Source organism: Eubalaena glacialis, chromosome 13 (genome assembly GCF_028564815.1).
Source record: "Eubalaena glacialis isolate mEubGla1 chromosome 13, mEubGla1.1.hap2.+ XY, whole genome shotgun sequence".
Classification (NCBI taxonomy): domain Eukaryota; kingdom Metazoa; phylum Chordata; class Mammalia; order Artiodactyla; family Balaenidae; genus Eubalaena; species Eubalaena glacialis.
Window position 1 is genome coordinate 88,970,534 of NC_083728.1, and position 121,687 is coordinate 89,092,220.

General features: G+C 41.7%; 1 protein-coding gene across 2 annotated transcripts; it reads left to right on the top strand.

Moving 5' to 3' along the window:
* Window positions 1-19,690: 19,690 nt before the first annotated feature.
* On the top strand, window positions 19,691-120,270 carry SMURF1 (SMAD specific E3 ubiquitin protein ligase 1). 2 transcript variants are annotated; one of them, XM_061207890.1, is made up of 18 exons: window positions 19,691-19,968; window positions 92,035-92,073; window positions 93,234-93,342; window positions 94,682-94,815; window positions 94,972-95,037; window positions 96,316-96,391; window positions 97,881-98,122; window positions 98,849-98,933; window positions 100,549-100,695; window positions 101,754-101,952; window positions 103,433-103,536; window positions 109,341-109,455; window positions 110,613-110,791; window positions 111,756-111,893; window positions 112,609-112,729; window positions 113,699-113,900; window positions 115,396-115,480; window positions 116,996-120,270. In XM_061207890.1, the coding sequence occupies exons 1-18, from the start codon at window positions 19,914-19,916 to the stop codon at window positions 117,093-117,095; spliced, it is 2,196 nt and encodes a 731-aa protein (XP_061063873.1). In that variant the 5' UTR covers window positions 19,691-19,913; the 3' UTR covers window positions 117,096-120,270. The 2 variants fall into 2 exon arrangements, with proteins under 2 accessions (XP_061063873.1, XP_061063874.1); XM_061207891.1 differs by having other exon boundaries at window positions 115,405-115,480.
* Window positions 120,271-121,687: the final 1,417 nt, after the last annotated feature.

Genomic DNA, 121,687 nt, shown 5'->3' on the forward strand with positions numbered 1-121,687 from the left:
TAATGCCTGTTAATATAGGACATTCTTCAAGGAGAGCTGGGTGGGCAGTGGTCAAAGGGAGAGAGTGACTGGGATGGGAAAGACCTAGAAACACAGTACTAGGTGGTGTGGGAATGGATGTGGGGTATGTTTAAAGGAGGATTGGACTCGATCTGTATGATGTGAGTGTAGAGATTAAATCAAGTTATATTTTGCTCTAAAGCGTCACACAGAAATGTCATGCCCAAAGCACGGTCTTTGCTGGTCCTTGACAGGTAAGAAGGAAAGATGTGTGGGTGTCCATCCAAAATATGGCTGGAAGGCAGTTCGTGGTCTCACAAGCTTCTCATCCAGTGGTGAGAACAAATCTATGATTCAGTGGACACTGGGCTTTCCAGTCAGCATCCTCGTCTCCTTTTGGGGTGACTCCGCCAGCTGCCGAGGGCCGTGTTGGGGGGATGGGATCCTCTAAGGGTTCTGCTCTCCCACGTGGAAATGGAGGGGACCTGGGAGATTCCTCTCAACTCCCTCTTTTGTTCATCAGCTCAGGACCTCCTAGTTGGGCACATCTTTGGCTAAGCAGAATCTCACTCTCTGAGGACCTTGAATCTGAGACCCAGGGATTGAGCCCAGAAGAAACAGAGAGTTGGGAAGTGTTTGCTTCAGCGGCCAGGCTTTACACTCAGTGGAGTGGATGTCCTCAGTGGTTGCCTGCTTCCTGCTTCTCCAAGGCTGCCCTTTGGTCCTATACATTCTCCCATATTCCTCCCATAGATTGTCTTATACATAGAGAGATATATATCTTGGCTGTGCCACGCAGCTTTCAGGATCTTAGTTCCCTGACCAGGGATTGAACCCCGGCCACGGCAGTGAAAACGCTGAGTCCTAACCACTGGATCACCAGGGAATTCCCTAGATTGTCTTTTTTAAAGTAGCTATAGTTAGTTTCTGTTGCTTGCAACTGAAAGAATCTTAACTGACACACATGAAGAGTGAAAAACTAAACCATAACTAGTTATTATTTAAATCCAAAAGCTCTATTACATCTCAATCTGTCAAGATAGTGTATAAAATTTGAATTTTTAAGCTAAAAATATGCAAAAAATATATAAATTATATATCAAATATAGTACTAGTGTATATATAATATCTTATCTATTATATATAAATATACTTTAAAAAATGAAAGACAAAACTAAGAATGGGACAAAAGATAATCCTTCCACTCCAGCACAACTTTTTTTTTTTGGCCACACCACGCGGCATGTGGGATCTTAGTTCCCCGACCAGGGTCCCCAGCACAACTAGTTTTATGTTTGCAGTTTCCCTTCCAGTTTGAGTCAACATACCCCTCCCTTTTTTTTTTTTAACCTGATTTGGATCAGATTTTTTCAGCATTTTAAAACATCACTTTTTCCCCCTATCAGAGGGGAAAGCAGAAGGTGAGGTGGCTTACAAAAATGCTTCTTTGAGAGAAAAAAATTTTAATTAAAAAAAGTTTGAAGCCCTGTCAAGGTTAGTCACTGTGGCCCAAATGGTCTGGCCTTGCTGGCTCTTAACTCTTAGCCTCTTTTTTCTCAGCTATTCTTTACTAAAATTGCACAACAAAGGAGTATTTATAGTTTAAAGATACTGATACCAACTTGTCTAGCAGGGTTTTAAATACAGGAGTTATTTGCCTATTGTACATGGTTTGGGTCCAAAGAGATGGTGTTAGTCACCTTCTGGCTGGATGCCCGCCTGCTTGGACTAGGCATGTTGCGGTGACTGGCAGAGAAACAGACAGGAAGGAAGGAATAACTGGCTCCGTCAATTTCGCGATGTAAAAGCTAAATGGAAGAACTCTGACCCTCATGCATTTACCTCCAATTTGTTATATACCGTAGAAGAAATGTCAGTCTCTCGGTTAACCACGTACGATCCATAATTCATCTGCTGTTTTTCTGAAACGTGGAGTGACTGTTTAACCATAATAGCACGTGACCCTTTAGGCATAGCAGAGAAGATAACTGGACTTGAAGTCACAAGCTCTGGACTCCAGACCTGGCTCCTTTTCTAAATCCTCTGCTCTCTTTGTGCCTCACCCGTCAATTCTTCTCGTTCCTTTGGTCTTCAGGTTTTCATCTGTGAAATAAGGATTAGATAAGTTAATAGTCATATAATGTTTTCATGTATTTTATTTTACATGAGACTCATGACCTGAGAAGTAGGTGAGGCAAAAATGATCAATTTCCAAGTAAAGAAACTGGAGCTCACAAGGTTATCTAATTTGTCTTGCATCTTTTAGTAAGGGGCAGAGCAGGGCCTCGGGTACCACCTGAACACAGGGCAGCTTGCTTCTTCCAGAGCAAGTGATCCGAGGGTGTGTGCATGGGAGAGAAAAAGAGAGAGTGCCCAAGACAGAAGCCACAGACCTTTATAACCTAATCTCAGAAGGGATATAGCATCCCTCCTGCTATCTGCTATTGGTTGTACAAATGAACCATCATAGAAAGTGGGAGGGGCTACACAGGTGTGTGAAGACCAGGAAACAGGGATCACTGGATGCCACCTTGGAGGCTGGCTACCACGCTCTGCCACGCCACCATGTGTTCGCATTTTAAAAGACCTCATTTAGGTGATAGCCTAGAGCCCGTGAAGTCTCAGCAAAGAAATAGAAGAGATGAAGAAGAACCAAATGGAAATTTTAGAACTGAAAAATACGATAACTGAAACTAAAACTTTACTGGATGGGCTCAACAGCAGAATGGAGGAGACAGAGGAAAGAACCGGTAGACTTGAAGAGAGAACATTAGAAAGAAGCATCTAGATCCAACTACCAATTTACAGGAAATCCAGAGGACAGAGGAAAATGTGAAGCTGCACTTCAGATATGCCATCGGCAAAATCCAGACTGGAAGAAACTCTGCAGGACAGACAACTCCGTTTCCTCATTTAATAAAAATTTCAAATAAAAAATTGCACATTGAGGGAACCTATAAAAGACATATTGACCAGCTGGAATGTGTATTTGTATTATTTGTATTCTGATTACAACAAATGTAAAAATAAAACACATTGGACATTTGAGACATTGGAAACTTGAACATTGAATTGAGGTTTGATATTAAAGAATTGTTAATTTTTTAGGTTTAATATTAAGGTTATGTTAATTTAAAATGTCATTTTAAAGAGATATGTACTGAATGATTACAGATGCAATGATTTTTGGAATTTGTTTCAAAGTAATATGGGATAAGGGAAGTAGAAAAGAAATATATTTTGTGCATCTGGCAATGTGGTGATGGCTGGTGATGGGTCCATGGTAGGGGTAGTTATTATACTATTCTGGGGTTTTTTTGCCCTATGTGGATATTTGAAGTTCTCCATAATTAAAAGTTAAAAAGAAACCATTATGTCCTCTTACTCCAGGGGGCTGATCATCTGCCCCTTCCCCTGGCAGTAAATTGGAAGTTTTCTCAATTGGGTAAAAAAGGTCTTTGTGCTAGAATACATTGGGCAATGTTGAAAGCAGATTTATCATGCTGAATGCAGGGGAATTAAATAAATTACATAGGGAACAGTGAGCACCCCCTCATCCCCACACCCCACTGGGTAAATGGAATGCTCTCAGCCAGGTGTAGATCCTCCAGGTAGGAGACTAGAAGATCCTTCTCTGGGAAATCTCACCACCCCAAGAGAAAAGACCTAAAGACACTGATGTTGTGGGCTCCACAAGTAAACAACCAGTCAGATTATCCCAGGGTCTCAGAGCTTCCGATCAGCTTTTTAGTACCTCACTCTTAAATGAACAGGCCAAGGGCCACCAGGAATCATCAAACATTTGAGGAAGGTCTTTGACATAATAGAGGCAAAACAAATAGCACTGGTGGGAGATTTGGAAGAAAAGTCATACAAAGAAAAAAAATTAAACAATCCTGGTATCATTAGTATACTCAAGAGATTAGCTATTGCTTCCAAGAAGCAAAAATAGGATGCTATTTTAAAAAACCCAAGAACAAAAAGTACTCTTAGAAATAAAAATACATAGTAGAAATGAAAAACTCAACAGTAGGGTTGGAAGATGAAGTTGAGGAAATCTCTCATAAAGTAGGGCAAAATGATGAAGATAAAATAAAAAAGGTTATATAAATCTTGGAATCCAGGAGGTCCAAAATCTGAATAGAGCTATTCCAGAAGTAGAGAATGAAAAAATAGAGAAAAGAAAATTATCACAGAAATAATTCGAGTATTTCCCAAAGCAGAAGAAAACATTTCCAAACTTAAAGGATCCAGCGAAGGGTCCAGAAAAATGCATGAAAATTAACCTATGCCTAAAGCACATCACTGTGAAATTTCAAAACTCTGGTAAAAGAAAAGATCCTACAAATTTCCAGAGAGTAAAAATAAATCATGTACAAAAGATCAAGAATCAGAATGACTTTCTTCTTACTTACCTGCTGGTCATGAAACCTTTTATCACACCCAGTCAGCTAATCTATTCATGGGAGAGTCCTAATGGGAACACATAGATGTATATATATAAGAAATCTGAACCAACTCTTCAGAAAAATTAACCCAGGCTCCTGTTCTTAAATTTGCATGATCAAGCACAAGAAGAAAATCAGCATGATGAAAGAGAAAGGCCAAGGTGAATGAAACAACAACTTTTGCTAGAAGACATATAATTCAGAGAAGGTAGGGGGAATTAAATCTCTAATTTATATTCTCAACAGATTTGAGAAGCTAGATATTGCAGCCATAAAACAAGAAGATGCTATGAACCAGGAACAATCTGAGAAATTGAATGATTGCCAGGAAAAAAAATTCAAGAGAATGGTTTGAAGATAAAGATAAGGAAATCTTTCAGAATACTGACCAGAAAGTTAGAGAGATGAAAAAGTTGGGAGAAAAATAAGAGACAGGATCAATTCAGGAGGCCCATCATCTGAGTACCTGGAGTTCCAAAAAAAAAAGACAAAGGAGAAAACACAGGGAAAGACATTACCAGAGATATCATAAAAGAAAACTTATCAGAATTGAAGGAATCTCTAGGTTGAAGGGCTCACTGGATGCCAAGCAGAATAAATAAGAAAAAGACCAATACCTACATTCAATGCTGTGAAATTTCAGAGCGCCAAGAATAAAGAGAAGATCCTAAAAATTTCCAGAAAGAAAAAATGTTACCTTGAAAAGAATGAGAATCAGACTAACATCAGATTTCTCTCTGGGAACACAGAATGCTAGAAGATTACGGAAAAATGCCTTCAAAGTTCTGAGGGAAAATTACTTAGAATCGAGAATTCTGTAGCCATATAAAGCATAATCATATTTTCAGATATAAACTCAGAGGGATTACCTTTCAAATACTAACAAAGCTATTTGAGAATGTACTCTTTCAGAAAAGGATGAAAACAATCTATCTCCAACCCCCACCAGAAAAAGAGCAAGACGTAAGATACAAAAAAATGGTTGAACCAACCCAGAATTCCAATTGGAATCCCAGGATAAGAGTTATGGAGTGAAGCTGGAAAGCTCTTTGTGCCATATTAGAACAGAAAGGCAGAGACCTTCAGGTAGAATGGCTTCAACAAGAGGAATGAAATAGATCCACGTAATAGACAGGATGACTAAGAAGCCAAATGATGTTAATGACATGATGAAGAAAATATGTCTGTTTCTCATCAATAAGAAGAAAGTAAGTAAGGCAATTAGAAACAACAGGGGAAAAATTGTGTAAGAAACTCATGGCCAAATGTGAAGCAAACAAGATGTGGTGTGATTTTGATCTTGATTCTGAAACAACTCATGAAACCAACAGACAAAACAGGCAAGTAACTCTGCATGCAGAAGAGATGGTGAATGTTGTCCTTGACACTATCAAAGTTCAGCAGACAAAAGATGCAGTTGGGGGACTTCCCTGGTGGTCCAGTGGTTAAGACTTTGTGCTTCCAGTGCAGGGGACAGGGGTTCGATCCCGTGTCGTGGGAAGTTCCGCATGCTGCGGGGTGTGGCCAAAAATAAATAAAATTAATTAATTTTAAAAGAAGATGAAGGTGGGGATGTAGAGGAGTGGAGCAGAAGGTAGAGTACCAACATCTTCCTTCATCTAACTTGGAGGGGTCACGTGTTTCAGGCTGACTGATTGAAAAGCAAAGACAGGTTCAAAAAAAAATATTTAAAAGGACAAATAGAAGAGCTGAAAACAGTAACTACAAAAGTGGGGGCAGGAGGAGGGACGTGCTAGCTACCTAACTCCTCATCTTTCATGATCAGGAGTCAACAGATGAAGTCTTTTTAAAAAAATTTTTAAATTTTTTATACAATTTTTAAAGGTTATACTCCATTTACTGTTATTACAAAATATTGGCTCTATTCCCCATGTTGTACAACACATCCTTGTAGCCTATCTTACACCCAGTAGTTTACACCTCCGACTCCCCCACCCCTATTTGCCCCCTCCCCCCCCCAGTTTGTTCTCTGTATCTGTGAGTCTGCTTCTCTTTCGTTATATTCACTAGTTTGTTGTATTTTTTAGATTCTACATATAAGTGATGTCGTACAGTATTTTTCTTTCTCTGGCTGACTTATTTCACTTAGCATAATGCCCTCCAAGTCCATCTGTGTTTCTGCAAATGGCAAAATTTCATTTTTTATGGCTGAGTAGTATTCCATTGCGATCACACACACGTGTGCGCACGCGTGTGTGTACTACATCTTCTTTATCCATTCATCTGTTGATGGACAAGATGAAGTCTTAAACTGGTGGTGAATCAAGCAATACCAGTGTATATATATATATGTTATTATTTGTAAGAATATTATATATCTGGTAGCATATGTATAGAAAAAAATTCTGGGAGACTAGTCACCAAACTGCTAACCTCTGGTGGGAGATAGACAGGAGTCCCAATTTTGTCATGGGCAGTTTTTTTAGTAATAATTAAAAATTTAAAAACCTCAAAGACATTAGAATTGTGTGATCTCCTGGTGTGTCGCATGAATATGGATTTGGGTCCTAGATTCCTGAGGCACAACTACATACAATGAAAGTCTGATGAACAAGTTGGGAGTTACCAGTAATAAAAAGGCACTTTAGAGTGTAAGCGTCTCTCCTCCAAAGTAAACACCCTTTCACTCAGTTTGGGTGAATCATAATTGGGAAAATATTCCAAATCCGTGATTTGCTTGTCTTTGAAAAATGTGATTGTTTAGAAAACCTTTAAAGTGGTTTTCTTTGTGTGTGGTGGGGGGAGGGGGCAGAGAATCATAACATTTAACAATTATTAAAAATTAGGGGGATTTTTATTGTTTATAAAGTCCTGGTCATTACCTGCACATTCAGTTAAATAAATACACTTAGGAAACCAAAATCCCTCTCTGGAAGCTTTCAGGTTTAGACACAAATACCCCTAGATTAAGAACAATCACAGGACACCTTAACAGAGTATTTTTATAGACATCTTCCATACCGGTAATGCTGATAATAACAGTGTGTTATTGGTATTATATCTATTTTATAGATGAAGAAGTTGAAGCTCAGAGATTTAAGGGAATCATCCAGGATCCCACAGTCAGCAAACAGGGGAATATTTAAACCCACTCTGCTGATACCAAGTCTGATCCAGCTCATCTGCCTAACGTGGTGATTGCCAGAGACTTAATTGCTCTGGGGTTTATCCTGGTCCTTATATGCCTTGGGTTTTTAGTTCTCCACGCATTTTGAGGGAAGGAAACTCTGATGATTGTTAAACAATTCATGTCAAGTCTCTAGTTTTGAGGAAAGGTGGGGAAAGAAATGTTGGGGTGATCAAGAAATTAGAATCCAAAGGAGGCTAGAAAGTAATTTTCATGGGACTTCTCTAGAAGGATTTCTGAGGAGCATAGCCACCCTAATAACCCTGGTAGACTGTAGACATGGGCTTTCTCTTTGTTCATGGCCATAAATCTGACTTCTGAACTAAAAGTACTCTTCTATCAAAACCTGAGGAGTGGGAATTCCCTGGCGATCCAGTGGTTAGAACTTGGCTCTTTCACTGCTGAGGGCCCGGGTTCAATACCTGGTCAGGGAACTAAGATCCCGCAAGCTGTGTGCGGCAAAACGAACAAACAAAAAACCAAAACAGCAACAACAACAACAAAAAACACAGGCGTTTTCTCACCTGAGTGATCAGGGGCCAAAGCAGCAACTCTTTCTTTGAACTTCCAGACCAGGTCTTCCCAGTAGAAGAGAAATAGCTCTTTGGCAAAACAATCTAGTGCTACCCAAATGCCATATTCCAGGCCAATGGCAGGTTCATAGCTTTCCTAAGTCATTCACTGTTGGCACCCATCCCCTCTCACCCTCTTATCCCACCTACTTAGATACGAAGTATTCTGCAAAGGATTGCATTCATGGGGTGGAAACTCCTTCAGGGAAAGGATGTGTCAGCCAGATGGGTTCCATGAAACATCTCTAATGATACTTAGCCTCACCCTTTTTCCAACACAAGCTTCTCCTAAGACCAGCCCATTATTATCAAAACATTCCATCTGGATGCAATGTGGTTTATTTAGGATAACATTCAAGTCTCTTAATTTTCATCCATGAGTTGAGAATCTAACCAGAATCCATAAATTCAACTGCAGTAAGGGCAGTCTGTTTTCTTTGCAGCGAGTACTTTCCAGAGCGAAAATCAAACTGTTTTCCCACTTGATTCCAAGGACTCTCACTTTAAAAGAGAAGTATGACAGCCTTGTCCTGTGCTCAGTTAAGACATCACAGACTTTGCTCTCTGAGCAAATTGCAACGTCTACATTGATTATACCTCTAAGGGACAACCTAAGATGGAAATTCACGGCAGAAATAGACGTGGCTTGTTGAGAAAGCTGCTCAAGCCTTTTAAAAAGAAGCAAATGCTGGGGGGCTGCCTTATGAGAAATAAAGTTACCAACCATACCTCCCAAGTTTATTTAAATTGATGATGCTTCTGAATTAATCACTGACAATTTTTGAGCCTCTTTAGAAACTTGCTACTTAAGATACGAGGTAAAAACAAACAAGTCACCCTCCATGTGCATCCAGGTGAAGCAGCTGACCTTTCCCTTTCTCCACTGAAAACCACAGCATACTGGTGTCCTCGAGAAAGGGAAGCCTTCAGTCTGGCTCTTCTGTCTCATTTATACATTGTTTGAATGATTTGCTTCTGTGATGGTCTCCACTACTAGAGGTGAGCCACAAAATGCAGGGACCATAGCTAATGGACCTTTTAAAATCCCTTGCCAAACAACCGGATTCAAAAACAGACAAAGGACTTGAATAGACATTTCTCCAAAGAAGATAAACAAATGGTCAACAAGCACATGGAAAGATGCTAAATGTCATGAGTCACCAGGGAAATGCAAATCAAAACCACACTGAGATACCACATCACACCCACTAGGATGGCTCCTATCAAAAACCCAGAAAATAACAAGTGATGGCCAGGATGTAGAGAAATTGAAACTCTTGGGCACTGTTGGTGGTAATGTAAAAAGGTACAGCTGCTACGGAAAACAGTATGGTGGTTCCTCAAAAATTAAAAATAGAATTACCATATGATCCAGCAATTCCACTTCTGGGTATCTACCCAAAATAATTGAAAAAAGGATCTTGAAGAGATATTTGTACACCCATGTTCATAGCAGCATTATTCACAGTAGCTAAAACGTGGAAGCAACCCAAGTGTCCACGGACAAATGAATGGATAAGCAAAGTGTGGTCTATCCATACAATGGAATATGATTCAACCTTAAAAAGGAAGGAAATTCCGACACATGCTACAACATAGATGAATTTTTTTTGTTTTTTATTGATTGATTGATTGAAGTATAGTTGATTTGCAATGTATTAACTTCAGGTGTACAGCAAAGTGATTCAGTTATTTACAGATATATATGTTATTACAAAATATTGAGTATAGTTCCCTGTGCTATACAGTAGGTCCTTGTTTATCTATTTTATATATAGTAGTGTGTATATGTTACTCCCACATTCCTAGTTTGTCCCTCTCCCCTCCCCACCTTTCCCCTTCGGTAACCGTAAGTTTGTTTTCTATGTCTGTGAGTCTGTTTCCGTTTTGTAAATAAGTTCATTTGTATCATTTTTTTAGATTCCACCTATAAGTGATATCATATGATATTTGTCTTTCTCTGTCTGACTTACTATCCATGTTGCTGCAAATGGCATTATTTCATTCTTTTTTTACGGCTGAGCAATGTTCCATTGTATGTATGTATATATATACCACATCTTCTTTATCCATTCCTCTGTTGATGGACATTTAGGTTACTTCCATGTCTTGGCTATTGTCAATAGTGCTGCTATGAACCTTGGGGTGCATGTATCTTTTCCAATTATGGTTTTCTCCAGATATATGCCCAGGAGTGAGATTGCAGGATCATATGGTAGCTCTATTTTTAGTTTTTTGAGGAACCTCCATACTGTTCTCCTTCTTGAGGACATTAAGTGAAATAGGCTAAATACAAAAAGACAAATATTGTATGATTCCACTTAAATGAGGTAACTAGAATAGTCAAATTTGCAGAGACAGAAAGTAGAATGGTGGGTGTCGAGCTGGGGGAGAGGGAGGAAACAAGGGACTTACTGTTTAATGGATACAGTTTCAGTTTTCCAAGATGAAAAGATCCCCAGAGATGGCGGATGGTGATGTAACACAATATTCTGACTTTACACTTAAAAGTGGTTAAGATGGTACATCTTATATTATGTGTATTTTGCCACAACAAAAAGATTGGAAAAAAGAACACTGACAGAGAACTCATATCCAAATAACATAAAGAATGCCTATAAATCAGTAAGAAAGACAGAAAATCCCAAAGAAAAATGGACAAACCCCCCCAATCCCCCTCAACCTTGAATATGCCTGTCACTAAAGGGATTCCAAATAGCCAAAGAAATACCTATTAGTAATCAGGAAGTGCAATTTAATATAATGTTCATATTAGTCAAAATGCAATTTAACATAATGTTCATATTAGCCCCAAATTAGAACAATCCGAATATCCATAAATGGATAAATTGAGATATAGTCATCTAACAAAATACTATACAAACACTAAAGATAAATGAACTATAGCCATAACACAATAAGATGGATGAATCTCAAAAACATGATGTTGAATTAAAAAAACAGAGGCAAAATTGTACATATTGGATGGTTCCATTTACAGAAAGGCCAAAAAGAGGCAAAAGAAAATTGTATGCTGAGGGATTCATACTTAATTGATAAAACTGTGAATAAAAAAAAAAAAAGAAATGATTACCCTAAGAGTCATGAGAGTGGTTAGCTGGGGAGTGGGCCTGGGAGAGATTGGGATTGGGAGGGTGAATTCAGGTGTCTTCTGGGGCCTGGCAATGTTCTATTTCTTCATTTAGTGGTGATGACATAGGAGTTTCATTTTTCCATAAATGTGTCATATTTCACAGTAGAAATGTTTTTAACAGCAAAAAAAAAAAAGAAATTCCTTGCACATCACCACATTTTCTAGTACACTGAGGGGCTTAATAAATGTTTGCTTAAACTATAAGATATAGAATGGATAAACAAGGGCCTACTGTATAGCACAGGGAACTATACTCAATATCCTGTGCTAAACCATAATTGAAAAGAATATGAAAAAGAATATATATATTTATAACTGAGTCACTTTGCTGTACAGTAGAAATCAACACATTGTAAAAAAAATTAAAAAATAAAACAAAAATGCTTACAATTCTACAGTACAATAAAGAGGAAAAGTGAACTAATATTATAAATTGATGCATACAAATGACAAAAGTGTTTTTAAAATATAGTTCCGGGGAAGGAAAAATGGAAGTCTTACAACAATTATGTGGGCTAAGCCCCATTCATCCAGGGAGGTCTTAGGCAGATAGAGGATTGATGTAGGCTTGAGGCACAGGTAGATGGATGAAGTATTGGTTTGCAGCATACTACAGTGCTGTGACAGGCGCCCGAAAGGGGATGAAGCTGGGTTTGAAATAGCGATCCTTGAAAATCTCTATCACGTTCGCTAAGCAGGAATAGGAGCTAGTAATTATATAGCATCCCTCTCTCACACAAACCAGAAACCCAAATTAACTTAATTTGTTTATATTAATGCCTTTAAATAATGAGGCAGAGCTCCCACCCCTTTCTTGGTACTCAGGGAACCTTTCTCACATTCATCTGCACTTATTTCTATTTTTGCCCAATCAGGGTAACATTAGAGGCTCGCCAGATCTCCCGATGAGTTTCATTTAAACACTGTGTAGAATGGACACAGCAGTGATCTGGTGACTGGTCAAGCACATCTGTAGGACTGGGGAATTGGGTCACCTCCTTGCCAGCAGAAAATGTGGTTAATATTTGCCACAGAAGGGCACCGCTATAGCTCTTTTTTGATAATTAGCACAAGAGTCTGTGATTCGTGAATTTTCCAGTTTTTAAAAAAAATAAATTTATTTATTTATTTATTTTTGGCTGCGTTGAGTCTTCGTTGCTGCACGCAGGCTTTCTCTAGTTGCGGCGAGCAAGGGCTACTCTTCGTTGCGGTGCGCGGGCTTCTCATTGTGGTGGCTTCTCTGTTGCGGAGCACGGGCTCTAGGCGCGCGGGCTTCAATTGTTGTGGCTCGCGGGCTCAGTAGTTGTGGCGCATGGGCTTAGTTGCCCTGCAGCATGTGGGATCTTCCCGGACCAGGGCTCGAACCCGTGTCCCCTGTATTGGCAGGGGGATTCTTAACCACTGCGCCACCAGGGAAGCCCTCTAGTTTGTTTTAAATCACGGACTGCCTTTCTTCTTGTTAGGCTGTCTCCATCTTCCCATGAGTCAGTGTGTGCTTGGGGAATCAAAAAGCAAACTCTAAATTATTGGTATCCGTTTAATCAAATAAGAGGGAATGTTAATCTGTGGCTCTCCTTCCCCCTCGTGTTCCTGAGGCAGACATTAGGCTTTGGGGGCTATTCAGCTCTCTTCCTATTAGGGAGAAAGAACCTACTGTGTATAGTTTGGGCAGGAGACAGCACTCCATTTCCCACTATGCAGGTAAAAGGGGCTTCGTTTTTCCTTCTCACTGTCCCCAGGCAGCCAGGGCAGGGGGCCTGCTTTAGACTCAACCAGTTGGAAACTCCTTCTAGAGCTTATAATCTTTTTAAAAAATTTTTTATTGGAGTATGGTTGATTTACAATGTTATGTTAGTTTCAGGTGTGCAGCAAAGTGAATCAATTATACACATACATATATCTACTCTTTTTAAGATTCTTTTCCCATATAGGCCATTACGGAGTATTGAGTAGAGTTCCCTGTGCTATACAGTAGGTCCTTATTAGTTATCTATTTTACATATAATAGTGTGTATATTTCAATCCTAATCTCCCAATTTATCCCTCCCCCCTGGTAACCATACATTTGTTTTCTGCATCTGTTACTCTCTTAGAGCTTATATTCTTGAGAATAAGGACAGATGGCATTAATTCCTAGGGGAGCAAGGGTGGCATCCTGGCCACACTGTTTCTGATAAAAGAATCTGCTCCTTGGCTGTTCAGATGTGTTGATCATGGCCCATTGTTTAATCACAAAATCTAGCAAGGATTTTATGACCCCCCGAAGTTTTTGTAATAAATCTCATTTTTGCTTATGTTACCTAGCGTTGTTTTGGACATTCTGGCCAACATACCTCTGTTTTGGACTTTTGCACCTCACTGTCCTCTACCTTTAGTTAGGACAATAGAAAGTAAACGGATGCCTTTCACAGCAGTTCTCAAACAAGAGCTTGCATCAGAATCACCTGGAGAACTTGTTCAAACACAGACTGTTGGGCTCACCTCCTGAGTTTGATGCCATTTAAGGCGGGTGGTGCCTGAGAATTTGCACTCCTAACAGTCCCCAGGTGACCCTGCTGCTCCGGTGACCACACTTTTGAGAACCACTGGCCTAGAATATAGTAGAGCTTCCTCCAAGCTTGTCATAAGACAAGCAAAAATATTTAGCCAATAAACAATGATTCAGGGTCTTACTTGGGATTTCCTTTGGTTTGTTGATTTCTCTGGTTATTGTTGCCTGTATATTATAGATGAGATACAACAAATTTAGAGAATTTTTAATCTTATTTTTCTGGACCAATAGAAATCATAAAATCTTGAAGGAGTAGTAGTCCAGAACCTTGGCCATCTCTTTTATTTCTAATAAAATTGTCATGTCTGAATTTTTTAAATTGAGCTTATTATATTCTTAATAGTGTCTTGATTACTTTTATTTGGATAATCAATTTAATTGATTAGAACATTGCTCATCTAAGTGGGAGCTACTCTATAAACAAAATTACCTTTTTAAATGAATAATAGCAGTTCAATTATTTTCTCATTTTCACTCATGACCTTACCTGTTTCTGAACACAGACTGGGGGGTTCAGCTATGATCTCTAAAGAAAGACTTTGGAATTATTTTTCTGCAGTTGCCCCTAATTACTTGGCTGCATCTATTTGAAGAAATAATCTATATCTCAAATAATTCCACAGCCTTAAAACAACTACACACCTATCAGGATGGCTAAAAGGAAAAATAACACCAAATGCTGGCAAGAAGGCTGAGGAGCATTGCTGGTAGGTAAGTGAAATGCTACAGCCACTCTGGAAAAGAGTTTGGCAGTTTCTTATAAAACTGAACATGTAATTTCTTTATCACTCAGCAATTCTACTCTAGGGTAGCTATCCCAGAGGAATGAAAACTGCTGTTCACATAATTACCTGTACACAAATGTTCCCAGTAGTTTATTTGTAATAGCCAAAAATTGGAGTTAGCGCAAGTGTCCTTCAAAGGGTGATTGGTTAAACAAACTGTGATACATCCATACTGTAGAACACTGCATAGTAATAAAAAGGAGGGAACTATTGATACATGTAACTACCTGGATGACTCTCCAGGGAATTATGCTGCATGAAAAAAAACTATCCCTGAAGATTACATTCTATATGATTCCATGTATGTAACGTTTTAAAATTGACAACATTTAAAAATGGAGGACAGATTAGTGGTTGCCAGGTGTTGAGAGTGGGACAAAAGGTGTGGGTATAAAAGCGCAACATGAGGGATCTATGTGGCATTGGAACTGTTCAGTATTTTGACCGTGGTGGTGGTTACTTGAACCTACACATGTTAAAACTGTATAGAATTTAATACACACACACACACATACATCAGTATAAGTAAAACTGGGAAAATCTAAATATCACTGGATTGTATCAATGTCAGTACCCCGGTTGTGATATTATATTGAATACTACGATTTTGCAAAATGTTACCATCAGGGGAAACTGGCAAAGTGTCCAAAGGATCTCTCTGTATTATTTCTTACAACTGCATGTGAATCTACAATTATCTCAATCAAAATTTCAATTAGAAAAAACAAGTAAAAAACCTTACCAATGATAATAATGTATTAAGACTTGCATCAAGTTTAGGTTGTAATTTAGAGAAAGATCCTAAAGGCTTCTGGGCATAAAAGAATAAATAAATGTGCTAATTAAACATGATTTTATACACCCAGTTGTTTTAAAAATCTGATGTTTAGGTGAAAAGTAAAAGAATATTAGATGCCAGATCTATGAAAGACCTTAAAGGCTTGTCTGATCTAGCCACTGGCCTCAGAGGCAACAGCTCAGGTCCAGACGTGCTCTCAAGAGGCATTTTTTCTAGCTGTCTCTACTCCCACAAGGGATCCCCTGCACAGTATTCCAACCAGATTTCCCTAGGGTAATAGAACTTGCAGGTTTTGGAGCAAAGACTAGCACATGCATTTTACATGTACTAATAAGAACTACCATTTACCGAGTGCCTGCTGTATTAGACTGCTAAATCTACACCCAAGATTTAATTTAAGTCTCATGATAACTTTGAGTGAAAGGTATTTTTATCTCCATTTTACAGATGAGCAAAGTGAGACTTGGAGGATTTAATTAACTTGCTCTGGCACCAGCTGGTAATAGGATGAAGCTAGGGTATATTGTAGGTCTGTGTGGATTATAGCTGTCCTCTTTTCAGCACACCCACTGCCTTCAAAAGGAGCTACTGCTCTGCTGAACACATACATATTGGATATTCCCAATGCTGTTTGCTTGGTCGTTGCCTTTAGGTTAGGAGTTCTTAATCTAGGGGTGACGGGACCTTACAGGATCCACAAATTGGCTTCAGGAGATCATGAACCCACTGAAATGGGATGCAAAATTCGGTGTGTATTTGCCTATATGAAATTTTCTGGCGAAAGGCTCCATTGCTGCCATCAGATTCCCAAAGAGGTTTGGGACTCAAGAAGAGGTTAAGAACTGCTGCAGCCAGATCCAAAGAGATTTTTTTCCCCCACTGGAAAACCTTTCAAATGCCCAATAACACTGACTCAGGGAAGTGATACATCTGGGGGCAATAAAATCAGCTACTAAATCCTACACAGAAAGCAGGGTCAAAACTACATTTTGTAAAGTCATCGCAAAGAGGATACTTGCAGAGACACTGAATTGCATCTCTGCCTCAGCAGAATTGTTTGACATTTCCCATCTATTTGTTCCAGATATCTTTAGTATAGTCATCCCTCCCTATCTGTGGGTGATCGGTTCCAGGACCTCCTGCAGATACCAAAATTTTCAGATGCTCAAGTCCCTTATATAAAATGACATAGTATTTGCATATAATCTACGCATATCCTCCCGTATACTTTATTTATTTTTTAACATCTTTATTGGAGTATAATTGCTTTACAATGGTGTGTTAGTTTCTGCTTTATAACACAGTGAATCAGCTATACATATACATATATCCCCATATCTCCTCCCTCTTGCGTCTCCCTCCCACCCTCCCTATCCCACCCCTCAAGGTGGACACAAAGCACCGAGCTGATCTCCCTGTGCTATGCGGCTGCTTCCCACTAGCTATCTGTTTTACATTTGGTAGTGTATATATGTCCATGCCACTCTCTCACTTCGTCCCAGCTTACCCTTCCCCCTCCCTGTGTCCTCAAGTCCATTCTCTACGTCTGTGTCTTTATTCCTGTCCTGCCCCTTGGTTCTTCAGAACCTTTTTTTTTTTTTTAGATTCCATATATATGTGTTAGCATACGGTATTTTTTTTCTCTTTCTGACTTACTTCACTCTGTATGACAGACTCTAGGTCCATCCACCTCACTACAAATAACTCAATTTCGTTTCTTTTTATGGCTGAGTAATATTCCATTGTGTATATGTGCCACATCTTCTTTATCCATTCATCTGTCTATGGACACTGAGGTTGATTCCGTGTACTGGCTATTGTAAATAGAGCTGCAGTGAACATTGTGGTGCATGACTCTTTTTGAATTATGGTATTTTCGATCAGAGATTGGTTGAATCCACGGATGCAGAACCCGTGGATACAGAGGGCTGACAGAATTTTTGACACATCTGATACAGAATGAAAGGGTATCAAGGTACATCTTAAGTTCAATATAAGGGCTTGCCTACAGCCTTAGCACAAAATTGTGGGTGATGATTTTTAAGTGGGCAAATATCTTTTATCATCTCTATCAACTTTTAATGGAGTAGGGTGTAAGGAGAGAAGACCCAGCAGCTACATGATTGCACTTACACTGAAAACTGCACTGGGAAATGCATTCACTTTCCTGCCTTTGCACATGCTGTTCCCTCTGTCTACAATGCCCTTCCCCACCTCTTTGCCCAACAAACTTGAACTTAAACTTGCCTCTAAAGCCCTAGATCAAGATCTTCTGTGACTCTTCTAAGCTCTTCCCATCTCTCTCCTCCCAGGTAGAATGGTCCTATTCCTAGCCTCTGTGCACATCTCCATCACTGTATCATTATCAGCTCTTGTCTGCTTCATCCAACCAACAGAGCCTCGGAAGTGCTGGAGCTCTGACTTATTTATGTTCCTTGTCCCTAGCCATGTATTACTTGTTAATGATAAATGAAATGCAATCCAGTAACCTCCGGAAGTGGCCTGACTCAGGTGTTGAGGAAACAAGAAAAGGCCCAGACATCTAGGAAGGTAAGAAAACAATGAGGTTAAGAAATGAAAGGTTTTCAGGTAAGCAACAGCTGAGGTAAGAACAGGGGCCGGCACTCAGGTAAGCAGAGAAAGAAAGACGTTTAGTCTGGTTTACAGAGAAGAGACTTCTTGAATATGGGAACAAAGCAGAGGGAGAAATACTGACTGGCCTGAAAGAAGAATGGGGATTACTCGAGGCATTGCAGGCTCTGAATGGATTGATTCAGATCCAGGAACTCAGTGACAATCGCCTCAAAGAGAAACAGAGCTGGATTCTGGATCTACTGCTCTGTTGCCTCAACATAGTTTGTATTCTTGGATATTTCACTAGAATCAAAGTCTGAGCTGCAAGGGGCCATAGAAACGATCTAGGCCTGTCCTTTTATGTCACTGACTGAGGCTGGGAGAGGCAGCCTTGAATCCAGCCCAGGAGAGAGTCTTGAGCTCAGCCTGAGCAGGTGCACGTATCAAGGGGCTCCAGGAAGAGGGATCTATTCTGAAGACCGTGACCCCAAGAAAGGTCTCTGGCTGCAAGGCATGGCTGCAAGGGCTCAGAGCCTGGTTTCCTTAGGACACCAACCAAAAAAGGCATTCAAAGAATCAGGTAGTTGGTCAAAAAACAAGTCTGATAAACAGACCCAGCTTTTCCTCTCTATCAACACAGTATTTCCTCTCTGTAACGGGTTAACAAACAGAGGAGTTTGCTGGAGAAAGCATAATGAGCTTTTAGTTCTACCCTGCGACTGTGGGAGAAGTGTTAACAGAAGGCAGGGAAACACAGGCCGTAAAGCTGCCTTTTTGTTTGCCTAAACTGTATGCAGATTGGATAATGACAAACATCTTATCTACCTCTTTATCCGTCTCTCGCATCTTGTTTACCTTGTCCATATATGGCACTTCCTGCGATTCTGGCAACTTTGTTACGGGTCAATAGAGCGCACTAGTTGCCCAGAACACACCTAGGGGACTTTGTCTCTTTGAGAAGTCCCTCCCTTGAAATTGCGTTGTCTAGACGCTCTTTACTAAAAGTAAATAAACTGGGATTGCATGCCTATTCGTGCGAAGTGCTTGGTGTAGTAACAGGCCACGGTTTCCTGTAAGCCCCCCTTCAACAGCTCTCAGGAGCTCGGAGCCTTGAGTGAGAGACCTGGAAAATCGATTCCGTTCTCTGAACCTCAACGTCCGCATCGGCAAACCGGTTCCCTTCGAGAATGTGGCGAAGACCGAAGGCGACCACGCGCTGGCCCAGCCGTCCCGCCCGCCTAGGTGTGTGCCCGGCGCTCGCTCCCGGCCCCGCGGCTCTGCACAGCGCGCCGGGTTCCGCAGGCCTCCGAAGCGCTCGGCCCCAGCCCCCGATCTCCTCCTGCCGCCTCCCGGTCCGACGGGTGCAGGGAACCCGGCCACCGGCTCCGGACCCCTCGCGCCCTGGGCTGAGCGGGCGACGCAGCCGCGCGGCGCGCCCCGCCCAGCCATCCCCGCGGGCGCGCGCACGCAGGCAGGCGTGGGGCTGCACGACCCGGGCGCGCGCAGGGCCGGGCCGGCACGACGGCGGGAGCGCGCGCGGCTCTGGGAGGCGGTGGCGGCGGCGGAAGCGGCGAGGGCGGCGGGCGTCCGGCTCTGAGGTGGTGGCGGCGGCGGCGGCGGCGGCGGCGGCGGCGGCGGCGGCGGCTCCGGACTGGGCTCGACTGGGAGCGAGCGAGGGTCGGGGGCGCCGGGTCGAGCGCCGATCCCCCGGCTCGACCATCCGCCAGCCGCCCGGACGCCTGGGCCGCGGAGTTTGTGTCCCGGCTCGGACCCCGGCGCCCAGCCCGGAGCCGTAACCTTGAGGCGGCGGCGGCGGGGCCGGGCCGGGCCGGGCCGGGGGGCGGCAGCGCTGGATCCGCGGCTGCCCGATCGTTGGCGGGAGATGTCGAACCCCGGGACGCGCAGGAACGGCTCCAGCATCAAGATCCGTCTGACAGGTACGGCCGGCGGGAGGCCCCCGCCGACACCCGGCGCCCACTCGCACCCCGCACGGCCCCTCAGCAGCCCCGGAATTTCCCGCAGGGCGCCCTGGGGAAGTGGCCCTCCCCCACGCCGGCCGTTGTCCCAGGACCTGGTCGCCCCCCTCGGCGAGTGCCCCTCGCTGCTCCCTCCCGGCCCCGCCCCCTCGCTTCTCCCCGGCCCCGCCCCCTCGCTTCTCACCCCCATCCGCCCTCTCGCTTCCCTCCTTTCCCCCCAACCTGTCCCCTTGCTTCTCCCCTCCTGGTCCCCCTCCGTTTCACCCTCTCCATCCTTCTCGCTCCCCTCCCTGTCCCCCCCACCCAGGCCTCTCGCTTCCCCCCTTCTGGCCCCGCCCCCTCACTCCCCTCCTGGACCCCCTTCGTCTCGCTCCCTTCCATCCTCCTCGCTCCCTTCCTTCTCCCTCTAGCCCCTCGCTTCTCCTCTCCTGGCCCCGCCCCCCGCTTCTCAACCCCTTCCTCCCCCTGGATTTCTTCCCTCTCCCCTCACCTGCCCCCTCTCTTTTCCCTCTCGGTCCCGCCCCTCGCTTCTCGCCACCTTCCCATTCTCTGGCTCTTCCCTATCTCTCCCCCCACCTGCCCCCTCGCTTCTCCCCTCCTGGCCTTGCCTCTCGCTTCTCCCTCCAGGTCTGCCCCCCACGCACCCACTGACTTCTCACCCCCTCCCTCATCCGTTCTCTTGCTTTCCCCACCCCCCACTTGCCCCCTAGCTTCTCCCCTCTGGGCCCCGCCCCTTTCTTCTCTTCAGCCCCGCCCCCTCACTTTCCCCTAAACTCCGCCCCTCATTTTCTACCTAGTCCCGCCCCCGCTTATCTCCCAGCCCCGCCCCCTTGCTTCTGTCTGGCGGCCTCCACCCTTTCCTTCAGCCTCGAATTCCTGAATCCTATCTCGTAGCTTCTCCCGGTCCTGTTCTCACTTCCCCTCTGGTCCAGACCTCTTCAGTCTAGTCCACTTCCTTTCTCTCTCAGGCCAGGCCACTACCTACTCTTGACTGTGCTTCTTCAGTTCTTTCCTTTACCGTCACCCCTCTCCCAGCATCCTTGAAAAACCTCCTCCCCGCCCGCACCCCACGCACACTCTGGAGGCTTTGGCAGCTGCACTAACGCAGACTCCTTGATTCACTCTCATTGAGTCTTCAATGAAATGCCCGTGTCTCCTAGGTGGCTCATAGTGCAACCTTCAAGGGTGAGCGCGAAGCTCTGCTCTGGGCCTGCGACGTGGTGGTTCGGGTGTGTGTAGCTGCCAGCGGTGTCTGTCGGCTTGCCCCTCGCTAGCGGGCTCCAGAGATCCTGGACCAGTCTGCACCCTCATCTACTCTTTCTCGCTCTCCCCACTCCTGCGGGTCTGCTGCCCCGTCTTCCGGTTTAAATTCACACCTGAGGCCAAATTGTAGTGTTACAAATACGGTTCTGCTGGGGGACTTTCCAAACGTGAATATTTCCCGCTCTGGAAAGGAAATAAAAAGTTCAGGCTAATCCCTGTTGGGGATTTTCCCCTGGATTTTTCTGTTCAGTGACTGGTCTGATGATGACTTCAAAGTCAGTCTGGACAGATTCTTTGAAAAAGAGAATGATCATTTTGAACACTTTATGGCAAATGCATGGCCCTCAGTTATTGGTGAAATCCCTGAAAACAACAATGGGTGATTTTTTTTTTCAAACGAAAATTTCCTCTGAGAGTTCTTAGTTGTTGCATGATCCATTTTTTGTTTCAAGGAAAGGGAGATAGTTTTTTTTGTATAAAGATGTCAGATCAGGTTATGACCAGATAATACAATCAGATCAGATAATGATTTGCACCCAAACCCAGACCCTGGTTTTGTAAGTAACAAGTATATCCCAGGGATCTTTGTTTCTGGAGAAACCTAATTCTTTATTCCAGGGCTGGTAGGAAACTCTCACTCCCTATGTAGATACAGTATATACATTCTTATTTTTATGGTTACATAAAAGCCACGTTTTTGACTTTGTAATGCTTGTAAAACTTTAATTACAACTTTCATTTGGTTCTCATTTACAGTGTAATCTATAATTGACATCAGATTGGTTTCAGTTTTCTTGTTAAAAGCAGAAGTAACTGATTTTGTGAGTTGGGGTAGAAATGTGATTAATGTTTTAGAAGGGCTAGGTTTTAATTACAACGTTTGTGTCAGGTGTATTTATATATTAATCAAGCCTAGTTGGCAGGTCTGGATGTGAGCCTTTTCCTCCTGGAGTGGAGGTTTTGTCCTTCCTCCCAAATTATTTTTGGACTCAGAAATTTAGATGTCATAGATGCAGAAATGCTTTAAAGAGTTTTTGGATGGTGTTTGCTATCGCAGGATCAGGTGATGAGTGTTCTTTCCAGAACGCCTTTTCCCTTTCCCCCAGCTGATGTAATTCATGATCTGAGGGGTTTTGTGAGTGTGGTCCTCCCTGCAGCGAGGTTGAGAATTTAACGTTGATTGCAGACACACTTGATGCCAGTTGTCTGATGGACATTAATTTACGTGGAAACGTCAGAACTAGATATTTTGTTGGCGGTAGAACAGGTTTTGGCTTCATCTTTGAGCTTGTCGGGGGGAGTTTGAAATCTCTGCACTTCTGCATCTTGGGAAGCCATCTTTCAAGAGGTGTGTACTTTTGTTACAGGTTTCAGAGTTTATTTCCCTGTGTGATATTTGAAAAAATGATTTTTTAAAGCGAGGGCTGTTCTAACCAGTCAGCGAATACCACACAGGGCACAGTTCAATGGAAAGTATGAAGACATTGGATTATAAAAGAGTATTTAGAACTTTGGTGTCCACAGTTGTATTAGGTGGTTGGTGGGTTTAGAATTAGGAGACTTGATTCTGGTAAGATCAGCCATTAACTGCATGATATAGAACAAATTAACCTTTCTGGGTTCTCAGTTTCCTAATATATAAAATGAAATTTCAACTCCATTATAACGTTCTTTCCTTCTCGAGGATATGTCAATTTGTCTGCCTATTTATTCCAAATTACCGTTTGCTTATGCTTGCTTTTGTTAAGTCTTAGTCCTGATATTCAGAATTTGTGTTAAAACACAGCCCTCCTGTTTGATTTATGTCAAGCATTACTTTTGTGTATTGGTTACATTTATGATTTCTTTTTTTTCCCCTTCCTCTGGAACCCTTTTTGTTTTTGAAAACTATTGGGTCGTATGTTGCACTGCTTTGGAAAGCTGGCCTAAACTAGTAGAAGAATGTGTGAGTCTTTATATTGAAATGACTATGATTTTAATGAATGTCTTTGTGGTATTTTAACAGGAAAATCATTTTTAAATGGTTTCAGTAGGTTTGGAGCATAATATGTACAAAATCAAGTGATCTTCGTTGAAGAGCATTATCTTGCAGACATTGTAGAGTCCCCTGGCAAATCAAACACTTTGGAAACATTTTTATTTTAAATTCAAGCAGGATTTGCAAAAACTTTGTTCTTACATGGTACACAAATGAATCCCAGATACGTTATTTAGGCCACTTTGGTAAAAGAATGGAATTTTGAGCTCAGGGTTCCACAGTGCTCTTCAAACAAATTAAATTTTATTCCAATGTTAACCAGTTAGTTGAAATACCAAATGCCTAAACTTTTTCTTTGGTGCTTTTATGCCTTGAAATACTCTCAGATCTCCTTGTGTTTTTATATTTTTTGGAGTGTGACTGTATATCGGGAAGGGAGAAAAATTCTAATTCCAAGTAGAGAAGGGGAAACCTTCTTGATAGCCTATGGAAATGGAAACTATTTTTAGAGTTATAGCACATGCAATGTAAGGCTGACTTTTTTTTGGCATCCAGATGATGCAGCTTGGAGAGAAGTAGTTTGTAGTCATAGCTGTTTATAACATTAATTGATCAATCACAGGTGACCTAATTGATTTGAAATAGGTTTTTCTTAAGAAGGATGAAGAAATCTGTGCAGACGTTGCCTGTGTCAATTTGTACCTGACTTATGTAAGGCGGGCAGAACTCTTGTTTTAACAACTGAAACTGTGATAAGAGGAAATAAGTCATCACTATTTACCCAACATTCACCCTCCACCTGAGTTTGCCTAACATTTTCCTTAGTCTGCCTCAAGTTCATGAAGGTGCAGTCAAGGTACTTCTTTGAGCCGAATCATCTAAGGATGTGGGATGGGCTAGATCAAATGCTACTGCAAAACTTATACTGCAGTTATACTTTAAAAGCAATAACCCTCTGCCAAGTACACGTTCTGGTATTGATTTTTTGGGGAACATATTTATTTGTTTGGCTGCTTGGGGTCTTAGTGGCAGCACACGCGGAACCGAGCACAGAGTCTTAACCACTGGACCACCAGGGAAGTCCCTCTCGTGTTGATTTTGTGATTTGGTCACATCTGTGCTGTCTTAAGAAAAACCTTCCCCCCACCCCCTCAAATCCATTAAAAAAGAATCTCCTTGACCCACCTAACTGGCTTGAGAAATGAACTATTTCGTATGCTCTATCTCTCTGTATTTTTATAGTAGTTGTGATTTATCAAACTAGCATTTTTTAATTTCAATCCTATTTCTTTGTCAGTTCAAAAACTCCTATTTTTGCAAACATGAAAGTTGTGTCTGAACTTCAGGTTTTTTCTTCTCTTCTGCAGACTTTCCTTTTCTGTTTGGTCACATTGGCCGGTTCTAATGTGGAACATTGGGTGACGGGGAGGGTCCTGGGGCCTGAGTCACTTGTGAAGAAGTATTTCCTCCTGAATTAAAAAAAAGAAAGACTGACCCATAATATTTCAACATCAGCTCACTGATCCAGTTCACTAGCCTGGCTGCTCGGTGACATGTTTGTGGGCACTGGTTAAAAGTTAAAATAGCTGAATCGTGCATTTTATTGAGTACTCAGAGCAAAAAGGAAGTTCAAAAAACCTTCTGAAATGGATGAAATAATTTGGTGTCTGTGCCATGCTCTGATTTTCTGGGTGAGAAACCCTAACTTTTAGGATTCTCACTTAAATCAATTTTTTGTTATTTCAAAACCATTTCAGTGGCTAAATGTTTTTAAACGAAGAGTTAGTAAAAAATACGTGGGTTTGTTATGTTTTTTGTTTTTTTGTCACTGAACAACTCAAATGACTAGTTTGCTTGTTGTTTTGTAAGTGAATTTTATTGAGAGAAAGCCCCTCACTTAAATTGGCTAGTTGTCCGCCGCATCTAGCTGCCCAAAGTCCCTAAGGCCATTCTAGTTGAGAGCTGTCGAGCTCTCTCGAAAAAAACCCAAAGCTCATAACCCTGTGAATCAGACATATCTTCTTTTTAAAATGTTAGAATTCCTGTTGTATCTACAGATGAAATCGAATCCATTTAGATACTTAAACTAAGTGAAATGTTGTTTCCATATTTCTAGATTAAAGGGAAAAAAATCCTCTTATTGTCTTAAAACAAGGCTTAAATAATGTACAATCAGTGCGTCTGGTGATGGCCCCACTCTGTAATTCCAGCTGTGTTCACCTCCATTGCAGCTGAAAGGAATTCTAATTGGCTGAGGAATGTCGGCAGCATCATGTATCACGGAGAACGGACCTATTATGCTGGCTGCTGGGTGATGCATTTCAGATGTTTTAGGCTCCTGAGTCCAACTTGGAGGTTGCTTACAGGGAGTCTGGAAGAGAATGTTGTGAAGCTGTAGCGGGGGTGAGGGGGTTGTAGAAGGCAGCCTGCTTTCTTCTTTGTACATTGGGCATCTGCTCAATTCTCTAAAGGCCTTGGTGCTTTCTTGTGGCTTAACCACCGGATTGGGACTCAGAAGGTCTGATTTTATTTCTAACTCCCAAAAGCGCCACAGTGAAGAAAGGGGGTGGGTGGAGTTATAATCTATTTGTGACTCAGTCTTCCTATCTGTAATGGGAGGTACCTGCCTTTTTATATCAGGCGAGGACTTGATACGGATTAAATATTTTGATGAGTAGTTTTGAATTATTTCTAGAGTAGACAGTGTAAATCCAAAGTCATAGATTCCTGTTATTTCTTACTCCTAAATAATCACGTAGGTGCTAAAGCTAGTGATGTATTTGACACTGAAGAAAATCAATGGACTCTATTGATAAACATGGAAAAATAATACTCAAGAATGAACTGTTAAATTCTCTATGCATTCAGAAAGTTCCTTAGAGAAGTAGTGTCACGAGCCGAAGCCAGCATCATTTTTAATTGTGAAACCTTGGAAGCATTCCCATTAAAATCAGGAGCAACACAGGGATATACACTGTTACAATTGTTATGAACTAGAGAAAGACATCAGAAAGCAAAATTCCTATTATTTGCAGGCAGTATGATTTTATATCTTTTAAAATCCAAAAGCAGCAGCTGAAAAACAGTTATAAACCATAAAAAAACTTTAGAAGTTGGATAGAAAATTTCTCCATGGAAAAATAAAATGAATAAAAATCGATAGCCAAAGACAAACTAGGAAAAACAATTTGTAATCTATATATTATGAAAGTCAAGCTTGTTTAATATGTAAAGAGCTTTCACAATCAATTAGAAAAAGGCCAATAACCTATTTGGCAAAGGATGTGGACAATTCACAGAAAAGAATGAAAATGGATTTCAAGCATGTGAAAAGACACTCAGCCCTATTCACTCCAAACAAAATACCAATTAAAACTAAGGGTGAGGGACTTCCCTGGTGGCGCAGTGGTTAAGAATCCGCCTGCCAATGCAGGGAACACGGGTTTGAGCCCTGGTCCGGGAAGATCCCACATGCCGCGGAGCAACTAAGCCCGTGCACCACAACTACTGAGCCTGCGCTCTAGAGCCCGCGAGCCACAACTACTGAGCCTGTGCACCACAACTACCGAAGCCCGCGCACCTAGAGCCCGTGCTCCGCAACAAGAGAAGCTACCGCAATGAGAAGCCCCTGCACCGCAACAAGAGAAAAGCCCGCGTGCAGCAGCGAAGACCCAACACAGCCAAAAAAACCCCCAAACAAACAAAAAACAAAAAACAAAAAACTAAGGGTGAAACAGTTTGTCATCGAGCAGATTGGCAGAGACTAGAGTTTGAAAATATGTCATGATGACAAAGGTGTGGAAAAGCAGAAACTTTTACACTGTTGGTTGAGAATATAAATTGGCACAATATAGTAAGAAGGGCAGTCTGGTATCAGATAATAAATGTATACATCCTTTGATCTGACAATTCTGCCCTTAGGAATTTTTCTTACAGATATATTCACACATTTATGTAAAGGCTTATGTGCAAAGTCATTGTAGCACTGTTTTAAATTGTAAAAGACTGAAAACAAATATGCATTAATAGAGAACTAGTTAAATCAATTATGGTATATCCCCAGGGAGGCGTAGCTGTTTAAAAGAATAAGATAGTGCTTTGTATTCTGATATGGAATATTCTCCAAGGTATGTTATTGAGTGGGGGAAAAGCATGATTCAGAAGAGTGGAAATTGTACATACTATTTGAGTAATAAAACAAAATAAAGATAAAAGGGAAATTTATAGATCTATCTGCATAGATATTACTGGAAGGATTCTGTCGAAATATTGATTGTGATTTCCTCTGGGGAGGAAAACTGGGGTTGAGGGTCCAGATGAGAGAGAGAGACTTGGTTTTATTGTATTCCTTTTACTATTTCATCTCCCCTCCTGCCCCCTTTCTCCCCCCCACCCCTTGAGCATGTATTGCTTTTCAACAATTGAAAATGTTAAAAACAAACAAAAAAAGAATCTACAACTCTTAAGAAGAAAAGAGTTTCTTAGAGCAACTAGTATATTAATTGCTAATTGTAATTGTTTTCAAATATAGGTGTTCTGAAAATGCAAGTTGTGCCAACTGTATTTTAAAGGGCTAAAATAGCATCTAAGGGTATATATCCATGTTTATATGTATTTCCTCACTAGAGAGTAAAATACATTGCATACATTGCAGGTCTGAACAGACATTTTCCCAGAGAATATGTTCATTCTGATACTGAGAATACTCCCCCAAAACAAATGCCCTTGTTCTAGCATATTAAAAACTTATTCCAGCCTGAATGATCCTTTCCAGATTCAGGAATCTAATCCTACTTAGACCTACTTTTTATAGAGAGCCTCTTGAAAGACTGGGGTCTTGATTCTGAATAATAGTGCTGGTTTATATCATTTATTTGGAATGTCACTTGGGGTTATCTCCGACCTGTTTTTGTAAAATAACCTCCTCCCTAAAGTGGGATAAAAATGTTAACTTGCATAAGCCAGCAATAATAATTTGGTATACTTCCCAAGTATTTATAATCAATAGGTTTATTTTGAACTTTTAAAAAGGCCTGTTTGTTAATTTTAGTGGTGCCTAAAAAAGAAATATTGATATCTGACTCTGTAGAAGTAGACAAAGTTATAGCCACATGTAATTTGTTGCCTTTTTATTCTCTTAGATCTTTGGGATCAAAATCTTAGTTTTACTGTATTGTATTTCTACATATATTACCTACAAATCATAGGTCTGATGATTGCTTGATGGGTGTTCGTACGTATGAGTAGTAGTAATGCCTTATATTGTACGGTGTTTCATAGTTTCCAGAGAGTTCTCATAAACATTTCCTCACCTGAGGCAAGATACAAGCCAGCCTCAAAAAGGTTTTGTTTTTTTTTTTTGGTTTGTTGTTTCTTAAATGTGTTTTTGTTTCTAGGTTAAAAAGATAGCATGCAATTTGTTTTAGCCTTTAAAAACACATTTTACAGGAGAGAAAGGGTAGTTTCTCTCGTCCTAAAGGGATAATCATTTCACGGGCCGATACAAAAATTCTCAGAAGCACGCTTAATCCAACTATAATAAATTCGTATGCTTTACAGTAATCAATACTCATGTGCAGAAGGCCTGCATGTACTCATGGGATGTTTTTTTTTTTTTTTTTTTTTTTTTTTTTTTTTAATTTATTTATTTTATTTATTTATTTTTGGCTGCATTGGGTCTTCGTTGCTGCGCACGGGCTTTCTCTAGTTGCGGTGAGCGGGGGCTACTCTTTGTTGCGGTGCGCGGGCTTCTCATTGCGGTGGCTTCTCTTGTTGCGGAGCACGGGCTCTAGGTGCGCGGGCTTCAGTAGTTGTAGCACGTGGGCTCAGTAGTTGTGGCGCACGGGCCTAGCTGCTCCGTGGCATGTGGGATCCTCCCGGACCAGGGCTCGAACCCATGTCCCCTGCACCGGCAGGCGGATTCTCAACCACTGCGCCACCAGGGAAGTCCCTACTCATGGGATGTTGATTTAACTCTTCTTAGTCTTTCCTGAGGATAATCCACACTCACAAAATTAGACAAGTTTTGTTTGGGGGTGCGGTAAGGTAGCATTTTTTTCTCCACAATTATTTGAGGTTGGAAACATGACATTCTTCTTCTCCCCCAAACACGCCTAGTAGACTAAGCTTAACGTGTCCAAAACAGTCTTCTTGATCCCCTCTCCCCAGAAACCTTTCTCTCTAACGGTCATCCCCACTTCATTAAATCTACCCAGTTGCCCAAACCAAAAAACGACCCTCATTGTCATTCTTCATATCTAATTTATCCTCAGGTCCTCTCATTTCTGTCACCACAGTTTATCTGGAATGTGTCTCCTCTGGAATGTGTCTCCCCTTCATGTCCATTGCCCTCATCCTAGTTCCAGCTGCCACCATCATCAACTCTTGCTTGGACAGCTGCTGCTTGCCCTTTTTTATTCCAGTGTTACTTGTAACCAAAACCATCCGGCTGCAGTATTAGTTATTTCTCTATTTCAACAACGTTAACTAATTTATGATAAAAGTCCTTGCTTGGGGAAATCCTCAAGTGGAGATGGAAAGAGACTGGCTGACATCGCCCTTGCTCCAGGCCAGTGTGGCTCCTTCACTCCTGCTTCTATGTTCACTGCCTCCGGCTTCAGCTCCAGGAGCCTTGGTGAGGATGTCCAGTTGTCTCTGTCAGGGTTACATGGAGCTTCTCTTGGTCTGATGATTGAGGGATGGCCAGTGACAAGTTGAATTGTGTACAACGGTGGAGCGGGATCAGGAAACCCGATTGAAGACTACGATTTGAAAGAGTGAAGAATGGGAAACATACAGTCTCTGTGGTCCAGAGCACACGTTACGTTCTCCTGTACAAGAAAAGCACGTTGGCTGCCTCTGGATAACTCACAATTTGATCACCCCCCGCAGTCATTCCCCAGATGCTCTGACCCTAGTCTGGCCCATCGTTGTGATGTCTTGAACCATTCGGCTGTTCAGACCAAAAACTTTGGTGTCCTCCTTGGTTTTCTTCTCTCTCATCCTCTAGAAGTTGTCAGCTCTGCCTCATGTACCATCTCCTGCATCTTTCTACTTCTCTCCATCTTCACTTTTACCGCCCTTGTCCCAGGCATCGTCACCTCTCGTTGGATGCTTGCAATAGTCTTCCAAATGGTCTCCCTGCTTCTGTGTATTGAAATATCATATACATACAGAAAAAGGCAGTGTACGGTTTGTTGATATTTTATAAGCTGAACACGCTTGTGTAACTATATCTTAGATCAGCGGTTCTCAACTGGGGAGTAATTTGGCCCACCAAGGGACTTTTGGCAATGTCTAGAGACATTTTTGGTCATTACTACTTTGTGGGTGTTACTAGCACGTAGTGGATAAAGGCCAGGAATGCTGCCAAACATCCTGCAATGCACCAAACAGACCCCCACAGCAAAGAATTATCCAGTCCAAAATGTCAGTAGTGCTGGAGAAACTCTGATCTAGATCAAGAAGTAGAATATTCCCAGTATCTGGAATACCCACCAGCTCCCTTCCCAGTTTCTACCCCCCACCCCCAAAGATAATCACTGTCGTGTTGTAACAGCCTGCTTTTGAACTTCATGTTAATGGCACCATACAGTAGGCATTCTTTTGTGACTGACCTCTTCAACATTACATTTGTGAAATTCACCCATATTGTTGTGTGGTTGTACATTATTCATCCTTTTGGCGGTAGAGTATTACATTATGTCAAACTAAATATAATTGATCCCTTTACCAGTTGACGGGCAATTGGGTAATTTCTAGTTTTGGCTGTTATGAATAGTGCTGCTATAAACATCTGAGTGTGTGTCTTCTGGTGAGAATATATATGCATTTCTGTTAGGTGTATACTTAGGAACGGATTTGCTGGGTCATGTGGAGTAGGCATGTGTTCAACTTTAACAAAACTGCCAAACGGTTTTCCAAAGTGGTTGTACCAATTTACATTCCCACGGGCAGTGTGTGAGAGTTCCAGTTGCTCCATATTGTTGCCAACCTTGGTGTTTTCTTTTTTCTTTGAACCCTTTTGGTGAGTGCAGCATAATATCACATTGCGATTCTGCTTCTGCTTTCACTTTTCTCCAATCCATATCTTAAATGGAAGCCTAAGACATCTTTTCTCTTTAACTTTTTTTTTTCTTTTTTCTTTCTTTTTTTTTTAGGTACGGTAGAGCTTTGGTGTAAGCATCATAAGCTAAGGTTTTTTCCTCTCCCAAGAAACAATTTTCACACCCTTCTAGGCAATATTATCCTGTTGAGAATGAATGACCTACCCTAGTGTGTGTCAGAATCACCTGTGAGTTGTTAAATTTCAGATTGCTAGGGCCACCCTCAGCCACTAGCAAATATATGTTTATATTAAAAAATCTAGGTCTGTATTTGGATGTAATGTGAAAAAGGTAAAAAATTTTTTAGTCAGAAACCTTAAAAACTTGTTTCTATGAATAATTTCTAGTTTATTACATAAGTAATATTTTGTCTACATACCAGGTTTCCTTCCTGAGATCTCCTGTGTAGGTTCAGACTTGTTTTCTTTGCAAATAACTAGTACTGTATTAAAATAATATTAACAGAGTATCGTATAGACTAATATATTACAAACCTAAATTCAATATTTTTGGTCCAAAAAGAAATAGATGCACACTCTTCACACAATTGCCACGTGAGTTCTATCTATTTAATCTTTTATTATCATAAACACATTTGTTCTCCCTAAAGCCCCAAATAAAGTGACTTGCATTTTGTGAGTCAAATATTATGAGTATTATCTTAGGATTTGTTTAAATGTGATTTGGTCATGCTTTTAGCTTTCTTATTTATTTACTTACCTAAATTGAGGTATAATTGCCATATAACACTGTATCAATTTCAGGGGTACAATATAATGATTTGATATTTGTAGACACTGTGAAATGATCACCACAGTAAGTCTAGTTAACATCCATCACCTTACACAGTTACAAAAAAATTTTTTTGATGAGAACTTTTAAGATCTCCTCTCTTAGCAACTTTCAAATTTGCAAAATATTTTAAACTTTTAATTGAAGTAACTGTAGATTCACAGGAAGTTGCAAAGAAATGTACAGGGAGGTCTGTGTACCCTTCACTATGCCTCCCCCATTTTTAACATCATGCATACCTATGGTATGATATCAAAACAAACTGACGGTCAACATTGGTACAATCCACAGGTCAGATTTCACCAATTGTATGTGCAGATTTGTATAACCACCACCACAATCGAGATGCAGAACTGTGCTGTGTTGTCCTTGGTGCTCTCCCTTTAAAGACACATCCACCACTCCCCCATCCCTGGGACCCCTGGCAATCACTACTCTGTTCGCCATCTCAAACTCTTTTCAAAGCAGAAATTAGATCATGTCATTTCCTTCTTTAAAGTCCTCCAGTGGCTTCCTACTCAGAATAAAATCAAACTCCCTGTGTGATCCTGCCCCGGCTGCCTCTCTGGCCTTGTCTGTGTCATTTTCTCCCTTTGTTCTCTAGGCTGCAGACACCCAGCTGTAACACATGGCAAGCTTGTTCCTGCTTTAGGGATTTTGCCTGAGTTATTCCTTTATTTTTCTCTTTTCTTCCTCTTCTTCTGCGTCTCGTTGTTGTCTTCTTTTTTGATGAAATGCTCGAATGCTCTTCCCTTGATTTTTTTTTTTTTCCATGGCTGGTCCTTCTTGTCATTCAATTCCCAGTCCAAGTGTCACCTCCTCAGGAAGACCTTTCCTGACCACCCCACTGAAGTAGCTCCCTCACTGTCACAGCAGCCTTACTTCCTAACCAGCAATCATCACTTCATGATATTTTTGTTGGGTGTTGGTATAACAGCTAGCTGTCCAGTCGACCGGATTTTCTCTCTGCTCCTAGTATGTAAGTTCCATGAAGCCTGCGGCCTTGCTTACAGACGTCTTGTTTACGTCTGTGTTCCCACTGAACGTTGCTTGGTACACAGCGGTGTTCACAAACACTCGCTGGTTGAAAGAATTAATGACCTTCTTGTAGATTGGGTTCCATGGCCACATCTGAGTCGGACACTGGAGGACACCCCCCTTGGGGGCAGTGTTTGTGGGCTGCTTCTTTTTGGCCACAGAGTGAGATAGGGGCTGGGAACTGGGCAATCACAGCCTGCTGTCAGCTCAGCTTGGGAGGTCTGTGACCATATGACACCCCAAAACCTAGTCTGCTCCTGGACTTTGGGCAATTCCAGGGGTTTGAACCAAAGCCTGAAATGTTCCCAAGTCTAGAATTTGGCTCATCTTCATAACGTTTGGTCTCCTCGTTTTCTCCTTTGCTTTTCCCTCAGGGCTGTTGGAAATAAGTGGTTGGATGGAGGGACATCATGAATTTGTCCCTTGCCCATGGGATGTTTTGCAGTAACATCTCGAATGATGTTTCCCATTTTCAGGCTGAGAATACCTCACAAGGGTGTTTGGGGGATGCCTGGGGGTCAGGATTCTTTTGCCCACCCTACCCCACAGTCTTATCTCTTGCCAAGGCTACCACTTCCCTCCCTCTCTTTATCCTGTTTTCTCTCTTCAAATCTCTCGGTCCCCTTGGATTGCGATTTGAAGCAAAAAGGCCCTCTTTTAGCAAAGGCATATTTTCCTCCCTTTTCGTTTTGTCTCCTCAAAGATCCTTACTAAATGCTGTGAGTAGTCGGAACCTTTCCGTATCTTGCATCTTTCCTATTGAGTGCCTTAATGCTCTTTGTAGTCTTGGTGGGCACAACAGGCCACAGGCCACAGCCTGATTGTTTCTTTTCTCAAAGATAGTTAAATGCTCAGGCTGGGTTCATGGGGTGTTCATTGAATTTTACCCTGTCTCCTTTCTTCAGCCAATTTCACATTTTTACTTCTGTCTTGTATTTACAATACCACACTTCCTTATACTGATTTTTTATTAGTTTTAAAAAACAGAATGCTTTCAGATGTAAGTAGCAGAAAACCTAGCTTAAATTGCCTCAATAGAAAGAATTTCCTTCAGTAAATTAACAGCAAAGTGCAAAAGTAGTTCCAGTGGCATGGCAAGGACCTGGTTTTCCCATTTCTCAGTGCTGTGACCTCAGACCATTCTTGGCTGTCCCTTCCCCTTGTGTTCCAAAGGTAGGACGTGGCTACCAGCAGCTCCCATGGCTATTTGCTTCTGGCTTTAACTAGCAGAGATGTTAAGAGAACATTTCCCCAGTAGCTCATGCCTAGAGTAGAAGTTCTGGAGTTGAATCTTCTTGTCTGATTGGCCTAATTTGGGTCACGTGTCCATCTCTGAGCCAACCACTGGCTAGGATGATGGGAATTAGGGTCCATCTTGGAATCCAGTAATGGTGTTAGTCTCACCCAACATATAGGACTAGGACATTTGAGGGAACAGGAAAAGAAATGCTAGGAAGGCAACCAACAAATAAGTAGACAATGCCATTTAATGAACTTCTGAAAAAAAAGAATGCCCTCTTTGTAGGAGTGTGAATTAAAACATGTATTTTTGTAGAAGTGCCAAACATTTTTGCCAGGTGTTAGGAATGGTAGCTTTATATGTGAACTTACCCCAACAAATTTCATTGTCGATTTGTACTGTAGAATGTTTCTGGTTTGTTGTATAGTGTTGTTTTATTTGGGACTATTTCAATACTGATTTAAATAAAATTTAGGTACAGAGCATAGGAATACATTCTTATATCATTTCTCTAGAGATAATAGAATATTTTTAAGGAAGAAAAATACATGTTAATTATAAATTGAATTCAGGATGTATAAAAAGAGAAAAAATTGGTTTTTATGCAAGAATATAATTTTTCTCAGAAAGGTGATTACCAACCCTTCCTTATAGTAAAGGCTTTGATTAATAATTAATATCTGTTCTTGATATCTGGAGCTCTGTATTTTTACTCCTATATTCCTTTAAAAAAAAAAAAAGTGCTTAGAAGATGCTTGGCTGGGCTTCGAACCTATGCTCCAAGGAATGGTTGGCTCTCTCAGACCCTCAAGCTCTTCCCTCTGTGGAGTCAGTGAGGCCGGGTGGTTAAGAGCTGGACTGGGGCCAACCTGTGCCTTTAGACAAGTGACCTCATAGTATTAAATAAAATAATCCACTAATTATTAAAGTATTAATTAAAATAATCCACTAAGACACTGCAATCCAATAATGCAGTGTCTGGTACACAGTCAGTGTTCAATACATGTTAGCTAATATTAACATTGTCGTATTTCGGTGACTCTAAGATGACTTTGATTGAAAGTCACACCATTGTTTTATATACCACTAAAAAAGAAACACCAGTATTTACACTACAATGTGATTCATTTGAAGATTTCAGAGATGTTAAAATATGAAGAAATGTGTCTTAGAATCAATGATATATGGTATTACGGCTGCCTCTGACTTGAAAGTCCTGGAAATTGTTTGTATACCCACAAATTAATGCCATCCGTCTTCAGTTTAAACATAACACAGTGGGATCTAAAGTTTCCTTTTTGTTTTTGTCCTAAACATATATTGTATTTGGCCTCACATGTTGCAATATTGGCAATTTCATAATTACTAATTCATTACGTAGGTTGAATAGCGGATGCTACAAGACCCACGATAGGCTTTGCAAACTTGGGTTATTTGCTTTTCTTCAGTGATTTAGAAAGAAATTTGAGATACATTTTTGGAATCATTAATATTGGTTGACTAAACCTATTTGGAAGCTCAAGGCAGGTTAAATGATAGTGCACATTACCTTTTAGAAAAGCACAAGTTGTAGGCAGAAAGCCAGCTTAGGAAAGCACCTCTGATACACCCAAACACATTCAGTTTAGAAAGCGTAATATTGCTGTTTGAAAGAAATGTGTGGTAGTTGATTTTCCACTAAAATATAAATGCGGACAGTATATTGTAGAACTTGAGAGACAGTCACAGACTATTTAAGTACCAACTTGGTGTAGTAAAAAGTAGCTGTGTAATATGCTTAGCATAAATTTAGAAGTAAAACCCGTAAGGATATCACATAACTCGATAGAGTGGTATTTCTCTTGGAAATTCTCTGGTATTTAGAGTGTTGTGAATGGGGTAGTATAAGCCTATTTGTTTTTTTTGTTTGTTTTGTTTTTTTTAAGGCCTGTTTTTGATATTAAAATTGAAATGAAGGATAGAAGTCTTTTCGGAGACTTGACCTAACTGTTTACTTATTGCATTATTTATGGCTTACTTCATCAGCTGAATGTCAGCAGGATTCTACTCTTGTTGATGACAACTGAGTGAGTGGAGCAGATGTGCTGTTGCGTTACCTTGTCACAGCCCCAGAGGCAGTCCCCTGGCACATCTGGCACATGAAGTATTTAAATGTTATTTGAGGGTGTTGATCATGATTTTGGCGAAGACTGTATCTCAGTGCAGTCCATATTTTAATGCATTCTGAAACAGCAGTGTTGTTCTCTTTTGGGGAACCCAGGAGACTTTGTTTGCTGTATTTTGTATAGAATTCAGCGTAACAGTACCAAAAATAACACTTTTATTTTAGAAAAGGAGGTTTACTTTAGAAAATAAAGGGTACCTAAATTGAAATAACAGGAAAATTATTTCCAAAAGCAGACATTTGATCGGCTTCAGTACTTTCCTCATCACCTACGTAGCAGTGATGTTTATATTTAGAATAGAGAGAAGCCAGTGCAAGATCTCTCAGCAAGGCTTTACTAAAGGATGTGATTATGTCAGTGTTACTCCAGGTGTTTAATTTCAGGCAGTGTGAGTCAAGGATCTGGTGTTTCTTATGTTAGAATAGATTGGACTTGATTCAGAAAGAAAAAATCCCCAAACAACCCATTAATTTGAAGTGTATAAATCACAGCCTAAAAATGATTTTAGTCAGAGTTTTAAAATAGATGACCCATGCATGTAATATAAGAGGGTACCCATTAAAAATGCCTTTTCCTCCTCCCTGCCCCTTGCCAACCATCTTGCCTCCAGAGAGGCAGCAATTATTACCATGGTATTACTAGTTTCTCTAGCAGCATTCTTCCAGCGGTTTTCTGTTCCCTTTTCTCTATCTCTTCCTCTCTCTTGTTAACACAGGTGACAGCGTACTATATGCACTGTTGTACACCTTCTTTCACGTCATCAGAGACTGCTCTACCTTTGGAGCTCCAGAGCTGCCTCTGTGGCAGCAACAGCACTGCTCAATGACTGTCCTTGTGCCCTTCAACTTTTCCCAGCTGCCTGGAGGTTATGTGGCACCACATGATTGATTCTGGCTAGTGAACCGTGAGAAGCAGTGATCTGTCTCACTCGGGGGCCGAAGCCATAAGCACCTCCAGCTCTACCATGGAGCACCCTGAACCGTGTGTGTATCATATGGGGGGGGGGGATCCTCCATCAGCCTGGGTCCCTGAATGCTTACGTGGAGCAGAGGGTCCTCTTCTGCCCTGGCCTGAGCCCCAGACCCAGGCTATGTTGGATAAAATAGTGATAGCAAGGAATAAACCTCTGTTTCTACCTCATATCAGCCTCTCCTGATGGATGTAGCCTGGTTCTTAACAGCTCTGAAATGCATAACACTTGAAGGAACCCAGTTCAGAGTATCTGATAGTTTGTTAAAGAATAAAAGGGCTTCTAATTAAAGAATCATCTTTTTAAATAAACAAATACCAGAGAAAAACATTTTACCCCAGTGTATTACTACAAAATGCAGCATATCTATCTATCTCTGTAGTATTTTTTTTTGAGGAATATATACCTATTGAAATATATGAAGAAGAAATGTGCATTTTATTATTTTAATGAGGCTTGATTATTTAACATTGAAGTCCATAATTTTCACATTCGAATTTGATATTGATTTTCTAGTCAGATTACTTCTAAAGGAAGATAAGCCTCAAGCCGTCTACACTAGCTTTACTCATTGTTAAGCATGATGCTTAAGGATGAGAGAGGCGTTGCAGAAATATAGTCATCTCTACCAGGAACCTAACGGTACCTAGGGAAGTGAGACGTTCTCTAGGAACAGTTAAGCTCAGTAAGAAAAGTGCCAGATTGAACAGGAAGCTCCTTGTGGGCCAGAGAAGTGCAGCTGCTGGGGAGGCCCCATTTGAAGCGGCTCTGGAAAGATCTGGATGGGGAGAGGGACCATGCGGTAATAGCATATGCAGAGACAGGTGAAATGGAACAAGAGTGTGGCCTTTTTGAAGGTCAGACTGAAGTAAGAGATGCCAGACAGGTGGAGGGCGTGGAGGACTCCTCCGGCTGCAGTGGTAACCTGGATGGGGGTGGGGTCTGGGTAGCAGTGGTCAGACGTCAGAGAGGTTTGATCAGGAAGTGAGTTGATAAATTCTAATTTCTGAGGCCTGCCGTGTACCGGGGACTCTTGTGCGCAGAGGGCAGCACGGGATCCAGTGAATGGACTACGTGGTGGCTGAGAGCCTGGGCGAGGGAGGTCTGGGTTCCAATCCTGGCTTTGCCACTTTCTTGCTGTGGAAAGTTCTGGGAAGGGTGCGCAGGGTAAGTGCTTAGAGAACATTAGTTGTGATGCCAACTGCCGCCGCAGCTTGGGAAGGAACTTGGTAACAGTGAGAACTGTCTAATGAGGGAATAATTAGAGGAGCCTCATTCTTTGGAGGCCCCTTCGCAAAGTAGTTAGTGCTGAGTTACAGTGTTTATGCAAATGCTGGATGATAGTCTTTCTAGGGTGCTTGATGAGGGATCCTTCGTTGGGGCCAGGTTTAGACTACATGGTCTTCAGAGTTGTTTTTTTTTAAAATAAATTTATTTTATTTATTTATTTATTTTACTTCTTTATTTTTGGCTGCGTTGGGTCTTCGTTGCTGCGTGCGGGCTTTCTCTAGTTGCGGCGAGTGGGGGCTACTCTTCATTGCGGTGCGAGGACTTCTCATTGCGGTGGCTTCTCTTGTTGCGGAGCATGGCTCTAGGCGCACGGGCTTCAGTAGTTGTGGCTCGCAGTCTCTATAGCACAGGCTTATTAGTTGTGGCACACGAACTTAGTTGCTCCACGGCATGTGGGATCTTCCCGGACCAGGGCTCGAACCCGTGTCCCCTGCATTGGCAGGCAGATTCTTAACCACTGTGCCACCAGGGAAGCCCCTTCAGAGTTTCTTTTAACCAATGTTTATTGAATAACTACTATGTGCTAGGTTGTCTGGCAAGTAGCATAGTGGACGTCCCAAAGGGTTAAAGGCCAGAGGAAGGAAATACATACTGTTTATGCAGTCTCTGCATTGTTCCAAAGCTGACATCAGATTCCCTACTTAGCCCTAGAAAAACCTTCCCAGCCAGAGGAGACACGAAGGGGCTGTGAAGGGAGTGGAGTGTTGTAAGTTCTAAATGATGTTGGATTCCCTGGCGGTTCAGTGGTTAGCACTCGGCAGTGGGCGCTTTCACTGCCGGGGCTGGGGTTCAATCCCTGGTTCCCCCAAGCTGCGCAGCGCAGCCAAAAAAACAGACAAACAAAAATACACTAAATGAGGTTGGGCATCCTGACAAAATGCTGTGGGCATTCAGGTGTTTGTGTAGTGGGTTTTTAAAAAAAATTGTTTGTTTTTTGGACACTGGGCCTCCTTCCATTTACAGTCAGGTACTGTTTAAAATCTTTTTGCAGGCAAAGGAGGTCGAACGTAAAGCGCACGGGAGGGAATTGCACCTTGGTAGGGGGCAGACCCCGTGGAAGGTCCTGTCCTGTTTCCCTTCCCTTAGCTCTGCCCTGGATCACATAGGCTGGGGCTGGGCAACCTTCACTGCCAAAGTTTGGAATCTCTCCCAAAATATTCTAGAATGAGTGTCTGCCAAGCGCTGGCTTTAAAGCATCAGTGTTGGGCTGTCATTCTTTGGAGTGCCCCTTCTGTCCTGTGGCCTTTTTTATAGAAATGAGGTCAGGTATGCAAACTGCGTGCCGTGGAACTAAGGGGAACCCTGTGCGCAGAGTATGGCTTTTGGAGCACAGCTGACCTGGGTTCAGTTCCAGCTTCGCTGCTTAGGAGCTGGGTGACCCTAGGGAATAATAATCAAGATATCTGTCCATTACTGGCTTTTTACTACTTGCCAGGCGGACACTATGCTAAGCAGTTTTCATGAGGTCTGTTTCCTCCTCTCAATAAACTTACCAGGGAGGTACGAGTCTTGTCCCCATTTTGGAGATGGTGGAGTGCAGAGAAGTCAGCCAAGCCAGTTCGACTACATACCAGTGGCCTTGGGCAAATCACACCTTTCATCTTTCAGCGCAGACAGTACCCACCTCCTAAGGTTGTTGCCAGGAGGAAATGAAGTAACCAGGTGCCCAGTGTATGGTAGGGGCTACCTCGCCTAAGGCTTCACTGAGGATCTAGTAACCGGACTAAAGTCTAATTGCTCTGTTACTTTGCATCTTACTTTACCAGTTGGTGTCAACGTTGTTTCTGAATCTGGTTCTTTTCCTTTTTGTCTCCAAATTAAGGCCTTCGTTAAACATCACTCCGTGAGGAACTCCCACCTTCCACTGACCTTCCCGGAAAGCGATCACTTCAGGGGTTGTTATATGGAGGGGGAGATGGCCCTGGCGTTATTGTGACACAGATGAGTAACAATATAAAAAGCAAAGAGTATATTTGTTCTCCCCCAATTTCCACCACCTCTTACCAACCTAAGATTTCGTTTTTATTAGCCGTTTCCTCCTTGGCCTATACCCCTATTGATTATTTACTAAACATCAGCATCAACTGTGCCTTATTATTATTTATCACATATATATTACTGAAATGTTACTCTGTTATTACGATTCCACGGAAAAAATAAATAAATTTCTGGTGACTTCCAGAAGCTTGCACATTCTTGGTTTAGGCTAAGCCGGTGCTGTTTTTCTAATTGGTTTGGCCCCCAGATCTCCCCACCACCCTCTCTCTGTGAAAGAACTTGGCATTCTGTTCAGTGTCATGAAGCCGGTTGTCGCTCTGAGATCGAGCGTTCTGTGGTTTCACGTAATCTGTCTATGAACTCATGAACCAAGTGTAGGAGAGAATTTGCCAGTACGGCTAATTGTTGGGTCTTGGAGACATTTTGAACAGCACCCAAACACAACACCAGAGGTGGTCCAAAAGACACACGAGAAATGATGTGAAATGCTGATTCTGTAAAAAAGATGTATGGTGAATGTCAGTGTGACTGAGTCAGTCTTTTTAGTAGTGCAGGGACCAGGACATTAACGTTTCAAAAACACTAAAAAACGGGTCATTCTAGTTGTTTTCATTGTGTCCTAACGGTATCAAGCCCCTACTGAGGTGACACCGTAAAAGAAACATGCCCAGTGGCACAGAGAGTGGGGACTTCTTCCCCTCCCCTCCCTCCTTCCCGCAGGGAGTACGTACTATTGGGGGCTCTTTTGAACAGTGATTTCCCCCTGAAGTTTGAGGAGCTTTCCTTGGGTGTGGTGCTTCCCTCCACCATTTGTATAGTTTCCAGCCTGCTATGATTTTATCTCTCAGCAATGTTCCAGGAGGTTTTAGTGAAAATATAAAACTGCCAAACCGCCTATCAAATGGAGTTTGAAAAGAGACCTCTTGGGAAAGGACAGACTGAGTATTCTAAGTGGTCTACGATCCAAAGCATTTCCTGGGTTGAGTGTTTATCAAGGCTGAGCTTTACTTCCAAACTAAGCTTGAGAAGAATCTGGGACTGCTTCCCAGCTGATTGGGGGCGGGGAGAAGAGGAGGATGCAAATCTGAAGGAACGAAGGAAATCTCACTCTCCGTTTGTCTCTTACACAGTTATCTGCTGAAATCTGTCTAGAGGTACGGCTTGCAGGATAGAACCAGTTTTGGAGCATGAAGTAGGATGAGGCTGTTAAATGTTAATTTTAAAATTATATATAATAATTTTATTTTGGGAATGGAACGTTGGAGAAGATTAGCTTTTCAATGGCTCAGCCTTACTCTTCAAGGTTAAAAAAATGCATAGAAAAGAGCATTATCTCCCTGTTAATTGTCGTTAATCTCAAATCATACCAGTTTTGTTTTCTTTCTTTTTTTTTGTTTTTTGTTTTTGTTTTTTGCTGTGTCTCTTATCTTCTTAGAGTTCAAGGTCTAAATTGACACATTTGGGAAGAGTAAGGTGTTGGGAAAGTAGTACTGGTGAGTAAGTAGATGGTTTTTCCTTCCTGTCTGACTCAGTGTTATGAGAACTTGTTTTCAGACGGTATGTTGATTTCAATACCTCGATGCCAGATTATATCATGACAGACATCCTGGTATATAGTGTAGTTCCTTGCTCTCTTAGTAGAAATCTTATAAAGAAAACCTGTCTCCCTTGTTTCACTGTTTCTTTCCCTAAAAAAGTTTTTGTAGTCACTACTCCTTTATCGAGAATTAAGATGTTGGTGGTACCAGAAGAAAATTTCTTTGGGCTGAATAGTTCCAGCTTCACTTCCCTCAATGATGACACATTTTTATGTATTTTAAAGTTGTTGATTCCCGCCCCCCACCCACCCACCCTGCTATGCTGCTGGGCATGTGGGTTCCCTAGCTGAAGAGGCTGGCATTCTTGGTGAAAGACTTCAATCTAAATTTAGCTTCTTTTCAGAGGTTTCATAGAATACTTCCTTAAATGAAGTCACAGACTACAAAAGCTGCTGCTACGTGGGGCTTCCAGGTTTGTTATTTTTTTCTGCTCTAGAAATAAAGAAGCAGGGCAGGAAGGACCAGCTCTCACTCCCAGCTGCTCCAGGAGGGTCTGCCGTTGTAGCCAGAATCACTAGCAGCCTCTGTAATGAGCTTTAAAGATGAGAAGATTTGGTGGTAATCTGGCAGAAATGGGAAACAGTCATGAGTCTGAGGGAGTATGGGTGAAACAAGCCCTTTGTTTGGGTTGTATTGTAGGTTGTAGGTGGTAGTGGACACCAATAGGACTTCTTTCTGTCTGACACCTGTCAGTGTACCTGGAGACTCATTAGCCATGAATTAAAGCAGTATATTTACTTTGGGGGGTTACGTGATACAACTGGAAGGTCTTCAGAATCAAGAGAAAGAGTTGAAAATAGGCCTTTGGACTGTAATTGTAATCATGGGTGTTTTATACAATCTGTCTTTGTTCTGGAATTACAGAAAAGGTCTTTTCAAGAAGGTTCCTTTCGGTATGGAGAACTCCCTTACCTGTCAGTGCCTGAGGAGCCCAGGTTGAGACCTTAAGTGGGAGGAAAAAGGAGCCCAGGTTTCCTGCCCCGAGGGAGTCAGGGGTCCTAAGGACGGCTTGCTGTCACAGACTCAGACAGCCTTTCAACTTCTTATGTAAGCATCACGCTGTTTATATAATCTTCCATTTGGGAAATGTGTAATTATACACTAAAAAAGTATTCCAATATCTGTCATTGTTAGATAACCACTTGTAGAATCTCATTCCCAGTTGTTTTCCACCCCCAGCATGGATCAACAACCTTTCCATAAGCATATTTTCATTATATAAGCACTCCTTTATTTAAATATGTATTCTTTTAAAAAGGTTAATTTGTTTTCTTGGGGGAAAGGTGATATATAATGTGCACTTTTAAATTGTACAAGAGGGCTTATTTTGAAAAGGAAGGCCCTCCACACCTACCCTCGTCCTCAAATTCTCTTCCCCAGGGACAGTTCACCAGTAACAAGTTCTTGTGAATGTTTGCGAAGACATGTTAGGTAAAAATGCTTATATGTATATTCTTCCTCTACCCTGCCCCTACCCACCTTTTTCAAAGAGAGACCATATTGTTCACAGTCTTGCTTTTTGCACTAAATACCGCATCTTGGAGAGCTTCCCATATCAGTATAGAGAGAGTTGCCTCATTCTTTTTTTTTAATTGAAGTAAAATTCACTGTGTGTGATTCAGCGGCTTTTAGTACATTACCAGTGTTGTACAACCATCACCCCAAAAAGAAACCGAGTACCCATTAAGCAGTCATTCTCCATTCCCCCAACCCTAGCCCTGACAACAACTAATCTGCTTTTTGGCTAAGATTTTGCCTATTCTGGGCATTTTATGGAATCATACAATATGTGGCCTTTTGTGTCTGGCTTCTTTCACTTGGCATAATGTTTTTCGGGTTTATTCATGTTGTAGTGTATGTCAATACTTCATTCATTTTTATGGCAGAATAATATTTCATCGTATGGATGTAGTACATTTTGTTTATCTATTCATTGGTTGATGAACATTTGGATTGTTTCCGTTTTTTGGCTATTATGAATAATGCTGCTGTGAACATTCGTGTCCAAGTTTCTCTGTGACCACGCGTTTCAGTGCTTTTCGGTATATACTTAGGAGTAGAAATGCTGGGTCATATGCAATTCTATGTTTAAATTTTAAGGAACTGGTAAACTGTTTTCCACAGTGATTGCATAATTTTACCATCCCACCAGTGGTGTGTGAGTGTTCCAATTTCTCCATATCCTAGCCAACATATGAATTTTAGGATGAGCTTGTCCATTTCTGTAAAAAAAGGCAGTTGAGGTTTTGATAGGAATGCCTTTGAATCTGTAGATCCATTTTGGGGATTGTTGCCATCTTAACATTATTAAATATTACAGTCCATAAACATGGGATTTTTTCTATTTATTTGGGTCTCTTAAAAATTTTTATAACAATGTATTGTAGTTTTCAGTGTATAGGTCTTACACTTCTTTGGTTAAATTTATTGCTAACTATTCTTTCTAATGCTAATGTAAATGGAATTTTCTTCTTAATTTTATTTTTGGATGTCCATTGCTGGTGTATAGAAGTGCAACTGATATTAGAATGCTGATCTTCTACAATTTTGCAGAGCTCATTTATTAGCTCTAATAGTTTTTATGTGGATTCTTTAGAGTTTTCTGTATATAAGGTTATGCCATTTCTAAAGAGAGAGTTTTACTTCTTCCTTTCCAATCCGGATGCCCTTTATCTGGCAAGAGCAGCCATTCTAGTCTTATTTCTGTTATTAGGGGGAAACCGTTCAGTCTTTGACCACTAAGTATGATGTTAGCTGTGGGTTTTTCATAGATGCCCTTTATCTAGTTGAGCAAGTTCCCTTCTGTTCCTAGTTTATTGAGTATTTTTGTTTGTTTGTTTTATCGTGAAAGGGTATTGGAATTTGTCGAATGCTTTTTTTCTGCATCAATTCAGATGATGTTGCTTTTTTCATTTTATTCTTTTAATATATTACATGGATTGATTTTTGATTGTTGAACCATCTTTGCATTTCTGGGATAAAACTCACTTGGATATGGTGTATAATCCCTTTAATACACTGCTGTATTTAATTTGCTCGAATTTCATTGAGGATTATTTGCAGCTATATTCACAAGGGATATTAGTCTGTGATGTCTTTGTCTGACTTTGGTATCAGAGTGATACTGGCCTCACGGAATGAATAAATACCATAAATTCTTCTATTTTTGGAAGAATTTATGAAGGTTGCTGTTAATTTTTCTTTAAATGTTTGGTAGAGTTTACCAGTGAAGCCATCAGGTCCTGGCTTTCCTTTTTTGGAAGTTTTTTGATTACTGAATCAATCTCTTGACTAGTTATAGGTCTGTTCAGACTTACTGTTTCTTCTCGGGCAGTTTTGATGGTTTATGTGTTTTTAAGAATTTGTTCATTTCCTTAGGTTGTCTAATTTGTTGGTATACAATTGTTCATACTATTCTCTTATAATCCTTTTTATTTCTGTAAGATTGGTAGGAATGACCCCAGTTTCATTCCTCATTTTAGCGATTTGAGTCATCTCTCTTTTTTCTATGGTCAGTCTAGATAAAGGTTTGTTGCTTTTGTTGATCTTTTCAAAGAACAGACTTTTGGTTTTGTTGATTCTCTCTACTGTTTTATACTCTATTTTGCTTATCTCTGCTCTAATCTTTATTATTTCCTTCTGCCTGCTTTGGGTTTAATTTGCTCTTTTTCTACTTCCTTTAGATAGAAGATTAGGTTATTAATTTGAGATCCACCTTTTTCAATGTAGGCATTAAAACTGTAAGTTTCCCTCTTTGCAGTGCTTTTGCTGCATCTCATACATTTTGATGTGTTGTATTTTCATTCACCTCAAAGTATTTTCTAATTTACCTTGTGATTTTTTTCTTGACACACTTTTTTTTTAAGTGTGTTGTTTAATTTCAACATATTTGTGAATTCCAGATTTCCTTCCTTTATTGATTTCCAATTTCATTCCACTGTTGTTGTAGAAGATACTTGGAATTATTTCAGTCTTTTAAAATTTATTGAGACTTGTTTTGTGGCTAATATATGGACTATCCTGGAGAATGCTCCACATGCACTTGAGAAGAATGTGTTTTCTGCCATTCTTGGATGGAATATTCGATATATGTCTGTTAGGTCTAGTTGGTTTACAGTGTTAAGTCTTCTGTTTTCTTGTTGACCTTCTGTCTAGTTGTTCTGTCCATTACTGAAAGTGGGGTATTGATGCCTCCAACTATCATTGTAGAACTTTCTATTTCTCTTTTCAGCTCTGTCAGTTTTTCCTTCATATATTTGGGGCTCCATTGTTAGGTGCATATACATTTATAATTGTTACATCTTGATGAATAGACTCTTTTATCACTATATAAGGTCTTTCTTTGTCCCTTGTAACAGTTTTTTCTCTTAATGTCTGTATTGTCTGATACTAACATAGCTGATACTCCAGCTGTCTTTGGTTACTGTTAGCATGGAATATCTTTTTCTGTCCTTTCACTTTCAACTTATTCATGTATTTGGATCTAAAATGATTCTCTTGTATGGGAATTCCCTGGTGGCCAGTGGTTAGGACTCGGTGCTTTCACTGCCCTGGCCTGGGTTCAATCCCTGGTTGGGGAACTAAGATCCCAAAAGCCACGTGGGGCAGCAAAAAAGAAAAAAGAGAAGAAAAAAAAAGAAAAAAGTGTCTCTTGTGGACAGCATATAGTTGGATCATGTTTTGGTGACCACTCTGTTCATCTTTGCCTTTTAATTGAAGATTTTTTTTAAAATTAATTCATTTATTTATTTATTTTTGGCTGTTTTGGTTCTTCGTTGCTGTGTGTGGCTTTCTCTAGTTGCAGCGAGCGGGGGCTACTCTTTGTTGCAGTACGTGGGCTTCTCATTGCGGTGGCTTCTCTTGTTGCGGAGCACGGGCTCTAGGCAGGCGGGCTTCGGTAGTTGTGGCACGTGAGCTCAGTAGTTGTGGCGCACGGGCTTAGTTGCTCCGCGGCATGTGGGATCTTCCCGGACCAGGGCTTGAACCCGTGTCCCCTGCATGGGCAGGCAGATTCTTAACAACTGTGCCACCAGGGAAGCCCCTGAAGAGTTTAACACATTTATATTTATCTACTTGCTGATAAAGAAAGTTTTCTACCATTTTGATATTTGTTTTCTGTATGTCTTATGTAGTTTTTTGGTTTGTGTTAAATCAGTTGGATCTCTCTGATGGACATGTAGCATGTCTCTAGTCTTATGCTTTTACACATGATTCTGCACTGAATGTCCTTGAATATGTGTCATCTTACACATCTGCAGGCATATCTGTGGGTAAATGTCTACAACTGGAAATCCAGTTGCTGTTGGAGTGATGCTGACAGAAATAGGAAAACAGGAAGGAAGCGCTTTTTTCTTCCTTTCATCTTTTAGCCTCTCTCTAGGATTTCCCTTTGGCAGAAATGAACAGGAAGCCAGCCAGCATGGGGTCCTGGAAATGTAGATTATAGAGCTCCAGCCCCAGCTTCACAGAGTAGAGTATAGCAGAATGGGCTTAGAGAGGATAGAAGATGGGTAAACAATTGCACATAAGAAATCATCCTGTTCCCTTAACATCTTATTTCCAAATGTACAGACTGATTTCTAACTTCTTAATATTCAATTAATTTTTTAATATCATGTTAGGATAAATCAATCTCATAAATTACAGATCACATCACGGATTTGTTAATCTTGTTATTCTGAATCCTATCCCTGGTTCTTACTAACCTTCTCTCTTGATTCAAGGTGTGAATATTACTTTAGACTTGCAGTTCTGTCTTTTGTGACTGAATTGAAAAAATGACTCTGGAAAGTGTTATGCATCTAATGCTACCGTGCCCCTTTTCAAATCAGGGATGAGCAAGAATGCTGTCAGTTCCTGCATTAGTTTATTGGCCGAGCAATATATTTCAAGTCTCAGCCATATTTTACTTTCCTTTTCCCCCTGTTCCTATTATTCTGCCATTATCAAATACAGGCATACCTCAGAGACATTGTAGGTTTGGTTCTAGACCACTGCAATAAAAGTGAATATTGAATAAAGCGAGTCATGTGAACTTTTTGGTTTCCCAGTGCATATAAAAGTTATGTTTATACTGTACTGTAGTCTGTTAACTGTGCAATAGCATTATGTCTAAATAAACAATGTCATACCTTAATTAAAAATACTTTATTGCTAAAAAATGTTAACCATCATCTGAGCCTTCAGTGAGTCATAGTAACATCAAAGATCACTGATTACAGATCACCATAACATATATGATAATAATGAAAAAGTTTGAAATATTGTGAGAATTACCAAAATGTGACACAGAGACACAAAGTGAGCAAATGGTGTAGGAAAAATGGCGCTGATAGACTTGCTTGACACAGGGCTGCCATAAACCTTCAATCTGTAAAAACATGCAGAATCTGTGAAGTGCCATAAAGCAAAGCACAATAAAACAAGGTATGCCTGTAGCTTGCCTAAGAGAAGGTGACTTACTGCATGTTTTGGCATCTAGAGAACAGCAGAAATAATCTCTTAGAACTGGAAAAAAGTTTTATCTGGTGGGAGTATTCTAGAGTAACCATGCTTTCTGCTTCTGCCTGGAACAATTCTGTTTAACCTTTTGTTTAAACCTATTGTCCTGGCATAGTTAATAATAGTACCTTTTCTTTTTCTAAAAAGGGCTCCCATTTGGTTGATATGGTCACTTGATATAAAACTTACCTGACTGGTGATCAAGCCAGTTTCTCTGGTATTGTTCTATTCTTAGAAATTCTGAAGCTTAACTCCTCAGATGTTTAGCTATGTCATAGATCACGATGCGAAGAAGTCATACAGAGAGAGGCTCAAGTCTGGGGTCGGGATTAACATAGGGTCTGAGGCTAAAGGTGTATGTAGATACATAGGCATAACATATACAAGATCTTCAACATATGTGCTTTGGGAGGATGTACACCCGTACATCCAAATACATGCACATCTCTATAAAGAGATTTCCCTGTCTTCAGTGTATTAATCCTTTAAAAATTGAAAGTCTTGAGTGCAGGGGCATAACAGGGAATACCTGGTATGGGCCAGTTGTGAAGACTCCACGCAGCAACAGTGGCCAGTGTTGTTTAGGTTGTGAGCAGGTTGTGAGTTCCATTATGGTTTGACTAGGTCTGCTCTCCTGGTGCCTTTCACATATTTTCAAGGGATTTTCTTAAACCTTTCAGTGAGTTTGGAGATGTCTGTTATGAATGATTTTTTAAAAATTAATTTATTAATTTATTTTTGGCTGCGTTGGGTCTTCGTTGCTTCACGCGGGCCTTCTCTAGTTGCAGCGAGTGGGGGCTACTCTTCGTTGCGGTGCGCGGGCTTCTCATTGCGGTGGCTTCTCTTGCTGTGGAGCATGCTCTCTAGGCGCATGGGCTTCAGTAGTTGTGACACTTGGGCTTCAGTAGTTGTGGCTGGCAGGCTGTAGAGCTCAGGCTCAGTAGCTGTGGCGCACGGGCTTAGTTGCTCTGCGGCATGTGGGATCCTCCTGGGCCAGGGCTCGAACCTGTGTCCTCTGCATGGGCAGGCAGATTCTTAACCACTGTGCCCCTAGGGAAGTCCCCTGAATCAGTTTTTTTAAAAGAGAGGAATGACTTTCATTTTTTTAATTGAAGCGTGGTTACTTTACAATGTTGTGTTAGTTTCAAGTGTACAGCAAAGTGATGCATATATATATGTGTGTGTGTATGTGTGTGTGTGTGTGTGTGTATATATATGTTCTTTTTCAGATTCTTTTCCATTATAGGTTATTATAGGATATAGAGTATAATTCCCTGTGCTATATGGTAGGTCCTTGTTTCCTTGTCATTTACTATTTTATATATAGTAGTGTGTATATGTTAATCCCCAACTCCTAATTTACCACCCCCCCCAAAGAAAAATGACTTTTGAAAGTGTTCTCATATAGGCAAATTAGGTTAACAACCTCATTCTTCATCCTTTTCACAGTTTGGGGATATTTGTCACGTATTTTCTGGGTCAGCTGTGGATAAATGCAAATGAGCGTGCTGTTGAGGTGAATAATAAAATGTCTCAATCCCCTGGTGTGGTTCCTAATACTCGAGAGAACAAGTGAGATTTTGTTAAGGGTACTCTTTTCTCCGGGAAGGCCATTTGATGCCACTTTGGAATTGGCTTTGGGAAGGCTGGGACCAGCTTAACATTGCTTCCTTCCTATAAGTGCCCTGTATTGCACAGGGCAGCCCTGCAACCAGGACAGAATGATCCTTTCCAACCGGGACTGTTGGAGGCAGTTACCCAACTTCCTCTGTGTCTGAGAACCGTTGTTTTCCTGTTGTTGTGTTCGGTGCAAGGGATTTCCAGGAACTCCTTGTGAGTCTGGATCATGAGGAATCAACCAAGCCCAATCAGGAAGATCACAATGTAGGTTTCATAGTTTTTATTATTATCATTTTTTAAAATAAATTTATTTATTTATTTTTGGTTGCATTGGGTCTTCGTTGCTGCGCAGGCTTTCTCTAGTTGCGGCGAGTGGAGGCTACTCTTCCTTGCGGTGCGCGGGCTTCTCATTGCGGTGGCTTCTCTTGTTGCAGAGCTTGGACTCTAGGCGCGTGGGCTGCAGTAGTTGTGGCACGCGGGCTCAGTAGTTGTGGCTCGCGGGCTCTAGAGTGCAGGCTCAGTAGTTGTTGTGCACGGGCTCCGCGGCATGTGGGATCTTCCCGGACCAGGGCTTGAACCCGTGTCCCCTGCATTGGCAGGCGGATTCTTAACCACTGCACCACCAGGGAAGTCCTGGTTTCATATTTTTTAAAGTGAGGCTTTAGTTTCCAGGAAAGAGTGCATGCTTTGAGATGCTCCCACCGAGGGTTCCTTGTGGCAGGGGAGTTAATGGGTCACCCAGTGAGGGTGGGGAGAGCCCTTTCTGTGTTTGATGTGCAGGTGGTGTGGGCAGTGGGTTGTCTTTGTTAAATCCTGTTTCTTTTGGTGACACAGGACTGCACCTTTACCATAAACTGATCGCAGAATCTAAGTAGATTATTTCCATGTGGTTAATAACTGTAACTACATTTGGACTTCTTACCATTTCCCACAATTACTTATCCAATCTGGGAAAAATACAAAGGGAATAATATGTCATCTTCACTGCAGTGATGAGCAGGTAACAAAAAACATGCAGAGAGCTTCTTAGCTTTGATTTAATCCACAAATCACTTGAGGAAAACCATCTGAAGGAAGAAAAGAGATCTCAGAAGGCAATGGATTCCTCACTCGGGGGCTGGCCACCAGTCTGCTTTGCCTGAAGTTATGACCCTCTGCTGGCTGGCTCTAGCGGCAGCCAGAGTGTAGGCTTTTTCCTTGTGGTTCGTGTGACCTTGTGTTCCCAATATTTACCAAATATTTGGAATAGTTTTCCAAAAAGTTTCCTCCTTCATTTCCCACGGTGTGCACGTTCAGACCATAAAAGGACCTACTGAGATAAAATTTCACAAATGAGAGTGTCTCTTAATGATAGGTTTTTAGATTTAGATTTACAGGGGCTTAGAGTAGTTGAACGATAGGCTAAGTTTTTCTAAGTCTTTGATAGTTTCCATTTGCTTCCTTAGATAATCCGTCTTGACGGAGAAGTCTTCACAACCTTGATTTATTTCCTTAACTTCAGTAGTCATGAATCGAGCATCTACTTCTTGCAATAACTTTTTTCTATACAGTGGAGGATACCAAATAATAGAAGGGAGTTGATCAGATGTAGTCCCTGCCTTCTAGACTCTTACATTGGGAGGGGAGGGAAGGGGAGGAAAACTAGCAGACTGTAATACATGTTCCACTGGAGGTAAACAGAATCACAAGTATATAGGGGGCCAGCAAATTCATTCCATCTGAATGGGCTTGAGGAAGCTTTGTGGAGGATGTGGCATTCAAACTTGGCATTGCGTTACTGGATGGAAATAGGTAGAAGGGTGAGGGGGTGGGAGGGCATTTAAAGTAATGGAAATAGCTTGAGTGAAGGCTTAGAAGTGGAACAGCACTTGGCATTTGTTTGTGGGGAGGGGGATGTTGAGTTGTTCTGTGTGTGGGACCCTAGTCTTGGCCAGAGAAGCTACAGTAGAAGGTGGGGTATTTATTGGAGTCCATATGTGTGGTAAGTATCCTCTTGCTGTTTAAGTACCAACGATGACACATAATAATAAAAATGTAATATTTGAGCAGAACTCAAACATCTGTCATTATAAGACAGAAATCAAGAAGCAGTAAATATGGTGGTTAAGGACACAAGATTTTATATATATATATATATATGTATATATATAAATTTATTTATTATTTTTGGCTGCGTTGGGTCTTCGTTGCTGCACACGGGCTTTCTCTAGTTGCAGTGAGCAGGGGCTACTGCTCGTTGTGGTGCGAGGGCTTCTCATTGCAGTGGCTTCTCTCGTTGCAGAGCACGGGCTTTAGGTGTGCGGGCTCAGTAGTTGTGGCTCGCAGGCTGTAGAGCGCAGGCTCAGTAGTGTTGGCGCACAGGCTTACTTGTTCCGCGGCGTGTGGGATCTTCCCGGACCAGGGCTCGAACCCGTGTCCCCTGCATTGGCAGGTGGATTCTTAACCACTGCGCCACCAGGGAAGTCCCAAGGACACAAGATTTTGAAGCTGGATTGCCTGAGTTTGAATCCTGAATAGCTGTGTGACCTTGGGCAAGTTACTCAGTCTTTCTGTTGCCTCAGTTTCCTCACACATAACATGGGGATAATAGTACCTACTTACAGATTTATTGCAAGGATTAAATGGCTAATATGTAAAGTATTTACGACAGTGCCTGGCATACAGTAGAGTGGTATATAAGTATTAGCGACTAGTAGTAGTAATAGTAGTAGTAGTAGTGATGATAACATTAGTATTTTTTTTAAATTTTATTTATTTATTTATTTTTGGCTGTGTTGGGTCTTCATTGCTGCATGCAGGCTTTCTCTAGTTGTGGCGAGCGGGGGCTACTCTTCGTTGTGATGCGCGGGCTTCTCATTGCGGTGGCTTCTCTTGTTGCAGAGCATGGGCTCTAGGCGCACGGGCTTAGTTGCTCCACAGCATGTGGGGTCTTCCCGGACCAGGGGTCGAACCCGCGTCCCATGCATTGGCAGGCGGATTCTTAACCACTGCGCCACCAGGGAAGTCCCTGATAGCATTAGTATTTGGATATAATGTGCAATTTGAGTTTTTTCCTCTGAGAAAGTTTAGATTAGCCTTTCTGTAGATGATATATTCTGTGTAACTTTGCATTAGTGAAGTTGTAGCATCCTAGGCCTGTAAGTGCACAAAGACTCTTGTGAAGTCTTTATTCACTGGAATAAAAATGTCTGTCTGAGAACCTGGGTGCTTTGCATTGTAGCTGTCTAGTTACCGACTGCTTCCTGGGATGTAGCCTCTTGTGAAGGTTGGTTGGTTGTGTAGCTTATTGTTTGTGTGTGTGCAATGGAATAATAAGGAAGAGAATGATGTTGTGTGTATATGTAAAGCGTTTTGGTTACAAGCAACAGAAACTGAGTTGGGCTAATTTAAGCATCAGATAATTTATTAGCAGGCTGCTGAGAACTCCTAGAATGGCTAGAAGGCTAAGCACCCAACTTGAGAAAAGGCAAGAACTGAGTAGCCTGGGTGTTCAGGATGCACGACAGCCATTTCATAGGCAAATGGCCTGGTCTGTGTGCAGCCCTTGTCAATGTCACTGAGATTTAGGACATCCACCTTCCACTCCTTCCATCTCCTCATGTAAATGCCCCCTTATAATAGCAAAAAATTGGAAACAGTTTAAGTACCTCGAGATAGGGATCAGAATACATTATAGAACAGCCATGTAATGGAATGCATTGTGACCCTTAAACATTTTATAGAAGAATATTTACTGACATGGAAACTGTCACACATTCTATCAAGTGAAAATGGCAGGTAGCAAAACTGTATGGGTAGGATAATTATATTTAAAAATTCAATGAAGTAGCTGCTATTATTATTCCTATGTGTCAGACGGGCATGGAGCTCCTGACTAAGTTTGTCTAAGGTCACAGGGATGGTAAGTGGAAGAGGCAGGATTTAAACCTGGGAGTTCAGAACTAAGTGGCACTTAGCCACTGCATTGCATGCTCTCTGACAAAGACACACTCTAATTGAAAACAGTCATAAGGGTTATGGCTAGGTGGTGAGGTTATAGGTGATTTTATTGTTTTCTCTGACTTCTGTGATGAGCATATGTTACTTCTGTAGTGACCAAACTGACTCTTAAGTTATTGTAAAAATTTTAAAGTTTTAGAAGACTTTTCTTCCAGTTATGTGTCCAGAGATATCCACTGTAAATACGTTACAGATATGTTACAAGAAATCTCAAAAGTTATCTCCAACAATATGTGAATTCCTTCTTTGAACTTGTATGTGTTATACAGTGTGTGTTTACCATTAATAGAACAAGTGATTACCATCATCAAAACCAGAAAATGTTATTGGGATTTTAAACTCAGCGTCGCTGCATTTTCAGGATTATATCAAAGCATCGATAACAAAGTTTGTGTTTTAAATGGAAGATTTAAATCTGTGAAGCTTTTTAAGATTTGTGTTTGTCACGTCTTGGCACGAGTTTCTCGTTTGTAGTCTGGTTATGAAAAGACTCCGTTTCCATATGTATATTTAAAATACTGTGAGTCATGGATTCAGATGAGTAATAGACATTATATCCGTATCGAATTTCTGCTTTGTCATACCTTAACATGAAGGCCATGCATTTATTTTAGTACTTGGAATAGCAAACATTGAATTGGCAAACTGGGATTAGTTTTAAATACTCTTCCCCATGTTTTTTTTATTACTTTCCAAAAATTACTTTGTTGGAATGAAAATTGATATTCAATTTCACAGGAAGTTAGGGAAAGGGCCCATGTGTACATGCACACAGGCATATATATATGGTGCTGGGTGGTGTGTGCATAGTTGTTAGAAAATTAAAAGCAAATGTCTCCCATTTCCTCATCCTTTTTAATAAGTTTCAACTCAAATCTCAAACCAGATTGATTCTGAGATGTCATTATATGCACCACTAAAAGAGAAAAAAATGCTGTGAATTAAATGACAGTGCTTTTTTATTATCTATAATTTTTATTTATACTATTGAAGGAGAGACTTGTTTACGTATAGATTTTTTATCATGTTGTATCCTGCATTATAATTAAAAAGTATAAGTAGATTAAAGAATTCCTAAAATATCCTCACATTCAGTGTTCACCTCTTCTGAGTGAACTGTTTGACCCAGAGTCAACAATATTTGTGTATTTCTACATGCTAGCCATAAGGAGTGTTGACAATGGAGCTTTTTTGGAAGAGTGGTCCATTCTTTTTTGTTTTCCCCTCCCTCCCTCCCTCATTTATTTATTTATTTATTTATTTGAAGTAGAGTTGATTTACAATGTTGTGCCAGTCTCTGCTGTACAGCAAAGTGACTCAGTTTTACACATATATACATTCTTTTTTAAATATTCTTTTCCATTACTCTTCCTGGTTTATCCCAGGAGGTTGGATATAGTTCCCTGTGCTATACAGTAGGACCTTGTTGTTTATCCATTCTAAATGTAATAGTTTGCATCTACCAACTGCAAATTCCCAGTACATCCCTCTCCCTCCCCCCTCCCCCCTCCCCCTTGGCAACCACAAGAAGAGTGGTCCATTCTTATGTCTAAGTTTTTAAAAACCACTTTACTGAGATGAAATTCACATACCATACAATTCTCCCATTTAAGTGTAAAATTCAGTGCATTTTGGTATATTACATTATTAATTAAAAACTGTGGTAAAATGTATATAACAAAAGTTGTCATTTTAACCATTTTAAGTATACAGTTCAGTGGCAACCATCGCCACTATCACCACTATCTCCTTCCAAAACTTTTTTTAATCACCTCAAACAGAAGCTCTGTAACCATTAAGTAATACCATTTCATTTCCCCCTCTCCCAAGCCCCCCTGGGAACCTCTAATTTACTTTCTGTCTCTATGAATTTGCCTAGTCTAGATATTTCTTAAAAGTAGAACCATATATTATTTGTCATCTTGTATGTGGCTTCTTTCACTTAGCATAATATTTTCAAGGTTCATTCATGTTGTAGCATGTGTCAGAATTCCCTTTCATTTTATGACTGAATAATATTTCATTGTATGAATATACTGTAATTTGTTTATCCATTAGTCAGTTGGTGGAAACTTGGGCTATTTCCACATTTTAGCTGTTGTGACTAGTACTACCATGAACATGGGAGTGCAAGTATGATTTGAGTCCCCACTTTCCATTCCTTTGGGTATATACCTAGGAGTAGAATTGCTGGGTCATATGGTAATTCTATGTTTAGCTTTCTGTTATCTCTCTAAGTTTTAATGCTGTTACTTTTGATCTCCACACACACACGGGTAATGACAACTACATCCTAGTTGTCACTGGCTGATTGTAAGTGCATCTCAACTTCAGAGACGTTAAAATGCAGGTCTTAGAATTGATATAAATACTGTATTTTGATATTCCATAAAGCTGAGTGCCTTTAACGATATGGTGGGTCAACATGCCTGTATTAGAAGATTTTCATCTGAATATATTCTTAAAAATTATTTAAAAAAATACAAGTTTCCCATTATAAAGGAATACATCCTCTTTGTACAATATTTGGGAAAAAACAGAAAAATATGAAGAAAAAAGTAACCTGCCCATTCTTCTCTCTCTCACCCAGAAATACTATTATTAACCTTTTACTGATTTTGTTTCAATTTTTTTTCCAAGCATATACGTTTTAGTTAATATTCTTTATCATTCGAATCCCTGACAAAAGTAATATATACTCAATTTTTAAATTATAGAATTATTTGCTATAGAAAGTGAAAGCTGCCTGCCTATCCTACCCCCGCCGCACCCCACCCCGCTATTAACCCGTGACTGTTGATTACAGCGTGAGGAATATGAGCCTACAGATTTTGTTCTAGGCCTATATCAACATTTATTGCTATCATTTTGTTGTCACCACATTCTACTGTCATGGGATCATACTAATGTTTTCTAATTTGTTTTTCATATTAGAAACAGATCTATATGTAGGGAAATCTAGCAACTTCACTTTACTTTATTCTCAAAATTTCTATTTAAAAAAAGTTAATACCTTGCATGTGGTAATAAATAAAATAGTAAAGAAGCACAAAAGAGATTAGGCTGAAAAATTGACAGTATCCTTCCCTGCCTTTCTCGTCTCTTGAGTTTTCTATTTTTAGTTCCTTTGGTTTCTCCACATAATACAGTATACTTCTCAACGTCTACTTATTTTTGCAGAACAGTGTAGCTACGCTGTGAGAACTTCCAGGTTTGCATAGATTCGGTTTAAAGGTAGCAGGTGTCTGTAGTTTTAGCTTTTGCATGATTGTCCTCTACCCACTTTTGTTTATAAGTCTCTCATCTGCACATTAGACCAGGGTATAGTCCCTGCTCCATTATTGAATTTCTACCAGATCTTTTCCTCCCTAGTCCTAGGTTTCTTTAACCAGTGACTCCAGGAAGATAACACCCTTCCCGTCATATGGCATGCCTTTGTTGTAATATTCGCATGACTATTGAGTAGACAATTTCTCTTTCAAAACTCTTTAGAGACAGATGTATAGGATGTTAGTAATATATACAAAGAACAGAAAAATATTGAGATGATTCCATTAAAACGTCAGTGAGATTTTAGAATTAGATATAAACATTTCAAGTTACTGTTTATAGAAGATCATATTTTGCCTAAATTTTGTGTAGATTATAGATTTAAATGGGATCAAAAACCAGAATCCTAGTATGTGCCTGTAAAAGGCAACTTGTGATGCCGTATTATAAATTTTCAAATGCACACCATAATATCATATTTTATTTACCCCCCATAATAGCATATTAAAAGTCTTTGAACTTGCCTAGATATGGAAATGCAAAATGAGATAAACTAAATTATTCTGTGTTTTTGTGTATATCATTTTTTTCCCCTTTAGTGTGAGATTAAAATCTCTGGACCTTCAGATGTGGAATTGCTACCCCCATTTACAAAAATTGACTGTACATCATACAATAGATTAAATATATGTATTGTGTTTCAGTTTGAAATTTAATTGTGCCTGTCTCCTGTAGTGTATTTATTTGTATGTCTGAACTTCCGATCCAAATGTGAGCCAGGAACATGGTACCTTAGTTTTTAAATTAGTGGAAACTGCATGTCACGTTGATGCGACATTCTTGTCGTTGATGCGACATCCCCCACCCTGGACCCCAGATTTCTTCAGGAAATTTCAGATTTCTTCAGGACATAACAATAGCATTGCTCCTTAACAAGAATCAAGTTCACTGGTAACTTTTCAGAAGATCGAACTGAATTCTAAAATGGAAATAAATGGCTGAAAAATTTATTGAGTGAGATTAAAAACTTCTTCCTCTAATTACAAAAAAAAAAAAAAAAGTCTCAAAATCACTTTACTAGGTAAAGAGTTCTTTTTCCTACCAGGTTTATCTCTGGCCATTGTTTCTTGGATCTGGATTTAAAATTTGATGCGGCTTGTCTTGTATCTCTCTCTGACTTTGAAAATTCTTGTTGCTTCACAGGGTGTGGCTGAATTTCATCTCTTCTTCATCCCATATCAGGAAATCTTCTGTTTAAGCCTCAATTTGATCATTGATAGAATGTTTCTAGTATTAACTTCTAAACTATGGCTATGAGTTAATGATTGTTGTTCTAACAAAGATATAAAACATATTCAAATAAATGTGCTTCTTTATACACATCACCTGGGAAGGCTGGATATATATTTCTGTAATGTTGGGCTCAGAACTGGCAATTCGCATTTTTAAATTGAGGCTCTGGTTGCTCTCTTCCTTTTTTACTAAACAAAGTGCAACATCTTTCCAGGACTAAATTCATAGATTTCCTGCCATCTGGCCTGTTGCTAACCTCAGTGTATTTAAGTATTTGATATTTATAAGCCTCAGTTATTAATAATGATCCTGGACCAATTGTTTAAAATAAAAGGCAAATAAAACTCTTTGAGATTCAAGCATAATTTGCTTCAAACCCTCTGAACACAGGAAATAAATGCCTATACTTCCATTCTGTCCCAACTGATTAAGTTGTTACAGCCCATGTCTTTACCACGTACTTTTTTCCCCCTTTGTTGTTATTTAGCCCACATGCCTGAATAGCTCTGGACTTTGTAAAAACAGGGACTGTTCATCAAACTGAAGAGCTTAGCTTGACAGTTTAAAAATAGATTTTATCCTATATATTTAGAAAGAGTATAACATGTTGGCATTATTTAAGGTTAAAAATCTTTCCTAGAGTCATATCTCTGTGCTGTTCACCTCACCTTTGTGATGATTTTTTGGTTCCGTATTCTTCCAAATAAATCTTAAACTGATTGCTTATAGAAGGGAAAATAACCCATCAACACAGATGCCAATTTAGTTCATAAACAATAGGTGGGCACCATCATATATATATAAAACAGCTTTATTGAGATATAATTCAGTACCATAAAATCCACCTTTTAAAAGTAAAAAGCATACAATTCAGTGGCTTTTGGTATATTCATGGTGTTGTACAACCATCACCACTATCTTATGTTCGAATATTTCCATCACTCTAAAAAGAAACCCTGTACCCGTTAGCAATCACTCCCTATATCCCCTCCCCCCAGCCCCTGAAATCTGCTATTTTCTATCTCTATGGATTTTCCTTTTCTGGGCATTTCATATCAAGGGAATCATACAACGTGTGGTCTTTTTTTTTTTCTTCCATTTAGCATAATGTTTTCAAGGTTCATCCATGTCGCAGTATGTATCAGCAGTCCATTCCTTTTTTTTGCTGAATGATAGAATAATATTCCATTGTATGGATATGCCATATTTTGTTAGTTCATTCATCATTTGAATTGTTTTTACTTTGGGGCTATTATAAATAATGCTGCTAATGAAAATTCATGCACAAGTTTTTATGTAGACATACATTTTCAATTCTCTTGGGTGTACACCTAAGTGTGGAATTGCTGGGTCATATGCAACTCAATGTTCAACATTTTGCTGAACCGCCAAACCCTTTTCCAAAGTGGCTGAACCATTTTACAATCCCACCAGTCATGTTAAAGGGTTCCGATTTCTCCACATTCTCACCAGTACTTGTTAATGTCATATTTATTTTAGCCATCCTAATGGGTATGAAGTAGTATCTAAATGTGGTTTTGATCTGCATTTCTCTGATGAACATCTTTTCCTGTACTTATTGACCATTTGTATATTTTCTTTTGAGAAATGGCTCTTCAGATCCTTTGCCCATTTTTAAATTGGTTGTCTTTTTATTGTTGATTTGTAAGAGTTCTTTATATATTCTGTATACAGGTCTCTTATATATTTTCAAATAGTTTTGAAGTATTCTGTGGATTATCTTTTTACTTATAGTGTCCTCAAACACGGAAGTTTTTAATTTTGATCAAGTACAATTTATATATTATTTCTTTTGTCACTTTTGGCATCTAAAAAGTTATATCTAAATAACCACTGGCAAAACCTAAGGTCATAAATATTCACTCCTATTTTTCTTCTAAGAGTTTTATAGTTTAACTCTTGCATTGAAGTCCATGATCCATCCATTTTGAGTTAATTTTTGTGTATGGTATGAGGGAAGGCTCCAACTTCATTGTTTTGTGTGTGGATATTCAGGTATCCCAGCACAATTCGTTGAAAAGAGTATGGTCTCTGCATTGAATTATGTTGGCACTCTTGTCCTAAATCAATTGACATAACTGTAAAGGTTTATTTGTGGGCTCCCAATTCTGGTCCATTGATCTATATATATGTCTACCTTATGCCAGTACCACACCGTCCTGATTACCATGGCTTAGTCATATGTTTTGAAATTGATGTGAGTCTCCAATTTTGTTCTGTTTTTCAAGATTGTTTTGGCTTCTGGGTCCATTGAATTCCCATATAAATTTTAGGCTCAGCTTGTCAATTTATGCAAAAAAAAAAAAAAAAGCTGGAATTTTGATAGCGATTAAATCAATAGTAGATTGCATTCAACTTCTGGAACAGGTCTTAGTTATTGGGAATATGCATAGGAGATTTGTATCTTGGTGCAAGTCCCAAACTAGGTTTTTTGAAGAAACACTGAACTGGCATTATCTATGTATTAAACCCTTTCCTTGGTTTCATTATTGAAAATATAGATGTGGCATCCTCTGATCAGGGTATTTGCTTTGCAGGTTTTTTAACTCTTCCCACCAGTGTTTTGAGACAGTGAAAATGTGATAAAACAAAGGCGGAAAATTTGTGAGAAGCAGCATTCTTCAAGGTCTTAGCTATATATTAGAATGGTGTGAAAGGCATTGTCAGAGTGTACACCACATGGCTTCTTCTTCTTCTTCTTTTTTTTTTTCCCCTTATCTTGAGAAAGGATTTTATGCCTTAGAAAGCAGGAGAGCACTTCATAAGAAATTTAGGTCTTTTTCTCTTAGAGTCAATTTAGTTCAACATTATCTTCTCTTACTATACCCAAGGCACTGTGCTAGCTGCCGCAGGGGGAGGGAAAAGTAGACTAAGACCTCCTTAGACTTTTCAAACAAACTCCAAATAGGTCAGTCTTCCTGCTTCCTGCCTCTCCCCATTCCTTCTCATTTTCTACTCCAGCACCAGAGTTTATAGCTTCCTAACAAAGTCTGTCTGGCTCCTGGTTGCCCACCGGCTAAAGTCTAAATTCCTGAGCCTTGCAGATAAGACCTTTTTCAGTCTGGCTGTAGCCTTTCCTCTTGCTCCTGAAGCAAGCATCCCATAGAAGCACACACTTTTCCCTGAATGCACCGCGCCTCCCAAACATGTCTTCATGTATGTTCCTTCTCTGTAGAGTCCCCTCCCCCTGCCCCTCCTGCTCTGCAGAGGCCAGTCCCCCTTCTCATCTTCCTACAGCAGTGTCTTCAGAACCTTATTTGTATTACCCATTTTCTTGTCTTTGCTGCTGCTAAAGAGGCAGAGACTCAATCATCTCTACTTCTCCAATGACACAGGGTTTGGCCATTGACATCTTATTTAAGGTAATTGCTGATTCATTAACATTTAACTCATGGCCAACCCCTGTGTAAGTCATCCTGGATGAAGCTCATCTAACACATGTGATTTTTCTGTAAGGCACATCACCTTCTTGAGTTTAGGAACACTAGATAGCACTTCAACACTATACTTTGGGGCTATTTTAAATAGCAAAATCACCAACAAAAGCACAAAAATATGAAAATGTGGAACTAAATAGACCACAAAAAGGACACTTGTATATATTGATAGTATGACACTCGAAACAAGAAGGCAAAATATCACCTGTTCAACCACAGCTGGGAATGTGTACACTGGGTGACAAATTACTGCTCATGTCACTCTGCATGTGTCTATGAATAACAAGAAAAGTGCCACAAGTATTGATTTTGGGGTGACAAGCATATTTTAACAAGTAGGCACATTCGCAAATACCGAATTCACGAATAATGAGGATTAGCTGTACTTGAAAGATTAGGACTGGAGTCTTGACCCCACCACTTAAGAGACGTATTATCTTTTTAAAAAAATTTCTTTTACTGGAGTATAGTTGATTTACAATGTTATGTTAATTTCTACTGTACAGCACAGTGATTCAGTTATACATATATATATTCTTTTTCATATTCTTTTCTGTTATGGTTTATCACAGGATATTGAAAATAGTTCCCTGTGCTATACAGTAGGACCTTGTTTATCCATCCTATATATAATAGTTTGCATCTGCTAATCCCAAACTCCCACTCCATCCCTCCTGCACCCCTCCTCCCCCTTGGCAACCACAAGTCTGTTCTCTGTGAGCCTGTTTCCGTTTCATAGATAAGTTCATTTGTGTCATATTTTAGATTCCACATATAAGTGATATCACATGGTATTTGTCTTTCTCTTTCTGACTTACTTCACTTAGTATAATAATCTCTAGGTCCATCCGTGTTGCTGCAAATGGCATTATTTCGTTCTTTTTTACGGCTGAGTAATATTCCATTGTATGTATGTACCACATCTTCTTTATCCATTCCTCTGTCAATGGACATTTAGGTTGTTTCCATGTCTTGGCTATTGTGAATAGTGCTGCTATGAACATAGGAGTGCATGTATCTTTTTAAATTATAGTTTTGTCTGGTTATGTGCCCAGAAGTGGGATTGCTGGATCGTATGGTAGCTGTTTTTAGTTTTTTGAGGAACCTCCATACTGTTCGCCATAATGGCTGTACCAATTTACATTCCCACCGACAGTGTAGGAGGGTTCCCTTTTCTCCACACCTTCTCCAGCATTTGTTATTTGAAGACTTTTTAATGATGGCCATTCTGACCGGTGTGAGGTGGTACGTACCGCATTGTAGTTTTGACTTGCATTTCTCTAATAATTAGTGATGCTGAACATCTTTTCATGTGCCCGTTGGCCATCTGTATTAGATGTATTATCTTAAGCAAGTTACTTAACCTCCCTATTTCTCTTTCCATGTTTGTAAAATGGGGATAAATATAACCTACATCAGAAATGTGTGAACTTAAGTGAGTAAGGTCACTATCACATTGGGAGACATAGAGTAAGTCCTTGATAAGTGCTAGTGGTGTTAGTAATAGTTATTAAGATAGGTTAATAATAATAGCAGCTGTCTTTATTGAGTACATCCAGGTGAGGCTGGAAGGTGGTTAGGCAAAGAAGAGTGCACTTGAGGGAGGAAGGTTATACCTGTTGTCCAGAGGTGGAGAAATTAAGGGCAGAGGTAGAGCCCAGAGTGATCCAAGTGACAGTCATACCTTAGATTGGGGTAGAAGTCAAGGGCGGCTAGAAAGAGTAGGCCTTAGCTAGGGTTCAGCTGGAATGGGGATCTGGGCAAGGAACATTTTGGTTTTGAGGAAGGTGGTGAATTTGAGACTCTTTGCTATCAGGTGCTTGTGTTGGTCATCTTCCTGGCTGTCCAAAACTGGACTTGTAAAGAACGGCACTTAAATTTGCTTTCCTGTATGTATTTCTGACCTTCGTAGGTCCTAACGTCTATAGGAAAGTTAGCATTTTGTGAATGCTCTCTGTTTCTAAAGTTCTCCAAATGACTGGCTTGAGAGTGTTCTTTTCCTCAAAGTCTTATTCCAGACAGGGGTCCTTTTTTTCGGTGATTTTAGGGAAGGGCTTCTCATACTCACACAGTGTTTTGTAGGTGAAATGAACTGGGAACCATCCCAGTTCTTGTAGAGCCCTAATTGGCCCTTTGGTAAGTGGAGGTCTCCCAAAGGCAATTTCTGCTCCTCCCTCCCAACAACGGCAGAGAGGTTTTTCTGAGCCAAAACTCAGCAGAGTGCTTTGAATGCCCAGAAGCTCAGAGAGACACATGGAAGTTTTCTATCATTTTCTACTTGTAATCTGCAAACATTTTTCAGTAGACTACAACATAGATTGCTATAAAGATCGAAAGGAAGCTTCGTGGTGTTCTTGGGGAATGATTATTTCTTACATCTGGTTCAGGTTTGGTGGGTATGGGCTTCATGAGTTTCACTGAATTTTGTTTGTATTTAACATCCATAGAAATAAATGAATAAGTAGTCAAAAGCCAGGGTAGTGTTTTGGGGCTATGTTTTTCTGACTTCATGAATCCCCAAGAAGTTTGTCCACTGAGGTTATTATGTATGTACAGTCAGTACTACTGTGCATTTGCAGCAGGTGCTGGCAACCTTCTGAAAGGCCCAGACAGTAAATACTTTATGCTTTGCTGGCCAAGAGTTGGTCTCTGTTGCAACTCTTCAGTTCTACCATTGTAGCCACAGACACTGAGTAAACATACGGACGTGGCTGTGTTCCAATAAAACTTTATTTACAAAAACAGGCAGTAGGCCTGTTCACAAAATTTGGCCCCCAGACCGTAGTTTGCCAGTTTCTGATCTAGAGCATAGCTGTTATTTAAGACCTTCATAACATCTTTATAGGATTAAACCCTAGTAGATTTTTGTGAATGTGGCATTTTAAAGTTGGCATTATAACCTTGGGCAGTGAAAATAATGTTATATAGAAAACTTATCATCTCTTATGAATTCCACTTTAAGAAAAAGATTTTAATACCAGGGTATTAAGTTCATTGAACCATTTTTGGTTAGTGGTGAAATTAAATACCAGGAACTCTGACAGCTTGCACACATCATACTAGTTTTTCTTCTAGTACAAGTTGTGCATTTAATGAAAAATTTGGGGGGTATTTAATATATTAGGACAGAAGGTAGAGAATGCTAATTTATTTCCCCCCTAAAATGTAGTGCAGTCTCTCTCCCCCTCTTCCCCTTCCCTTTTTTCCTTCTCCCCATCACCCCTATGTGCTGGGTTAGAGGGGTTGCCTGTAAGGGGCTGTGAATTTATGTGGGAGGAAGAGACAAGGGGTCCTGACAGCAAGATGTCCCCACCTCAAACCCTGAGAGAGGTTTAGGCTGTAGGGGAAGAAGGGGGCACGTTTCCAGCTCTCAACCTGTGATAGCTTGTTTCACCTCCACGGTGGTGTAATCACGATCACTTAGTAGAAGATCCATTTCTGAAGAGCTGTGTTTTCATGCCCCCTGCTCAAAACACTTGAGATTACACCCAGAGCTCAGGCCACCTGGTCTAGACCACAGAGGAGACATGGTTTGTGTGCAGCTCCTGCTGGGAAAAATGGCACAGGGTCAAGGAGCATCAGCAATTATCCCCCGGTTTCCCACCACCACTTTCCAAGCTGACTTTTACTAATTCATGTCCATGAACATGTGTGTTTTTTTGTTTGTTTGTTTGTTTTTTTGTAGTTGCCAGGCTTCATAAATTCATGGTTTGGGTTTTTTTTTTTTAATTTATTTTATTGAAGTATAGTTGACTTACAACGTTGTGTTAATTTCTGCTGTATAGCAAAGTGATTGAGTTCTACATATATACATTCTTTTTCATATTCTTTTCTATTATGGTTTATTAAGGATATTGAATATAGTTCTCAGTGCTTTGTTTTATTGTTTATTTTTCTTCAGGGTGTAAGTCCTTTTCTTTTACATGCTATCATGTGAAGGCCACACATCCTTTAAGCATTTGGGACAATATTATAATAGGAAGAATGAGCCTCTTTCTACTGCACACACACTCTCCAGTTGGAGATTTAAGTTGAGTGAGCAGAGAATAGTAGTGTGATAAAAAGGTCCATGCAGGTAGGTTTGCAGAAAAGTTAACCCCAAATCCTATCACAGGTGAGTAACAGACTGAAAACAGACTTCTGATGGTGTCTGTCTGTGCAAACCTCGAGTTAAGTGGATCAATGCTAGTTTACTTTCCAACATTCTTTTTTATTTTTATTTTTAAAATAAATTTATTTATTTATTTTTGGCTGCGTTGGGTCTTCGTTGCTGCACACGGGCTTTCTCTAGTTGCGGCGAGCGGGGGCTACTCTTTGTTGCGGTGCGCGGGCTTCTCATTGCGGTGGCTTCTCTTGTTGCGGAGCATGGGCTCTAGGTGTGCGGGCTCCAGTACTTGTGGTTCGTGTGCTCTAGAGCGCAGGCTCAGTAGTTGTGGCGCACGGGCTTAGTTGCTCCACAGCATGTGGGATCCTCCCGGACCAGGGCTCGAACCCGTGTACCCTGCATTGGCAGGCGGATTCTTAACCATTGAGCCACCACGGAAGCCCTTTCCAACATTATTTTGAAGAATACTGTAAAAATCTGAAAGCCTTCTGAAGACAAAAAACTAATCAGTTGCATTTTAAGGATTCAATCCGTATCTGTGTCTAGGTCCTCCCAGCGAAATGCAAGCTATTGACACATGGATCCCAGGTATGCCTCCTCGCCCCTGCCAGCCCGCTCTGATCTGACAATATTTCCTCTCCATACATCCAAAACCTACCCATCCTTTGAAACCCACTTGTCTCACTTACACAAAAACAAACAAAAACCACCTTTCTTAGCATTCCCACAATAATATTGTGTTTCTCTGAATTCTTGTGATCTGTCTGTACAGCTCATTCTGAAATCTGATTCCATGTGGTGGAGTTTATTGAGCAAGATGTTAATCTTAGATTCATTTCTGTTGTGGATCCTACTTCCAGTTTAAAATCTGTTTGGAGAGGTATATAAGTAACTAACAAAAAATGTAAGTAACTCTACAGGGCAGTAAACGATAGGGGACAGATGATAGGAGATGGGAGACTTGAACTGGAAGCAGAGATCTGGAGGGATGTAGAGGAGGAGGAGGGCAGTGGGAGGGTCTCAAGCAAAGGAGAGTATTAAACAAATCATGAGGGGGGAGGGGCAGTGGGGGAGGGGTGGATGGGGAGTTTGAGATTAACAGATGCAAACTATTATATAGAGAATGGATAAACAACAAGTTCCTACTGTATAGCACAGGAAACTATTTTCAATATCCTGTGATAAACCATAATGGAAAAGAATATGAAAAAGAATATATATATATGTATAACTGAATCACTTTGCTGGACAGCAGAAATTAACACAACATTGTAAATCAATTATACTTCAATAAAATAAATTTTTTAAAAAACTTGAGAGAGGTCTGGAAGACAGTACAGTAGTCTGACCGAAGGGGAAGAGCTTTATGGGCCGGGATGTGTGATAAGACCAGAAAGTGGGTGAGACAGGATTATGGAAAGCTTTACATGCTAGATGCTAGGAGTTTATACTTTCTTTCTCTCTCTCTCACTCTCTCTTTTTTTTTGTGGGGGGGGGTTGGACAGGGAGGACTTTATATTTTATTTTGTAAGTGGTGCTGAGCTCAGAGCTTTATGTGTAGGGGGGGTTCTATAATAGTGTTTCATTCATTTAGCCAACAAATAATTATTTCATGATTAAAATGAATTCTAGAAAAGAGATGCCAGAGCCTATTGTCATAACCCAGACAGGAGACAAGAGTGGCTTGGAATTAGCAACAGCAGTGGGACTGGAAAGAACAGATTTCAAAGCTATGACAAAGGATGAATTGATATGACTTGATGAGTAATGAACAAAAGGGATCTGCTTTGCACTATTGTTTGCTTTTCTTGTTGATTTATTGTGTCTGTTGAGCTAAACTGTAAACTCTATGGGACACACACTACGTTTTATACTCCTTTTGTATTGATGGTAGGTGCCCATTGTCTTTTTATTCCAGTTTAAAGAATTTATTGACACTTGTTATTCCACACAATGTGGCATTTTTAAACAGTGTCCTATAACTCCCTAATAAGATAAAGCTAAGACTGAAGGGTGTGTCTTATGAGAAACAAATACCACTTCCATTAGTCCTCAAATCACTATTGCATTTAATTTTTTAATTGAGATATAATTATCATAGCATCAACTTTACCCTTTCAAGTGTACGGTTCAGTGTTTTCAGTATGTCACGGAGTTGTATAACCAATTACCATCTAATTTTAGGATATTTTCATCACCCCCAAAAGGAACCCCCACATACTTCAGCAGTCACCCCTATTCCTCTTTTATCCCCAGCCTCTGGCAACCACTAATCTACTTTCTGTCTCTATAGATGTCCGTTCAGGCTGCTATAACAAAATGCCATAAAATTGCATGGCTTATAAACAACAGAAATCTATTTCTCATAATTCTAGAGTCTCGAAAGTGGCACCAGCAGACTTGGTGTCTGGTGAAGGCCCAATTCCTGGTTCATAGATGGCCGTCTTCTCACTGTGTCCTTCTATGGCCAAAGGGGCAAAAGAGCTCTCTTTTATTAGGGCACTAATCCCATTCATAAGGGCTCCACCCATGACCTAATCACCTCCCAAAGGCCTCACCTCCAAATACCATCACATTGGGTGTTAAGATTTAACATGTGAATTTTGAGGGGACACAAACATTCAGTCTGTAGCAATGGATTTGCTTATTCTGGACACTTCATATAAATGAGATCATGCAATATGCAGTCCTTTATGTCTGGCTTCTTTCACTTAGCATAAAATGTTCAGGGTGCATCCGTGCTGTAGCATAGATTATATATCAGTGCTTCTTTTTATGGCTGAATAATATTCCATTGTATGGCTATACCACATTTTATTTATCTGTTCATCAGATTATGGACATTTGGGTTGTTTCTACTTGTTGGCTATTAAGAATAATGCTGCCATGAACATTCGTGTACAAGATTCTGTGTGGCCATATGTTTTCAAGTCTCTTGAGCATACCTAGTAGTGGAATTGCTTGTTCATATGGCAACCCTATGCTTAACATTTTGAGGAACTTCCAAACTGTATTCCACAGTGACTGTACCATTTTACATTCCCACCATCAACGTATGAGTGTTTTAGTTTTCTACATCCTTGCCAACCCTTGCATTTGTCTTATCTTGTTTATTTTAGCCATCTTAGTGGGTGTGAAGTGATATCTCATTGTAGTTTTTATATGTATCTCCCTGATGGTTACTGGTGTTGAGCATCTTTTATGGGCTTATTGGCCATTTGTATATTTTCTTTGGAGAAATGTCAGTTCAGATCCTTTGCCTATATTTTAATTGGGTTGTCATTTTATTGTTGGTTTGTAGGAGTTCTTTATATATTCTGAATACAGGTCCCTTACCAGATTTTATAAATACTTGATTTACATATATCTTCTCCCATTCTGTAGTTTGTCTTTTCACTTTCTTGATAGTATCTTTTGAAGCAGAAAAGTTTTTAATTTCAGTGAAGTCCAACTTACCTATTTTTTCTTTTGTTGCTTGTGGGTTTGATGCTACATCTAAGCAACCACTGCTTTGTCCCAGATGTGAAGATTTATTTAATCAGGCCTATGATTTCTTCTAACTTTTATAAATGATGTGAGGTAGGGGTCCAACTTCATTCTTTTGCATGTGGCTACTCAGTTGTCCCAGCACCATTTGTTGAAAAGACTGCTGTCTTCCCATTGTAGTGGCTTGGCACCACTGTTAAATCTGAATTTTCATAAGTTTGACAATACATTCATGAAATAAGGTGCAGACATCAGTTGTTTTACCATATTGACTTTAAGTAAAAATTATTATTTATTGGGTTTGAATTTTACAGAGCTTGCTTCAGTTAGTGGTGACTGCAGATTTGGAGGGTATTGGGACTTTTTCAAGCAACAGCACAAGAACTGCTGTTAGTGTCATGAAACTTGTGTTCCTTTCCAAAGCCACAGAATTGTAGTCAGGAGATGTTATGACACGAATCTCCCTGTGTTTATGGGTTGGCTTGGCGTTACCCCGGATTTCTTCTGATCTTTCTGATATCTTTATGGATTGCTTCAATGAGGATAACTTCGAAGAATTTGGGTTTGGAATTTTCGCCAGTGTAGTAAGAGTTCAGGACTCTTAGGGTGCTAGTGGTGTCCAGTTCTGGCTCCATGTAAACTGCAGGTGGGTGGCACCATGATGGCTAGGTTTGCTGTGGGTTGCACACTTAGGAACTGGGCACTTGCATCCACTACAGTAGACACGAATCCAATAAATGACATAACCTGGACTAGCCTCGAACCCAGGTTGCATGCTTTATGGGACAAGGTTGGGGTTAGAGAGGCTTGGGATACATGAACCTCTTTCTCCTCCATAGCTCCCAGTACACTTCGAATCACCCATCTGGCTTAACTGATGGCTGCCACTAAACAGAAAGGCCACCCATTGTCTTCTAAATGGATGATAAGAATTTTCATTAAAGTTACTTTAAACATTAGGTAGTATTACTTCCCAAGGAAAGCAGTATGGCTGCTCAAAATAACTTTGAGTATATTTAAGCCCAATTTGTAAGACATAAAAATGTGAAAAATAAAAGAAACAATGCAAGGGCCACAGACAGGGAGAAAATGTTTACAAGGGATATGTCTGATTGATAAGAGGACTGATAACCCCAAATAATAAAACTCTTTTATTTTTTCTTTTTCTTTTTTTAAAATTGAGATATAGTTGATTTATAATATTAGTTTCAGGTGTACATAGAACGCTTAAAACTCAACAGTAAGAAAACAACCCACTCACCCACCCAATTAAGAAATAGGCAGAAGACCTGAACAGACATCTCACCAAAGAAGATACACAGGTGGCAAATAGGTGTATGAAAAGATGCACCACATCATATGCATCAGGACAATGCAAATTAAAACAACGATGAGATACCACTACACACCTATTAGAATGGCCAAAATCCAAAAACACTGACAACATCAAATGCTGACGAGGATGTGGAAGAATAGGAACTCTCATTCATTGCTGGTGGGAATGCAAAATGGTACAGTCACTTTAGACTATAGTTTGGCAGTTTTTTTGCAACACTAAACATACTCTTGCCACATAATTCAGGAGTTGTGCTCCTTGGTATTTAACCAAAGGAGTTGAAAACTTATGTCCACAACAAAAACCTGCACCTGGATGTGATGAAATAAAATTATTTTTAAGGCAGGACAAGAAAAATTTTAAACATAAAATTCTCTCTCTGCCCATTTGAGCCACTACTCTCTGCCCTTTAGTGAGCATTGTGCGTCTGCATTACACATTAACTAGATCCCCTTAGAAGACACAGGAATGCCTACTCGCCAAAACAAAAAGCAATTTCCCCTGGCGCCAGCAAGGTAACCCCTTAGGAGATAACAGTCCTTTCTCAACCTGTAAGGCAGGGGTCCCCAACCTCTGGGCCGCACAGCAGGAGGTGAGTGGCGGGCAAGCGTTTGAAGCTTCATCTGACGCGCCCCATCGCTCACATTACCCCCTGAACCATCTCCCCACCCCCGTCCGTGGAAAAATCGTCTTCCATGAAACCGGACCCTGGTGCCAAAAAGGTTGGGGACCGCTGCTGTAAGGGGTCACAATAACCCACTACTGGCCTTGTTGGACTATGAAACTGTCAATATGTTACTCTGATGTATAGCCCTTTGTCTCAAAAACTTATATAACTGTGCCTTGACCTCTAAAAGGTGGAACAGTCCTCAGAGCTTTCTGAAAGACTGTCTCTTGGGTTATAATTCTTAGGTTGGCTCAAACAAAATTGTCTATTTCTTTCTTAGATTGACTATTGATTCTTTTGTTGACAGATGTTTACTACAGTTTTATTCATAATTGCCAGAACTTGAAAGCAACCGTGGTCCATCCAGACAATGGAATATTATTCAGTACTAAAAGGAAATGAATTATCAAGTCATGAAAAGACAAGGAGGAACCTTAAATTAAATTAAATATTACTAAGTGAAAGAAACCAATCTGAATAGGCTACGTACTGTATGATTCCAACCATATGATATTCTGAAAGAGACAACACTATAGAGGTAGTTAAAAGATCAGTGATTGCCAGGAATTAGCGGGGAGGAAAAGATGAATAAGCGAAACAGAATTTTTCGGGCAGTGAAACTATTCTGTGTGATACTATGATAGCGGATATGTCCAACTCCGTAGGATGTACAACACTGACAGTGAACTCTAAGGTAAACTATGGACTTGGGGTGATAATGATGTGTCTGTGTGGGTTCATCGATTGTAACAAAGATGGCACTCTGGTGAGGGATGTTGATGGTGGGGAAGGCTGGGTCAGGGAGAATATGGGAAATCTCTCTACCTCCCACTTAATTTGGCTGTGAACCCAAAACTGCTCTGAAAAATAAAGTCTACTTTAAAAATACAATTCAAGGTGGTACAGATATGTGTCAAAGGCAGGAAGTCCTTTAGAAGTTCAGAGAAAGGTGGCCTAACAGGGAAAAAATAAGATTTGAGCTGTAACCCAAAGAATGAGTAGAATTTCAGGGACCGGACAGTGGTTCTTTGTGTGCAGTCTTGGGTAGGTTACTTCTTAGACCCTTAGTTTCTTCCTGGGGCTTGTGGAAGGATTACAGGAGGTTGCATAGGTGAAGTGCTTAGGACAGAGTCTAGCATAAAATAAGAAGTAGAGCTCTCAGCAGGTATTGACTGGACACCTACTTTGGGCCATGCACTATTTTTTTTGTTTTTGAATTTTTATTTTTTTATTGAAGTATAGTTGATTTACAATGTTTCAGTTGTACAGCAAAGTGATTATATATATGTAATATATATATATTCATTTTCAGATTCTTTTCCATTATAGGTTATTTTAAGATACTGAATATCGTTCCCAACGTTTGTCTATTTTATATATAGTAGTGTGTATCTGTTAATCCCAAATTCCAGATTTATCCTTCCCCCCACCTTCCCCTTTGGTAACCGTAAGTTTGTTTTCTATGTCTGGTGAGTCTGTTTCTGTTTTGTAAGTAAGTTCATTTGTGTCATTTTTTTTAAAAAGATTCCACATATAAGTGATATCATATGATATTTGTCTTTCTCTGTCTGACTTACTTCTTTTAGTATGATAATCTCTAGGTCCATCTGTGTTGTTGCAGATGGCATTATTTCATTCTTTTTTATGGCTGAGTAGTACTCCATTGTGTGTGTGTGCATATATATATATGTCACATCTTCTTTATCCATTCATCCGTCAATGGACATTTAGGTTGCTTCCATGTCTTGACTATTGTAAATCATGCACTATTGTTGAACCCACATTCTGGCTCCAAAAAATACTGCTTAGATGTCACAGAAATAGGACAGCACGCAACAGGAAGAAAGGCCCAGAGGCAAAAATTGGTACGTGGTGGTCTGGGACAGGTTAAGTAAAACCATACTTGGGTGATAAATTTGATAAAGTAGATCAAGAGAAATTTTATTTTGTGTTTTGAACTCCAAAGAAAGCAGTCTGTAGGCAGTGGAGACCCTTGAGATATTATCAAACAGGATTTTGATAATGTTTTAAGAATAATTTGAGTTTGAATCAACATAGGAAGCAGGGATTTCAGTTGAGACTATTCCAATAATTTTGAAATCATTGTAGCAGTCTTTAGTTTGTTTGTTTAACGGGCAGGTTTTTTGTCGATCTAAAATGTACTTGATCAACATTATAAAAGTAAACAGAGGTGTTTTTTGTTGTTGCTGTTGTTTTTTTCTTTCCCTAGTTTAATATTATGGCAATCAAACTTTGTTTCAGACTAATTTAATGGGAGTTAATATTTCCAAGTAGATCATCAGTCTTAAGCACTGTCTTTTTGACATTGGCCTAGGGAAATGGACCCTCTTTCCTACTGGGATAAATGAAAAAGTACAAAATGCAAAGAGTTTATCTACTCAATAGGATTCTCTCTGTCTCTCTGTCTCTCTCTCTCTCTCTGAGTAACGTCTTTATTGAGATAGAATTCACATATTATAAAATCTATCCATTTTAGTGTATCATTCAGTGGTTTTTAGTATATTCACAGAGTTGTGTAACCACCACCACAGTCAACTGTAGAACTTTTTATCACCCCCAAAAGAAACCCTGTACCCCTTAGCTGTCACCCCCAAATCCCCTCATTTCAACCTCCTTTGCAACCACTAATCTACCGAAAAAGAAATTTAAAAACAATTCCTTTTAAAATAGCATCAAAAACAGTAAAATATTTAGGAATAAATTCAACAATAGAGGGGCAAGACTTACACCCTGAAAACTATACAACATTGTTGAAAGAAAATGAAGACCTAAAAAATGGAAAGACATCCATGTTTATGAATTGGAAGACTTAACGTTGTTAAGTGCCCAGACTCATCTGCAGATGCAGCATAGAACCTATCAAAATCTCAGGAGGCTTTATTCGGGGAATTTACAGAATTTGATCTTAAAATTCATATGGAAATGCAAAGGATCTAGAGTAACCAAAACAGTCTTGAAAAAACAAGAACAAAATTGGAGACTCACATTTCCTGATTTCAAAACTTACTACTAAGCTATGGTAATTACTACAGAGTGTTACTGACAGTAAGGATGGAAGTATAAAGATCAATGGAATAGAACTGAGAGTCCAGAATAAACCCTCACATTTACATTCAACTGATTTTCAACAGTGATGTCAAGACAACTAGATGGGGGAAAGAAAGGTCCTTGCAACGAATGGTGCTGGGACAGATAAAAATAATTGGTGACAAGGATGCAGAGAAATTGGAACCTTTATACGTTGCTGGTGGGGATGTAAAATTGGGCAGCCACTTTGGAGGACAATTGGGCAGTTCCTCAAAATGTTAAACATGGAGTTACCATGTGACCCAGTAATTCTACTCCTAGGTGGATACCCAAGAGAATTGAAAACATATGTCTACGTAAAACCTTGTTACGTGAATGTTCATGCATCATTCACAGTAGCCCAAATGTGGTAACAACTGAAATGTCTATTATCTGATGAATGGATAAATGAAATGTGATATATCCATATAACTGAGTATTATTTGGCAACAGAAAGGAATGAAGTACTGATACTTGCTACAACGTGAATGAACCTTGAAATCATCATGCTAAATGAAAGAAACCAGTCATAAAAAGCCACATATTGTATGACTGTTACCGAGTCCAAGCCCGCTCTGCTCGCTGCGCGACAGGCCAATGAATCGGAGACGAGGTGCTGAGGCAAGGAATACGACTTTATTCGGAAAGCCGGCAAACGGAGAAGATGGCAAACTAGTTGCCTCTGAAAAACCATCTTAACGGGGTTTGGATGCCAGTTTCTTTTACAGCACAGAGAGGGGGAGGAGATGAGGAAGTAAAGTTAAAAGGCCATAAGTTTCGCAGATATCTCCTGGAATGACCAGCCTCTGAGAGGGGATGTGTTAGTTTCTTTTTTCTTGCAGCCATTCACAGGTGGGCAGGGTTCCCTGAGGCAGGCCATTATGTATGATTATAATAACAAAAGCAACGAAAAGCAAAGGTTAAAGTCAAAGAAACAGATCCAACGGGAGTCGATTTAGCTCTTCCCTGTTACATGACCATGTATATGAAATGTCCAGGGTGGGCAAATACACGGAGACAGAAAGTAGATTAGTGGTTGCTAGGGTTTGGGGAAGGGGGGAATGAGGGGAGTGACCACTAATGGGTACAAGGCTTCTTTGGGGGATTATTAAAATGTCGCAAAATTAAATGGTGGTGATGGTTGTGCAACTCTGAATATACTAAAAATCACTGAATTCATACTTTAAAAGCATGAGCTTTATAGTTTGTAAATTACAACTTAGCAAGTTGCTGTATTTTAAAATGTATCCTTAACGAGATACCACTGCTTTACAATTATTTTTTTCATTCTCTAGTTAGAAGTAGGATCTAGCAGAGTTAGTTCCCTTTTTACTTTAAGTCATATTTGTTTGCTTTTGAAACAAGAATATGTTTCTCTAGAGTATTCTGGCTTCCTTATGTTGTATGTCAACTTGTCACCATAATTATACCTTTTTGAAACATACTGTATCAGAGTACATGCAGTAGAGAATCTGGGCTCTGGAGTCAGATAGACAGACTCAAGGAGGAAACTTACAGGCTCTCTGGTCTTGGGCAAGTAATTTAATCTCACCTAATCTTGGTTTCCTTATCTGTTGTGAGTACTAAATGAGACATAATCTGTAAAGTTCTATTAATAATGTTTGGCACAGAATAAGCTCAATAAATATTAGCTATTGTTACTGTTAGTTTTACAGTTAATCATTATTAAATCTCTCTCTAGATGGATCTGTTCATATGAGGGACATGGCTTCCTACAGAATAAAACCTAGAAACTTTTTTGAAAAACAGATCTTATCGTATTTATTTTTCCCCTGGTTTAAAAAGAAGATAAACAGAAAAAAAAAAAAAAAGCACCAGTAAATAGTTTAGATAGCCTCATATCTGTTTAAAAGGGTGGTCTCAAGAGCTCTTCCGATCCAAGATTCTATGAATACTGAGATTCTTCTCCTGATGTTAAATTTTAAATTTCCTTCCCTTTCCCCTCAACTTTTCTTTCCCCTTTCAAGTTTTCCTTCTTCCACTCCTCTTCCATTTCTTTCTTGTCTTTTTTTTCTTGGACCTATGAGATTTATTTTTAATTAAGAAACAATATATAAATGCACTCTCAGTAAGGAAGAAAAAAATCTTAAGGCTACAGACCCCCTTGCCCACCAGTTCCAGCCCTGGTGTTCTCCTGCACCCTCCCTTATACCCACCCCCATTCCCCAGGTTACTGAATTCTTGCACGTGTTCATTGTGCGCCAGCGGAGGCTGTTTTCCACACGGTTGTTAGGATATCAGAGCTGAGAGAGGCTCTACCGTTCCACCATACGGTGGCTTCAGGCTTCACGGAGGACGGAGATCTCTTACCAGTTATTCTAGACTTTGACCCGGAAGTGACGCACACCGCTTCTGCTAGAAGTACTGCAGTCACGTGGTCCAAGCCAACTCTAGGGAGTTGCAAAGTGGGGTCTGACGTTTGCCAGGAAGGAGAGGAGGACTAGATAGCCGGAGGACCAGGAGTGTCTACCAGAGCCTATACTTCTTTTTTTTTTTTCCTTTTCCTGTAGTTTCTGGTTTTAGTGTGAGCCTCATAAACTCAGTTGCAGTGGCTTCTCCCCCCACTTTTTTTTTTTAATTTTTAATAAGGTGGGAATAGTTTTTATGAGGTGGGAATTATCTGTACCTTGAAATCTTGATAGAATTCTCCAGTAAAACTCTCTGGGCTTGATGCCTTGTTTTTGTGGGTAGATTTTCAATTACCATTTCAATTTCTATGATTATTGGTCAGGGTTTTACTGTTTGGGGGGGATCAATTTTGACAATTTATATGTTTCTGAAAAAAATGTTCGTTTTAGCCATTGTTTTAAAGTTGTGCCTTTGGTGCATAGTATTATCAGACTTTTTGACTTTAGCTGTTCTAGTGGGCATGTGGTGGTACCTCGTTTGTTTGTGGTTTTCATTTGCATTTCACTGATGATTAGTGATGTTGAGCATGTTTTCATGTGTTTATTGGCCATTCATTCTTTGATGAAGTGCCTATGTTTTTTGCCCGTTTTTAACTTGGGTTGTTTTTCTTATGATTATTGAGTTGTGAAGAGTTCTTTCTAAATTCTGCATACAAGTCTTTTGCCAGATACATGCACTGTGAAGATTTTCTCCTGACTGGGAGAATTTTCTCTTGCCTTTGCATTCTCTTTTTCTTTTTAAAATTTATTTATTTATTGGCTGCGTTGGGTCTTCGTTGCTGCACGCGGGTTTTCTCTAGTTGCGGCGAGTGGGAGCTACTCTTTGTTGCGGAGCACGGGCTCTAGGCATGCGGGCTGCAGTAGTTGTGGCACGTGGGCTCAGTAGTTGTGGCTTGCGGGCCCTAGCGTGCAGGCTCAGTAGTTGTGGCACATGGACTTAGTTGCTCCGTGGCATGTGGGATCTTCCCGGTCCAGGGCTCGAACCTGTGTCCCCTGCATTGGCAGGTGGATTCTTAACCACTGTGCCACCAGGGAAGTCCCACCTTTGCATTTTCTTAATGGTACCTCGTGTTTATGTTTAAGTCTGTGCTCCATTTCAAGTTGATTTTTGTGTATGATGTACGGTAAGGGTTGTTTATTTGTACCCCCCAAGGGTATCCCATTTATTTCAACTGGATGGCCCATTTTCCAGTCTGGAAAAGACTATCTGTTTTTTGCTTTTTCCTCATTGGATTATCTTGGCACCTTTGATGAATATCAATTGATCTCATACCTATGGGTTTATATGTGGGCTTTCTATTCTATTCCATTGATTTTTATGATTGATTTAGAAATATTTAAGTGTAAAGCTCACTGAATTCTCACAAACTGAACACACATGTGTAATCAGCGCCCAGATCAAGAAGCAGAGCCTGGCTAGTTCCCCACATACGTTATTCATGATCCCTTCTAGTTATTACTTTTCCTGCTGAAGGATAATCACACCTGACTTCAACAGTGTACATTAGTCTGACTGTTTTTGTGCTTTATATAAATGACATCATACAATATATTTTATGTTTTTCATTGAATATTGTGTTTGTGAGACTCATTCATAATTCTGTGTGTAGTTTGTTTTTCTCATTGCTATATAATATTCTATTTTATGAATGCCACAACTTCTTTATTCATCGTACTATTGACAATCATCTCAATGGTACATGATGAACATATGTCTAAGTGTTTTTCTGTTAATTACATACCTAAGTAGGAATTGCTGGGTCAAGATCTTTTTTTTTTTTAATTTAAATGATCTTATGAATCCGATATTGACCATGTAGACTTAAAATTTTTAATGTTGTAACAAATTGTTTCAGTCTTAACACTCAGTCTTCTTAAGAAGCATAATTCAGTGAGGTATGTGCATTTCATTCATGGATGGATCAAGTTCTCATCTCCATCACTAACTTTTCAAGGTCACCTTGAGCAAGTTGTTCAATCTCCTGCTCTTCTATTTTTCTTGACTAAACTGAGCATACTAACTTCACCCTGACTTATGTTGTGATGTGAATAATGATTAGCTTTGTAATTATAGAAGATTTTATGATAAAACCATGCCAAATGATACCTTTAAATACTTCAGTGCTTTAGAAACTAGCACTATAAAATGATAATAGGAAAGCAATGATAAAGGACTTTGAGGAGATTGCGTATTGTGGGTTTTTCATAGCCATGTGTGGGGATATTTGCATGTGTTACTTTGCTAAACTCTGTCCTCCCCTTTCGGTTTTCTGTTGACCTTTCTACGCATCAAATTAATAAAGCCTCATTTGTCAGCTCAGTAACTGAAAGAAAATGTGGACAGAACTTTCTCTAGCTATGATTTATTAATTATTACTTTTTTCTTGCCTATTTGTTTTAGGTCGGGACTGATTATTAGGTTGTAGATGAGTTTGCTTAATTCGAGCTTTCTTCCCAGGAAATCCCTCCATTTCCCCTTTACCCTCAGCAGTTATCAGCTTGTTTAAAATGACTTAGTTAGAAGAGCACAGCTTCACTGTATGTTAACAGATCTTTAGAAGTCAGGTGGGTGAGGGTGTTTGGGGTTATGCGAGGGTTCTCCTCCCTGTTAACCCTGGATTATCTCCTGTTATTGGAGTTCGTTCAGTTTCCTTCTAGGGTGACAATCAAATATAATTCAATTAATCACAAGCTTTTTGGGGTTAAAATTCATCTCCTTCCTGACAAAGTCGAGTTTTATTTTACATTGTATAGCCTTAGGAAGATAGTTCAAGCTTGAGGAGTCAATTTTAAGCAGTTGTTTAAAAGGAAAAAAAGAAAAGATGATCTTAGTTTACTTTCCTTAAAAGTCAAACCTTCAGGCATGAGAAGTATCCCAGGACAAGCACCTTTTTGTTATGTTTTGTTCTTCATGGAATTCTCAGAGCTTGAAACAGGGCTTGGCCAGTGGCGGGTCATCAGCGGATGTTTGTTAAATGGATAAACGGATGCACTAGGCAGAAGCAGCAGCTTTTACTGACTGACTTTTGTTGGTCAAGTTATGTGATCTTGTAAAGCCCCAGTTTTCTCATCAGGAAAATGAATAGAATAGTAACTATCTCATGGAATTGTGGTGTTGAAAAAACGGGATCATGCTTGTCAGACACTTAGGGTACTGCCTAATTATCTTGTAAGCATCTGATACACTTTAGCTGCTGTTATTAGGTCTAGGAAGGGGAATTAGATTGTATTTTGAAAGTTTGGCAAAACAATGACAAAGTTTCCAAACCTTCCAAACCTCCCACTGCGATTCCATTGATAGATTTCATCTAGTGTTTTTGGCAGACGAATTGGTCAGATGGTTGCCTGGGAGACAGTCTGCTTTCCAGGGTGGCTTTGGAAGCTCAAGTTGCAAATTGCTCCTTAGTTCCTGGTTGTAAAATCACCATGAGCTTTTCAGGAAATGAGATACTAGACATCGGGGCTGAAGTCTTGGAGTTTTATTTTTTAAGTTTTGGAGTTAATAAACGTTGTCATCACACATGGCTTTTGAATAAGGACACTTGAAAGAAAAGTGTCCTTATTCAAAAGAAAAACATATTTAGGGAGACAACATTGTTAATTAACTGATCAAAGGAATTGATTAATTTTGGAATATAACTTTAATTATTTAGATAAAACTTTCTCTAATGAAAACCTGAATTTTCCTATATTCTTAGCAAGGGAATATGCTTCTACCTAGAAAATCCCCCTAATTCTTCTTGAAGTCTTTGTTCTACTCTGATGTGGTTGAAAAACATCCCATTTGGTTTATTTAAGACAGAAACAGGATCTGGAGATAGAAATTAAATGAGCTATTTTTCTTATCTTCCAAGGCAAAGGTGCTTAGCCTGTAATACTTGGGGAAAAAAAAATCAAACAAAAGCCAACAGTAGCTTTGGAAATTGCTTCCTCTGAGGCCTGTCGTCTTCCTTCACCCAGGAAGAAGTCATCCTCCTGTAGATTTTCTGGGGCAAATCCAGGATGTCAAGAAAAGCAACATTTTAAGATTAAAGTTTAAATTTTTTTAAAATTTAAGTTTAAAAAAATTTAAAAATGTCCCTCAGTTATAGATTTTCTTGGAATGTAATATCCTCATCAGTCCTTGAAAATCATCCCTTAAGTTGTAAAAATGACTTCGTTCATTAATGAGGGCTTTGTGCAAATAAAAAGTTCCAAACGCCCTCTGGACTTCATTACTTGTTTTGAACATGTACTGCATTTCTCCCTCACTGTCATATAACCTTTGGCTTGGAACTGCAGGGGGACATTTTTATCCTTAGTGCCAACCAGATGTCACTAATGATACCTTATGAAATAGCATAAACTCATTCTGAAGAACACGATCTATCAGGTGGCCGAGTGTGTGAGCAAAACTGCCAGGCCCTGGACCCCTGGTGGAGTATGGGGTGGCAGTCAGACACCACAGTGGAGGCTCCAGCAAAACTATCTCATTCATTCATTCACTCACTCATTCACTCACTCATGTATTTCAGCAAACGTTTATTGAGCATTTAATTTATGCCAGGTCCCGTGCTCCATGCTACGAATGTAATGGTTCAAGAAAATAGTTTCTTCCTTCTTTATTTATTTATTTATTTATTTATTTAATTTTGGCTGTGTTGGGTCTTCGTTTCTGTGCGAGGGCTTTCTCCAGTTGCGGCGAGCAGGGGCCACTCTTCATCGCGGTGCGTGGGCCTCTCACTATCGCGGCCTCTCTTGTTGCGGAGCACAGGCTCCAGACGCACAGGCTCGGTAGTTGTGGCTCACGGGCCCAGTTGCTCCTTGGCATGTGGGATCTTCCCAGACCAGGGCTCGAACCCGTGTCCCCTGCATTGGCAGGCAGATTCTCAACCACTGCGCCACCAGGGAAGCCCAGTTTCTTCCTTCTTAGTGCTTATGTCCTAGTCAGTAAAGGAAAGGGGGGGGGGGGAAAAGGTTATTACCTAATAAACCTAATGTTTATTCAGCAAATATTGTAAAAGTTAACCTTTCTGTGCCAGGCACCATACCAAGCTCTGGACACAGTGGTGCCTACAAAAGACACAGTCTTTGTTTCTGTGGACATTTTTGTGGGGGAGAGGCAGACATGAAGCAGCATAAAAATAATAGAGGATTTAATTTCAAGCTCTGATAACAGTGACGATGCTGCTGTGATAGTGTAATGTGGAATGGGGGTAGAAGTGGGGCTGGCTACTTAATCTTTCTGAGTCTTAATAATTTAGCCAATGAAAGTGGAGAAAGTGACAGCTTCCCTTCATGTCCACTTGCCTCATCCTGTAAAGGTTAGGTGGAAAACAAAGTAGGTAAAAGCCCCAGGGACACAGGCATAGGAGCGGGCACAGCCCCTGGTCTTTGGAGCTGAGCACTGCCCCATGAGAAGAGGCAGAGTCTCTGCCACAGCAGCCCTACCTCACCCACCCCCCCGCCTCCAGCAGGGTTTGGGAGTATGAGCTGAACTCTGCCACACTTCTGAGCTCAAATAATTCACGGTATTTTGTCACTTATCTTTTAATTGAATACACGTATAGAAGATGAAGCTACAACACATTTGGAAGCCCATCTAAGGACTGTCAGTTTCCCAGAGTAACCCTCACCTCCAAAGCCGACAGGGACAGCTTGTGGTTGCTAAAGTGTGTTTTGTTAACTTAGACCATTTTCCCCACAGAGAAGAAATCATTTTATTTATTTAAAAAAATTTTATTTTATTGAAGTATAGTTAATTTACAATGTTGTGTTAATTTCTACTGTACAGCAGAGTGATTCAGTTATACATATATACATACATTCCTTTTCATTTTCTTTTCCGTTATGGTTTATCACAGGGTATTGGATATAGTTCCCTGTGCTCTACAGTAGGACCTTGTTTTTTAAGAGATCATTTTATCATCTCATGGTATCGGAAGAGTGGAAACGTGTACGTGACTTGTGTGTGTGTCTAAACTTACTGAGAAGGATTTATTGGTAAGAAAGAGTGTTGATTTCATTAAGCAAATAATGGGACAGAGTTCAGCTCTGTATGGATGGAAGATTTTGGCATTTTGAGTCTGTTGATATAACTGAAATGTGATTTTTTTCCCCCCACTTAATGCAAATTTGAGGATTTCCTAAAGTATGAGAATTGATAGATGAGTGACTCTGGCCTAGAAAATGGCGTGTTAGCGAAACACACTGATGAGGAAACTTTCCTCTTTGCCTTTAGCCAGGATTCTGTTTTTACCCCTTTTTGCAGTTTAAAGGATTTTTTTCCCCAAGTTGATTAAAAAAAAGAAATGAGTTTTAGACTTAAAAGTTAACTGAGGGGGACTTCCCTGGTGGCACAGTGGTTAAGAATCCACCTGCCAATGCAGGGGACATGGGTTCGAGCCCTGGTCCAGGAGGATCCCACATGCCACGGAGCAACTAAAAAAAAAAGAAGTTAGCTGAGGTAGACAGGTAATAACATACATTAAGTGCACATTACGTGCTGGCACCTATCCTAGGTGGGAAATTATATTTCCTAATGAATGAAAATTTCACTTAGATGTTTAAAATTATTGAGATACGTTAGTTTTCTATATTTTATCACTGTTTCTCTCTTTGGCTTTTTGTTTCTTGTTCATCATAGTCTGTGTTACGTGCCTGTTGGGTGGCCAGCACCATGTGAAGCCCATGTCTAAAGGGGTGGAAGACAGGGTCGGGGCAGGGGTTCCTCCTTCAGAAGAACTTAGCTGGGGGCACAAAGCCACATGAATGCAGAGACCTTGAGCGCTCAGCTCTGTGGCCCTTCAAGTAAATGGGAGCAAAAAGAAGGAAGAGATTGCTGGTGGTTAGAGAAGGGATTCCCAGATCAGTCAAAACATTTATGTAAATGTGGCTATCAACCTAAAATTGCCAACTTTTTGTCATGCCAAGTCATTGTTGAAATTATCACCATTTTTTGTTACCTCATTTCATTAAGGGGAAACTATTTTAACATGAAAAAAAGAGAAAAGACATTACACTAGAACAAAGGGTGGGCGTTTAAAATAAATTAGTTCAGTTTTATGAAAACCTCCACGATAGCATCCTTATCTTTTTAATTTTGGCACTAGTGAAAATGTTATCACAGAGTGATATTTGGGAAACACTGGCCTGAATGAGACGTCACTGAGAAAGTGGGCTTTGCCTGGACCAAGCACAGCGAAAAGAGAGGGATTGTCAAATGCATCAAGGAGCGAGAATAATCACCTGGAGGTGGTAATGGCTGGGGCCCACAGGAGGGGCAATGAAGGATAGCGGGAAATGTAAGTGGTACTAGGGAATGGGGCACTTTAAAACCCAGGGAGAAATTCAGATTTGCCGTAGAATACAATGCAGAGCCATTGGAGCTTTTTGAGCCTCAGAACATGAAAATGACATTTCAAAAGATCGATCTGGTGGCTTAATGTCGTGTGAACTTGGGAGGCTGGAGTGGGGGCTGGGGGCCCTGTTGCTCTTAGATTAAGTTGCGAGTGGGTGGAGCCCAGAATAGGAGAGTGGGTACACAGGTAGGGGAAAGGTCAAGTTCAAGAAACTTTAGAAGAAAGAAAAGATAGGACTTGGTGACACACATAAACATAAGAGGAGGGAGGACTGAAAATTACAGCCAAAGTTTCTAGCCTTGGAGAATTGAAAAATAGTGGAAATATTGACACAAATTAGAAAATATATGTAATTTTATTTATTTATTTATTGAAGTATAGTTAATTTACAATGTCATGTTAGTTTCAGGTGTACAGCACAGTGATTCATTTATATATATATAGTTATATATATGTACATATATATGTTCTTTTTCAGATTCTTTTCTCATATAGGTTATTACAAAATATTGAGTAGAGTTCCCTGTGCTCTACAGTAGGTCCTTGTTGGTTATCTATTTTATATATAGTAGTGTGTATTTGTTAATCCCAACCTCCTAATTTATCCCTCTTCCCAACAATTTCTTAGTTGATGTAATAAAGTACTAAATTTGTGTTGTCATAGCTTACCCTGGGAGTGGGTGAAACCACAAATAGTATTTTGGGGACCCTATGCTTCTGTCAGGGACCTGGTAAAGAAGCTTGATTTACTAATTGAATGTTAGCAAAACATTTCCTTCCCATGTGTTTTCAAAAGCTAAGTGAACATTATGTACTTTGTTCTTTCTTTATCCCCCCAAATTAGGAAACTATGGTATGTGATTAGGAAATTACGGGATTTAGACATGATTTGTCCAAAGTAGAGGGGCACTTCAGAGTTGGAGCTGAAGAAACCATGCGGTAGTATACTCTGAAAAAATAAGCTTCATTTTCTCTAAGAGTAAATGTCTCTTTTGCTCACTGTTGTATCCCCAGAATCTCACTCATAATTGGTGCATAACATATTTCTTTAAAAATGAGTGGTAGATCTAGATAGAGTGGGATTTTTTATGCTGTGTAATAAATTATCTTTTATCATATCTGGTAGAGAGGACAAAGAGAATTCTATCTCAAGATCACAAAATTTTTCTACTAGGAGAAATCATATGCCATGAACTAAACTCAGTGTGACCCTAAATGATCTTTGCACAAAATCGAGGCAAAGTTCTCTTTGTGCTGACTCTATTGAAACCCTCTCCATTTTTTGATATAACCAAATTCCACTGGAATGACCCTTAAATTAAGACATTGCTAATCTTGTACATATGAACAAGACATTGCTAGTCTTATACATATGAACATATGTACATAATCTTTTTGAGATGTTACCAGAATTCTTCCAGTCAGAAGCAATCCAGCATCAGCACCTTGGAAAAACAAGAGCCCCGAGCTGGTTGGATAATATTTGAGGCTGGAGGTGAGGGAAGTTGGGGTCAGAGCCTGACAGGTCTGGAGTTTTGCAATGGGAAGCCACCGTGGAATTTCTAAAAAGGAAAGAGACATGAGATTTAAATTTTGAAGAGATGACTTTGTGATAGCTGATGTTGAGAGCTTGAACAAGGGTGGAGATGGTGAGAAGTCAGCACACCTGAGAGAGGCTGGGAAGTCAAAGCATGGCGCACAGATTTCTGGCCTGTGCAGCTGATGGGCGTTGCTGATGATCTGAAGTCATGAACCCTGGGTGAGGACCAGGTTTCTAGGCAGATTGGGAAGATTTCGACTTAAGTTTTGGAAGCAGCTGTGTAAAAGCAAAGGGAAGTGGAAGGAAACAGGACATCACAGGCCTATTTGAGGAGAGTTGACAAAGGTGGCCCATTTAGAATTATCGTAAGAAAATTAATCGCTTTCCTATAACCAAATAACAATTGAAAATTGCAACAACAACAACAAAAAAAAGAACAGGTATCTTGACGATTTAAAAAAAGAAAAAGAAAGTGCAATGAAAGGAACTCTCCCATTTACAATAGTAACAAAAACCAAAACACTTAAGAGTAAACCCAATTAGAAATGTGGAAAATGTTTATGAAATATACGTTATGAAAACGTCACTTAAAGGCATTAAAGAAGAATTTAATAAATGGATAAATATGCTACATTCAAGAATGGGAATACCTAATATTGTAAAGAGGTAAATTCCCTTCAAATTTATTTATGAAGTCATTATTTTTAAACTTGCTGAAAATGATTCTAAAGTTAAACACCAGATGATCATCTCAAGAGATGTAGAAAAAGCATCTGACAAATGCTAACACGTCTTCATGATAAAAGCACTCAATACGCTAGGCACAGAAGGAAATTTCCCTAACCTAATAAAGGGCATCTATGAAAAACCCACAGCTACCGTCATACTCAATGGTTGAAAAACTGAATGCTTTCCTCCGAAGATCAGGAACAAGACAAGGATGTCCACCCCTTCTATTCAATATTGTATTGAAGGTACTGGGCAGTTAGACAATGAAAAGAAAGAAAAGGCATCCAGATTTTGAAGGAAGAAGTAAAATTATCTTTATTTGCAGATGATGTGATCTTATATATGAAAATTCAAAAGTATTAGAGATAATAAAGGAGTTCAACAAAGTCGAAAGATACAAGTTGAATATACAAAAGTCAGTTGTATTTCTGTACACTAGAAATGAACAATCTGAAAATGAAATTAAGAAAACAATTCCAGTCGCTAGCTCGCAACTTTGGGGAGTTTCAAGCAGCCTCAGCGACGGCATCAACCCTGGACGCAGGAAACATCTGGTCCGGCTCTGGTAATGAGAGGCCCTAAGATCCCAGAGGTACCATATGAGAAGTCTAGAATGTGTTGAGGACTCAGCTTCCTGCAAACATTGGTTAAGAATCCGCCTGCCAATGCAGGGGACACGGTTTCTATCCCTGGTCCGGGAAGATCCCACATGCCGCAGAACAACTAAGCCCGTATGTCACAACTACTGAGCCTGCGCTCTAGAGCCCGTGAGCCACAACTACTGAGCTCACATGCTGCAACTACTGAAGCACACGCACCTAGAGCCCGTGCTCCGCAATGAGAGGCCACCGCAATGAGAAGCCTGCGCACCACAACAAAGAGTAGCTCCCACTGGATGCAACTAGAGAAAGCCCGCGCACAGCAACGAAGACCCATGCAACCAAAAATAAATAAATAAATAAATAAATAAATAAAATTGATTCTTTAAAAAAAAACAAACTGTAACTTTGTTTGAATTACTCCAAAGTTGATATCTTCTTCAAAAATAATAAAGTAGAAATATTGCAAAATTTTTAAAAAAAAGAAAACAATTCCATTTATAATAGCATAAAAAATAAAATATTTAGGAATAGATTGAATAAAAGACGTATAAAATGTATACTCTGAAAATTACAAAACAGTTAAAATTAAAGAAGACATAAATAAGTGGAAGAACATCTCTTGTTCATGGAATGAAGATTTAATCTGGCTAAGATGACAATACTCCCTCAATTCACCTACAGCTTTAGTGAAATCCCTATCAAAATCCAGGCTGGCTTTTTTGTAGAAATTGACAAGCTGATCCTAAAATTCATATGACAGTTGAACAGATCCAGAATAGCCAAAACAATCTTGAAAAAGAACAAAGTTTGAGCACTCATACCTCCCAGTTTCAAAACTTACCACAAAGCTATGGTAATTACTCTGGTCTGAATGTTTGTGTCCCCCTCAAATGCATTGGTTGAAACCCTAACCCCCAAAAGTGATAGTATTAGTAGGTGGGGCCTTTGGGGCAGGTACTTAAGTCATGAGGGTAGAATCCTAATGAGTGGGATTAGTGCCTTATAACAGAGACGCCAGAGAGATTCCTAGCCCCTTCTGCTCTGTATAAATACAACGAGAAGTCTGCAAACTGGAGGAAAGCCTTCACCCAACCATGCAGGTACCCTGATCTTGGACTTCCAGCCTCCAGAACAGTGAGAAATAAATGTTTGCTGTTTATAAGCTACCCAGTCCAATAGTATTTTGTTATAGCAGACCGAATGGACTAAGAAAGTAATCAAGACAGTGTGGTCATGGCATGAGGAGAGACCTGTAGATCAATGGAATAGAATTGAGTGACCACAAATAAGCTCTCACATTTACAGTGAATTGATTTCCAACAAGGGTGTCAAGATAATTCCATGGGGAAAGAATAGGCTTTTTTTTTTTTTTTAAGAATAGGCTTTTTAACAAATGTTGCTGATACAGCTGGATATCCACTTGCAAAGGAATGAAGTCGGACCCCTTCTTCACATCAAATACAAGAACGAACTCAAAATAGATCATAGACCTAAATGTCTATTTAAGAGCTAAAATTATAAAAGAAAGCTAAAAGTATAAAACCCTTAGAAGAAAATATAGGAGTAAATCTTTGAGACTTTTGGTTAGGCAAAGTCTTACTAGACATGACACCAAAAGCACAAGCAACCAAAGAAAATAGATGCATTGGACTTGATCAAAATTAAAAACTTCGGTGTTTCAAACAAAGTATAAAGCCAGCCCGCAGAGTAGGAGAATATTTGCAAATCACATATCTGATAAGGATATTTTATCTATAGATATGTAGATATTTATATACAGTTGTTTCTTGGTATCTGCTGGGGATTGGTTCCAGGACCACCGCCCCCCCCATGGATACTGAAATCCATGGATGCTCAAGTGCCTTATATAAAATGGCATAGTATTTGCATATAATCTATGCATATCCTCCCATATACTTTAAATCATCTCTAGATTACTTATATTACCTAATACAATGTAAATACTGTATAAATAGTTGCCCGGGGTACAGCAAATTCATTTTGCTTTTTTGGGACTTTCTGGATTTAAAAAAATATATTTTTTCATTTCATGGTTGGTTGAATCCATGGATGCGGAACCTGTGATATGGAGTGGTGGCGGGGGGCAACTGAATATAGATATCTATAGATAAGGGTATTTAGAATATACAAAGAATTCTCACAACTCAATAATAAAAAGGCAAATAGCCCAATTTTAAAATGGGCAAAGAAAAAAAATCTAAATAGAAATTTCTCCAAAGAAGATATATCAATAGCTAATAAAGCACACAAAAGGATGCTCAAAGTCATTAGTCATCAGAGAGATGAAAATTAGAACCACAGAGATATAAAACCACAGAGACTGACAATAACAAGTATTAGTGAAGATGGGGAGAAACTGGAACCCTCATACACTGCTGGTGGGAATTTAAAATGGTGCAGATGCTGTGGGAAACATTCTGCCAGTTCCTAAAAATGTTAAACATATAACTCAGCAACTTCATTCATAGGTTTACAAGAGAAATAAAATATAAGTCTACACAACAACCTGGACAACGTTATTCACAATAGCCAGAAAGTAGGAACAAGCCAAATGCCCATCACCTGATAAGTGGATAAAGAAAATATGGTATATCCATACAGTAGAACATCAGTCAGTCATGAGAAGGATTGAAGAACTGATGCATGCTACAACATGGATGAACTTTAAAAACATGTTAAGTGAAAGAAGCCAGTCACAAAATACCACATATTCTATGATTCCATTTATGTGAAATGTCCAGAATAGGCAAATCCAGAGACATAAAGTAGATTAGTGGTTGCTAGGACTGGTGGAGTTTGAGGTTAAATAAAGAGTGATTGCTGATGGGCACAGGATTTCTTTTTTGGGGATGATGAAAATGTTCTAAGTTGATTGTGCTGATGGTTATACAACCCAGTGAGTATATTACAAACCAATGAATTATACACTTCAAATGGATGAATTGTGTAGTGTATGAATTATATCTTGATAAAAATTGTTATATAAAAAATACTAAGTGAAAAGTTTGCAGAACAATATATAATATGAATATATTTTTGTGAAATAGTATAAGTTCATAATAAAACACTGTATTCTTAAAAATTAGCAAAATTTGTGAAGTTTGCATAAGTGTAAGAGACATTAGTGATATAGTAGCTTTAATCATGTAACAAATCTGGTGACAAAATTTCTTACCAGTAATCGATCCCCCCTCATTAATAAAATACTAACAACAATTAGTATTTATTGCATTCTTTCTGTATGCCAACATTGTGTGAAATTCTTATCATGCACTTTGTCTTTGTTTTTCACAACACTTGATGATGGCCCCGTATTTTCTGTAACTCTCCCCTTTCTTTCTCCAACATACCAAAGTTTACATTTACAAAATTGTATTATTTATCAGAATATCAAAAATGGACAGTTCCTTTTATTGTTAGCAGTAGTTATGAAGGTAAATACCGTAGGTCTTAATTGGAATTGGTATTAATGTGATCCTGTGAGTTTTAAGAACACACTGATAAATCCATCTGCATGTGTTTAAGTAAGATTTTAAGTTTATACTAAAACATTTTGCATTTGTTGTAGTTGATGCCCAATGGGAGGAGAAAAGACTTTTTGTTACTTGTCAGCTTTTTGTTTAATGTAATGCTAAATTTGAAAGACAATCTATGGCAAAGATAATTTTGAGGGTTTTTTTCCCCATTGCAAATATAGGCTAGTGCCTCAGTCAGTTTGGGCCGCTATAACAAAATTCCATTTACTGGTGGCTTAAACAACAAACATTTATTCCTTGTAGTTCTGGAGGCTGGAAAAGCCGCAGATCAAGGTGCTGACAGATTAGGTTCTTGGGGAGGGCCCTCTTCCTGCCTTCTTTCTTGCTGTGAGAGCAAGCTCTGTGGTCTCTTCTTTACAGGGGCACTAATCCCATCATGAAAGCCCCATCCCCATGACCTCATCTAAACCTAAGCACTTCTCAAAGATCCCACCTTTAAAAACATCACATTGCAGGCTAGAGCTTCATCATATGAATTTTGGGTGGGGATACGATTCCGTCCATAGCAACTAACTATGATGGAAATCTTGTCCATAAGTGCTAACCCTAGCATTTTTTTGTTTGTGTTTAGTATTATGTGCCAAGAACCTTGCAAAGAAAGACTTCTTCAGTAAGTAAAACACCCATTTTTGCTCTCTTACAATATTAATGTTCTTCACATATTTCTGAAATTTAAAACTTAAAAAAAAAAAAAACAACCCTGGGAGTATTCTCCTAAAAGTCCTGCCCTTTGCTGACTAGAAATCCACAGTTTGACAAGCTTCCTTTCCCAGTTGACTACCACATAGAGACTCCGTAGCTCCAAGGCACAGAATTTATAACTCATACGAGAACAACTCTCTCTCATTCCTTATTCCGGCCACACCCTGTTTTCTCTGTCTTTCCATCCATTAATGTATTGCTTTCTGCTGGGTGAAGTATCCTCAGCTCCAATACAGACAAGACATTTTTCTGTAAAACGTCTGGGTTTGAGTAACATTGTTGGTCAAATTTGATCAATTAAATCACACTTTAAAAGCCTTGTAATTAAAGGAATTGCAATAAAAATATAAATGGAGGATCCTTTTCTAAAGGAAGGAATCACCTGAGAAGAAGTTCACCTACTATAAAGCAGGTGCCTGCAGCGTGATATTTTTCACACTCTTTCTGATCCTCACAAGAATGCTGCTCAGTTCCTAAGTGGTTCTACTCATGCTTTAAAGGTAAAGAGACTTAGGTTCGCTGGCTTTATTCAAGTAGCTAAGAAGCTCCAGAGTGGTGGCTCACATCCAGGTCTATCTCTAAAACCCTTACCTGGCCACCTCTCTGATCTTATAAACCTGTCTGATTCATACTCCAGCATTTAGGAACTTACCTAATTAAAACTCGGTGAATACTTGCTTCCAGAGATAAAATAGACGAAGACCAGTAAACAAGATTTCTAGGTATTATTATTTTTTAGAAAGTATAAATATAAGTAATTGTAGACACCTTTTCCTCCATTTAGCTAGCCCCACTGAGCGATCGTCAGAAATGGAAATTTGAATTTAAGCCTATTTTTAGAGTTCTCATTTCTAGCCTCTAAAAATCTGAGGAGGATGTCATTCTGGGTTGCCTTTCTTAGAAAGCTTAATGGAAATAATTTATTTTGCTGATTGAAACTAACCTTAAACTTGAGAATAAAATATACTAGGGTAGTCTTCTTAATCAAATAGATGACCTTGAAGCTCGCTTTACTTGCGGGACTGGGTTCTGTCTTCTCATCCAGTGTGGCTGTCCCCTCTCCTCTAGGACTCCCTGACCCTTTTGCAAAGATCGTTGTGGATGGATCTGGGCAGTGCCACTCAACGGACACTGTGAAGAACACGTTGGACCCCAAGTGGAACCAGCACTACGATCTGTGAGTTGAATATCCTATAAGCCACTTGGGGAGCGGCAGGAAAGTTGGTACCTAACTTGTAAGAGAAGCATTTAATTTTTTTTTTTTTTTAAAGGGATTATTAAACTTCTTACTGATAACAAACGTGGATGGCCAAACAAATACATACTGCCTACTTTTAAAATTCATATACTTGGAAGTTCTTGTGTTTGACATTTTCACACATTTTAATGGTTTGCTTCTGTAACTGTGGTCTTCAAACTTTCAATCTCCTGGCCATACTAACAGGAAAAAAGGGCCATAGTTCAGGTCCTCTATATGCTACTGTTTTTTTCAGCAAAACCCTGAACATGGTTGTAAAATGCATTATTTGAAATACATTATTATTATTTTACATATTTATGATACAAATATATAATATATATTTCTGTTGATTTTTTTAAAATTTTGCTTTTTAGTACAAATATATTTTCTGCAAGAGAAAATAAAGTTTGGTATGACTGGAGGTATATAAGCCCACACACCATCAGATAATTTCTTATATTCATTTGTTAAATGGATTGCACTTTGAAAATCTATTTTGTAGGCACCTATGTTTTCATGTCCCTGCTAAGAAATTTTTGTCCAAGTAATGCTGAGTGATTATTGGCTTTTTACTAACACAAATTGAACTGGGTTTGAGTGGGATTTTTAGTAGTTGGATCCTGAGGCTCATTTGCAGTTACACTGTGGCACCGGAAGTAGCCTGGAAAGTGGTTGTCAGTCCATGTCCCGAAAGCTCCCTTCTGTGGTTGACCTACACCGAGAGAAAGTGGCAGGTTTCCTGTCTGAGTTAGTGCCCTTTTGTGTACTTTGGATGGATGGAGGGTTTGTAAGTAGTCCTTTGGTGCAAATTAGTATTCTCTATTAAGCCTAATTGGTGGGGTTTTGTTTTTGTTTTTGTTTTTGGCCACACCATGCAGTATGCAGGATCTTATTAGTTCCCCAACCAGGGATCGAACCGGTGCCCCTGCAGTGGAAGTGCAGAGTCTTAACCACTGGACTGCCAGGGAAGTCCTGGTGGGAACTTTTGAATCCTGCCATTATCCTCTGGAACTATAAAAATATAGTAAATTTCTGTTATAAGATTATTATCATTATGTGGTTGTCTGCATGTGTTTCTTACATAACCGGATGTAGTCCTTTCCCAGCCCATTGAAGTTAGTAGATATATACTTATTAAGCGCCTGTTAGCTGTGGATATAGAGCCAACATTATTTTAAAAGGATTCTTCTGGACTAACAAGTCAATCAGATAAAATCTCAATGGGCTATCGCAATTGAGAAATACAATTAAAAATGAGTTTGCCTGTTGGTTTCAGATACGTTGGGAAAACGGATTCTATAACCATCAGCGTGTGGAACCACAAGAAAATTCACAAGAAGCAGGGAGCTGGCTTCCTGGGATGCGTGCGGCTGCTCTCCAATGCCATCAGCAGATTAAAAGATACTGGATGTAAGAACCCAACGCTTTTCTGCCTCTTAATGCAACTGAAGAAGGCTTATGGGGCATCATTTTTTATTTTATTTTTTTGAATACTGAATACAGAATTCCTGCCTTCCTCTCTAGTTAACATTTCCCTGGGTTAAGTTTTGAATTGTTTGTTTGCAGACCAGCGTTTGGATCTATGCAAACTAAACCCCTCAGATACTGATGCAGTTCGTGGCCAAATAGTGGGTAAGAACTTTCTCATCTGTATAAAGAGATAACTTTTACAGACTTAACCTTCAGCTCTTCATCACTGAGAAAACACATAAAGGCACTGACCAATGGTGACATACTTCGAAGGACAGGTCCCATCCGGGGGCCATCTCTCCAGGAATAAAAAATTTCATCTTATGTGGTTTTTATTATTTTATCTAATTCCCTTCATTCTGTCATTCAAGGTGGAGTTAAAATGACTAAGGTACAAAAAGATGTAGGGTTATCATTTATAATGTAATTTTAATCATCACATGAGTGGACAATTTGTCATATTATCCAAGTGCAGATGATAAAAATGGTGGCCACATATGCAAGAGTTAAGAAATAGTTTCTAAAAAAAAAAAAAAAAAGAAATAGTTTCTTCAGGAGGACCCATCATATATGTAAAAGGCAAAGAGAATTTCTGAAGACTTCCATGTAATATGATTTTACAGAGGATTGACTTACTTAGAATGAAGAAATAAAATGTGCTCATGTCATAAATTGTTGACTGGAGGTATTCCATTGGAAGTAGTTTATCTGTTAAGTAGCTCATCCTGTTATCCATCCCATTTTTATTAGCATTTCAGGGTAACCCAAATATTGACTGTATGCATTGCAAGCAATCAAAGAAAACAGTATCTCAGCAGCATGCCAGAGTGACTTATGGCCCCAAATCTTTTAGGTATTGTCTTGTGTAGACCTGACCCAAGATAAACGGACAGTGAGTGTCCATCCTGAAAACTCCTGTCATGACAGAGTTCTCACTTACTGCCTTTCTATTTGTGATTTCTTCTTTTCTTTGTGGAGGGATGTGCCGGGGGAAAATGAGTAACTGGAAGCAGCTTCATAAGTGTCTTTGTTGTTCATAGTAGGGACAGAGAATCGACACGTAGGTGCATCCAGACCTTGCACATACTGACAGTGCTTTCTGTGTCCTTATTAAACTTAAGTCAAAATCTTCTTAAAATATAAGGTACCTTGGAGGAAGTGAATATTGTGTTCTGTTATTTTGATGAAGAGCACAGACAACACAGCATCTCTTTCTGCTCCACGTTTCCAAGGAGTGTTCCAAGTGGTATGCGTTCTGTGCAGCCAATGAGTGAGATGCTTCATACTTGAAAGCATAGGAATGTATATGTGTATGTGTAGACATATGCCTCGCTTTTTAAAATAATATCGTACATAAATTACACATTTGCAATGGCTCACTGTGTTACAGTTGTATAAAATACCACTGGATTTTAATGCAGGATGTTCTTTTCTTTTTAGTCAGTTTACAGACACGAGACAGAATAGGCACTGGAGGGTCCGTGGTAGACTGCAGAGGGCTGTTAGAAAATGAAGGGTACGTATCACTGCAGCGATGCCCACTGAGTTCTCTGCTGCCCAGGCTCTCGCACTGTATGAAAGTTTCCTTCACACCTTTTCACTGCGTTGAATACTTGAGGTGCAGTCTTGGGATAACACTGGGATCCAGTTTCCTCGTTTGTAAAGGGAGCTGTCAAAACTAGTGGGGTAGTGCCCCAAAGGCTCAGGATCCAATTTACAGAGGTTCCCGCTGGCCAAAAAGCATCAGTAAAGAATTATAACTGCAGTGGATTGAAGCAATCCATTGAGTTCATAATGATACAGGGAGAAATAAATTCTAAAAAAACCAAAAACCGAAAAACACCCTCAAAAATTCTCATTGGTCACTATCACAATTTTTCAATTCCCCAATGAGTTAACTATTAATGTCATTAATAGTTGCTGACAACATCATGAAAGAGAGAGAATCTGACATGAACTTACATCTTGGAGGTCCAGGGGACGGGAATGGGTTACACAGCCCCGGGGATAAGCTCCAACCAGAGGGGGGCACCCTGTAGAGTGTAGCAGACAACCTGGTGTCTTCAACAAATACACTGCAAGAAAAATAACTAAAAAGGAAGGAAGAGAACCTGTAAGTTAATAAAAGAGATTTAAGAGACATACCTATTAAATGCGGTGTGTGGACCTCGTTTGGATCCTGATTAATGAGACAGTTGACTGGAGAAATTTGAACACTGACTGGTATTTGATGATATTAAAAAAATTAATGTACATTTTTGGGGTCATGATAATGGTAAAAGGCCTATCTTCCAGAGGTCTGTGCTGAAATATTTAAGGATGAAATGGTAAAATGTTGGGATTGGTTTCAGAATAATCCAGCTCAGGGGGGAGGAGTTGGGTGCGTGGCCACGAGACAGTCACTGGAGCTGGGTGATGAGTCCAGGGCATTCACTGAACTAGTCTCTCAATTTGTGTGTCTCTTTGCACTTTTTCAATGTAGAACATTTTTCAGAAGTACTTGCTTATAAGGGAAGATAGCCTATTAAGGTAAATTGTCTTCACAGTTGTTCAGGGGATCAAGATTTATGTTAAAAGTCACTTTTAAAGTCATTGTGGTATTTTATGTAACCAGGAGTTCTATTATAGAATAAAATGACAAGGAAAATGGAATGTTTGGATATGATTCTGAGTCAAGAAAACTGAAATCTCATTTTCTGAGCTCCTTATAGTACAAGGTTGGTTTTTCCCAACCATTCGGCTCTGCCTGAGGATGAAATCCTACGAGTGGCCTCAGTGGCACTTTACACATGGCTACCTTTGGTCACTGGTTCCTCATGAAAAAGTCTGGCTCTCCAATTAAATAGGACAGGACGAATTATATGAAACTGAGCACTGAGGACATTCTATCAATATATTGCTCAAGAAAAGCAAAACAAATGGAAGTGAGAGCGTGGCATGGAACTTTCGGGTGCTTCCCGGTCTTCAGCCGGTGTTGTGATGTGGGCTTGGTCTTCCCCTTCTAGAACTGCGTATGAAGACTCAGGGCCTGGAAGGCCACTCAGCTGCTTCATGGAGGAACCAGCCCCTTACACGGATGGCACTGGGGCTGCTGCTGGCGGGGGTGGCTGCAGGTCTGTGGAATCCCCGAGTCAGGATCAAAGACTTCAGGCCCAGCGACTGCGAAGTCCTGAGGTCCGAGGGTCACTCCAGACGCCGCAGAACCGACCTCACGGCCACCAGTCCCCGGAACTGCCCGAAGGCTACGGTGAGAGCATCCACCCCCGCCGTCCCGAGAGCGATCGGTGATGTTTCAGACAGCTTTAATGTTTTAAGCCTTTTTTAGTGACTCGTACCTGCCAGAAGTGCTGATGTTTGCAGAGGTGTGCCCCACGATGGTTGTGTCAGTGTAAAGAAAAGTAACCCGAGATGGTTGACAAATCTTGCTCGTCATGAATTTGTCCGCAATTGCTCCAATCTCCCAGTGTAGCAGTTGTGTGAAGATTTTAGGCAAATGAATATCAAAGAAAACCGAGAGGATTGGGGCAGGGGCCTGGATGGGGGTATTTGTAGTGCCCTGGGATTTGAACGTGGGAAGGACGGCCTTGGGTACGAGTGAAAGGATGGGATCTTTTGACAACCACAGAGGGAGCACCTAAATGCAGAAGGAATCCATGTAGATGTGGCAGATCAGACCGGAAGTAAGAGCTAATGCAGGGGACAGAGGTCAAGGTAGGGTCAGTCCCAAGGTGGCAGGTCCAGGGGTGTGGCCGCCTCTCCAGGTGTGACCAGGAGAAGTAAGGTCCACCTACACATTGACCCAGGGCTTGTGACTCCCAGATGCCAGGCAGAAGTTAACTGCTGCCCTTCAAACCCTTCTCTCGGTGCTTTTAAAGACTGTTGGAAGGAAGCTGGGATGCTGTGCTTACAGGATGGGTTGAAAACTCTCTTTGGAATTGACTGTAACTACCGTATCCCCCACTTTCTCATGCAGAACAGAGAACAACGGTGCAGGGGCAGGTTTACTTCCTGCACACGCAGACTGGAGTTAGCACGTGGCACGACCCCAGGATACCCAGGTAAGTTTCCTAAAATTCTCACCATCAAGGCCATTTTCCAGCAGTTGCCTGGATCCCCCGCCCCGGACTGTGGGTGCTAGAGCCCCTTTGGTGTGAAGATGTGAACTTGGCAGAGCAGCAGCACAGAGAGATATGTCGCAGGGGTCCTGGACTCAGGCTCGCTGGGGGCGGTCCCAGCTCCGACGCCACCCCGCCCGACTCTCCAGCTGCTACATCAGCAGCTGCCGTAATGCAAGGGGGCCCTTGAGAAAGCAATCCTGGATCTTGAAATTAGATCACGTAACTGCAAAAGACCCTCACCCCTAGATTAAATCAAATGCACTTACTTGAAAAACCGATAAACCCTTAAAGATGTGTTGCTCTCATTCTAAACTAAAAATATTGCTGAGCGAAATGATATGATGTCTGATGTGATGCTTTAAATAATCGGGGTGGGGAAGCGAATAGGGGAGCATTGGAAATAGGTTGGTGATAAGCTGGTAATTGTTAGAGTTGGTTATTCATTATGGTCTCTCTCTATTTTTTTTATATGCTTAAAATTTTCCATAATAAAAAGTTAAAAAGGAAATATAAAGACTCTATTACCCTTTCTCTCTTCTACTTTACTGTCCCTATTGCCTCAGTCCCTTGGGGACCATTCCTGGGGGAGATGAAGCTTTTCTATACGAATTCCTTCTACAAGGCCATACATCCGAGCCCAGGTCAGAGAGACCCCTGCCCCACCCCCACCCCGTAATGGAGTTAAGTTTCTTTTTCCTCTTTGCTTTGCCTTCCTTTTTTCTTTAAAAAATTTTTTCTTTTGTTTCAGAATAGCATTACTTCCTAATAACATTTTTAGTAATGCTCATTTCCTTTTTATTCATAATTTGTTTCATCTGAGAACAAGCTTCTTGTCTTTGATTTTCCAAATCTATGTTGAATTTACAATTCAGTATCTGTAATTAGAATGGAAATATTACCTGCAAATGAATGAGGTGTCTCTTTAGTACTCACTGGAAGGAATGTCAGGCTTTGGTCCTCATTAGAAAAGCATCTTGGTCAGTAATGCTGTGCTCCCAGATGACCGTGGAGTGTACTGAAGTAATGAATCAAGAGGTTAGAATTAGAAAGACTTGCTTATTAACAAAGCCAACTCAAAAATGAGACGGCCTCTTCCCGGCGCAGCTGTCTAGAATTGGAAGATTTTGAATGCATGTTCATACATCCCCATCAGCTTGAAAAAACTTGTACCGTTTGGGAGCTTTTCCATGCAGAAACCTTTCTGACCTTGAGCATTTAATTGTGAATCCAGCGTTTTCCAGCAGCCTTCAGATATTTCCTGCTATTCTGGCCCTCTTTCATGGAAGGAATGGTATTCCCCGGGCAGACCGCATTCCCTATCATGGTCACGGGCTCTGAGGGTTGCGGTTTATCCGCGTGCCTGTGCTGCCACTTGCGGCACAGAGGCCTGGGCTCAGTGCAAGTCTGGCGTAAGCAGCACCGCAACTGACCCTCTTAGCAGGGCCGCGACACGGCCCCTGGATAAGGGGACGCCCCCGGGTTCTCTCACGGAAGTTTTGGTCTTAGGCCTCCACACACAGATGGACAAACCTCTCCGTATCTTGCGTTTTGGTAGAGACCTTAACAGCGTGAACTGTGATGAACTTGGACCGCTGCCACCCGGCTGGGAAGTCCGAAGTACCGTTTCCGGGAGAATATATTTTGTAGATCATAATAACCGAACAACCCAGTTTACAGACCCGAGGTTACACCACATCATGAAGTAAGACTTTTACCAAATCTTTGTTGACCTCGTTAAAATTTCACGTTTTCTACCAACTTTCTTCTTCATTTCTTGATTGCGTTGTTGGTTAGCAGAGAATAAGTGTAAGCAAAATATGATAAATATTTGGTGGACAATTGCGTTTTAAACTCTCAAGCCGCCGTGAGCAGTACTGAAGTCCTGTGTTGTTGTCACCCTGTTCTAGCTTGCAGCCTAAATAAAATCCCCTGAGCTGGCAGTATGGGGCAGCTTCACTCACGAAGCTTCCGTGGGCAGCATTCTGATGAGATACGTGGCCTTAGAGAAGCAGTGAAGTGAGGCTTTTCCCTGGTGCCCGCTCACCACTGTCTGGGAGGGCTGGTCCAGAACACTGCTTGCTGGAGCCTCTTCCCGGGCCATCATTCCCGGGGGCCATGGACCTGGCTATGACCTTGGATCCCACACTCCACGTTCCAGGTTTGCTGTGTCCTCAGAACATGAGCGCCCCCGGGGCACTTGTCATTGACAGCTGACACAACTGGCAAAACTTGGACAGGACGGATGCTACTGTGTTCCTCTACTGGCCCTAGTCCTTCTGTCCAAAAGGCCTCTGGACTTCTGCTTTCGATGAGCGGGCTTAGAAATCCCTCGGTTATGAGCAGGAGGAGTAGTTACCACTGGATTTCACTTGTTTGCTCCTGTGCGCTTTGCCCCCCTCCACGGTCATCTGCTTTGAAAGTGCTCTCGTCAACTCCATTTAATTCTCACCCCCAAGGCACATCTAATAGCGCGTTGGTCAGGCTCACAGATACGCACTAGATGCACGATGAATGCTAGCAGTTTCTGTTTTTACTTACGGCAACGATAATGTATGAGATACGGAGATGGAGGGTCTCCTTTACTGAATCCTAGACATCTATTTAGTCTGAGGGTGGCCACCAGCAGTCTTTCCGTAAGAAATTTTGACTAGCAGTTTGGTGAAATGACTTCCCCTCTCAGTCGCTTCGTGTGGGCACACTGCTGGCAGCAACCTTGGCCGCTGCTCTTGGGGCGACCTCGATGCTTCTGTTCTTCTCCAGTCACCAGTGCCAACTAAAGGAGCCCAGCCAGCCGCTGCCACTGCCCAGTGAGGGCTCCGTGGAAGACGAGGAGCTTCCCGCCCAGAGATATGAGAGAGATTTAGTCCAGAAACTGAAGGTCCTCAGACACGAACTCTCACTTCAGCAACCCCAAGCTGGTCACTGCCGCATCGAAGTATCCAGAGAGGAAATATTTGAGGTACGGGGTTCGGGCACAGAATCTTCCTCCCTGTCAGTAGACGGTGAGTTCTGCTTTCTGTTTGGTGTTTCGGAGATTGATTTTATTGCTCGGTGAAATGCAGAGCTTTATCAGGGCCAAAGCCCAAGGTGAGAGAGGGAACTGTATCTCCTCCTGTGGTAAAGGTTTAAAAATCAATGACTTCTGAGTGAAAATGTAGAGATCTGTACAGAAACTAGTACTAAATAATATTGTAAATCCCTGCGCCCACGTTGTACAGATTCTATTTCCTGCCATCTGCACGGTTTCCTAGAATCAAGCATTCCTTCTGCTGCAGCCTTGCACGCAATTCCCCTCGTGGCGTTGCCTCCTCAGAGAAGCTAAGTGGCCTCCCTGTTGTCCCTGCTGGAAGGAGGAAGAACTGATGGTTCCGGGCAGGGTTCTGGCCTTTGTCCAGCTCCCCTGCGGGATCAGGGTCCTTAAACAGGCAGGGCCTTTGGTAGGCAGGGCCCGTTTCTCAGGCCCACGATCATGAGTAGAATCTCAGCTGTGTTTGGGCCTTTGTGGAATCCTTGGCAGAAATGATCAAACGAGGCACAGATTCTCACTGGGCCACAGCAGCTGAGGGGGCCGTAGAGGGAACCGCCCCTGCGGGCAGCTCAGCGCCTCTTCTCACCAAAGCGCCCAGGGCCCTGCTGGAGGCTTGGGCACAGCCAGATGAGTGGATCAGCTGAAGTGCCTGATTTTGCCCATTGAGCATCGTAAATGTTTGTCGGGGATAGAAAAGAGCTGAATTCTTGATGTGCTGCTGCCAGATCGTTTCCACTCAGCGTCCTCTTGCCTCTTGGGATCCAGCTTTTGAATTACATTAAATTTAAAGCAAGAAAAGATCCTTAAGTGCCTTTTCACTGAAAATACCTACAGACATTTAGCTGGTTCCACTCCAGATGCTGAATCTGAGGGACTATTAGGCTGACCACATGTTTTCTGTGTCTGGTAAGCTGCTTTATGTCTTACTTAAACCCTCCTTGGTTTTTCTGACTCCGTGGGAAAGTGTGATTTTTGACTTCAGATGTAAAATCAGGCTCAGAATTCTTTTAGTATTCAGACTCTCTTGTGATGTCTTCATTTTGGTTAAAATATATCAATTATTTATAGGACACATTGGAATTAATTTGTGTAGAGAAAATCAACCCTAGCGAGGATGTTTAACTCTTAAGTCATGATTGCGCTGAGAATAGATGTGTGTTTCCTTTAGGTACAGTATCACCTGCCATGTGCTTTGCTGTTTCCGAGGGAGAAAAAGTGAAGGAAGCAGCAATGTCCTAGATGCCAAACAAACATTCTCAATAGGAACCAGACAAAAATCAGATTCAAAGGCTTAAAAATAAGCTCAGATGCTTATTTGTAATTGAGCTCCATTATAAATAACCTTTCATCATTTTATAACTTTAAAAATAAGATAAGTTCTTCTCTCTGAAACTGTAATTTTGATGTGCAGGAGTCTTATCGCCAGATAATGAAGATGCGACCAAAAGACTTGAAAAAGCGACTGATGGTGAAATTCCGAGGAGAAGAAGGTTTGGACTATGGCGGGGTGGCGAGGTGAGAGGCTCGTGTACCCCCCTCACTGCTGCATGGATTTGAGCGCACCTGTGAGCAAATATTTGCAGAGAAGTCGTTTGCCCCTTTCTGGTGCTGGTCTTGGAGCAGTCAGGACTTCAGGTGTTGCCATCAGAGAGCGTTCTTAGAAAAAGAATTCCTAAGAGCGTGTGCACGCTAGCATCTTGCCCTGACCCATCAGAACGTGCTTGCGCTTCACCATCGCTTTCCTTCTTAGAAAGTATGAATTATTAAACTTCTACCCTTACTCCCTTCTCCACGTGGCCCGACTGAACCCGAAGTTAATACGGAGGCAGCCTTGCTTCTCTCACTAGAGGACTTTCAGGGGTGGGAGGAAGGCATATACGTTGCATTTGTGTCAAACAAGTTTTGTAAAATGAGATTTTGGTCAAAATAATTCATGCAAATGATTTTAAAGATAGCAGCTTTTCATGATTATATTCTGTTTCCTGTCTTACCTCTTTTCACCTTTGAGACTGTTCTTCTGCTCTTTTAACTGTTTCTTCTAATATAACCAATCATCTAGATCACTAACTCGATCAAGTTCTGATGTTGTCTACTGATTTCATGATGTATGGTCATAGGCGCAGATAGACCAGGTAATGGTTGTGGTGAGGATCTAATTTAATACTCTCACTTCTCAGTTTTGTAATATCAGTATTTTTAGTTCTTCTATCATTGTCTTTGTAACTTTATATAATGTTTTTTCACCATTATTTTTTCATGGTCAGCTAGAGGCATTATCTCTTGACCTCTCTTTTTCATATGAAAAGGATATTAATACTCCTGACTTTCCCTTCAGCACTCCAGCATTCCTTCCACCTCTTACCTCTTACATTCTGTCATCTGTAGTATTACTTTTATATTGTCAAGGTTGAAGATTTACATTTTGTTCTGTCACCAAAATTAAGTCAGTCTCTTGTGCTTGTCTACCTATTATTTATAGGAGTTGAAAAATCAATACATTGTTTTATATTATTATGACAATGTAAATATTGTTCATTGAGGGATTAAGTGGTATTCTATCATTTAGTTTATCCTTTTGAACAAATTTTAATTTTCCCAAGAATTTCTTCTTCTTCTTTCTTCTTTTCTTGAAATCAGGTCTTGTCTCTGTTGCCCCATTAAACTTCACCTTTTGCCATCCTCACCCACCCCCTTTGCTCCATGTATCTCTCTTGTGGAGACTCTGTCCAGACTGACTGTTGATTCTCTGGACCTGCTGCAGTTGTCTTCATGGGACTTCACTGCTTTCTTGGCTTAGAGCCATTGTTGTACGGGTCCTATGGCTTCCTCTTTCTTGGCTTACTCCATTATGTTACTGGAATATATCCTCAAGTAGCTTTCTTAGAAGGGGTGTGTGTGTGTGTGTGGGAGGGGGATTTTCCAAGATCTTGAGTCTGAAAATGTCTTATAATCTACAGTTTGACTGGTAGTTTAGCTCTTTATAGGCTTCTAGAAGGAAAACAGTTCTCATTCAGAACTCTGAAGACACTGCTTCGCTGCTTCTCAGCACCCAGAGTCACTGTCGGAGAACGGTCTGGCTTTGGGCACGTCTAATTTATTTGACCCCATCCATGGCCACCCATCATCCATAGATTCCACCACCTTTTTTCTGTTTTTCACGCCCCTCCTGTCTTCACTTCCTCCTTACCCGTAATCCACCCTCATAATCGCTCCCTTATGCCCCCTCATAACTTCCTTGCCTCTCTTTCCGTTTGCTGTGCTTACCTGGCAAAACCCCAGCTCTGAAGATCCCCTCCTCAGGCTGCTCTGAGCATCGCCTGAGCGGCTGAATGTGGCTGGAGGCGAACACACTTCCATGCTGCTGGCCTTTCTCTGCATCGATAGCCACCGGCCGCAAGGAGGGTTCAGCACCTACTTCAGTTCCCCCGTAGTTCTCTTTCTCAGGTCTCTGGCGTCACTTCCGCCCATCCTCACTCTTAGCTGCTGACTTTGCTTCCTATTTAACTGAGGAAACAGAAGCAATCTGAAGGGTCTTTCCTCACCGTCACCACCAGATATCGAGTCTGCCGTTGTCTGTACTCGTATGGTCAGACTTCCCCGCCGTGGCCCTGAGTGGCACGTGCATGTCCCTGTATAAGAGCAACCCCGCCCCTGGCGCAGTGCATCCCAGGCCCTTTTGCTTTTCCTGTTATTTCACATCTATTTCTTTTCATCAAAATGTCCCTTTCTCTTGGGTCATACAAATGTGCTACGGCAACTCCCCTTCTTAAAAGAAACAAACATGCCCCCCCCCAAACCTTTCCTAGATACTATATCCCCTTCCTGTTGAAGCTTCAATAAAGGAGGCAATAAAGGCAAAGAAAACACAGGAAAAAGAAAAACAATTAGAAACTCCGGGAAAGACAGAGATGCGTTCAAGAATGCATAGCTCAGTCATCGCCCTGTTCCTCTGTTCTCTTTGTAGCAAAACCCCTCAAAAGAGTTGTGTGATCCCAGTTCCCGCTTCCACATCCTCGCTTTCTCTTGAACACATTCTGAGCAGATCTCTCTGCCCTCTGAAGCCCTTTGTGTCGAGGCCCGCCCTGACCTGCATCTCACCAAACCCAGTGATGATGACTCAGTCTTGGTCTGTCAGCAGGACTTGATGTAGTTGGTGGCCCCCTGCTTCTTGAAACACCTTTGCCACTTGGTTTCCAGGGCACCTGGTTTCCCTCTAATCTCCCTCTCAGGCTCCTCTGCTGTGCGTCCCCCTCCTCCTTCCCGCTGGACATTGCGGGCATCCGAGCGCAGCCCTGGAGCCTCCTGGCCGCCCCTCCTCGCCCCTCCTTCAGCTCCAGACTTGTTTACCAGCTGCCTCTCATCTGTGCTTGGGTATTTAGCCTCTTAGACCTAACAGTTCAACATTTCGGGTTGCCCCTCCCCCCAGCTGCTCTTTCCCGCCTCGCTGAACTGCCCACCCAGTCCCTGTGGCTCGGATGCGGGTGGTCCTCACAGCCCCCCTCTGTGCTGCATGCCCCCCCCCCGCCCCGGAGCCCGTGCACCCTCGGGCCCTCGGAGGGAGTACTTTCTGTATTTATTCATTAACCAGTAAGTATTGAGACTCCACCGCGGACTGGGTACTTGGGATACAATGTGAGCAAAGCAACGTGTCCCCTGCCCCCTTCACCCCCACCACCCCCCGCCCCGGTGCAAAGGAGTCCTCAACCTGACGAGGTCCAGACATTAATCATAACATTGCACAAGGGACCACACCGCTGGTAGATGCTGCCAAGGGGCCTCGTTCCTGTGCGGACGTGTGACAGTGGCCCGGCCTTGGGGGTCAGGGGACAGGAGAACCTCGCACCCTCACAATTTAGAAAACACAAGTGGATTCTCAGCGCTGCAGCAGTCAGCATCAGCAAAATTAGGTTCTGAGAAGCATTATAGGGGGTCTCATCAGGTTTCTGGGTGGAATTGGGATTTTTTTCAGCAGCCAAAAGTAAATAATTACAAAAGCCACGATGTGCCCTTGGGCCCCAGAACAGAATCACTCCTCCAGCGTCTATCCATCGCTGTCTTCCTTTATCTCCCCTCCTGCTCCTCAGTTGATCTTGACTCCGTCTGGGATGAGGGATGCAGAAAAGCCCGGCTTTCCTGATAGTGCGCTTGCACTGGTACTGCCTCTCCATGGGAAATGCTTTTCCTTTCCAGGTTGTTCCAAGTTTCTTCCTTGATCTTCTCAATATTGATTCTAGGAACCATCTTTCTTCTGGCGAATGTAACTTCTGTTTGCCCTTGAAAACACGAATTCCGTTTCCTGACTAGGGGTTTAGGCTTTCCGTCCCCCTTTTCAGGGAGACTCTTCCTACTTCCTCATTCATGTTTGTCCTAAATTCAAATCAAACTACTTCCATTTTCTCTTCTCTACCTTTTCCTTTATAGTCTCGAGATATCTCAAGAGTCAGTATCCTGAACTGTTTTACTTTATGGTTGCTCCCGTGCACAGCTGGGGTTATAGGTTCCTAGGCACGCACGTGAATAGCTGGGTTAGGTTTGGTCTGGTTAGGAGTTCGCTTTCCTCTGCATTTTCTGTGGTTATCAAGTCTTTGTGTAGCTCCTTTGATTAACATGATGCTACAGAGGGAAGAGCTGAGAAGCCCTGCTTTTCTGCCTCCAGTCTGATCTCGCGTTGTTTCAGCTGAGTCTTCCTCGTGTCTGAGTGGCTCACACCTGTCGTGTAGGGCTGAGGAGAGATGTCAGTTACATGTGTGTTACACATACGTGTGTGTCTGTGGCCCTTATGTTGGTCGATGGGAATCAGTCTATGCTCATCTCCCCAGTGTTTGGCTCTGAACCTTTTCCTCTCTCTCCCTCTTCTGCCTGTGTAGTTAGCTCTTCCCTGACCACTTCCAGAACATACCTCATGCTCTGTACCTTGTCCACAGCTCAGTCAGAATGTTTGCTTGTATTTTAATCACTTCCTGTCTAGACAGTTGCAGGTCCTTGGCATTTATGAAAACAATTCTTCATAAATCCAAACTCCAAAACTTGGGGATAAATCAAAGCACCAGAGTTGGGAAATTCTGCCTTCCTAGTAAAGAGGCTTCATAAGACTTGGTGTCTGTCTCATCTCTTCTGGTAGTTCCTTCCTGTTCTTTTGAGTTTGATACACAACTTTGTGTTGGTGTAATCATTTTGTGTGTATTTTCACAATTTTCTCGGACGGATGATTTGCATTTGTGCTTATCCTTTTCGTATTTTCTCAATTCTGTCTTTTCTGTTTGAAGGAGTAAGAAATTCCAGAGTAAATCTTGGGGCAGCTATCTTAATAAGATTCATCCATTTAAAGGAGTTTTGAGTAGAAAGAATAAAAGGCTACACAGTGTTGTATAGACCCCCATACCTGGGCTTATCACAATCTGGCCACAGCAGCTGAGTCATACGGGTTCTGTTTAGAGTGCTTTTTTTGTTTGATTGGTTTTGATTTGGGGCTTTTTTATAATGAAATAGTTCAAACATAAAGGAATTCAGAAAATAATCCATTTTATGTACCCTATCCACATTTTTAAACTCTTAGAATTAACATTTAAAAATTTTAAACTAGTCCTTTAAATTATAAAAGTGATAAACGCTTATGGCAAAAAATAAGAATTCAACAGGACAGAAAGTTATGAGGGCAAAAGTCATTCTTAAATAATCCCTGTCTCCCTAGACTGGGAAATGTTTTCTCCTTATTTAAACATTAATAACATGATACCATCAGAAATCTAAAAACTAGAAAGAAGTGAAAAAAAATTAAAACACCCAGAATGCAAATTCTCCAGTTACCTACTGTCAACATGTTAGTATAAATCCTTCCCATCTTTCTCTATGCTCTGCGTATGTATTTTTTCTGTTTCGTGTATGTGCACACGCATTTTTGACATAAAAGTAGGACCGTACAGCTTTTTGTTGCACTTTTGTTGGTTTTTACCACATTGTTAACATTGTCACCGGAGATCTTGATCTCTGCAAAGTAGCAGAGAAAACCTTAGTTGGGGTGCAAGGAAGCTGACAGACTGCAGAGAACACTGTGCCTCTGAGCTGGTACTGATTCCAGGCAACCACAGTTCTTTCTCAGCTTCAGAGTTACTGGACTTTTGGCCAGAAAATCCATTTCTGATACCACCAGAAGCAATTTTTTTTACTTCATTAAGCTTATTTGCCCAATCGGCACAAATCACATCCTCTCAGAGCCAGGCAGCCTTACCAGTTTGGCTTTCTAGGGCATGGTGAATCAGTCCTTTTGTTAAGATCTGAAACTAGGAAGTTTTAAAATGTCTTGTTGTTGTTGTTTCTAGGGAGTGGCTTTACTTATTGTGCCATGAGATGTTGAATCCATATTATGGACTCTTCCAATATTCCACGGACAACATTTACATGTTGCAAATCAATCCCGATTCTTCCATCAACCCTGTAAGTATTAATGAATAAAGAGGTCGGAGATTTAGTTGGAGAATTTCTTAAATGGATTTCCAGTTTCAATCTCAATTCTTGGTTGATTCATTGTAGACTTACTCAAAGTCTGTGGTAAATAAAACATTGCAAGGTAGAGTGAGAACTGGATTAAGATGGATGGTTTCAATCCCGTATCTTCAGTGACTGGTATCAGTGAGTATGTCGTTGCAGGGGAACTCTGGCTTGACGGCTGTATTTGTTGATGGTGTCATTCTGAGAAGTGGGTCACGCGGTCCATCCTCCTCCCAGTCGAAATGGGAATATTCCCATAATTGGCCTTTTTGGCCACCAGTGCTGATACCCTTAGCCGCTTGTCCGAGAGATGAGGAAATAGGCGCAGAGTGTGTGTAACTGGCCCGAGGGGGGCCAGCGGGCGAGAGGAGGGCTCTGACGTGGGGCCGCGTCCTGCGGTCCTCGCCGTGCACGCGGCCCCTGACGAGCAGTCGATGTGACAGGACCTTTTACCAGCATGGGAGCTAACTCTCTGATTATAACTCCAACCTCAAAGTACAAACAGGAGGTTCCCTGGTTACAAACCAGAATAGCGCTGGTTTTAGAATGGTTCTCTTACTTGGGTTGCTCACAGTTATTTTCCTCTGTGTCCCCGCCTCAACTCCCTTGGGATTTTTTTCCTCTTCTCCTTTTTTGTGGGATGGGGGAGGGATGGCAGGAAGAAGGGGGATTACCTTTTGCCCTTTATTTCCTCGTGGTGCAGTGGGAGGGAGGGGCCGGCGGCCTCCTGGGCGAGTAACCTGTGCCAGCACGGGGCCCTGTGCTGAGAAGGGGCCAGGGTTGGTTGATTCTCTGCCGTCACCATGTTGATATTCTCAACTTTTGAATAAGGGGTTCTGCATTTTCATTTTGCACTGGGTCCCACAAATTAGGTAGCAATTCTGAGAAGGTGTTTGAACCAAGGGCATAATATAAAGTATCGTTCAGATGACCTCTCCAAAAGTCATGCGCTAAATTTGACCTCCTATGTAGCCGTCTTTCATCTGGTCACGAGTGCAGCCTGTGAGTAACTGATTCAAGAAACCTGGAGAAAAGTACAAGATACCCGTTACCTTGGCCGGTCATTTTTCTCACGAATTCATGTTCTCTGGTGCCCCCTACAGGACCACTTGTCTTATTTCCATTTTGTGGGTCGGATCATGGGTCTGGCTGTGTTCCATGGACACTACATAAACGGGGGTTTCACAGTTCCCTTCTACAAGCAGCTACTGGGGAAACCCATCCAGCTTTCTGACTTGGAATCGGTGGACCCAGAACTTCATAAGAGCTTAGTGTGGATTCTGTAAGTACTGACTCAGTTAACTGAAAATGCATCCATCGTCCCCCGTCTTAGCGTGCCCCAAATCCCCTTGTGTTGTGTAGCGTGCACGTGCACGTGGGTATATATTTGGGGGATGGGTGTGAAATCGGAGAATAGAAACAAACTATCAGAAACATAAAAGTAGATTCAACAAAAATACTTAATTGACATTTTCCTCGTAATGTCTGGCCAGTTTCTCATCGTGGACTAGTTTCTTTTGCTGTTTCCTTGACTTATTAAGTTATGATTGTGAATGTTAATCCCCAGGCCTGGTGGTTGGTTGGTTTGTGACACTCTGGGGTGTCTCCAGCCAAGAAGGTATCCAAAATCACCCTAATGTTTAGGTGCCTTTGTTTTAGGATTACCCTAAAACTCTCTTAAAAGCAACAGGCACAGTTACACGGTCACCGTAGGTATCGGGGGTCCTCGTGAGGACCGATTCCGCGGGAATGAGAGGTCCAGGCTCTGGGACCGGGGGACAAGCCGAGGACTCGATCGTGTCCTGTGTTCTGTCCACCTCCTTCCACGTGTCCCAGCTTGAAAGGCAGGTCTGCGGGGGGCCAGGGCCTTCATCCTATAGAGAACCTCCCAGTCTGTGTTTCCAGAAACATGGCAGATGAAGGAGCCAGTTCTGACTTTCGAGTGCTTCCTTGAACTGATGCCCTCGGAAAGGCTGCCTGGGGAAGGGGGCGCCATATTTTCTTGGCGAGGCTTCCCTCTGACTCAGTTACCCCTTCGTGCTTCCCTCCTGTCCGCTCGGAGGCTCAGGGTGCAAAGCAGTCGGCGTGCTCTGCCCCGTGAAGTCACAGAGCGGTGTCGCTACCGTCACCCCTCTTCTGCAAGGAGGAGCCAGTCCCTCTTCCTACGATTGTTGATTCAATGTTCCATCTGCGCCCGCGCGGTGGCCGAGGCCTAAGTGACATCATCTTCTGTCCTAACTTCCCAGAGAGAACGACATCACCCCCGTGCTGGACCACACGTTCTGTGTGGAGCACAACGCTTTCGGGAGGATTCTTCAGCATGAACTGAAACCCAACGGCAGGAATGTCCCTGTCACAGAGGAGAACAAGAGGGAATACGTCCGGTAGGCACCGCTCTGGGGCACCTGGGGGTCGCCACTGGGACTGTCCTGGGCACGGGGGGGCCACGTTTAGGTCGTTGGAGCCCTTGGACCAGAGTCATGGTAGCGGCAGAGACTTCCAGAAACCGGCGGGGTCAGCGGTGGGCTCCAGGGTTGACCCGTTAAAGTGGGATTCATGACCCCAGAGCCCAAGGGGTAGCTTTCAAGTGACTGCCTGATTGTGGGTGTGAAGGTGGTAACCACGGGAGGGAGGAGTAGGCCTCCCTCAGGTTTGGGGGAAGCTTCCTTGAGCTTGGTGTGATGGAAGTCCACCTCTTTATAGTCTGTTTTCCCACCTCTTGAGGCAAATAAACGACCAGTGTCTTCCATGGGAAATTTAGACACATGGGCACGTCTGTGCTCAGGCTGTCAGACTGGTGTGTAGTTCTCACTGTGCCCTGTATTTTCTTTTCAAACATATTTTTAAATTATGGCACCTGTAACAGGTCAGGTTAGATCCTACTGCTATTTCAAGCAAAGAATCAGAACATCTAAGGGAGGGGCTGATTTAGCTTTAACCTGACTCTTAGGCTGGGTACTGCCCGCCAGTGGGGTTTTCCTCCGCATTAGGGGAGGATGGTGGGCAGGGTTCAGCGGATATCAGAACCAACTAATGGAGGAAAAAATGATGTTCACGAACCATTTGATACTGCTTCCAACGTGTGCATTTTTCTTTCAGGTTATATGTAAATTGGAGGTTTATGAGGGGGATCGAGGCCCAGTTCCTGGCTCTTCAGAAGGGGTTTAATGAACTCATCCCTCAACACTTACTGAAGCCTTTCGACCAGAAGGAGCTGGAGGTGCGCGAGCGCCTGCGGGGCCGGGGCGTGTGGCGGGCGGTCCTCGGCTGCCCGATCCCCGCAGGCCCGGGGGCCGCCGGGGCTGCAGGAGAGCAGAGGCAGGGCTGGGGGCGGAGTGGGGGGTCGGGGAGGCCTGAGCAGCTGATGCCAAGGCCTGGTGCCCGCCTGGCGACATCATTGCAGGCGTTCCGCGGCTTGTCCTGTTGGGCCAGCTCCGCAGCAGCACAGCTTCCTAAGCCCCTCCTCTGGGGTCACCTCAGGCGGAGGAAGTTATGACCAGCTGCTCCACGTTTTGTTTGATTCTGGCTGTTATTAGGCCCAGAACAAAGTATTACTGTCGTTGCTGGTCCTTCTTCATGGGCGTGAACAAAGCGATTCCCTCGCACCTCATCCGCTTCTGGTGCCAAGTAGCCCTTGCCTTTCAGGCTGTTCCCGGACTTTCTGCCCCCCAGGGCGGTGCCAGAGCTCTGGGCCCCGAGGTGCCTCCCCGGGGGGAGCGATGGCTCCGGAGCGGGTCGCAGTGACAAGCACGTCCCTCGCCTGTTCCCTTCTCCTCAGACTTCAAGCCCCACGCGTCCCCGGAGGTGGCCCCACTTTACAGGTGGCCCCGTGCAGCCGTTCTGGCTGGTCCTTTGGCCCTCCCTCCTCCCCAGTGCAGTGCAAACACACGCACACACACGCACACACACACACGCACACTCACACACGCACACACACACGCACACGCACACTCACACACACGCACGTGCTGGTAAGGAAACGTCACTTCAGTAGCCACACCAGCGTCCTCGGGGTGGCAGCCAGCCCGGAGGTGCAGACACAGAGCCTGGGCCTCAGGCCCGCTGTGTACGTGTCTGAACGCGTGTCCGGTTTGTTGGGACGTGGTCTGTAACGCTCTCCATGTCCTGGGAGCCTGGGCACCCGTCGGTTTGTACGTCGGGGAGGTGACCTGCCTTCACGCCCTCACAGCTGATCATCGGCGGCCTGGACAAGATCGACCTGGACGACTGGAAGTCCAACACACGGCTGAAGCACTGCGGGGCCGACAGCAACGTGGTCCGGTGGTTTTGGCAGGCGGTGGAGACCTTCGACGAGGAGAGGAGGGCCCGGCTGCTGCAGTTCGTGACGGGCTCCACGCGGGTCCCCCTCCAGGGCTTCAAGGCGCTGCAAGGTGACTGACGTGGCGGTGGGGCTGGCGCTGGGCCGGGGAGGGGACCGGACTGCGGCGGGCGGTCGTCCTGGGGTGCCGCCAGGAGACGGCATGGCGTCGGGTCCTTCAGGACAGACACTCGGCACTGCAGGGGTGCTGCCTGGCCAAGGGGCTGGAGAGACCCTCTTCCCTCCACACGAGCCGTGGTCTTTCGGTTGCCCTTCTCCCTGCTGCCCCCAGGGCTCGAGGCTCTACTATCCTTTGCCCAAGTTGAAAGAAAACATCTGGAAAGACGTGGGAGGGCATGTCCATCACACAGAGCCCCGCCCCCCTCAGACCACCTTTCCCAGGGCCTCTGAGCCATGTGACACAGCAGTGGTGGGTGCTGGCCGGCTGGTGCCCACACAGGGCTGGGCCTGGAAAGATCTGAGCCAGGAAGGCCCAGGGGAGCCGGGGCCTCCGCTTCCCTCCCTCAGCAGAATTGGTGACAGAGGGAGGGTACAAAGAGCAACAAGGCTTTGGGGAAAGGAAGCCACTTAAAGATGCACCGTGGGTTAATGTCTGAATCTTCTGACAGCAGCTCTCTAACTGCAGTCCTGAGTTTCTAAGAGCACACTGCTGCCGTGTGGGTCACAGCTCCAGGGGTCCTCCCGGGCCCTTGGTTTCCTCATCTGTACAAGGGGCCTGCCTGAGAGGCTCCCCTGTCCAGTTAGGTCCCTGTCCTCTCATGCATCCCTTCTGGCTCTGGCTGGGTCTCTGGCTCACCTGGGTCTGGAGCTGGGGACCGGAGGAGGAGGGGGTGGGAGGCTGTCCACAGCAAGGCTTCTGAGCCTCAGGAGGGGCCTGGAGGGGCTCGTGGTCAGCACAGCCAACTGGGAAAGTCCTTGAAGGCCTCTCTAGGGCTCTGTGACTTGTAAAATTTGGGGGTTTTGTCACTTGATAACCCTGACAACCGGCAGGAGTAAGGTGAAGAATCTTAATATATTAAAACTTAGTAAATGGGACTTTGCATATTAATAGTGAGAGCAGATAGATTTCACGTGGACGTTCCCTGTAGACAACTCCTCCTCTTGGAGTGAGAGAAGTTACTTCTCGTCCTAGGGCTTTGGTCCCAGCATTTGTGTCTTTCTTTTTCCACTGGGCCTCTGCCTGGGGAGGTTTCCTGACTCCATATCCTGCTTGCTAGACATTTCTGTTAAAAAAAAAAAAAAAAATTACTGGTGATTTAAGGATTTTGCTTTTCAGATACCCGCCCTGGAGCAGGCTCGCGGTCGGGTGTGAGAGGAGAGCTGTCTCTGTCTTTGCTCTGCCTGCTCCTGTGATTTTCTAAAATGTCTGGTATTAGTCACTTAATGGTCATGGTAGGTGCATCCTGAAACCGGGCAGAGGCTCGTGTGGCCGCGTGAGCCCCGTGACCTTCTGGCAGGACGGCCGCCTGGGCACCAGGGCCTCGGGGTGGTGACAAGGGCCCGGCCTCCGCCTCTGAAGCGTGTTAACTAGAATGTTGTCTTGTAAGGCTCTACAGGCGCTGCAGGGCCGCGGCTCTTCACCATCCACCTGATCGACGCGAACACAGACAACCTGCCCAAGGCCCACACCTGGTAAGGACCAGCGCCCTGGGAGCCTGTCTCCGTGCATGACTTTTCTGAGCTGTTTTCTTACTTGGACTCTGCAGTGGGACAGCACGCACGTAAGGGTCAGCACGAGGCTCTTTCGTGAACCCAGTTTTGTCTGGAGACGTGATTGACGTTGGAGCTGCTCCCCGGCTCCAGTCGTCACTTCGCTGGGTCCTGCTGCACCTGTGTGCGTGTGTGAGTGTGTGCGCACACGTGCACTGTCAGGAGGGAACACTGCAGTTTTAAGTTTGGAGTTATTGGTCTCTTCCTCTCAGAACTCTGCGTATGACAGATGCACCTTGTGTCTTGAAAAATGTTTCCTCCCTTGATTTTCACTTAGGAAATAACCCACTACAGATATTGTTTTTGTGGTTTAAAATCAAATCACTTACATGCACTTTGGGAACCATTTCTTGAGACGAGAGCCACCTCTGGTTCACGAGAGTCAGTTCCAAATGTTGCCGGGATGCATGGTGATGTGATGGGAGGTTCCTGGTTGGGAACCAAGGCTGTGGGTTCCCACGCCGTCCACGACATCGAACTGGGTTTCCACGTCCTTGAGATAGATAGAGGATGCGCCCTGCCCGGGCCCAGGGTCTGCGCCCAGCATGGCCGTCCCAGGGTGGCGCAGGCTGACGCACGGGGCTGCTCCCGCCCCGGCAGGCTGTGTCCTCTAATGGTTTAGTGCTTAGAGTAAAACGGACATGAAGATTGTCCATAGCGCTAAGCCCCCTGAAAAGCCTCCACACTGTTTAGCCCGACTCCTTCTTGACAAAAGCCATCCTCAATCACTTAACCTCTAGTAATTCAAGAGGCACTATATGTCCTCTCAGTCAGAATCTTGCATTTTTTGATTTGTTATGAGGTAGTACCGTCTAAAAAGGTGTCTTTTGGGCATAGCTTTGGGAATGAACTTCCCTGAGGAAATGCTAACCCGGTCGTTTAATCCTCTATCAATCAGGGATTTGACGTTTTATTATTTTTGAGATACAGTTTCTGTTTTTGCAGGAAATACTCCAGACTGCCCCATTTTGCTCTCAGATCTGAGTCACGGGGGATTAGATACACAGGCAGTGCACTGTTAGTGGTGATTTGACTGCAGCCAGTCTGGACTGCAGTGCTCTGCAAACGTGGTGTTCCTGGTCTGAGAAATAACTTCTCCCCAGAACAACAGACAAAACAAGTTGAGAGCTTGGTCCTAATCTAACCAGTACATACTCACTTGGAAGATCTTATAAGATTTGTTTTGCTGTGTGTTGACTGACTGAAAATCTTTGCCTAAGAAGCAGAAAAGCACCAGAGGGGAGGGGAAAACTCTCCTCCATCTCCCAGAACTAGGTGGATGAGATGCTTTCCCGTCCTCTCTGCCCTGTCCCCACCGTGTGTGTGCTTGTGGCCGCAAAGGCTCTGCTGTGGCCTGGCCCTGACCCCGTCCTGGAAGCAGGTCCTCAGGCCAGGCTGCACCAGCAGTGAGTCTCTCACCTTTCTGTCCCATTCCAGCTTTAACCGGATCGACATTCCACCCTACGAGTCATACGAGAAGCTCTATGAGAAGCTGCTGACAGCAGTGGAGGAGACCTGTGGGTTTGCTGTGGAGTGAAGTGCAGCCCAAGGCAGCAGACGCTAGCTCACGGCCACCAGACCCCAAGCGACAGCTCTCCGTGCGCCTCCGCGAAGCCGGCTGAGGCCCTGGAATCCTGGAACACCCGAGGGAAAGGCTTGTCTCCCCTGCTTCTCGTTGGGGGAGCAAGGGGGCCAGGGGGACTTCAGTTGGTGGCTCTCACCCACATTTTCCTCCTGACAGAACCCCCACCCCCCACCTCTTCCATCACCCATCCAATAAAACGCAGCCAGGTTTAGCACTGCTTCGGTCACACAGGATATTCTGCTACGGTTGTAACGCTTCTGGTGACAGGCTCACTGCCCTGCGGGCTTTAGAGGAGTCTTGACCCACAGCTATGGAGCTGAGCGGGGCTGCCTGAGGGTTCGGCCCGGGTAGCTGGACTAGCTCTTCTGTCTCAAAGCAGACCTGAGGTTTTCAAGTTCAGCAGCTCAAATTCCAAATTTCACATCCTAGCAGCCTGCTCTGGGTAGCAGATTAATTTCTAACTGAACAATAACCGTATAATGTATGCTTATTGGAATTCTGCCACAGCAGGAAGCTGGCGTCAAAACTGTGCTTCCCTTTTGGAAAGGTAAGGGAATCGGGGCAGCTTGTGCTGGAGGCCTGGGTATTTATTTCTTTTCAGGGTTTCCTGGCTGAAGAATGTGTTTTGCGTAGAGAAAAATGATCTTTCCTCTTAAGAGTCCCTTTAGCCACGTTATCTATCCAGTTTGAGATATTTTCCCAGCGAGAACACCACATAACAGAGCTTATAAACAAGCAGACCAAACCCAGCCTCAGATCCACGCAGCCAGGCGCAGGCTGTGGCTGCTGCCCCCACCTGCACTTGGAAGGGCGTCGACTGGGCCACGTGGATGCTAACAAACCATTTTGCGGAAAGCACTAAGAACTAAACTAATAGAACAAAATTCCATCATCGTAGCTGCTGGCTTGGTGCAAACTAGCTTGAAAGGGAGAGAGAGAACGGATAACCTCCATGACCTAAATCCACCCCAGGTTACTCGTTTACAAGAAGCAGGTCGTGGATGGAAACCTGACGGCAGAGAGGGGCCACTCCACCCTGACACGTTCAGCCCGTTTCCCCAGCGTCTGATGGTGACACTGACAACTGCTGCTCCTTTACCTTGTCCAGATGATGAGCAAGGCCAAAGCAAGCCTTGACCCTAGATTTCTACCACCGTTTCCCAATTTGCACAGAAGATCAAATAGTATTTTAACAAAGTGGTTTGATTTCAGATAAAGTTCAGCAGAAAAACAGCAGTGGCAGCAAGTTCTCCCGCATGGTGGTGGTTTTGTCTGGGGGGCGAGTGCAGGGTAATTCATTAGCAAGACATTTCACTGCTGAAGTTTTGTTGTAAGGTTCCGAGTTCAGTGCTGGGATCCAGCTGTGGGTCTGAGGTGGGTTTGGAAGGAGTTTTTTGGCCGACTGTCCCGTCTGTTCTTTTTGTTACTAATACCTGTGGACGGTGCTAGGTTTGGAGGCGTACTTACTTACCCTCTGCATCTTGCTGTGGTTCTTCTGCTTGACCGGGAAGCGGCCAGTGGCAGGCCGGAGTTCGCTGGCTGGAGGTTCCAGGAGCGAGAGAAAGCCGTGCTTCTGGGTGACTTGCTGAGGTTCTAGAATAGGAAGGATGCCTTGGCTGCAGAAGGAGAACGTAATCCGTTCAGAACGTCCAGGACTGCGGGCTGAGTCTTTCCGAAGTCCTGCCTTGCCCGTTGGGCTTCTCCTGTGTCTCGTTTACCATGACACCTTCTGGGCGTCCTGGAAGCTGGCTGCCGTGGGTCCTCCTCTGGAGGAATGAGGAAATGAATGATACAGACAGGACCCCCCCTACTCTCCCCCGCCAGACAGGTCTCCTCTGTAACATGGACCTAAACCGCAAGTAGGAGACTTCCATCTGGGAACTGAGGCCCTCAAGACTGAGGGGGGAAGGCCCACCCACTTATCCTGTGGTGTCGGCCAAAATCCGCAGTAAGTTAGTTAGGAAGGAAACAAGGGTCTAGTGGTTGGAAAGACTTGGAAGCAGGAATGTGCCATTTGCCTCCTTTAAAGCTGCCTTCCTGCTGATGGCGGGGGCTGGGGGGTGGGGTGGGCAGTGCCCCTGCCGGCCCCAGGCCGCCCTCACGTGTCAGGTGTCACCTCGGCAAGATCCAGAGGCTCACGTCCTGGCTCCTCCACGGGCTGCTGGGGACACTCGACTTACCCGCCCGCAAGGCCTGGGTCTCTGCTTTCGTACTGGGACGCAGGCACCTCACCAGCTGCGTGGGTTGTTGTGGAGCCTGGCACAGCAGAACCGTCCGGAGCTCCAGGTCACTCCTGCCAAACAGGGCCGTCGGTGGCACTGCTCCTAGAACCGTAACTGTCCACAGCGGGTTGGGCCTTTGGAACACTCCCCTCCCCCCGCCGACCACCCCCACCAAAGAATAGTGTGGCAAGCCGTGGGTTTTGGGGTCTGCGGGAGCCTCCCCATCTGTCGCCCTTCTCGGGAACCCCAGCGACCCACGTGGTCCCCTCAGCTCTCTGCCCAGATGCTTCAGGGCCCGACTTCCAGGCTTGCCTCACCAGCGGTCATCAGCCGACCCTCAGGGATGTAGCAAACCACCGCTCTGCCAGCGCTGTGGGGAGAACGGAGGGGCTCCGGGGTGACAGTGAGTGGAGCTCTCCTGACTCCCACAGGGAGAAGCGCCTGGAACTGCGGCCCCAGAGCTTGCCCGGCCGCGTGGTCCGAATGCAGGTCAGGTGGTCCTCCGATCGGAGCTGTCCGAGAAAACGCCCCTCCGCCCCCGTCTGCAGCCAGGTGTGTGCCGCACGGCAGCCTTCCCAAAACATAGTATGAATTTAAAAAATTTATTTTTGTTTCTCAACCACTTTATAATGTATTTTTTAATTTATTTTGTAATGTCTTGTTTTTAAGTATTGCTGCTATCCTTGTTATCCTTCCCACTGTTTTTGTTGCTGATTTATTTTGTGAAAGTTGTACACTAAATGTTCTGTTTTATGTCAAAATCGAAAGTATTTAAAGAAATACTAGTTCTATTTAATGTGGTTATAGAACCAGCTGGAAACACAAAACAAACAGTGATTGTACAGCAGGCTGGACCCCAGCGGTCAGGTTCATTTTGTTACATATGCAATAAACTCACAACTTTACATTTTTGGCATCTGTTATTTGGTGTGGAACAGCTTTTTCTTTTTTACATCCCATAAGGCAGGAAGTCAGTGGTCTGGCAAGGGTCTTCTAAAGAAAAGGGGCAAACTTACAGTTAGTTAGAATTGTAGGAGAGATTGGTAACACTTTGGAAAACAGTGGAGGGTCCTCAAAAAACTAAAAATAGAGCAATCCCACTCCTGGGCATATACCTGAAAAAAAGCAAAACACCAATTCAAAAAGATACATGCATTCCCATGTTCATAGCAGCATTATTTACAATAGCCAAGATATGGAAGCAACCTAAGTGTCCATCAACAGACGAATGGATAAAGAAGATGTGGTACATTATATATATATATGTGTGTGTATATATATATAATATACATATATACAATGGAGTACTACTCAGCCATAAAAAACCAAAATTTTGTGCCGCAACTACTGAGTCTGCGCCCCACAACTACTGAAGCCCTCATGCCTAGAGCCCATGCTCCGCTGCAAGAGAAGCCACCGCAATGAGAAGCCTGCGCACTGCAACGAAGAGGAGACCCCGCTCGCCACAACTACAGAAAGCCTGCATGCAGCAACGAAGACCCAACGCAGCCAAAAATAAAATTAAAAAATAAAATAAATTAAAAAAAAAGAATGCATGGTCTAGTGCAAAAATAATAATGATGTATTGTGGAGTTAATATCATATATAGAAATAAAATATGTAACAATAGCACCAAGGATGGGGGGTAGAAATGGAAGTCTACAGTTGTAAGATTCTTACATTATAGGTGAAGTATAATATTTGAAGGTAGACAGGTAGGTTCAAGATGAATATAGTAACTAGATAATTCACTAAAAAGAATACATGTTATGCAAAAATATAAAAAAGAATAACATAACTAGGTTGTGTCACACAATTGTTTTATCATATTACAATTATGAGGCATAGGGGTAAAAATAGTCCTGAATTTTATTTGGTGGTGTTTTATTTAAGCTTTTTTATCTATACATATACATGATATATGCCTACACTTTTTTTTTTTTGGACTCTTCATTAGATTTTGGAATTAAATATAAGCTACAGGTGAAAAATATCTTACACTATTTTAGTGATAAGAAATCTCGTATAGCCATGACATGTTTAGATTAGTATTTCCCAAACTTTTCTGTTTTATAGACCAGTAAAATATACTTACCAGATAAAAATCATCTGTATCACCAACATTTCATTTAAAAAGGACATTTAACATCAAAACTTTTCACAATAAAAGACTATTGTTTTGGTTGTCTTTTATGAAGACCTCACTTTGATGCACTGATTTTTCTAATGATGGGTGAAAACTTCAGCACCAGCTCACAAGTGGCTCATAATCCAGTGTTTGTTACCCATGGTTCTGACCTTCTCCTCTCCCCTCCATCCCAG

Coding starts and splice junctions, on each gene's coding strand:
- SMURF1 (XM_061207890.1), top strand. CDS start 19,914: ATGTCGAACCCCGGGACGCGCAGGAACGGCTCCAGCATCAAGATCCGT. Junction 95,038..96,315: donor AGTTCGTGGCCAAATAGTGG/GTAAGAACTTTC, acceptor TTTTCTTTTTAG/TCAGTTTACAGACACGAGAC. Junction 103,537..109,340: donor GACTATGGCGGGGTGGCGAG/GTGAGAGGCTCG, acceptor TGTTGTTTCTAG/GGAGTGGCTTTACTTATTGT.